The sequence below is a fragment of the Danio rerio genome, chromosome 14 (assembly GCF_052040795.2).
Source record: "Danio rerio strain M-AB ecotype USA chromosome 14, GRCz13ab, whole genome shotgun sequence".
Lineage (NCBI taxonomy): Eukaryota > Metazoa > Chordata > Actinopteri > Cypriniformes > Danionidae > Danio > Danio rerio.
In genome coordinates this window covers 18,566,903-18,711,081 of record NC_141034.1, presented here as the reverse complement: position 1 = coordinate 18,711,081, position 144,179 = coordinate 18,566,903, and the positions used below count along the sequence as shown (strand labels likewise).

Here is a 144,179-nt window from a genome sequence, read left to right as displayed (position 1 = left end):
TCTATACAGCAGCATATTAACCTATTTCTTTGGCATCCTGTCACATTTGCTGCGAGTGATCAGAAACATCTCAATGTGCTTTTGTAACAGCATTTGTGTGTGGCTCATTTGTATTGGCATTTGTAAATGGGTTTTTTTTTTTGGATCAGGTGCAATATATTTTAGTATTAACTTGTATAAACGTGTCTACATGACAGGAATTGCAAAGAAACTGAAATTAAATGTTCTGTATAACTCTTGATCAAACTGCACTTCATAAAGCAGTAAGTGCTATGCTTTGTGTTTTTAATAGCATTTTGAACTATACTTTTTTATCTATGTGCAGTGGTCCTTCATTAATCGCGGGAGTTACTTTCTAATAATAACCTGCAATAGACGAAATCCATGAAGTAGTCAGCTTTTTTTTTTTTACATTTAAAGATGTTTTAAGGCTGTAAAACCTCATACCACACACTTTATACACTTTTCTCTGACAGGCATTAACATTTGAAGAGTTAAGATGCAAAAACCTCTGTGTCATCTGAAATTTTAGTCAAAAATAACAAATTTTCTCAGTCTCTTTTGTTTATGTTGATTTATTTTACTTTAAAGATCATAGAAATAACTCCTATTTTTTTTTTCCTAATTTTTATTTTATTTTATTTATTTATTTATTTTTTTGCGCCATAAAAGTGAAATTACTGAACCGGCACGTAGGAGCCTGACAAAATGCTGATTTTAGAAGAATATTTCAGATGGCATTTAGAGATTTTAGAGATTTTCTCCTGTTTAAAACTTTCAAAGTTCAAACCTTCATAGAAAAAAATAAGTTCAGGATTAAAGAATAAAACTGAATATCAAAACCATTTAATCTTCATTTATTTATTCCGTAACGGCACCCTACAGCTGTGTAACTTCTACTGTACCTTCCTTTAGCATGTCCAGAAGTTCAACTTTTTGTGCAGTGGTTAGCATTTTCCTCTGCCTTTAAAGTGCTACCACAGGTGCCTTTGACGGTGCAGAATGTTGTAAAAAAAAAAAAAAAAAAAAGCATGTCAAAGTGCACGAAAAAATCTGTGAAACTGCGAAGCCATGAAAGATGAACTGTGTTATAGTGAGGGACCACTGTAATTCATAACTGCTAAAATCAACACAGCTGCATAGTGTACACAGCAATAAACAAGGACTCTTCAATCACACAACCTGAATGCAGGTTTGAAGTCAGGTTTATTTTATACAGTAACTTGGCTATAATGATTTCTATACAGCAGCATATTGTATTAACTTTTTTCTTTGGCATCCTTTCACATTTGCAGTGAGAAGATTAGCAAAAACACATGTTAAGCGTGTTTTTGTTTCATTGTGTCATTGCTTCATCGAGTTGCTTTTGGATCATTTTTGCTGTGTTTATCCTGACAACCAACCCTGATTTTTTTCTTCTCTGAAGCTAAATCTCCTGAGAGTGGGCAGAGTAAACCAGCTCATTTTCATTTAAAGGCAACAGGGTATATAGTAAATGGGATCTGATGGGTATTTTGACCTGAAACTTCACAGACACATTCTGGCTACACAAAAAAGTCTCAACTCACTTAAATCTTGTAAAAATTGGAGCTATTGAAATAGCTTTAAGGTCAGAGTAAAATTGTTTATAATTTTATATAGGATTAACAAGTCCGAAAAAAGGAGCTACTTCAAAAGTTATTAATGGTTCTATTTTAGAATTGTTTTAATCAATAATGACATTTCAAATAAGATTATATGAATTTAGAGAAGATTACAATAGGCCAAAATAAAATAACAACAATATACAAATAACAAATATAACAAATATTTACATATTTTTGCATATCTTACACACACACACACACACTTTGTGTTTGTTTGTTTGTTTGTTTGTTTGTTTGTTTGTTTGTTTGTTTAAGAACTGAAATAAATTTGAACTGTTGAAATAAAACACACTCCTAAAACATATTCGTATTAATGGGAAATCCAGAGAACTGATTACTAGAAGGTGGTTTCTTGAATTGCTTAAGAGCTGAATATTTTAAATGAGTAAACTTTTAAAAAATCTTTTAATTTAATAAAAACAATTCATAATTTAATTTAAAAAACTAATTATAATTACAATAATATAAATACAGCAAATATAGTTTTTTTGTGTTGATTTTAATTGATGGTAATAATAACAATAATGATTTAAAATGACATTAAAATAAAAATAAAAATAAATTGTTGCTGAATTAATAATAATGAAATCCTTCCATCATTACAGGAATAAATTACATTTTTGTTCTTATACATTGTAATGATATTACTATTTTACCAAAATTTTCAATCAAGCAAATCTGGTGACCATAAGAGACTTCTTTCAAAAAACACTTTAAATAAATAAATAAATACATTTCAACTCTTTTTGGGGCCACTGTGTGCTACAGGCTCTATAAATAAACCCATGATAGGATGATATATGAGGAAACATATATGCAGTACGATCTTTTAGCGTTCTACTCCTTAAGGAATTTCTAAGATTGATAGTTTTCCTGTTGTGTGTGTGTGTTTGCAGGTATTTCTTCCGCAGTGGAAACATCGAGCACCCCGGAGACAAGCTTTTCAACACTACAGTGGAGGTTCTTCCTTTCGACGTGAGTCCCTGTCATTGTGTGCAGTGTGTTTGTTGGAGGATCTTGACTGTTTGATAGCGCGTTCCCTCTGGGCAGAAAGACTGCTTCACCGCAGCCTCTATAAACACCCCACAGATCTGGGCTGAAACTCTGTCTCAACACTTCAGTCAGGGCTGAAAATATAATGCGCTGGCAAACACTCTTTGGCGTAGTTTCAAAGCTGGTGTCAGGAGCTGAATTTATTATAGCTGGCCTAGAACCTGGTTAAATGTGAGAGCATCACTATTATTATTTGGTGTAATTAGGGTTAAGAGTTTGTTCAAATTTATTACCGGCAGTATAAAACGTGACATGGACGATGTTTTTGCATCAACTGAGAGCTTTTTTTGAAAATACATAAGTAAGGAACAATCAAAATGAATTTATCTATTAGTGATTTAATTTAAAAGAGCTGTAGAATATAATCTCATTTAGGGTGGATAGTGATGCTGATGTGAACTAAATAAATTTAAATAAATATTATAGTAGGCCTATTATACATAGTAATTCACTTGTAAATAACAAGTACGAAGATTTGTCGGCTGCACATCCATGATGCGAATCGTCAGTTCCAACACATCCCAAGGGTGCTCTATTGGATTGAGATCTGGTGGAACTAGTCATCAGAAGATGGGTACACTGGTCATAAAGGGATAGACATGGTCACCAACAATACTCAGGTAGGCTGTGGCATTGACACAATACTCAATTGGTACTAATGGACCTAAAGTGTGGCATAAAATATATCCACACCAATTTAACAACATTACCAGCCTGAACCATTGATACAAGGCAGGATGTATCCATGCTTTCTTGTAGTTGACACCAAATTCTGACCCTACTCTCTGAATGTTGCAGCAAAAATCGAGACTCATCAGACCAAGCAACATTTTTCCAATCTTCTATTGTCTAATTTTGGTGAGACTGTGTGAATTGTAGCCTCAGTTTCCTGTTCTTAGCTGACAGGAGTGGCACCCGGTGTGATTTTCTGCTGCTGTAGCACATCCGCCTCAAGGTTGGACGTATTGTGTATTGGGAGATGTTCTCTTCTGCATACCTCGAGTACCTCAAAGTCACTTAAATACTCTTTCTACCCCATTCTGATGGTGGTTTGACCTGCAGCAGATTGTCTTGACCAAAAAAGAAATTTGCTTTAACAATCAGTTGGACAGGTGTACCTAATAAAGTGACAGTTGAGTGTAACTTCAGACTTAGAATTTTTTTTCATTCTTGACTTGCACTTTTAGATGTTTGGTGGCTTTATTTAACTGTTTTGGACAATCCTAAAGAAAGTGCCGATCCAGTTAAGAAGAGAGTTGCTGTCTTTATGATCAGGGGTGCCCAAACTCAGTCCCGGGGAGGGCGGTGTCGTGCTAATTTTAGTTTCTACCTTGATTAAACATTCCTGAACAAGCTACTCAACCTCTCTCTATGCTAAAACTTCCAGGCAAGTGTGTTGATAGAAGTTGGAGGCAAGCTATGCAGGACACTGGCCCTCTAGGACTGAATTTAGACATCACTGTTATAGATGATTTCGAACCAGATCACATTAACATAATTTAACCAAAATATCAAATCTGCCTATTATCAACCATACAGATAGCCTCATGGAAAAGTCATGCCACGTTTTGTTTGAATTTGATGAAACTTGAATGGAGAGCAATATCTGCTTAGGGAAAATCTATATGTATCCAAAATTTGTCCTTATGTGCAAATTCCAATAAACAAATATGTAAATAAATAAAAATAAAATCTGACAAAAGTAACTAAGCCCTCAAGCTACAGCTTTTGAAAATTGTCTAGAAATGATCCTGGATGATTGATAGTCATTTAAATATCCAACAAATTACCTGTCATTTACTGAGGTTGACTAGCTTGAATTGTTAAGGCCTCATAGGAGATGCATTATTTCAGACAGTCACTTTCATCGCCTGCTGCAGAACATTTCCAGACAGCTACTGACAGATTTAAACTGCTGCCGAGAGGGCTTCTGTTATTATGCGTGATCTGTTTCCATCACACTGCTGTGTACAAAAAAAACTGCTCATAAATTTCTTGTTATAAAAGATCTTTTAGTTGTCTTGTATATGCTTTTGAATGTGATTGATTATAAGCACCACTGATCTATGATTATGGTATATTGGTGAAAACTATGTTGAGCATTACAGGCTCTCATCTTTCTCACTAGGATGAGGTTTCATTTTTAGATCAATGAAGCAAAAACAAAATCTATTGTAATGAGAGGAAAACAAGATGACTAAAACCGTAAGTCCAATATTTTGTAATGATATAGCGTAGCATAACATAATTAATAAGAATTTTTTTGTCGGTCAGTCATTTTTGACAATAATTTTTTAAATTAGAAGTCACTAAAATGAAACTGTTTCAATGCTAACTTCTAGGTTAAACTTGAAGTCACACTGTCGTAACCAGTGGTGTAAAGTAACTAATTACAAATACTCAAATTACTGTAATTGAGTAGATTTTTTTTCAGGAGTTGTAATTTACTAAGTAGTTTTTAAAATGTTTACTTTTACTTTCCTTTGAGTAAATTTTTAGTGCTTTACTCCACTACTTTCCTTCAACCTGCAGTCAATACTTTATTTTTTATTGTCTATGGGGATTAGAAAAATCAATCCTGTGATTCCTGTACAATCAGATCACACAAAGAAGGTAAATCACATCATACTAAACTACCTCAAGACATGGGCGATTTATAAATGCAGCAAACTGTTTGAAAGCTTTAAAAATGGTCTAAGAAGATGTCCAAAATCTTTACACACAATGACCCAAAGAATGTTTAGATGCATGTCACTGATGAAAATATGACGGATGTTGACTCTATGATGACCGAAATGGCCTTTAACACCAAGCAGACACAGAATGTCAACATGACGTCAGATTGAGGTTGTACCCTAACGTCATGAGGACTTTGCATTTTGTTTGAAAATGAAAATCGGTTTATATTCACAACAGATACTTTTACTCTACTTGCACTACATTTTTAGGCAAGTAATGGTACTTTTACCTAAGTATGACTTTTCAGTACTCTTTCCACCACTGGTCGTAACAAACCATAAAATAAGTGTTCTGAGTTTGTGACAAAATGCAAAAATTTATTATTAATAACCTAGCCAAAAATATAACTTTGTACCCCGCTTAAATGATCTTAGATGATTTGACAGATCTTTCATCTTTTAATCTTGATAACTTAGCTCTGGCTAATTTGGTTCTTAAAACAATCTCGCAAATCAGATTAAAATGTCTGGATGAACTGATCCAAGATCACTGCTTGTGTTGTGATGGACAGATCTATCGATCCTCGAAATCATGATTAGCAATGCAACGATTATTTTGTTTATTATGGTAGCCTAGGCCTATTCAAGTTTCTTAATCAGCGTATGGAATAATTGGCTGTTTAAATTAATTTTGCATCAAAAAAAGTGTTTTGATATGGGTAAAGTGTCTTCAACTTTTGTGAAGCATTAAATCACTGTCATATTAGTTGTTAAAACACTTGCATGACTGCATAAATTATTAGTCCTTTAAAAAAATTTATATTCAAAAAAGTACATATTTGTGTCTAAAAAGTCAATAATAATATATATATATATATATATATATATATATATATATATATATATATATATATATATATATATATAAATACTGGTGGGAGGCGTGCATTACTTAGCGTCCCACCAGTGCTAATATACAGCCATTTGGCATATTGCTACTTGTGTGATATTGCGTTTATATAACAGTTCGACGGCACAATCCTGTATATAAAAAAAGAAATCAAACTCGGAGAGTCTAAAACCCTTTTGTATTTGGAACTTCTTTCTTCCGCCATTTATTCACATCTGCAGCTGACGTCAAACAAGCAGAAGAATTCACTAACACCACTTTAGAGCTAATGTTTAAATAATTCTCTAGTGTAATTTATAAAGTGATGAGAAAACAGCTGATTTTGCTGACATTTTAAGATTATAAGGCTGAACTTGACATGAAATACCCTCCGTCTACAGAGATATCTTCTTACAGTGACACAGTCTACAGTATTTCTCTGTTGCAATCAGGATATCACAATAATTAACCTCTAAAAAGCAGTGCAATCACTACCAGACTTCTGTTGTGTTTGCAATAAGGAGGGGGTGTTCAGGGTTGAGGTCTTTGAATAACATTGTTGAGAACCGGGATAGGAAAGTAACTGTATTAAAATAGGCACTGTCCTTATAAATAAACTGCGTAGTTGCAATCTATACAAAAGAGAGACATCAACTTATATCATTAACCAGTTTAATGGTGATCTATCTGGTGAATAAACAACGTCAACCGTCTTTGACTAATGGACGCCGATGCGTCTCTCAAAAATTATAAATATTTTGAAATGGGCGCTATCCTTCTAAATAAACTGCATGGTTGCAATCTAAACAACTACATTATCAAGTAAAAAAAGCCTCAAAAGTACATTGTGTTGTCTAATAGCTGCAATATTTGTCATACTGTAATGTGTCCTCTTGTCGCTGTATGTCTGCGGAGTAATACAGAAGAGTGAGGAGGCTGAACAAATACTGTTATTGCAGAATATCGAATGGCTATCATTTAATCAGATTCAAGAACCAGAGTGAACTTTTGTATGTATATTAGATCTGATAGACCCAGGCATGGCACCAAACAAATGTTTTCAACATGGACTCATTCTGAAAACATATCCCTATATAGGTTTCTGGAAATTGCAAATCATGTAGCCAGAAGTACGTATAGATGCATTTCGTCTTTAAAATGAACACTGCGGGGTGTTGCTTTTCGCGTTAGCAGCTGACCAACTGCCTCCATAAGGACAGCTTTTCTGCTGTAATAGTTTGTTTGATAGCTCATCATGTACGTCATAGGACTTGAGACGTTAAGAGGAGTTGACTGCGACAATGCGGTGCAAATCCAGTGAAGAACGGTTCCAGAAAGCAAGTAAGACAAAAACAAGCCAAAAAATAAAATAAACAACTAAATAACAGGGTGGGACTGTGGTAAATTCTGAAAACGTAGTAAATACCAGGAGGCTTTTCTTTTTCTGGATTGTCTTTCCAAACACTGTTGGTTGAGTTTTAGGAAGTGGGTGGGCGCTGGTCAATCTATGTTTTTTAAAACACTATCAGTTAGGTTTAGGGAAGGGGGTGAATAGAGGAATCAGCCGGTTGGTCAGTCAGTTAGTCAGTCGACATCGGCCTCTAGTGGATTTACGTGAGAACAGCAGGCGCGAATGGCAAATTTGAAATTTGAAGAAATTTGAGTCTCAATTGCACACACAACATCCTCTGGTGGATATGTGAAAACTAAAACTACAAAAAATAAATACATAGCTCCTGCACATATTTTGCGTACTTGTACAGAAATGTATATAAGCCTACGTTTTCAGAATAAGCCTGGGTTGAATTTTTTTCAGCCTTGCTAAAGCACATAAACGGGTCTCTTGATAAAATCCATGTTAGCCATATAGCAATGAAACTGCAGTCATCGGGCAGACAGATGCCCCTTTTTTGACGCAAATTCGCATCTATTGTGAAGCGAAAAAAGCGAATTTGACTTGTAAATAAAGTGAGTAAACTAAAAATAAGTCTATTTATGTGCAAGTATCACGATTTAATCGCACAAGCCATGTTTGGTCTGAACAGCTCATAAGACTAAATGAATTTATTCAGCTAAAACATCCGCCTAGATGTACTTTATCCCACTAAGCATATGGACAAAAAAGCATGAAAGTATTCTCTGACCATTCAAAATGATTCAAAGCACATGGATGAGCCTGTATTATTAGTTTCAGTGGTTATCCGGGAATAACATTCTGTGGAATATAATTAACAGAGTTGGGTGTAACGCGTTCCACAGTGACGGATTACTGTATTCTAATAACATATTTTTAAGGAATGCAGTAATGTAACGAATTACATTTTAAATTTGTATAATTTGATTACAGATACTAAAGTCAATGTAATTGCCTAAATATAGTTTTTGGTTTTCCGCTGGACCGTCAGTTAATCAGAATGCGCTATTAAATTGCTGGCGCACACAAGCTGAAATGGTTGCTGTTGAGAGTGGCTGCTTCTCCAAGTGGACATACAGACATTACTTTGATTTCATTGGGTGTAAAGACTAAAATATTGCTTTGAAATGCAGTCTGGAGAACTTTCTACTGTGTTTAACTCGACCAACAACTTGTTGAAGCACTAGAACAGAAAGCATTCTACGACCATACTAGTGACCAAGGAGGAGGCCAGCGCCCAAAAACACGATGGTCCAACACAGCCAAAACAGGCTAAATTTACTTTTTGTGCTGGATAGGATAGGCCGTTCACATATCGCATCTTTTGCTCACACACTTATTGGGAGCGCATATTGCACGCACTCACATTTCCCAGGCACGCCAGTTGAAAACCGCGAGTCACAAGAACTGACCGATCAGCTTCATACTTTGGAATATACACATTTAGGTGGACTAATCACCTCAGACAAGCACAGAACACCCAAACACTACTGTGCTTTTTCATACTAAGGATGTGAATGGTTACAGATATCCAGTTTCTTCTTATGTGGAAAAAAAAAGACAAAAAGCTTTGGAACAAGTTTTGGGTGAAGTATTTTGAATATGTCAAGCTGTCAAGCTGCTGTGATCAACCTATTGTAATGTTTTCTGTGAATATTAAATTACTGAAAGAGCTGCAGTTTATTTAGCATTTTAATAGGTATATTTTATATGCTTTAAAATTAACCTCAAAGTAAAGTTATTTGTAATCGAATTACTTTTTACATCAATTAATTAGTAATGTAATCGGATATTTTTTTTCCAGTAGTAATCAGTAATTTGTAATCTATTACATTTATAGTGTAACTTACCCAACACTGGTCATTAACAAATCAGAATCAAGTATTCCAGAAAATGATGTAACATTTTAAAATGCTTGTCATTTTTGTGCAGCAACACTATAAAGCTCTAGCAGAACACAAGCGAAAGAGTTAAATGTCACAGAAATGATGTGAACATAAGTAACAGGAGACTCGTTAAAAAGTAGTTTGGCAGTACAGGAGAATCATTAGAAAGTCAAAACTGACTGGCTTGGTTCTCTCTCTGTGTAATTTACTGCAAGGCTCCATCACCGCTCCGCACAGCCAAACTCAACCGCAGACAGCGAGAGTTCGAGGAAAGTAGGTAGAAAGCAAAGCCGCGAAGATAAAGATATACTTCTGTTTTATGAGCTAATGGTACCGTACTGACACACGGTAATAAAATGTGACCTGCTGTGTGTGCGGTTGGCGTGGAGGAAATATTTTCTCCCGAGGGAGAGCAGACGAGGGGCGGCACTGTGATTTAAGATTACAGTCGGAAACGGACGTTCACCGCAAGATTAATAGCGGGATTTTCTATGAGCGGGAGCCCATCGCCCTGTAATATCTCTTGCTGTTTTTTTTTTTTTTTTACTTCTCCTCCCTGCCAGCCTGTAATATCTCTCTTTTCTCCTCATTTCCTTCTCTGTAAAGCTCCCTTTAGGGACATTTATGGAATTCTTCCGGATATAGGAAATTAGCAGGGAATGCCCTGGAGGAAAAAGTATTTGTGGTCTGTTTTATGCTTTTAATGCTGTTCAGGAAATTAAAGTGACTCTCTGCTGGGGTTTTGAACACATTTGTCTTCTCTAGGGTCACTTCACAGAGTTTTAATCCAAGAAGAAGCCTCATAAGAGCTATTTGAGACATAATAGTTGCCAGACACAATATGTAAACCCAATATCTGGTGTATCTTACGCAGGAACAACTGTTACTGATGAGCCTTTACAGTATTTCAGAGCTTCCTCTCGGTAAATGTCAGCTCGTGGCCTTCCTGCGTCAGTTTTCTTTAATGCTTCTTTCATGCCTTAATTGTTTTGGCTGTCATTTTTTATTTTATCTCGACAGAAAAGCAGGAGCACAGATTGGTTCAGTATATCTATGTTAGATGAATCTCTGCCAAAAGTGACATTTCTAATAAAGGAATATCGCCTCAGATCTGCTGAAATGCTACAGTCACATTCGCTTTCATATACTGTAAAGATTATTGCATGCAGCACAATAAAGAGCATATATTATGAAACTGAACAGCTTAATAGTGCTGAAAGTAGGTTAGACTGAAAAATAAAAATATATGCTTGTTTTAAAGTTGAATCAAATTAATCTTTGACTTTAACTTGCCAATGTTAAACTGACTTAAAAAGCCCCATTATGGATTTTTTTTAAAGGACCTTCCATGTAGCGCATGGACAGCTCTAAGTAAAGTGAAATATCCAGTTAAGGCTTAAATCTGAAAGTGGACAGTGTTTAAAACTACTGATTTATTCATAAGAGTCGACTCATAGTGCTTCAAATTAATCATCTTGATAACGAGTCTTTAGCCGTGCCATTTACATTGATACAGAACTTAAGACCCGCCCATTTGTTGCGCACACAAAGCTAGGAAAATGTCATTTTATATATGAATATTTTATATTCATATATCGCGTCTAAAACCTAATTGAAAACATGACGCATGCTGCTATGTTTACGGATTTAAATGCTTTTGTTAGCTTGCATTCCAATGCCGTTTATCAGTGCTATGGCACCATCATCTGTTCCTACACACGTTCAGCAGGTTTCAAGTTTCAAAATAGTTCATGTTTTGCCACTGTGTGGATTAAAACTGAATGTGTGTCACTGTTTTTACTTAAGAATAAAGCAATATGCTGGTGTTTAACTGAATTGCTTTAATGCACTTCTGCATTGTGCTCACACACATACCTGTCAACATTTATCTCTGAAAATCCGGGAGACCCTTGGGGTTAGGTTAAGTGGTGAGGTGTCTGAATAACACTCTTAAGAACTGGGTACTGTGCACTGTGGTGTTAGTAACTGTATTATGAAACGTATTTTGGGCGGCCGCTGCTATAATGCCAAAGTTGGCGACTCATGGCTTTCACAGACTGTACCAAAATGGGGGAGGACTGAGGACTGAGGAAGTTTTCTGGGAGAAATAACAAAACGGGAGGGTGGCGGGAGATAGGTCTGAAATATGGGTGACTCCCGGGAAAAACTGGAGTGTTGGCAGGTATGCTTACACATACACTCTGCACACTGACTACTTCAAAATTGTTGAAAAGCCGTGAACACAGTCAACCAATAACAATAGACAGGGTCATTGGACCAATCAGCACAGATTAGCATCTCGCTAAGGAGGGTTTGGGAACAAATGAATCGCTGAACGAATCATATGGGAGTCGCTAGGATAATTAAGTAAAAATGTATGCAAATTATAAGACAATGAAAGTGTTTTTTGACCCTGCATGTATATCAGACTGTGGTTAGAGACCCTTTTTAATGCATATTAGGGACTTTTTAACACACTTGACAAGTATGTTGTTATTTTTTTTTATATATATAATCAGGGTTTAAAAAGTCTTAAATGCACTTAAGTATTGTGTTTTAGGTCTTAAATCATTTTAAACAGGTCTTAATTTTGAAATAAAATTTGTAAAACTACTCAATCAGGCCAAGATCAATCCATCAACAATACATCTCACAAAACCCTCAAATTAAATTTTAATTTAAAACAATTGCACGATTTCTTGTGATAATACCGGATCATTAGAGAAAATTCTTAGTGTTTAACCCGTTGTACGTCTAAAATTTTACTTTTGGTGGTCTTAAGAGGGTCTTAAAAAGTCTTAAATTTGACTTGATGAAACCTGTAGAAGCCCTGATAATTCTGGGTTTAGCACGATATGTGAATATGTATGAGCACAATGCAGAACTGCAATACAGCAATGCAGTTAAACACCAACATAATACCATTTTTGTGTTTATTGTGTTTATCAAGCATTTGTGTTATGAGTTTGCATACTAGCTAGTGTATTAAACTAAGCTTAATTGTTTGTTCTGCTACTTTGCTGTTTGATAATATGGTTATCAGGCACTTGCATAGCTATAAAACTAGTTTATGTGCTAATCAGCTCACAGGTTGAACAAGTTTTTTGTAGTGTTTACATATTTGCTAATGTGTTAATCAAGCACTTGTATTACAATTGTGCATACTTGGAAGTGCATTAAGGACTAATCAGTTCTAAGATAGTTCTGCTGTTTTGGACCATTTTGGAGTTTGTTAATGTGTTAATCAAACACTTGTATTATGAGTATGAATACTAGCAAGTGTGTAAAACAAGATTAAGGACTAATCAGTTCACAATAAGTTATTTCTACTGTTTTGGACCATTTTGGTGTTTGTTAATGTGTTTGAATGTGTAATGTGGATGTATATGCTCTCTAGCTATAAAACTATATTATTCGCTGCTTATCACTTCACAAATTTGCTGAAAGTCTTACTGTTTTAGACTATTTGTATGTTGGTTAATGTGCATTTTAAAAACTGCGTTAATATATATAAACGTTATATGTGCGTTTTAATTAGTACACAAGTTGGGTGAGTTCTGCTATTTTGTAGCATTTGTGTGTTTGCTAATGTGTTTACAAGGCACTTGTATTGTTAGCATGCATGCTAGAGAGTGTATAAAATTAGATTAAGGACTTAGCAGTTCAGAAATTGTTAGTTCTGCTGTTTGTAAATGTGGTTTACAGGCACTTGCTTAGCTATAAACTAAATTATCTTCTAATCAGTTCACAAGTTGGATGACTTCTGCTATTTTGTAGTGTTTATGTGTTTGATAATGTGTTTATCAAGTTCTTGTATTATGAGTATTCATACTAGCCAGTGTAAAAAACTAGACTAAGGACTAATCAGTTTACATATAATTAGTTCTGTTGTTTTGGATTGTTTTGGCGTTTGTTAATGGGTTCAACAGGCACTTGTACTATGAATATGCATAGCTATAATACAAATTACTTTATAATCATTCACATGTTGGATGAGTTTTGCAGTTATGGATAATTTTGATGTTTGTTAATTTGTTTATCATGAACTTGTTTTATGAGTATGTATACTAACTAGTGTATAAAACTAGATTAAGAACTAATCAGTTCACAAATAGCCATTTCTGCTGTTTTTGGAGCATTTAGGTGTTTATTAATGTGTTTAGTAAGTGGTCTTAACTAATATGTACTTACACAGGAATTAATAGTTTGTCACAATGTACTTATTGTGTAAATACATGGATTTACTGTGTACTTATGCATAATTAAATACATGTATGTAACTACATCTGTAATTAACTTTTGTAATTACATTTGTAAATACACTGTTGACCATCCCTTACACCTTAACCCACCCTTAAACCTACCCATGCCACCAAACCTGTCCATGACCCAACCTCTATCCCAACTCAAAAGCACCACGTGTTCTCAAATACATTATAAACAGAGTAAGTACATTGTATTTATTTTTTTATGTAAGTACATAGTAGTTAAAGACACTTCATATAAAGTGGGACCTAAACTTGTATCATGAGTAGCTAGTATGTACAACTAGATTAAGCACTAATCAGTTCACGATTGGTTATTTCTGCTGTTTTGGAGCATTTTGGAGTTTGTTAATGGGTTTACCGGGCACTTGTACTGTGAGTATGCATACTAGCTAGTGTATAAAACTATTAAGGACTAATCAGTAAACAAATAGTTATTTCTACTGTTTTGGAACATTTCGGAGTTTGGTAATGTGTTTACCAGGCACTTATATTGAGTATGCATACTAGCTAGTGTATAAAATCAGATTAAAGACTTAAAAGTTTAGAAATTGTTAGTTCAGCTGTTCGTAAATGTGTTTTTTAAGCACTTGCATGGCTATAAAACTAATTATGTTCTAATCAGTTCACAAGTTGGATGAGTTCTGCTATTTTATAGTGTTAACATTGCTAATTTGTTTATCAAGCACTTGTATTGTGAGTATTCATACTAGCTAGTGTAAAAAACTAGATTAAAAACTAATCAGGTCACAAATAGTTATTTATGCTGTTATGGAATATATTGGTGTTTGTTAATGTGTTTATCGGGCACTTGTGCTATGAATATGTTCTTTAGCTATAAAACTAGATTATGTGCTGCTAAACCATTCACAAATTGGATGAGTCCTGCTGTTTTGGACCATTTGGATGTGGGTTAATGTCATTATCGGGCACTTGAGTATTGTGAGTATGCATACAAGCCATAAAACCATGTGTTAATCTGTTTGCAGATTTTTGGACTGTTTTGGTTCTGGTTAATGTGATTATCAGGCACATGTATTAAACAGTATGAGAATGCATACTATCTAGTGTATAAAACTAGATGATGGACTAATCAGTTCACAAATTATTAGTTTTGCTATTTTGGTGGTAATGGGGTTATCAAGCAGTTGTATTATGAGTATGCAGTCTAGCTAAGTTTCTGCAGGCAGATGTTTGCTTGTGAAATGAAGAGTGTGTTTTTCTCTGTCTAAAAGAACAGATGTGTGATGAGTTACTGAAGTGGAGAGGCTGATGCATGTACGAGAAACACTCTAACACTTCTGTCCCCTCTTCATCAGAATATCCAGTCGGAGAAAGAAGCACTGAAGGAGGGAAGAGAGAAGACGCCGAAGTACCAGCGCACAGAAGATGGCTTCATCAGAATAGGTGAGCAAGAAACACACACCGCACCTGCTGTGAAGAACACGCTAAATATAGCCGCATGATTCAGCCTCGTATGAAGCATGTGCTGGCCTAATAAAATAAAGCTCTGAAAGAAACAATGATTATTTTGAATGCACACACACATTCAATGGCCGTGAATGAGTGACGTCAGCTTGTTGTTGTTGGTTTGCTTTATACATGAGATGTTGTTTATGAGAGTATAGTTAAACACCTGTCTTGTTTCACCCTATTTTTCATGTAAATGCTGCAGAATTGGTGCAATATCATATGGCCCTATTAAAACGGCCTCCACAGTGTCATTCTCCAGAGAGAGCCAATGCCGCCCACTTCAGAAGCTGTTACATGTGAAAATACTCTGGGCTTTCTTAGTGTATTTCTCTTTCTTTCTTTCTTTCTTTCTTTCTTTCTTTTTCTTTCTTTCTTTCTTTCTTTCAGCTCACACTCCAAATCCAGAGAGAAAACCCTACAAATTCTGTATTTTTCAACCGTCTCAAAATGCTCTTGGAGCAAACTGTATCTCGTTTGTTTTTGTTTTGTTTTGTTTTTCTCTTACTCTCTCATATAAAGGGTTTTCTCATTATTATGTATGGAAGCCTGTGTGATTACTGTGCCTCAGGGTTTATTGAAGCCTGTCCCTCATGACGGAGCATTAGATATTTCACTTCAGTCATTAATATGCTGGATATAATCCAAACAGACGGTTTTGGTAACCAAAAGAACATGAGCAAGCGGAACATGCATATAAATTGTATTAAATATTTATATATGAAACAAATGTCGGCAACATAGTGATGCAGTGCACAGCTTGATCGCCTCACGGCAAGAAGGTCGCTGGTTCGAGCCTCAGCGGGGTTAGTTGGCATTTCTGTACTAAATGGGTGTTTTCTAGTGATTGGTTGTAGCTGGATAAGGCATCTGCTGTATAAAACTTATGCTGGATAAGTTGATGGTTTTTTTCGCTGTGGCGACCCAAAATTAATAAAGAAACTAAGCCTGAAAGAGAATGAATGAAAGAAAAAAATGTCAAATGATATTTTGTTCTACTTTCCTTTTAATTAAACAGTGTATTTTAAATGTTGCCTGTATTTTAAACAGTGTTGGTTGTAATTGGTTACAAAGTAACTAGTTTCTGTAATTAAATTACTTTTCCACATGACTACATCTAATTTTCAGGTAATTTAATTATGGTTACTAAGGGTGCTTTCACACCTAGACTTTTGTTTCGGAAGCTGTCTTGTTTGCCCAGTTAGCGCGGTTCATTGGCATATGTGAATCCAGCAATCGCGATCTGTGCCAAATCAATCGGTCCAAGATCGCCTGAATGAGGTGGTCTCGGCTTGATTGAAACAAACTAGATCGATTGTAGTGAGAAAGCAAAACGATCCGAGCCCGGCTATATCACAGTATATTATGGATATGTAATAGGCATATATGGCTATAAGAGAGAATTATGAGTTGGGCGGGATCATTCATACCGGTAAATATGCGTTTCATGTTAAATACAATAGTGAAAGCATGATAAACTTTTAACAAGAGCTGTTTTGTCATTGACCGAACTGCAGTCTAGTCAAGGGCTTTGTATAAGAGAGTCTTCACTCTGATTTATCTCTGGTGATGATGTCTGTGGGTGTCACCATTCAAAATGAGAGCAAAGATTTTCGCTTATAATGTCTTATTGCTAATCGCCATAAATTTAAATAAGGACTCGTGAAACCTGAGTGGGACTCTGCAAAATTAAACATGAAACTCTGACCAATGTGAGGAGAATTTACTCACACATGACTTGTTTTAGCTTTTTTGATCCATTTAGAAAATTTGCTGTGTAAAAACGAACCGCACCAAGAACAAAGAGCAACAATTTAACCATTTTAATCCCTGTTTCGGAACAAATGAATCAATTCACTGGTGTAAAAGCACCCTTAAAATATCCTTGCATTGAATACTGGACATAAATAGTTTCATATAGATCAATTCAGAGAAGTAGAATATTTATTTCGCTAAAGGAGACATTACTGAAGAAGAAAATGTATTATTTATCTAGATGACTACAGTACATGTGGAAAATAAATTAAAACATTAGTTCATGGCAAAATAAGGTATACATTCAGAGAGGCAGAGTAATATTTATTTAATTATATTCAGATGTTTTGCTTAAGTTAATTTTTTAACTAAAGGTTTTATTTGTCCAGCAATTGCACATGCTCAGCAATAAAATGTTTTAGAAATTTGTTATGTATCAAGTTAACTATTCCTTTAGCAAACTATGATTATATTGAGGCAAAAATCACTAAAATACAAACAAACCTTAAAGTGTGACTCACATTTTAAATAAGTTTGTTCTACAACAGTGGAGGAAATAAGTATTGAATGTGTCACAATTATTTTCAGAAAACATATTTCTAAAGGTGCTGTTGGCTTGAGATTTTCACCAGATGTTGTAAACAACCAAATAAATCCATATATGAAAAGAAAATAATTTGAATTAGTTTATGAAATTAAGTTGTGTAATACAATTAAATGACACAGGGAAGAAGCATTGAACACATGAAGAAAGGAAGGTTTAGAAATCTATCAATAGTTATTCAGTAACCCTCTGCCCTTTGTCATTATAAATCAATATTAGAATCTTTATGTCAATGATCCAAAACGCAGCCAAGGAAACTCTCAAATGCTTTCAGAGAAGGCAAATTAAGCTGTAGAATGGCCCAGCCAATCACCTGACTTGAATCCAGTAGAAAATACAAAATAAACAGAAATTTCAACAGAAAACACAAAATAAAAATCAGATTTGATAAACAAAACCCGCAGAACCATCACAAATTTTACACACTGTTGAAGTCTGTGAAAAAAAACTGACCAGTTTTTGTGACTTCATTGTACAGAGGTGGTCTTTTCAGAGAGGTGTCTTAAAGCTGCCATATAGTGGAAATATAGTGGGAAGTATGTTTGACTTTTTTTCCTTTTTCTATCGACTATGAAAATATCCTTATGATTGGTATTTTAATGTGGGATTAATGTTTTGTTCCATCAAATTATTTTCTTTTTGTATTCCCAACAGTTCAGTAAGATTTAATTAAGATACATAATATAGCAGCAGAAAGATTTGTTTTTGAGGTTATTTATGTTCTACTTATAATAATTTGTGAGTTCTGATAATTTGGCTTTTAATAATCAATGTACTGTATAAATTGTAAGTAAATTGTAAGATGATACTTCCACAATTCTTGCAAAGCATCTGCTGATTTTTTTAGCCCATCATTAATTTTTTTATTTAGCTACACTTAAAAAATTAGGCTTGCTGTTTGTTGAAAATACTTATTTAAATATGAGCTGAAACAACACAATTCTTGAGGGTTTTTTGGGGAACAACGTTATCCTTTTATGCTTAATCCACCTAAATTTGTGAAAACTAATAAGTTAACTCCTTCATATTGTCCCAACCAGTGGTGTAAATTAACTAATTACAAATATTCAAATTACCATAATTGAGTACTTTTTCACAGGAATTTTAATTTACTAAGTTGTTTTATAAATGTGTACTTTTTCTTTTTTTTGAGGAAGTTTTTAGGGCTGTATCTGTACTTTTACTCCACTACTTTCCTTCAACCTGCTGTCACTACTTTATTTTTCTTGTCTATGGGGATTAGAAAAATCAGTCCTGTGTTTCCTGTCCAGTCAAATCACACAGAAGTTAAATCGCAGCAAAATGAACTACTTCAAGACATGGGCGATTTACAATTGCAGTAAACTGTTTGGAAGCATTAAAAGTGTCCAAAAACATTTCCAAAATCTTTACACGCATTGACCCAAACACTGTTTAGATGCATGTCACTAATGAGAAGATGACGGATGTTTACTGTATGATGACCGAAATGGCCTTAAACACCCAGCAGGCACAAGGCGTCAACATGACATCAGATTGATGTTGTACCCTAACGTCGTAGGGACGTTGCATTTTGTTGATCAATGAAAATTGGGTTGATGTCCAAACTCAACGTCAATGTCTAACGTTCAACCTAAAACAAACCAAATATCAACGTCTAATGATGTTACAGGTTGATGTTGCATGAACGTTACCACTATGATGTCTATCAGATGTTGGGTTTTCGTTGCCATACCTGATGAATAAATGTCAGATGTCTATAAGATGTTGCCTCGATGGATTTTGGTCACTTTCTAACAACCTAAAATCAACCAAATATAAATAACATTTGACGTTGTTATTGGACATCAAAATAACATTGAAGTTTGGTCATCTGACATCATGGCCTAATGGTAACATCTTATGACATTGTGTGCCTGCTGGGCAATAACTTGATATACTACAGAATATTACGCTTACACACATCCACAAATTACATGTAAACGCATCAACTTTTAATAGTGTAAAACTCACTACTCACTACTTGAGTACTTTTAAAAGCTCTTCTTTTTACTCATACTTTGAGTAATATTTACAACAGATACTTTTACTCGCACTACATTTTTAGGCAACTAATGGTACTTTTACTTAAGTATGATTTTTCAGTACTCTTTTCACCACTGGTCCCAACACAAATTGATTATGACCATCAGGACTGTTCCTAGAGCTGGCCGGTCATCTAAGCTTAGTGATCAGGGTAGAAGGGCCTTAATCAGGCAGGTGATCAATCACACGATTGTCACTGTCTGAGCTCCAGCGTTCTTCTGTGGAGAGAGGAGAACTTTACAGAAGGACAACCATCTGTGCAGCAATCACCTGTATGGTTGAGTGGCCAGACGAAAGCCACTCCCTGCCAAAAGGCATCTGATGGACTCTCAGACCATAAGAAACTAAATTCTCTGGTCTGATGAGACTCAAATTGAACTCTTTGGAGTTTGTGCCAGGCGTTACGTTTAGAGAAAACCAGGCACCGCTCCTCACCAGGCTAATACCATCACTACAGTGAAGCATGGTGGTGGCAGCATCATGCTGTGGGGATGTTTTTCAGCAGCAGGAACTGGAAGACTAGTCAGGATAGATAAATGCAGATATATGCAACAATGTACAGAGACATCCTGAATGAAAACCTGTTTCAGAGTGCTCTTGACCTCAGACTGGGGCGACAGTTCATCTTCCAGCAGGACAATGACCCAAAGCACACCGCCAAAATATCAATGGAGTGGCTGCACAATAACTCTGTGAATGTCCTTGAGTGGCCCAGCCAGAGGCCAGAACTAAATCCTATTGAACATCTCTGGAGAGATCTGAAAATTGCTGTACACTGTCACTTCCCATCCAACCTGATAGAGCTTGAGAGGTACCGCAAAGAGGAACGGGCAAAAATTCCCAAAGACAGGTGTGCCAAGCTTGTGGCATCATATTCAAAAAGACTTGAGGCTGTAATTGCTGCTAAAGGTGCATCAACAAAGTATTGACCAAAGGCTGTGAATACTTATGTTCATGTGATTTTTTTTTTTTTCAGGTTTTTTATTTTTAATACATTTTCAACAATTTCAAAAAATCTTTTGTCATTATGGAGTAATGTGTGCAGAATTTCTAGAAAATAAGTACATTTAATCCATTTTAGAATAAGGCTGAAACATTAAAAAATATGGAAAAAGTGAAGCGCTGTGAATACTTTTTGGATGCACTGTAAATGTGTGTAAATATATACATTTATTCAGGTGTTATATTATTTTCAGTAATGTAATTGAATAATATGCAAATGCTTGCTTGTATATATGCAGATATGATGTATGTGCTACACAGTTTGTGTGTTTTGTGTGTAATATTTTCTGTGTTTTACTGGATATATTATATGAGAGGTTTACTTTTTTGTCAAACAAGTGGTTCTTATTGGATTTGCTTTGTAAACCTTAAATACTAATTATTATTATTATTATTATTATTATTATTATCATCATTATTATTATTTAATGTGTTTTATTAACAACACTTTCAAAATTATTCCACATAAATCCACAGATTTATTTTTTATTTTTCACAAAATTTTGCACAGAAAGTGTGCTAGATGTGTCGAATTTTCACTCAAAATGTATCATTGAATGATGAACACTTGGCACAGCCTGCCTCAGCTTTAAGTTCCTCACATCTCCAAAGACTTGTTCTGCAAATGTTTCAGCAGTGCGGATGGAGCTTCCAGCCTCTCTCAGTGTGTGTTTCTGTTGCTTCCTCAGGGAAGTTTGAGAACGGCATCGCGGAGGGGGAAGTGGACGCTTCTTTCGGGCCGCTGGAGGCTCTGCGGCTCTCAGTACTGACGGACTCTCCTGTGTGGGTGATTCTCAGCGAGGTACAGCACAACACAACCCTTGCCATCTGTTCCTCAAACACACTCACAGACTGACTCCACATACAGAGACACCATATGCAGAGAAACACTTTTCTTACACTTCCGATTAATATGCTAATTCGCTGCTTAGGATTTTAGATTGTTAATGTTTAAAGCAGTTGTGCTGCTTCATATGTTTGAACTCAAAAGTATCGTTAAATTTAGTTTACCTTAAATAATACTTCCTTCCCTTTAAAAAAAACAGCCAATAGCCAGCTAGAGTGGTTGAGCTCAAGTGCATCAAATGAAAACCAAATGAGAAGCGTCTTGAAGGGGGCGGGGCATGTGAGATAGTAGAGAGCAGTTGATTGATCATAAATTTAATGTGAGACTGAAGTAGGTGGCTAAAAAAATTTTGACTTAATTAGACCATGTCCACACTAATGCTGCGGTCACACTACAGTTTGAGCTTGCAAAATTGTGTCATACGACACTGCGAAAAGGGAGAAATCCAACAAGATGATTAGACACAATAAAAAAAGCGAGCAATTGGTCCATATTTTAAATTTCTGTGCGGAGAGGTCATGTTTTGATCTTCGATTTTATATTTATATATATAAATATATATATATATATAAAATCGAAGATCAAAACATGACCTCTCCGCACAGAAATTTATATATATATATATATATATATATATATATATATATATATATATATATATATATATATATATATATATATATTCACATCTTATATATATATTTATATATACATACACATATTTCCCAAACACAGTTTAACTTTTTTCCAAACCCTTTTAAATATGATATTTTTAACAACTAATTTATTTTGTTTTTGAAATGTTGACAGTACATGTTCACAGTTTTTCACTAGTTATTTTTCCAATATATTTAGCTTAAAATGCAATTTAAATGCTTAACTAGATTATGAGGTTACAGGCCTTAATCCAGTCTTATGAAAAGGGTGGTTCTTTTTTCGAATTTTTTTTTTATTACGGTTATTTGGTTTATGTTCTATTTAATTATGACTTTTAAAAACTGCAATTTAGTAACATTTTAAGCACTATTTTTGCTGGATTAGCTTGTCGGATGGTCTTTAAAACCACACTTTTTGCTAAATATATAGTTATATAGCTACTTATTTTTAATTACAATGTGTTACATCATATATTATTAGAAAAAACAGGAGTTAAAGTTTTAAATGGAAATTTTTTTTTTTTTAAAAAGGTACATTTTGAAAGTTTATAGATAACAAAATAGCCTAGTTAGTATTAAAATAAACTTTATTATGGGCCACTTTTGGTGCTTGATGTTTTGTTTTCTTTCAGGAATAAGAACCAAGATTCAGAAAAAAAAAGTTGGGCTACTTGTAGTGAAAGTCGACTTCACTTTCATCATATTATGTGTTCTTGCACAGCTGGATGTTGGACTCATGAAAAATAATTGTTTGCATTGATTGGAAGCCTTCTTGATGGGTTATTTTCACAATTTATGATGACAAATGAGCTCATGTATGGGACTATAATGGAGACATATATATATATATATATATATATATATATATATATATATATATATATATATATATATATATATATATATATATATGTGTGTGTGTGTGTGTGTGTGTGTGTGTGTGCGTGTGCGCATATGCTGTCTGTTTTTAATGTTATTAAAATAGTATTCATATTCTTAATATTCTTAAGTAGGCTAATATTGGGAAAAATAATTAAAATGTTTAAAAATTAAATTTATTAGTAAAAAATAATATAAAATAGTTTTTATTCCAGCCAAACTAAAGGTAATTACATTCTCCAGAAGAAGAACATTTTTCTAGAATGTACTGTAAAGAAACTGTTGTTCTGTTAAACATAATTTGGGAAATATTCAAACAATAATAGAAAAACATTCACAGCTTCAGCTCTATATAGTATTCACATTTCTTAAACACTGTAACGTTTTCATCTCCGCAGATTTTCATCAAGAAAGCCGAGTGACTGAAGTTCATCAATACCTCATGACTTAAGCAGTTGTGTGGTGCAGGATTGGAGACTCCTCCACATGAGCTCCTCACAGCAGTTTCTTTAGCTTGGTCCAATAGCGCCAACTGCTGGCGGCAAGCTGTTCTAGCAGGGTAGAGAAGGCCAAGCCACGGCGTCACACAAAAGACACACAGCTCGCGCTGTCAGACGCGCCGCAGTGGCTGGAAGACGCTGTATTTTTTTGTAAACTGTATTTATATGTACATATGCCCATGATTGAGTTCCTTTAATTACACTGGTTTGTTGTCAAGGGCTTCCTGGAAACTCTGACATTCAACAAAAATGCTGCTTTTGGAATGGAAGACTCTTAAATTCCTACTCGAGGTTCAATCTTTTTTTTTTTTTCAAAGAGTTGGGTTTGTTGTTGATTAGTTGACAAGTGATTCTGTTTAGGCTTCTCCAAATGATGTATTTATATTATTTATTACGATACATTTGAAGTACACACAGGCTTATGGCCATGCTAGATATGTGTTTGTTTGTGCACAGGCCTAGCGTGTGTGGTTTTTTCCAAAGTCAGTCCAAACAATTCGTTATGATGATGAGAAATGTTTAAAGTAACTATTAGAGTATGCTGCAAAATCATTTCTTCAGAAAATTGAAGCGCTGATTTTTCTTGTGATAATTAAATCTATCAAAATGAACAGGATGGGGGAGCCTTCCGAACTTTTTTGTTGCATCTTTTTTTATTATTGTTATAATTTTTTTACTTTCTAATCAGGTAGCTATAGCCTATTTTTTCTTGCAATATGTTTTTTTCTCTCCTCCTCTTCCTGCCTTAATGTGACACAGTAGTGCGCTAATGTGGACATTTTGTTTGTTTGTTTGATTGTTTGGTTTTTTTTTTTACCTTAAAGCCAAAAACTGATATAGAAAGTTAGACAAAGCAAAATCCTGCTCGAGAATAATCTGTACAGCTCAGTGTGAGTCAATGCGCTGGTGTTTAGATGCTCGGTTTGCTCTCTGGTGATAGAAATAACTCAAATATTATCAGATGCTACACAGATCTGTCGAGGGTCCTGATTTTTTTATTTCCATGCCTTAAAATGCCATTTTCTGTAAGTGTTTAGTTTAGTAAACAGTTCAGGCATCAGTATACGGTGCTGTTTGTGAACTGGACAGTCGACGTGTTTGAGAAGATCTTACAACTGCTTTTCAAAAGGAGAAAGTTTTGTGCAGCAAAAGAACAGCATCTGACTTAAAACAATGCTAAGAATCACCATGTTGTTTTACAGCACAAGCAGAATGGATATAAAGCTGCTTCAACTTTCACTGGCTCTTCATTGTTTTCTCTTGATTCAATTGATCCATGATCTCAGATGAAAATGTAATGCTCCTGTCAAATGATTTGAATAAAATCAAAGTCCAAACTTGTCTTTGATGGTGTTTATGGTTTATATGTTGCAATACAGTCCAGTCACACAGAAAAAAAAAAAACAACATTGATCATTATAGGTACACTTATTGTGGGAAAAATATGTATTGAAGATGTCACCATGTTTCATAGAAAATAATTACTGAAGGTGCTGTTGATTTGAACTTTTCCACAGATGTTAGTAGCAACCAAAGAAATTCATACATGCAAATAAAACAAATCTAATTAGTTTACAAATGACGTTATGTGTAATAAAATGAAATGACACATGGAAAAAGTATTGAACACATAAAGAAAGGAGGTGGTAGAAAGGCAGTGAAAGCCCAGACAGCAGCTGTAATCTCTCAGTGGTTATTCAACAAAGGCTCTGCCCTTTGTCAGTCCTACATCTACATTAGCAGGACGATGTAGATAAAACCAGGGTGGACATTTCAGCAAAACAATGATCCAAAACACAGTAAAGTAAAGTGTCAAATGCTTTGAGAAAGCAAATCAATCTGTAGAATTGCCAAGATAATCACCTGACTTGAATCCAATTGAAAATACAAAATTAAAATCAGATTTGATAGATGAAACTCACAGAAACATCAAGATTTTTACATTTTGTTGATGTCTGTGGAAAAACTCACACCTGAGCGATTCATGTGACTTTATTCTCCATATGAGAGGCGTCTTTAAGCTGTCATCATCATAAAAAAAGCCTTTTATATAAAGTATTAAATGTGTTTCAGTGGTTTTCTCCTTGTCATTCTATTGTTGTTATGCGCAACTCATTTTTTAGATTTTTTTATTTTGTTTTGTTTTGTTTTTATGTTTGTATTGTTTGGGTATTTACCAAAATCTGGTTCAATCATGAGAAAAGCATGAAAGCATGAGGTGTTCAATACTTATTTACCCCCGCTGTATTTTAAACATTTATAAACTGTTAACAATTTCCTGTAGAATCTACAGTAACTTACTGGCAGCAGTTCACTATAGTACAGGGTGTTGACGGGGTCTTAAAGTATTAAAAATTGATAAATCAATTTAGAGAAATTTAATGCCCTTAAAAAAAGTATTAAAAAGTCCTAAATTCTAATTTACAGTGTATTAAATTTGGTTTCAGTATGCTAAAGTTTGCCTGAATATTTTTGAATATTGGGATGTTATGTAGTTTATGAAATCAAACAAATCCTGCTAGATTTGACATCACGCTGCTTTGTTTACTGCATTAACCAGGGAAACACTGTTATTTCTGCTGTTGTAAAGGCACCGCCTGCTGGATTAACATTTTTATTTAATATATAAATACAGTTTTAGTTTAGGATTCATTTCTTGCAATCAGTATTTAGCAAATATACTGAAAGTTATGAGGTCATGTATGCAAGAGTCTGAAAAAAGGTCTTAAAGGGCACTAAATTTCAATCTCTGATTCCTGTATACCCTGTAGTAACTTGCTGTAAATTCTTAACAGCAAAACTACCAATTTTACATTTACAGCATTTATCTTCCTGTTTATTTATTTACAGTGTTGTATATCTTTACTGTAAAAATATAGACATTTTCACAGTACAACTTTAAGTATACAGCAAAGTACTGCATAACTGTTTTACTCTAAAATACAGCTCATTACATTTAAATACAGTGTATGTTACAAAAATCGTTAACAGTTTATCTGAATGTATGTGGTGAAAAATGCTGTGGTAAAGTACAGATGCAAATAAAAACAATTCAGTACATTAATGATAAATATGTTACAGACTATACATTAATTCATTTTTTTAAATAAAATAATAATAGTAGAGGGTAACGAATTAGTAATAATATTATTTTATATTTAATATTATATCAATAGTTGTTATTAGCAATTAATTATATTTATTGTTACAAATAATTAATTTAGAAAAATTACTAAACATTGTCAAGTTTTCTTAGTTTTTTAACAGTAGGAATTTCTTTTCTTGCTTTTTTGTTTGATTTTAAAACGAAAAAATTAAATCCAGTTTTTCATAAAACTGTTCATATCCTCCCTCCTTATTCATCTTTGCTGTTTGATGGCTACATTTAGGCCCAGATTTATTGTTGACAACCTTTTAAGGAGAAGATACAATTACAAATTCTGAAATATGAAGGATAAATTTGACCATGGACCACTAAACTACTTGAAAAATACTTGTTAGACTTGTTTAGCCATAGCCAAAATATTTTGTAAAAAATAGTACTTTTCTTTTGACATTTAAACTAAATATAATAGATAACAAGTAAATATAAAGTTTCAGAATATTTTGTTCAGTTCCTTCTGTATATCAAATCTAAATGTGCAACAAAACTAATGTGCATTGATCAACTTTTTTCATCAATATTTTTTTGGTCATTTTAACCCCTAGATTGCAGATTTTCAAATTGAATATATTTGAATAGTTTAAATATTGTCATATACTAATCTAAATATTAAAAAGCTGATAATTATGACTAGTTTTGTGAATGTGAAAGTCAATAAAAGTCATGTTAAGTTTGCATTCTTGTCATCTGAATGCCTGTGTTTTTATTTATAACATGCCCAAGTTGATTAAATCAGAAATCTTTAAGATCTACATTATGTATGTAGTCGTCAGAGGTGAGTTTGCTAATAAACGGGTTAACCGGTCTCACTTGTCCAGCTCAGCCTCTGCCCTGAAGCCCATCAACTGAAGACCACCTGAAAAAACAAACATCATCTCAGGCTATCAGGGTGTGACTTAAAACACTACATGCTGGAATTCAGTTTCACTCGCATCACAATCGCCCACAACCAACTGAAACTCACCTGCAAACCCTATCAGCAAATTAGCTTAAAGGACAATCACGGAAAGTGTATTGAGTGTTTCCATAACAAAGGCGGATAAAGACAAGAAGATTTTACATCAAATAAAATGTCCTAAAATAATGTCTCGGGTTTATTATGGTCATAAATTTAGGTATAATTAAATATGTCTCCATATTGTGGCTATCATTGTCACTAAAAAGTTTTGTTTGGTTATCAGTATAATTCAGAATAGCTGTCAGTTTGTTTACACAGATAACACTGTTTTAAGTCCGCACAGAAATGCCAACTGGCCCAGCCGGGACTCGAACCAGTGACCTTCTTGCTGTAAGGCAACAGTGCTAACCACTGAGCCACCATGTCATTTTAATTATTATTATTTTATATTTATTTATAATTAAATTTTGGGCGTCACTGTGGCGCAGTGAGTAGCACAATTGCCTCACAGCAAGAAGGTTGCTAGTTCAAGCCCCGGCTGGGTCAGTTGACATTTCTGTGTGGAGTTTGCATGTTCTCCCCATGTTTGCGAGGGTGTCCGGGTGCTGCGGTTTTCCCCACTGTCCAAAGACATGCGGTACAGGGGGAAATGGGTGAACTAAATTGTCTGTAGTGTATGTGTGTGAATGAGTGTGCGTGGATGTTTTCCAGTGATGGGTTGCAGCTGCATAAACATGTGCTGGATAAGTTGATGGTTCATTCTGCTGTGGTGACCCTAGATTAAAAAAAAAGAATAAAAAGAAAAGAAAATGAGTGAATGAATGAATAATGAAATATATCTCCATATAGCAGACAGTGGTGATCCCCATTGTGTGTGTGTGTGTGTGTGTGTGTGTGTGTGTGTGTGTGTGTGTGTGTGTGTGTGTGTGTGTGTGTGTGTGTGTGTGTGTGTGTGTGTGTGTGTGTGTGTGTGTGTGTGTGAGTGTGTATATATTTATTTATACAGTTAGGAGAGAAGATTTTTTTTCAACACATTTCTAAACATAATAGTTTAATAACTTATTACTAATTACTAATTACTAATAACACTTCTATACAGCTTAAAGTGACATTTACAAGCTTAACTAGGTTAATTAGGTTAACTAGGCAGGTTTGTTTTGTAGACTATATATATATATATAGCTTAAAGGAGCTAATAATGTTGACCGTAAAATGTTTTTTAAAAAATTTTAATGAAATAAAAGAAATAAGACTTTTTCCAGAAAAAAAGATATTATCAGACATATTTTGAAAAGAAACTGACAGATGATACTAAGACAATTAAATTCAAGCAAATTATTGCAAAAAAAATTAATAAAATATACCAGCAAAATCTCAACAATTTTTTTTATTTATTTTTTTATTTGTATTTAATATTTTTCAATGAGATTTAGACAAATCTCTAAATGCTTTATAATCCCCTCTAAAATGGGTTTCATGCACAGCTAGAGTTTTATAGCCAATGATAAACTTCCGATGAAAGCTTAATGTGACTATTTTCAATTTTACAAGGTTGCTTTTACAGCACCGATTTTGTGATGTAATTACAATACATTCAGTTAAATAGACCAGCATTCATTTAGTTGTTCAAGCGTTAAACGAGATGTAAGACTTTAATGCAGTGCTTATTGTTCGAACAGAGACCCTCTTCATATCATATATCTAACAGTCAGTGAAGAACGCAGATTTTTAAAGAAACCAGATCTTGAATGTGACAATTTTGTCATTGAAAGACAGTTCACTGGAAGCGCTTGGGTTGCCTGGCTAAAAATTAAAAGTCCATGTGCATATAGCACATTAGCATTTTTCTCAGACTCCTGTGCAAGGGCGTAGAATTGGCATGGACGGAGGGGACATGTCCCCACCAATATCTACCAATTACTAAAATGTCCCCACCAATAATTTAATCACCTTTAATATAAAATAATGCTCCATCAATCCTTAGTAACCGGGATGTGAAGAAAGGTTTAAATTATGTACCCTTCTTGGGTCCTCCGGCACCCCAAAAAACAAAAGGACAGTGTGTTTGACTGGGCCTTTTTCAATTGTCAAGTGACTGATAGTTGTAGTCATGTTTGTATGTGAGAAGCACCAAAAAAAGGACATTTTCCAGTCCTCCTCTAGGACATAAGGAGCTACTTTTCAAAGAAAAGTGTAAGTCACTTAAAGTCAAGTGCACTAGACCACCATATTATTGACCAGGGCTATGCAGTTAATTGGAATTCAGTTTAGATTTTGGCTTAAATTACTATGTAAAACAATAAAATAAAATGGTTCATTTGTGCCACATGCCTCTTTGTGTCACATTGACTATTGCTCAGTGGTGGAAAGAGTACTGAAAAATCATACTCAAGTAAAAGTACCATTACTTGTCAAAAATGTAGTGCGAGTAAAAGTAAATATTGGTAAATATTACTCAAATTGACCTTTCAAAAGTACTCAAGAGTACTGAGTATTATGCTGGTAAAAGCTGATGCATTTACATGTAATATGTGCATGTGTATGTAAACGTAACATTCTGTAGTGCATCTTTTAATTATCCAGAAGGCACACAACATCATAAGACCTTAATGTTAGGTTAGATTTAGGTTGTGATGTCAGGTGACCAAAATTCAATGTCTAAAGACAACTTTATTTGGATGTCCATTAATTATGGCAAATGACATTGATATTTGGTCGATTTTAGGTTGTTAGAAAGTGACCAAAATCTAATGTCGAGCCAACATCTTAAACCAACATCACATTGACATCAAATACTGACATTTATTCATCAGGTATGGCAACTAATATTCCAACATCTGATAGACATTACGTCATAGTGCATAGTGCCTCATAGTGGTAACGTCCACGCAAAGTCAAGCTGTAACTTCATTAGACAATGACATTTGGTTGGTTTTAGGTTGGACGTTGGCCTGACGTTGAATTCTGATGTCAACATAATTTTCCTTTCCAAACAAAATGCAACATCCCTATGACGTTAGGGTACAACGTCAATCTAATGTCATGTTGATGTCTTGTGCCTGCTGGGTGTTTAAGGCCATTTTGATCATCATACAGTAAACATCCGTCATCTTCTCATCAGTGACATGCATCTAAACAGTCTGTGGGTCAGTGTGTGTAAAGATTTTGGACATCTTCTGGAACACTTTTAATGCTTCCAAACAGTTTGCTGCAATTATAAATCGCTCCTGTCTTGAGGTTGTTCATTAAGATTACCTTTGAGTGATTTGATTGGACAGGAATTACAGGACTGATTTTTCTAATCCCCATAGACACAATAGTATCTGGATGCAGGCTTTATGATGCAAGCTGAGATTGCATCACTCAGCGATGCAATGTCAGACACAATGCACTCAATGGAGTGACATCACTGTTATGGGTAGGGTTAGGGGTGGGGTTAGGTGAGCGCATTAAAAAGCGTTGGATGCTTTATTATTAAGTAATAATAAAACAGTGGAGTAAAAGTACTGATACAGCACTAAAAATGTACTCAAGGGAAATTGAAAGTACACTTTTATAAAACAACTTAGTAAATTACATTTGTCAAGAAAAAGTACTCAATTACAGTAATTTGATGATTTTTAATGTTTCTTTACATCAATGATTTTGCTGCATGGGACATGCTTAAATAATTGTTATTTGTATTATTAAGTCTTAAAAGACTTAAAGCCTTTATTTATGTTTTAACATTACGAAAAAAGAATTTGTGCAGTTTTAAGCATGCTCTCTGTATGTCACACCAATGTCAAGAGCAAATCTACGCTCTTGCTCCTGTGTGTAGGTACAGAAATGTTACTTTTATAGTGACGAATAAGTTCTTCTCCTTGCCTTTAAAGTGACAAACATTGGAGGCTGAGAAAAATGCTAATTTATGTGAAATTTTCATATGGTATTAAGAGGTTTTTGCATCTGAACTCTTCATATAAAGATGCTATAAAAGCTTTTGGTGCATGAAACAATAATACGCATATTCATTAAATAATATTTATATTAATATGACAGCTCTTGAAAATAAAGCAAAGTAAATCTGTGCATGATGTGTTCTTAAACGAAAATCCGTCATCTTTCGCTTCTACTGTGATGTCTCCAATAAGAGTCTATTTCCGTGTCCTTGACGGCCAATCAACGGTGTCCACGAGGTGCAGGTTGGAGGCGGACACTACTGTTTGTGACAGACAGAGAATCTGGACAATCACCATCGCGCAATCTCTAAAAGGCGCGTCCACTATCAATACAGTACCCAATCAAATACACCGAGAGGCGGCGCCTGCGGATCTGGATTGATCGTCCATAGCCACACGTGATGCGCTTGTAGTCGCAGGCGGAGTGCAGCATCAGTAAGCACGGGTGAGTACGCTAAACCCGCAAATATAAGCTTTACTACAACTCAATCGCGTTTGTTTATGTGCAATACTATTAACCGACGCGTTATTGCAAGGATTTTAAAACATATGAATCAACCGGAGTGTTAAATTCAGAATATGTGCGTAGACCGAAAGGCTAGTTGGTCAGCTAGCTCCTAGAGCTAAGCTAACCGATACAGGTGTCATGTCAGTAAATTCAGTCATAAAACCAAAAGTCACCTGCTTCGTATTTTAGGTCTCGTTTGATTTGCATAGTCTGCGGAGTGAGATGAAAGCTGCGGTTCGTGTGGTCTTGCCTAATGTTGGGGGTGGGAAGAGCTGCTGAGAGGTTTACGAATCCCTTGAATGAAGTTAGTTAAACATGCGCTCATTCATTTGCTCTTGATTTAAATCTACAGCAGCACTTTAGTTTAAACCATCATTTACATATACGTGGGACTGAATTCACCTTTACGTAATTCGCGTGTCTATAAAGAAGTATGTATAACGTTATCTAAAGTTATGTTCACGAATTTGTAGATGTTTCTGTTATTAAATACTGACAGCGCACATAGCTCTTTACAGCAGGTTTGTTTGACACGGGCCGATTGAATATCACCGAGGAGAATCTTTTGCTTTCAGTTTGAGTTAATTCGTGGATGTTTCTGGAATAGCGAGGCTGTGTGGGGGATAAAATGCGGAAAAGTCAGAAGTTTAACCGTCATTTCCGCCCTTTAAGAAAAAGGTAGAGGTCACGAGTGAAATACTCTGACATTTGTGCGAGTAGAAACGTGGATAAGGGTTTGAGGAAATTAAAGATTAATATGACTTAAAAGAGAGAATTTTCATTTTGAGTGAACTTACGAAGTTATTTTGAAGAAAGCTGGAAACCTGTCACTATTCACTTGCATAAATCAATGGTGACAGGTTTCTTAAAAACATCCTCTTTCGTGTGTGTGGCTAACATAAGAGAGTAAGTTACCTCAGATAGGATGGTAAAAAATAAAGGATGAGAAAATGTCAAATTTTTACAAATCGTTCTATTTCCTTGTATTAAAGGAACAGAAAGGCTGAAAAATTCTATCAGCAATCCTCCCATGTTGTTTGTTAACATGTAACTACATGTTCTCAGAAACTTTGACCTTTATATTTAACCAAAAGCTCACATTCTCACAATGTAAAACCCAACAGTCAACTTTATCAAATGATTTGAGTGTAGTTAACTCAAAATTTACTGAAAGCTAATTCTACTCATTTGAAAACTTTTTAACTTTGTGTTGAAGGTAATAAGTTAATTAAATACCTAATTACTTCGATGTGTATGGAGTAAGTTCCCAGTACTCGTTTAGATTAGTTTTTAACTCAAAGGGTTTGTAGCAACCAGTTTCCTCAAACAGTTTGGGTTGCCTTAACTTATTGTGTTTAACAGTACTCAGTTGATTTAAGTACTCTTCATTTATTGGGTTTTACTGTGCTCAAATTGCTTCATTTACTTAAATGGATTAAGTTCACAGTACTCATTAGAATTAAATGGTTTGTTGCAATCGGTTTCCTCAAATGGTTTGAGTTGCTTTAACTTTTGAGGTTTTACAGAGCAGTAGTAACTCTTGTCTAAATATAGAGGTAGCGTTGGTTTTAAATTTACACATTCGTTCATTTAGAAGTCTCTATATTGTTTACCATGTCACTTTAAATATTCGATCGGAATTAGCATGCAAGTATGACTTACAAACAACATTAACACTATCTAATTGACTGTGAACAACGCTGTACTTTGCTTATATGGTTTCCCTATTTAGAATTTACAAAGAATACTTTTCTGAAATTGTTATCAATGCGAATGTCTGAATTTCCTAATAAAAAACCAACTTTACTCTTTATTGTCTAATTGTGTAACTTGTCCTTAACTGTTATTCAAACAACTTTACTGATATCCAAAAAAAGGTTGTAAAGTGAATTATCAGAGAGTTATCTGTTCACATTTATGGCCTGTATCCTGCCCGGGGCATTGAGTCACACTTCTCCGCTGCACTTTGGGAAGATTGTGTGTGTAGATGGTCTCTTGGTACCTTCCCCCATCATCTCAACAAGCCCAGGACTGTGGCAGTCGAGTGTAAAGAGGCTTAACCATGTGTTCTGGAAGAGTATGCGTTTACTATTGAGTGCTGATTTGAACCCCCGGTTGGGTCATGCTGGGACCACCACATGTGGCTTAACCACACAATTATAAGTCTGATATAATGAGTGCATGCTGTGAGCAAAGTTTTAACTTGTACTTTGTGTTGTATGAGCAACAAATATAGTTTTAGAGAATTAGAGAATAAATTAAAAACATTAGAGAATAAATGACAGTATGATTATCAAGTTTCAGTAACAATACTGAAATAAATGCATTTGTTACAAAGTGTTGTAGTAAAGCATTTATTGTTGGCGTTTTTAATTTATGAACTTTCTTTTATACACAGCAGCAGATATCTTTTCTTTCTTTTTTATAATTGATATTGTTGTGTTAAAATATAGAGAGCTTGATATTGTGCATTATTTGAAATATTTATATTTTATTTATGTATGTGTGGAAACACATTAAGTGTGTTTTATTTTAAATGCATTTATTGAATTTGAAAAATTATTATGCAAATAGTACAAAAAAAACGAAAAATATCTATGTTGGTGAAAGAGTATAAAATGTTAATAAGAAATATACTTTTTAAATGTTTCTGTTGGTAAAACAACATTCATTGGAAGCAGAAGCTAAGAAATATTACTTGAAGTGCAGTCCAAATAAAGTATAACAAAACAAATTCTCTTATTTCTTAGAGACTGTATCAGTTATTGATTGGATATTGATTTTGGCTCAAGTTAAAATCATAATATTGATCAGTTGTGCTAAATTTTATGTGATGTTATGTGGGGGGGGGGGGGGGGGGGGGAACGGGGGGGGGGGGGGGGGGGGGGGGGGGTTGTGTCGCGGGGGCACTTTTGATCGTTTTGGAAGGGCACTTTCTATCCAAGACTAAAAAGTAAAAAGGGCATGTGCACTGCACAGGTTGAGCCCTATGTGTGCATGTGCCTGAATTAATGCATACAAGTCTGAACCACCATCAAATTATTCAGTTAAAATTATATATTGATTGTAAATGTATTCACCGTAAAATATTGTCTGGTTAATGCATTTTTTTTTGCATTAGATGCTGTTAACATTTTATACTTCCATGTCATGAAAAATTACAAACATTTTACTACTGCAATGAGAATTTACATGTGAAAGAGACATGAAATCTCTATAGGAATACAGTTCATTAGTCATTATACAATCCTGTTTGAACGTAGAAGACTGGCTGATCAGAACTATTGATATGAGCCTTCAGCTGGCCTGTGGGTTTCATCAACATGTGCTTTGGCAGGTCTAATGGATCAGTCGTATTTAATCAGCAGCGCAGATCTCTGCCCAAACTGGATTTGAAGCAGCTCGCTGTCAGTTACACTGCCATGTCGAATGTCTTCCTCTTTCAGTCTTAATGATGCTTCATTGAAGTAATGAGTCTGCCCTGTAGTAATGGCCTCGCTGCTATTTTAGTCTAATTAATCGGCTGTTATTAGGCAGTTAACACAAGTGTTACTTCCAATTTTCCTCTTTCAAAAAAAGTCAGCGTAGGGCTTGCCAATTTCTGCATATTTGTTTTAATTAATGGGGGTTTTGTTTAAGTGAAATTTGTGTAAGTTTATTCAAACTTCTCAGTTCAGAGTTCAAAGCCAAATTCCATTTGGAATTCAATTTAGATTTTTTAATGCTGTTTTCCAAGGAAAAACCAAATGAAGGACAATGTTAAATAGCTTAATTTAGTGTACAGCAAAATTATTTCTTTCTGTCTTTTGAAGTAAAAGTTACTAACATCTTATCTTTCAACAACAGAGAGTTTATTTATTTTTATTATTTTTATTTATTTATTTGACATGGATATCACAATTACACTGGCCAACCAAATGCGTTTGTTTAAGTGTTTTAGCAGACTTGCTAATTCTCAACACCTGTCCATGGAGGTTTGACAATGAAAATAAAATAGATGTACACAATTACTCATTATAATTCTTTACATAAAATTACGGTAAGGTAAAAGGAAAAGCAGCATAAACAAATTAATAGTAGACTATTTGTGCAAACACTGCTGTTTTGTTTTTAACCACTTTTTAAGAACACTACTAAAAACATTTATAATTTTTATTACTTTCTAATTTTAGGCTAATGGGTAAATTTTTCCACAATTTGGTTCCCTAACAGAAAAAAACAGATTGACCAAAAGAGGTCTGAAGCTTCTATGTTTGACACATTTGCCTTTGTAATATTCTTTACAACGACTGGATCAGACGTATAAACAGAAGTAGGAAATTTCAAAAACTAGGTCCTATCATTAATATTATTCAAGATTTTTAAACTAATTATTTTTATAAATTATTTTAATTATTATAAAGATTTTTTTAACCATTCAAGATTTTTTCAAATTAAACTGTTGCATCGTTTGCTTTTGTTCATATCTCTGCCTTGTAAAGTTTATTAAAATATTAATGACAAAAGAACATGGGTTGCTCTACAAATGTTTTTTATTATGGAATGAATAGGCCATCATCACCAATAAAGCCTAGAAAAAGAGGGCATCAGTATATTATAAACTGATAGGTTCAAATAATCTTTTCCAGTTATCAAAGATATAATTTGTTACTTATTGGTCATCTGGTTATCCCTATGATCACGCATGGACGGATCATAAAGTAGTCTGTTTATACATACTTGTTCCAAACAAAATCTCTTCAAAGTGATTCATATTCAACTCGAATGAAATGCAGCTCCGTGCGAACTGTTCGGCCAAGTCTCAATTTTGTGTGCCTTGGTCAGCCGAAATCTTGTCGCGTGCACACAAAGCTAACCTCCGCAAACACCGCGATGATGTAACATTCGCCGTGTGCACTCAAACGAACTAGCGGGCGCGTCAAGTATAAACCAGACTTTACACTTTGGCACTAGACAGTCACCATCAGCAGATGCTCGTGTTCTGATGCCTACTGATGAGATCTGAAAACACCATTGGAACATAATTATTTAAACATTTATAAACCAATTAAGGGTAATTAAATTTAATTAAACTATCAAAGCTAAGAAGATCATGTTTACATACAACTTTACAATGATGTCATCGCAATGATCGAATAGGCTTTAAGTTCATAATTTGGATTGCTTGTTTATATATATCGAGTCAATAGGCTTCAATGTGGCTTGTGACCATGATGTAATACAATGACAAGTGAGAGAATATCAATGTGTGTATTATTTTGCAGTTTGATATGTTATAATACTTCTAATAAAACAAAAACGGTTTAGTCTTGGCTTGACCATCTTACACATATTTTTAACTTGACTATCAAATTTTAAATTAATTTGTAGATTTCTGCCAAGAGACTTCAATTCAATCACTTCCTCAATGACTTAGTTTTTAATCATCTATCTTTTAATCACTATCATCTTTAATTGTCTTAATCAATTTCATTTTAGACGTTGAGTCTCATACAATAAATGGTCCAGTTGCTTTCCTAAATTTTGATTTAGCATACACTGGACTTCAAAAAAGAAAAGTGAATAAACCTATTTAAATTAGTAAACGCATTGTAACTTGGAACTATTAAGTTGAGTTAATGTTTATGTTTATGCACAGTTCATTATATTTATGCACAGTTCATTAACTAATTATCTGTAAGTCAACGAGTCTACTTGAGTCAGAATCACTTTAAAATGAAAAGATTTACTCGCTTTAAGTCAACTTAATGTTTTTTTTTACAGTGTAACCTTTGATGACTCTGTACTTGTTTAATTTTGCTGACATGTCTGTTTAGTTAGCTCTGTTCACTCTGAATCAGATTAGCTTTATAGTGCTGATGATGGAGGACTGAATTCACTCTACCCCCACAGATGATCATTAGTTCACTGAGCAACAGATGGGTCAAGAGTGTATTTTGTGACCCCCACCTCAACCCCTTAACAATACATACACTGTGTAGCCTCTGGGATCCTCAACTTGAGTGTCCTGCTCTTACGCCAAAAGCATGCTTCGGCTTTAACGCTTATGTGCTGCTTACACATGCTCTAAATATCCTCCACATGGTGGCAACACTGATCTAATTTGACTCACAGTCTATAAGGAAAGAAAGGAACACTGCAAAAACAACAAACTACGGAAGATGACTTTAATCTAGTCTTAATTAAATGAGTTCAAAGATGTCAGTTTTTTTGCCTTTAACTTCTGAAGAGAAATGGCATAGACTCAGGAAAAAAATGAGCCTTTCTATAAATATTTGTGCATTATATTAAATGTAGTTGATAGCCTCTACAATAGGGTTGGGCTGATAAATGATATTATATCGAATTGCGATAATTTTTTGTCAATAACAATGAATTGCTCTGGAGTTTTTTACTCAGTGATTAATCTACGAGCCAATCACACAGCAGAAATGTGCAACAATAGGAATCTAAAAGTATGTTTATAAAGAGATATCCCGAATTTTTGGCTACCAAAAATTTATCGGGTGAAAATGTTATGCCATTTAATGGACCCTCTTTTAAATCTGGAAACATTAACAACTGATATAGAAATGTATATTTTTATAGTTCAATATGGAAAATGGCACCTAAGATTGCATTTTTACCATATCCTACCCTGTCCTACTCTGCATTTGCCTGAACTTATTAGTTCCTGAAAAATTATGTCTCTTTTCCACTGAGTGGTGTAGTTCAGTTCAGTGTAATGCAGTACAGTTTGGTACAGGACACTCTTTTGGCCGATGTGTCATTCTCACTTTGAAGAGTAAGCTGTTCGGGTTGTTCACATGTTGCATGTGAGAAACACTTCACTTTTGTGAGTTTTGATGATAGCTACAGTTTATTCCAAATTACTGAATGTCTGGAATTACTAAAAATAAAAAAAGGATAGATACAGACTAGGGCTGGGTGGTATATCGAGTTCTAGGGATTTATCGATATGATTCCACAACGCGATGCAGTATTACCCAATATCTCTCATATCGATATAGTTTAAGGCCACACTTGCGCATTCTGCGCGAAACAGACCACTCCAAGGTGGCACGCAAGCTCCACTTGCACAAATGTGTGCATGCGCAAATGAATGAGTCATACAAAAGATTTGTTCAAAATTAACTTGGTGTTCAAGAACGACCCATCACTGACGCAACATGGAGGAACATGCAGTGCCGGTGTTTTATCGAAATCTAACTACCCCATACCCCCCAACCCCCCCCCCCCCCTCGTGTGCATGCACATTATACAGCACCTGCAGCTGTCACAGCGGTTTATCAGAAACCTTTTATCCATCATTTTTTTTTTGCAATTGACAGCAAGAACGAACATAGAAGCCTTGTCAAATTGACAAGCAGCAACTGAATGTGTTCAAAAGAATTTAAAATGCCTAAATGGGACATTTTTACCGCATTTTGAAATTGAAACTACCTCATATTCACTGATTATAAGTTCAGTATTTATTACATGACGGCACATTTACATTTATTACTTCTTTACATTTACTTTATAACACATTTAGCTCTGTGTTCTGGTCTGTTATAATGACTGTTTACATTTATATGTTTAACCAGCATTTCATCACAGTACTCTGAAATAATTTTGTTACTTGTCATATCTATAGTCTATTCATTTTCATCTCCTTGTTTAATATTTTGTAAAAACAAGTTTAGTCAAAACAAAAGAAAGAATGTAGGATTTTTTACACAGTGAAAGACAGTGCACATATCGAAGATATCTAAAGATGTTTAATATTTGTGCACAATACATACTGTTCATGTAAATGTGTAACTAAAAACATATAGAGCTGATTTAATTGTTTATAAATCACACATGTGGTATACAGGATTACTTATAACAACACTGTAATTGTGACATAAAATACTGTTTCAAATTAAGGAATGCCAATAAGCTTAGGAAGTAAGTTTGTCATTTCCAATAGAGGCACGTGACTTCCACGACGCGAGGACACTGCGATTCATTTAAGTATAACTAATCTGTTTCACTCTTTGTATGGAATATTCACATTTCAGTAATGATGGCAGACTAATTACCTCAGAAAAACACGTTGCACCCAAAAAATGCAGTGCTTTTTACTTTTCTCCATAAACTTGCATCGGAATTGCAGCAATGGTTTCTCTTTGTCAACACATGTGAAAATTAGGAATGTCCCGATCTGATATTGATATCGGAAATCAGTCTGATATCAGTCCAAAAAACTATATCAGACTGTGTTAAAAATCCCTGATGTAAGCAGTCCGATGCGCTCTTAATGTTGTGATTGCCAGTGGGGTTGTCTTTGCTGTCGATCACTTCCTGTAGTTTGTGCTGATTGCCAGCGGGGTTTCCTATATGGGAGACTACCGCTGGGCGAACTCCAACTCACAGAATCCCCTGCGCTCATCAACACGATAACCGCTGAAAATACTCCGGACAAAAAAGTCCAGAAAGAAAGCCCAGAAAGATAAAGTGCTCTAAAACGTTGTCAGATTTGCACATGAGTTTACAGTTCTGTCTTTATTTACGTTGTCATACTTTTCCCATGTGGGACACAGGGTGGAATCTGTGCTGTATATTATTCAAGTAAAATAAATTTTGATAAAATTATTCTTAAGTACCATTATTTTATGTGCTGTGGAGAAAAGGACCAAAAACTCCTTATTTCTGCTCCCCCATGTGAAAGATTTTTCAGCTCGAAATTGAATCAAAAATTCATCAAGAAGCTATGTGTGAAGTTGAATATTTGGACACTCAACCTCTAGTAGGTTCCTACCAGTTGATGAATCAGATTAAAATGTCTGGATGAACTGATCTGAGATCGCTGCGTATGTTGTAAAGCACAGATCTATAAATCTTCGAAATCATGATCAGCAATGCAACGATTGGCTGACTGCACAGCAGCGTAATGACATCATCTGATTAATATTCAATTATCCATGCGAGTAAAATTACATAATATTGCAGTAAACCGTTTGTTAAATATGATACGCAATACCTTTACACCTTGTTGTGGGCTGCATGCTTGGCCCTTTCATCTGTCAAGAACAATTTATTTAGTTTTACAGTTTGAGTGGATTTTCCTTATTATAGTAGCCATAGTAGTATTATTGTAGCCGTTTTTTTTTTTAAACACTGTAAAGAATAACTGGATGTTTACAAAAGCATTTTGATATTGGTAAAGCTGTCTGGAACTTTTGTGAAGCATCAAATCACTATCATATTAACTGTCAAAATATGTTCATGACTGCATAAATGTATTATTGCTTTTAAAAGAAAGTCACATTGTGCATGTCTATTATCTTACACAAATTGTACTGAAGCAATCTAAAAAGTTCATATCAATAAGTTTTCTCTTTGCACCACCAGGTGGCAGTCTTAGTACTTTCATTTTGGAGTGCAGATTGCATAAGTTTTATTAATATATTTATTCTTTAATTCTTTTTTATATATATATATATATATATATATATATATATATATATATATATATGATTCACATTTATGCATCCAATATTTAAAAAAATTGGTTGTTGTTTTTTTAAACTTACTGTTGCTGACTTTTGTTCACAATTTGATCTAGCAGTTCATTCCACTCAACGAAATAGGTAAAAGTAAAGTATTCATGATTTTTGCTGATATCGGATTTGTATCAGTATCGGTTCGTACTGAAGGCTGCAATATCGATATCGTATCGGTAGTTAATGTTGTATCGGGACATCCCTAGCGAATATAGCAGCAGTGAGGATGTAAGGATGTTGTTAGAGGGCTATTTGGTTTAGTTTCTAGTGTATCCCAGCCACTAGCTCCCCATCTGAACATTTTTTTTTTTTTTTAGCATAGGGGGTACTATATTCATTCAACTTCACAGTTTGTAATGGTGCAGCGAGGTTTACTATCATTATTATTGACCCTTTACAGATGTTGATCTATCTTTACCGTTGCACACACTTTGTAACATTTTTTTTACCAAGTTGAAGAGTTTCTTATTTTACACTTATTTTTATAAAGAGATCAGATATTTTGTTTAAATATCTCTGTGTAATCTTCACATTAAGTGCAATGTGTGGGTGGGAGGTGGTAGTGTTTCCGGTTATGTTGTGGTTCTGTGACTGGTGGTGTTGATTATGGTTAAATTATGACGGTTAAAGTAACTTGGGTTAATTTAAAATAAATTAAAATAAAATAAAATATTAATCTAACATTTTGGGTAGGTCTGTCACAATCAATATATCGGCTTATCGTGGAACACGTGTACATGTCCTCAATTTTTTGGGATGCAATATATATCGTCCTTGCATAAAAAAACTGTTTTAACTATGTTTTAGCTGATTGCGCAGCGCCTCTATGTCTACTGGAGGTGTAAGTATAGTATGGTTAAAAAAAACACTATGGTATGTACTAAAAATTACTATATTATAGTTTCATGTGTGCCTGACAGTTGAAAACACTTTTTTTCTAGTTCTTTTTAGCTTGGACATATATGTTAACGTTTATTATTGATATTTGTTTAGGATTTCCATTTTCACATTCTGATTAAAATGCCTTATTTTTTAAATAGTTAAAATGACTAATTAAATATTCTTAAAATATTTTTAAGGTATGATGTATTCTTTGGAAGAGAGTTATTGCATTGTGATAATATTATAGCAGGGCTCGAAATTGCGACCATTTTGGTCGCATATGCGCCCGAAATTTTATCTATGCGACCTTAAAATATATTTGGGAGCATTTCTGCGAGTGCTTAAAATTGTTATGTGCGACCAGTTTTTACTGTAAAATGTTCACCACATGCGTGGATTCAGGAGACATTCGCGCAGAATGCATCTGCACTTGCAACGCGAAACGCAGCGCTCGGGAATGGTTTAAAACTGTTGTCATGTCAACTTGCTGCAGTAAACAAATCCAAGTCCGTAATGCGTGCCCCGCCTTCACGCTCTTCTTATTGGCCCACTGCTCTAGCACTGAACGCGAATGATTGGTTAATATCAGTTGTCAATCACTCAGTCAGCGCTTCTGGCTTGGGATGACAGAGAGAGCTACTACCGCGACAAATTGTAAAGCGCTGAAGAGGAGAATGAAGATAACACTGACAGATTTTGTTTTAGAAACCATGACATCTAAAGTTATAAATACTGAAACGTCTTAGTAGTGATCATGTGCTAAATGTTAATCCACTATCTACACTTTTCCAAGAGTAGAAGACTTCCATTGGCTTCAAGTCCGCTATAAACAGTCTGTGGGATGGAGTTTTCAGGTAACTTAACTGTTTGCCACATCTAGCACGAGAGCTTCTGTTTAATCCTTCATATAATCGCCAGATGCTGTCCGCCATGCAAGGGACAGCTATATGTCAAATTGAACACCACGTACACCATCGCGAACGGGCTTGCATTAAGTAAACTAATATCGCTACTTATAAAAATAAACCGGTATTGCTATTAACATGTATGCATATAATAAGCTACAATATGTGTCAAAAGCATTAGTGCAATATCAGACAGCACTTGTGAGAACAGCAGAGTTATACCGTTAACAGATTCATTTAAGCAGTGCATGCAGGGCAGGTGAGCGCTCCGTGTATCTTTTGCTTACTCAGTTCTGTTATAAAAATCTATTTTCTTGTGATAACGGGATTTCGTTAAGACATATTTTCCTCACGCTTGCATTTATTTATATATATATATATATATATATATATATATATATATATATATATATATATATATATATATATATATATATATATATATATATATTGCTTGTTAGTTTGTTTAGTGTTGATTTCAAATACAATAAATATGTTTGTATAAAACTTGTAGTAACGGTGCTCAATTGGTGGGTGCGAGTAAATTTTGGCTGATGCGCCTAAATTTTTAAAGTTAGGAGCACCGGTGCTACCAAGCAAAAAGGTTAATTTCGAGCCCTGTATAGTGTCAAAATTGTCTTAAAATCACAATAATATTGTTTATCTCTCAATATATTTACTACTACAAACCACGACAGCCCTAATTCTGGGCTTTTTTTCTGTGTGTTTGGACGAGTTTTGGACTGTTTTTGGGCTGGAAAATTTAGCTATATCTTGCAGCACTGATTCCGATTGTGCACCCCTCTCACTCTTTCTTTTACCTCATTTGTTGTCATTTTACTCTCCCGTTAAAACAAAAAATATCAAAATATATATAATAATGCTTTTTTCATTAGTGATGATAGAAATTTATTTTGTTGCAGACTTGTTTGCCTAATAAACAAATACAGAAGATATACATCACAAGAAAAATGGAATGTTATTCCAATAATTTACCCCTAGATAATGGAGTCTTTACGCAATGATGGTGGAAGATCATATCTTCTAGTTTGTTTTTCCTCTGTAGTTTGAAAGCTCAGTGAAAGTCATTTGTTTGCAGTGATTTTTGTTTTGTTTTAGCTGCCATGGGGATGTGTTGTTATCAGAGGCTGTTGGCACCACTGTTTCAGGCGCACTAATCCTGAGTGTGTTAAGCTCATTAACACAACAGTCTGTGGGGTACACCGTCTGTGTTTAAACACACCAGTGTTACCCGTTTAAGGTTTTTATTTTAGTTTATTGATACCTTTGAGGAATGGACTGACAGCGCTCCAATACTCCACTCTTGAAGAGAATGACAGTAATCATATACTCTGGCTGGAGAGAGAAAAAGAGCAAGGTTTTGTGGGTATTATAATAGAGTGCTGTTGAGGTAATATTGGTCATTAGAGTTTTTATTTCCCCGTCTGTTCGCTGGCGCTAAATGATGCTTCAGATGAAATGCTGCTTATAGTCGATGTAGAAACAGTTGCTTTTCTATGTAAAGTGCAGGGTATTTAGGTGTGTGTTTGTGCCTGTTTTAAAATGTGTGCGTGGTTGCGTGTAATCTCACTGGATCTCATTGGGGTAAATCTTATTAAAGAAAAGGGGCTGATGCGGCAGAACTCCGCCTCTGATATTACCGCGGCGACTGGAGTCATGGGGACCCTGAGATGGCAACATGTCCACTGCAACCACAGGCCCCTTTTTACATCAGCCTGCACTGCTGTCTATGAGGACTGTGCACCGTGTTATGGGTACTGATATGGTAGAAGTGTGTCTGCAGGAGAAATAGCATTTGCTCTTAAGGAGATTGTCTGTGCTGCTTTTAGTGGGCAGAAATAGTGATGAAGTCCTGATGTTTTGTACTGAGAGCATTTTTGTGATGCAATATTATAATTATTTTTTATTCGATTCACATGTGGACAGTGTTGATATTAATTTCACATTTTATTTGAAGTGGGAGTTCATAAGCCCTTATAGTCATGACAAGGTTGAATGAGAGTTTATGCATGCTTATGACAAGTTTCATTAGCGCAGTTACAGTATTTCATTTTAAATGCAAATGTGACATTGTTTAAGGTGTCTTTAACTATTTTACATAAGTAAATCATAGCCTGTTTTTGTCATGATGGTTTACCAAGATAGCATATTTAGGCATAAAAAAATGGTCACAACCATGATTGGCATGAGGCAGTAATAATTGTGCCATGAATTTTGTAGTGGCTTATTTCTTGACTTAACTGAAGTGGTACAAATTGAATTTGTCGTCAGAAACAAGTACTGTTGAAGTCATTGTTTCCCAGTTTTCAGCATTCAAAATATCTCCTGTTGTGTTAAATAAAAAATGGAAGTCAAACATTTTTCAGTAATGAGTGAATAAATAACAGAATTTTCAATTTTGGAGGAACTATTCATTTAATGTAATACACATGGACAAAATGGCTTAAACTAATATGTAAAAAATATTCTATTGTTTCTTTAATGTTTGGATTTATAATATAACATGATTTTCTATAAATGTACATCAATTTTGCCACAATACTGTTAGTGATGTTAGTGATTTTTAGGATTTGTTTTATTGTCCATCCTTGCTACTAAGGTGGCTATAGCAGTGTGCCATGCCACATTTAAGTAAATGTTAAGCTGAAATAGATCAGAGACTTTTTCATGTTAAAGTTAAAAGCGCAAAGCTTTTTCCCAGGGTTCATACTATCATGAAGAACCTTGTAATGTTCCAGGCTTGGAAAGGTTGTGATAAGGTTGTGTACAGATAACAAATATCTGTACACATGAATATATTTTAAATGATGATATTGGGTAAATATCCTTCTCTTTTAGTGAGGTAAAAAGGCACCTCACAATCATTCATCGTAATTCAGGCAACATGTTGACTGCCTCTAAATACAGAGGTAAAAATCTGCTAGTGCCATGCTAATTTGGACTGTTTTTATAAGTCTTCTGAAGACACAAATCCAACATTTCAAAAATATCTTCACGTAGACTGCAAAAGAAAAGATAGCGTTTGTATGTGGTGAATGCATGTGCTCATTTATTTAGGCTTACTTTAGGACTGTGTATCAAAGCATTTATTTTGAAGTCTATTAATTCATCTGTATGTTTAATATGTAACCTATTGAAATCGCTGGCCTTTGGTTTCATCTTAACATACAAATTTAGATAAGATAAGATTAGAAGATAATTGTCAATGACACTCTCCTTCGCTGAAATGTCTCGGTGCATCACACTGCATTGACGATGCTTTTCATACATAATTAGATTTTTTTTTTTTTCAATAATGAATTATTTTTCAATACAATATTGTCCTTTAATACAAGCAGTAAGATATATAAATTGTACCTTTAGTTTATCTGCTCTAAGTATTTTTGTATGTATCAAACACAACTCCAATGCATGCACAGAAGACAACACAAGCATTTATAGCAAATAAACAATTGTAAATATTATCCCGCTCTATAATTCATCATTGTCTTCACTCGCTCAACAGAAAGGGCTGCGCTTGGCTTTAGAAATGAAAGCGATCTTCATCGATGAGTAATGCTGGAAGAACAGTCTATATGCACATAATACGCGGTTGGCAAGGGTAATCCGTAATAGAAACATTAGAGAATACTCGCACCTCAGGCTCGCCCGAGTCTGGATCCACAAGCATCACTTTAACAGCCAAGAGGAGAGGAAAAATTACCTCCCAAACAGGCCAATGCAGTGGGTCAAATGTCCAAAGTGTGTGTGAGAGAGGCAGAGATGGATTTTTCCTGCATCTCTCCCTAGTAGTGAAATAGCGGCTAGTGTGCTATGCCTTCTTCAGTGTCAACGTAGGACTTTTCAGCATACTCACAAGCAGATGAATTGTGCATAATTACCTACCTTTTAAGTAGTATGAGAGGTTTTAGTCGCCCTTGCCTCCTTCGCCATAGTATTCTGCGACATCTCGCATAGGAGGTAAATGACGTTAGTACGTAATAACCGGTTATGATCTCTTACTGAACCGATATTGAATTGTCCCCATCTGCATCGCGATGCACTGAAGAAACAATTAATTTTGACATCCCTACTTTAAAGTATACTAAATTTAATAGGTGATTGTAAGTACTCAAAATATCAGCTTTTTCTCTCCAAATGTTTTGAACTATACATCCTTTTTAAGTCCTTAAACTCATTCAAACTTGTGCTGGTAAATTTTAATTCCCTGCACAGTGGTTTGACGACATGGGTGTCTATTGCTATATACTTCATTTGTTTTTTGTTAAGTTTGGTCTCCATTACTTTTTAACAATGAGATGACCGCACAGACTAGTGTTGCCACCTTGTGGGCAAATGAATGAGTGCAAAAAAATTCTAAACGTGTATGTAAGCATCATAGATCTAAAAACCTATCAGAGTACCGTGCTGATTAAATTTGTCATGTTCGCACTGCATAAAACCAATGTATTTTCAGAAGAATTTAGTGGAATTATCAAAGCTAAGAGATCTAACTCAACATCACAAACCAACAAATCAGTTGCTCGACAACTGTCTGTACATCCTGACCGCCGTCTAATCGATTGTGCCTTTTTATTTGTAGACTATGGAGCTGAAGATGCGGTTATGCGTGGCGCTGCTCTCTCTGAGTCTGTGTCTGCTCCTCATGGGACCTGTGAGAGCGCAGGAGGAGGAGGCTGATGACATGGAGATGGACGTAGAAGATGCCATCGATGACATGCAGGAGGAAGATATCGAAGAAGAGGAACAAAAAGCCCCTGCCCCACCGTCAGCACCCACTGTAAGAGTGTTAGACATTTTACTTTCCTAGACAATATACTAGTTCAGTATTTGCTTTGTAAATATGGATGAACATGAAGCTCTGATTGGCTTTTGGGATGTTACGTGTAGAGATGGTCTGTAATTGGTTGAAGTTATTGGTCTAAAGAGTTGTTGGCAAGTTTTATTTCTTTTGTTAATGTGGAAGTCTTAATGAATGTTTTTATTTGTATTATTCTACATAGTTTTTGCTACGAAGATAAACCATGAAGCTGACATGTCTTTAAATAAGAAACGACATGAAATATTTGATCTACCAATCATTGATCACATCACTTACAAATGTGAAATTCAGTTAGGATTTATTCTGACTTGTGTTTTGAACCCATTGGACTTTAATTCTTCCCTAAAGCACATTTTGTTCTGTGAGGTTAACCATTGTTAAATTTAAAATAGTCTTGCACTTGAGTAACTAGGTTAACGTTGTCCCCAAACGTCTTTTGTTGAAGGTGACATATAAAGCTCCAGAGCCGATGGGAGAGCACTACTTCGCTGAGGCGTTTGATAAAGGAACACTTCAGGGGTAAGACATCTGTAAAATCATTTTTATAGATCGTGTGCAGAAAATATTATCTTTTGAGGGAAATAAATGAAAACAAAACTCCCAACGTATTCCTGTTTTACGTTTTAATTTCAATAGCTTCTGAAAATCCTAAGAGAGCCATATATTGATAAATTACTTTGTGGTGATAGGTTTTTTTTTACATTAAGTTATGATTGAACTGCCTCTTGTTACTGTTATAAAAAAAGTTTGATAACAAGCAGGAAATGTTCATGGGCCAATGACATCACCACACTGAAATGGTCTGTAGCCCTAAATTGTTATAGTTTTTGTTTGTTTGTTTTGTTTATTTAATTATTTTTATGATATCATATTATTGTATTTCTTTTTGCTTTTAGTATAGCTCAGGCTGTTTTATCTAAATCTAATAAAACACTGCTTCGTTTCCTTTACAGTCCAAAGAAATGCACTATAGGTCAATTGGATGAACTAATTGAGCGTAGTGTATGGGTGTTTCCCTTTACTGAGTTGCAGCTGGAAGGGCATCCGCTGTGTAAAACATATGTCGGACTAGTTGGCGGTTCATTCCACTGTGGCAACTTTTGATAAATAAGGGACTAAGCCGAAGGAAAATAATTTATATGACACTAATGTGTTGAGCCTACAAAGGTTGATATGTAGTTGGTAAAGTTTTTGTCATTTTTTTGTTTTAATATTTCGTAGGATGTTATCTAAAAAATAAATAAATAAACCTAGCTGCCCCGACAGCATCTGACAGAGCTGTGAAGTGAGCAATGTTTTGCTCAGTCTCTCTCACACATAGATCCATAGACGCGTCTTTTAAACTTGACAACTCACTGCTGTTTCTTAGGGGTGTAACGATTTATCGTTGTACGATTTATTGCGATGCAAAAATGTCACAATATGCATCGTGGCGTTATGACTATTTGATTACGATATGACGTCCGTTTTCTCTTATTAGTTGAGCTGTTTGCACGTGAGCTACGTTCCACCTGCTGTCGCACGTGAGTTCAGATTGCAGCAGCAGTAATGTTAGCAGACTAAGATGAGTGGAGCTGAAATAGAAGATGGCCCATCCTCTCAAAATCAGACGTCTGGCAACATTTCGGTTGTACAGTCATTGCTTTAGACTCGTCTGCTTTTTGACACGCATACTGGGTCAAACATAGCAGTACATAAAGTTTTAAAGTCTTCACAGTGATTTACATACTTTGCACAGCGACATGGAAACCTTCTAATGGTGTTGAAAGAGTCACATACTGTATTTATAAGGTACAATTCACCCTAAAATATCATTATGTCTTCATATAATGATGTATTGGCGGACGCAAAATCACACATGACGTGAGCTGACCGTGAGGGCTAACTATGAAAGACGCGCGTATGGCAAGCCGTTTTAGCATTTAAACTCTTGTTCTGACTATCCATAAATATATTTAGAGATATCTCTAATTATATTTTGACTAGTCATAATTATAATTCGACTAGTCAGAATGACAATTAGAGATATCTGCAATTACAATTGTATCAGTACGAAATCAGATTGGAGATATCTGCAAATATATTATGACTAGTCATATTCCTCCATTGACTTCCTTTGAAAAATATTTGCAGATATCTCTAAATGAGTTTTGACTAGTCACAATTGTAATTAGAGATATCTCTAAATGAATTTAATTAAATATGAATTAAATACCTGGAAATGTGGAATTTTTTTTGCACACACAAAAAACGCAAGTGACCAAGCAAAGCCTTAAGCTCTTACTGTTAAATTCAATTGAATAGAAAGCTTATTTTTTTGCACCTTTACTTAAATTGTTCCTTAATTTTGTCTCTGTCATTTCAATAATATTTTTTAAGAAGTTTTTTAATTGTTTTATTTTCCAGAGACAGGCCTGTTTAATTTATTTTCTTAAAGAAGGTTCAGTTTAACAAGTTGAAACAAAATAGTTTACTTGGTAAAATTTGCATTTCAGTTTAATTTTAAATTTTTATTCCAAATATCGTGATACATATCGAATCGTGAACATTATATCGTGATACACATCGTATCGTGAGCTGAGTGTATCGTTACACCCCTAATGTTTCTTAAATGTTGTATAGGGCCTGCTAAAGTCTGACTGAAGTGTGTAAAGATTATAATGTGTTATTGAAACAACATCTTCAAGGAGAACGCAGCAAAGAAATGTAACTTATTAAATTAAAACTAAGGATTATTTTATGCCACACCCTTACGGCTGATTTATACTTCTGCGTCAAGCGCACGCGTATGCTATGGCGCTGCCTATGCATGAATGCATAGCCCTCGCCGTTGCTGACTCACACCTCTCAAAAAATGAGACGTGTAGTGCAAGCTCTGTGATTGGTCGGCTTGGAAGCGCTGACGAGTGTGGGCGGGACCAAGAGCTCAGCGAGTCAGTTGGAGTGATTGATTCAACAAGGTACTGGAAATTTTCCTCTGAGATTTTGTTCCATATTGGCATGATAGCATCACGCAGTTGCTGCAGATTTGTCGGCTGCACATCCAGGATGTGAATCTTCTGCTCTACCACATCCCAGAGGAAGCCTCGCTTTGGCACGATTAGGCCCCAGAAGTGATCTTTGAAACATGACTGGACCTGGCTCCTGGCTTTAATTCCAGTCTTTATCATCACAAAATCCTTCAATAATTATTTCAATATGCTTATTTGCTGATCAAGAAGCATTTATTATACAAGTTAATTGTTAAATGTTTTCTTGTAAACCTGGATACATTTTAGGACTCTTTGAATACATTAGTTAAAAACTATTTATTAGCACTTATTTAAATGGGCATTTTTTAGAATTATAAATGTTAATAATACTGTCAGTTTTGGTTTGGAGTCTTTGGTTTCCAAAGCATTGTCTTTCTCCTCTCTTTCTAGATGGGTTTTATCTCAGGCCAAGAAGGATGGCATCGATGAAGACATTGCCAAATATGACGGTCAGTTCAACATGTCATGAATCTAATACGTCATAATAGCAAATGATAAAATTACAAAAATGTTTGATTTTTGAATACTGAATTATTTGTTCTGTATATAAAAAACAAAGCTGTAGTCATTAACTTGTAGTTTGAAATTAAAATATCAATTACAGAGTTTTTTTACTTATGCATTCTTGTTATATATTATGTTGTGGTTTTGCTAGATAATAGTTTGAACTAATTAAGTTGCTTTCAAAATTCAAAACCTAAGCACATTTGATATAAGGGTGTTTAGTCATAAGGTTGTGGTGTGTTGTTTCGTGTAGGTAAATGGGAGGTTGAGGAGATGCAGGACTCTAAACTTCCAGGAGACAAAGGTCTGGTGTTGAAATCCAAAGCCAAGCACCATGCCATCTCTGCCCTCCTACTGCGACCTTTTACCTTTGACACCAAACCACTCATTGTCCAGTGAGTATTCATGTCTGCTCTTACTATGAGTGCTTTGTGCAGATATCATAAGGATAAATGGAGCAATACACTTGTGTGTTTTCAAGTAGTCATTCATACTACATTTGTAGTCAACTTTGTCATATCAGAACTCAAGATTATAATATAGCCACATAATACTCATATAATCTAAAAACATTGATGTTGAAGTAATGATAAAATATATGACAGTAACCCTCAATGTTTCCTCAGGTATGAAGTAAACTTCCAGACTGGAATTGACTGTGGTGGGGCTTATGTTAAACTGCTGTCTCAGACTCCTGACCTCGACCTGGTAAGATGGTTTATATATTAGTTGTGCTGATTGTGATGTAAATCCGAGTAGTAGCTATTACCTGCCTTTAATACCTTGATCTACAAACAAAAACCTTCAGATTATTTGACATCAGTGTAAAGACTTGCTTTTTTCCATGAGATATTATTTAGGCTATGTCCAACTGATTTGAGTAAATGAATGAATCTATTGTGGGTTTTTTCTTTTGTGGTTTCTAAAAGTTTTTTCATCCATACACTGATTTCAAGAAATGTCTACGTTCAGATGGAAAAGTGAAAACTGGGTTAAAATGATGTGATGTGTGTGTCACACTTATATGTGGTCCTGTAAACAAACATTGACAGAGCTGCAGGATACACTAAAATAACAGAAGATTGCAGTCAAGCATTGCGTGAAGCGTGCGGAGTACAGACGTAAACAGGGCAACATGTTGGATTTAAAAATATCTGATGTGTGCTAAAAAACTTAGCAGCGCCTGCAGCACAAACACAGCTCTGTAATCTGCCATTGTTGTTGTTACTGGTTGTTAATTAAATCCATTTATAAATTAAAGAAATAATTATCATTATATTAATAGACATGATCAGGTAGTACATATGAGATGTAGAAGTGGCCACTCAAGACTTGCACAGACATATATATAAAAGGGAAGAGAAATTTGTGACTAGTGTAAGAATGTTTTGAAGATAAAACATTATAATAGAATGTACAGTTTTAGATTATATTATAGAGCGTTTTTATTCAGGAAATATTTTAGGGGAAATGTTTAAAAAGCTGTCTTGAAAGCTGTCTTGGCTTGTTTACAGTATTTATGATTAATCGGATTTAAACAACTTCTAAAAGTTTGGAATATTAGAATATTTACTAGAACTGTTGCCATGAATATAGCCAATGCTGATGATATCATATTAAAACATTAAATGAATAAGTTACTGGTTGTTACATAGTGGTTCCTCCTGGTCATGTGATATTCCAAAAAATAGCATTTTGCCCATCTACACTCAACGGCCACTTTATTAGGTTCACCTTACTAGTACCGGGTTGGACCCTCTTTTGCCTTCAGAACTTAATCTAATTAACTTAATCCTTCATGGCAAAGATTCCACAAGGTAGTGGAAATATTCCTCAGAGATTTTGGTCCATATTGACATGATAGCATCATGCAGTTGCTGCAGATTTGTCGGCTGCACATCCATGATGCGAATCTCCTGTTCCACCACATCCCAAAGGTGCTCTATTGGATTGAGATCTGGTGACTCTGGAGGCCATTTGAGTACAGTGAACTTATTTTCATGTTCAAGAAACCAGTCGGAGATGAATAGTGCTTTATGACATGGTGCGTTATCCTGCTGAAAGTACCCATTAGAAGATGGGTACACTGGTCATAAAGGAGTGGATTTGGTCCACAGAGATACTCGGGTATTCTTAGGCGTTGACACAATGCTTAATTAGTACTAATCAGCCCAAAGTGTGCCAAGAAAATATCCACCACACTATTACACCACCACCAGCCTGAATTGTTGATACAAGGCAGGGTGGATCCATGCTTTCATGTTGTTGAAGCCAAATTCTGGCCCTACCATCCGAATGTTAAAGCAGAAAACAAGACTTATCAGAGAAGACAATGTTTTTCCAATCTTCTATTGTCCAATTTTGATGAGCCAATGTGAATTGTAGCCTCTGTCTCCTGTTCTTAGCTGACAGGGAGCACACGGTGTGGTCTTCTGCTGCTATAGCCCATCTGCCTCAATGTGGACTTGTTGTGAGTTCAGAGATGCTCTTCTGCAGACCTCTGTTGTAAGGACTGGTTATTTTAGATAATGTTGCTTTTCTCTCAGCTCAAACCATTCTGACCATTCTCTTTTCACCTCTGGCATCAACAAGGCAATTGCGCCCACAGAACTGCCACTCACTGGATAGTTTCTTTTTTGGACCATTTTGTGTAAACCCTGGAGATGGCTCTGTCAGGTTCCATGCCACAACCATGCCACGTTCAAAGTCACTTAAATCACGTTTTTTCCATTCTGATGCTTGGTTTAAACTGCAGCAGATCGTCTTGACCATGTTTACATGCCTAAATGCATTGATTTGCTGCCATGTAATTGGCTGATTAGAAATTTGCGTTAACGAGCAGTTGGACAGGTGTACCTAATAAAGTGGCCAGTAAGTGTACATTACTACTTGATTAAGTGACTGCGGCTTTTAAAGATTTTTCCACATTGTAACCTGCAAGTCAAAAAGTTCATTTCAGGACACTGACAAAGTCAGTGTTGTGTAAACGAAAGGCCAAAGCGATATTAAAATTTAACGGACTGACCTTAGTCTATTACTGTTTGGACAGGGCCGTAGGGAAGATTCTTCTCTGGCACTGTACAAAAGTTTTATAAACTTACAACCTTTTGCAGGAAGTGGAGACCCAGCTTTTCCTTGCTGTTATTTTATTTGTTAAATGGTATAATATGGGCACAATAACATGTTTCCATTGTTTATGTGTGGCCTCAACTCTTTCTTTCCTGTCTGTCCTCACAGGAGGAGTTTGTGGACAAGACTCCATACACCATCATGTTTGGGCCTGATAAGTGTGGTGAAGATTACAAACTGCACTTCATCTTCAGACACAAGAACCCCAAAACGGGCGAGTTTGAGGAGAAACATGCTAAGAAACCTGACTCAGACCTTCGCTCATACTACACCGACAAGAAGACGCACCTCTACACACTGGGTAACTACAGATCTCAAAAGAGCTTTATTCAAGGTTCTTCGTATAATTTCTTTTCATAAGAATTATTGCTCCAAAGCAGCTTAATAAAAGCACTTTATTACATTACAATCAAAATCAAGAAAAATTAGAGGTGTAACAATACACTCAAGTCACGATTCAATACAGATCTCATTATTGAACTCACTAATTGTTATTATTTTGATATGTATGCTAAAGTATGTTTAGAAACAATAATATTAAAATATGCATGCTAAAATTCTAAATTGTGTATACATTTTGGGTTGTTGGATTTAAATCATTTCCTTAATAGCCATGTTTCCATTCAAAGGTGCAAATTAAATTTATGCCCAAACGTGTGTATCGCATAAAAGACACGCAAATAAAACGGCGTTTCCATCCAATCAGTCAAAGAGAACAAAATTGTCACTTCTTAAATAACTGACACCAAGTACCAAGTAAAACCAGAATTTGCTGTGGTAGAAGCTGTGTCAGTCTTTTCTTTATTTAATAAATGACTTTCACCTCAGAAGACGATGCCAACACTTAATGAATGTGTGGTGGCGTTTGAAGGTGTGAGACGCAGAGCACAGATGCTCTTGACAGTTCTGGAGGTCATTAATAATATAATAACACTAATACTGAAATGGTTAAGGTGTTTTAGATTGACCCAAACAACATTTCAAATGCTTTACAATGAGCTCAGCCTGATGATTTGTCCATTCACACATATTTTTACCATCACATGATCTCTTATAATAAAACCACATGACTTTTTTTTTTCTAATCCGTAAACTGGAATTTATTTGGTAAAAGTGTTTTCATCATAGTTTGCGCATCTTTTCTTATCGAATAAAGTTTAACCTACTCAGTTATGCGCATATGGTTTAAACGTGCATTTTCAAAATGTATGCGCATCTTGGCGTTTTCATCAACTGATTTACATATTTTACAAATCAATAGACATTTTTATTGTTAAATCAGGTATTTGTTATTAGCAGATGACCTTTTTGTGTTAAGCATTAAATTCAAAGTTATATGAAGTAATAGGTTAGTTGGTCTGCCACTATATAAACATTCATACTTCTACTGTGAATAAAGAATTTCAGTGAATCTGCAGAAAAGCAGCACGATGCAACTCCGTTCACTATTAAAGAATAAAGCATCTAAAATGCTTGTTTAATTATCTCTCATAATTACTACTCACTGCCTCCTGAAGATTTACTGAGTTCTCTTGAAGCAAAACGATTGACTTGTCCAACAAACTGAATGCTTTTTACTTTATTAATTGTTATTCACAGCCTAGAAAGACAACCTTGAGCACATACACTAAAGTTTGCACAAATGCAAGTGTCTTATTGCATAATGGCATATCCACGTCACCTCTCTTTATGGTAAACAAAACCAAAGGTGTCAGCTCATGTGAAGATGTGCATGCGAATGTTTTATGAAGACATAATTGTCATTTTTGGGTCAATTCTACCCTATAAATACAATAACCTGACTCCTGGATAAAGTAAACACTGTATCATGAATCACACAGTTTATATTAGCAATACAGATTGTCCCATTTTTATGTCGTGATTTCAATATTACAATGTACTGTTAAGTACTTGAGAAAAAAAGTTGAGCTTTAACAGATAACAGGCTGTTATCAAAATCTATAGTAAAGGTAAATCATTGTAAAACAAATTCAACTTATAAGGTACTAGGGTTTTCAAAAGTATCGACTTTGGTACTAATCAGTAATAAAATTTAAAAAATGTCCATTTCCTGCACATTTGAGCACATTCTTAAACACTTGGTGAACAGCGGTGAAGATTGGAAAACCTATGACCTTCACGGCCAATCACAGTCATATCTGTTGAACACAAAGGCCAATCAGCTGTGTTTATGAATGCGCTTAAGATTGTGCAAATGTTAGTGGGAACAGCAGTTTTTTTAAATTTCAGTATCGATACTTTTGACAACTTTTTAAGGTGGTGTTTCTTAACCACGTTCCTGGTGGACCAGCAGCTCTGCACATTTCCATGTCTCCTTAATCAAACACACCTGATTCAGATCAATAGCTCATTAGCAGAGACTGAAAGACCTGTAATGGGTGACACAGACAAAGGAGACATCTGAAACATGCAGTGCTGGTGGTCCTCTAGGAACGTGGTTGAGAAACACTGCCCTAAAGCAGCGGTCACCAATCTCTGTCCTGGAGGGCTTGTGTCCCTGCAGGGTTTAGCTCCAACTTGCCTTAACACACCTGCCTGGATGTTTCAAGTATACCTAGTAAGACCTTGATTAGCTTGTTCAGGTGTTTGATTAGGGTTGGAGCTAAAATCTGCTGGACACCGGCCCTCCAGGAACAAGTTTGGTGACGGCTGCCCTAAAGGATTGGTAAAAGCATCCACTTTGTTACCAATTGATACAGAAATTTTGCAAACTTCAATTTCCCGCTAACATTTAAGCAATGTTGAGCACATTCTTAAACGCTGCCGATTGGTCATTGCGTTCATTGCTCAACAAATTGCTCAACTTTTCATAGAATAGTGGTTTTGTTACATACACCTGTACTGAATTAAAACATCTCATGTCCTACTGAAACTTATTTGGCCGTTGCTTTCAATTTTCACAATTAATGTACACTTCATTATACGTGACCATAAAGTCTGTTTCATAAAAGCACAACAGAATGGCCTTCATAGACGGGTTATTTTAGGTGGTGTGAAAATTAGACGGGTGATTTCATTACTGTTTATCTCTTTGTTCTCCTGCAGTGTTGAACCCTGATAACACTTTTGAGATCCTGATCGACCAGACTGTGGTGAACAGCGGCAGCCTCTTGAATGATGTGACTCCCCCTGTCAATCCTCCTGCCGAGATCGAGGATCCCGATGACCATAAACCTGAAGATTGGGATGAGCGACCCAAGATCCAGGACCCAGATGCTGTGAAACCCGAGGATTGGTGAGGCGGAGTGTCTTCATGTTTCTGTGCTGTGCCCAATATCCTCACTTTTTGTCCATATTCTTATTGTTTGATGTGTTTGTGATTCAGGGATGAAGATGCACCTGCTAAGATTGCGGATGAAGATGCAGTGAAACCTGATGGCTGGTTGGACGATGAGCCCGAGTACATTAGTGATCCTGATGCCGTCAAGCCAGAGGACTGGTAATGCATTTTACATTAAAATCACCAATAATCCTGGTTTGCTAGAACTGTGGCAAAAACAATGCATCGCTGTTCTATCTTGAATCGTTTCTTATTGTTTTTAACAGCAGGTGGCGCTCTAGGATATTTTTTAACTGTACATTAAAATGCTCATGAAGAAGACACATTTTCCTAACTTTTATAAACAATTATTTTTGGTTCAAGTGATATTTGTAAGGAATTGAATGCAAACATAATAGCTGTTTATAAATCAAGACAGTATAGCGACACATTTATAAAATCTATTTAAAAAATAAGTTATCACAGCTCAGCTGTTACCTTTGTGTTTTTAATTTCATGCACATTTACTGAATATTCACACAAAATAAAGTTAACTTTTTTTATTTATAAATGCAATGTGAGAGAGAATAAATTAATAAGTAAAAAAGCTAATTTTTGCCATCACAATCAAATTTTAATGTATATAATCTCTCATTTTATAACCGCACAAGTGTTATTTAAATCGTCACCTTGGAATTATTATAAGGTTCTATCTGCATTCTGAATGATTTTGGGATATTGAGCTTCACAGTTTTTGCATTCCAATATAGCAGGCAGTATGTGTGTAACATTTGTTTTTGTTTTTTTAATAAAAAGTCTTATTGTTAACAACTTATAAAAAAAATCCCATACTGTAAATACAATGTCATTTTATAAGAATAGGTCTAACTCAATTTTGACAAAAGTGTCAGATAGAACCTTGTAATTCTAAGGTGACGAAATATTAGAATATTCTATATATAAAAGTTGAATATGTAGGATATCATGCTTAAATCTTTGTGGTCAATGACGAGATAAAAAAAAAAAAATATGTGGGTGAAAGATTAATTGACCAATTAGGACAATTTAATAAAAGCAATTTTTGTCATTATAATTAAATTGTAATATATGGAATCTCAATTTTCATAACTTCACTCAGAAATGAAGTTTGTTAGAAATATTCATGTTAAATATAAATATCTAATCAAAAGTTAAATATTTATGTTGTACGTCATACTTGATCTGGGCATATTTTTATTCATAAAAAGAAAAGTAAATTGTAAATATTGTAAAGTGAATCTATTTATTTGTATTGTTTTAAATAACTAACTTGTTTTACATAAGACATGGTTGAGAATGGTTTGTCATTTAGTGTAACATGTTTATGAATTGAAATAATATTTTATTAAATGCATTCGAATGAATGGCTCCAGATGCATGACTATCTGGCCTAGCGTTCTGTCGGTGCGGTGTTTACACTATAGAATTTGCTGACAACTTTGTCTTGGTCAACAAACTACGTTTTATAACCAAACGCACGAGAGAAATGGCATGGAAACAACGCCCAGTCACACAATATATATTTTAACAAATGTATATTTTCAATCAGAATACATTTCACACTGGATGATTTGAATCGCAGACAGGTCCAGATATTTAGCGTGCCAAATATCTGATGAGTGTCGGCAACTCATCGGCTAGTCTCTCAGATAGTGTCTTTAATAGTTCACACTGTGTGATTGTTACTCACACGAACAAGCACCGATTTGCCTGTGATTTCAGCCCTTTGGCTGCGATTATTCAACCTGTTGGAGAGTCAAAATCAGAGCTAAACTCATGCAGTCTGAACTCGGCATAAATGTGTAAATGTTTTACAATTTTTAAATAAATTGTATTGTTTTGGTGCTTGAAACCCTCAGTACAGTCACATAAAACAATGTGTAGTAAGTATTGGCTTCTGGATTTTTGCTAAATGTAATGTACGTATAGTTATTGAAGTCAAGTTATGTTAAGGGCCATTGAGACAGCCTACTTTTCCTAAGATGAAGAGAAGAGAATAGATGTAGTAATAATATTGTAGTATCTCTCTTTATCTGTGTACATAACATTATGCTTTATTTATGATGATGGTTTACTATTTACTTTTAAAGTCCACGATGCAAATGTTGTGCATTGTAATGTCATGCCACATCATCATAAAGAAGATTGTGTGCTTATAAGTTGTACTGCAGTAAAATAAGTCGACTTTAATGAAGAAATTAGGGCTCCTGGGGTGATGATCTAGATTTAATTTTGATAATTATAGCCAAGAGAGCAGCTAAAATAGCAATCTGTGGATCACATTGCGCGAGAGGTTTTCTACCTCCATTACATGTGTCTGTTTTGGTGTCTCAGGGATGAAGATATGGATGGTGAGTGGGAAGCACCTCAGATTCCAAATCCAGTCTGTGAAACAGCCCCCGGTTGCGGTGCTTGGGAGAGACCAATGATCGACAACCCCAACTACAAGGGCAAGTGGAAGTCACCAATGATTGACAACCCAAATTATCAGGTAACTAGATTTTATACTACTTTTATTTGACAGTATCATTGTAAGCAGAGTTTTAAGGATGTGTTATTAACGAGAATGCACTTTCTTGCTTGCTTTTGAACTGATCAATCAAGTCAATGCATTTTATTTATGTATTTTAAAAGTATGTGACTTGTTTTTTTATCTTCTACATGTTTATGAACTAGATGTTATATAGATGCATTTGTTTGTATTGCATGAAATTTATTGAATATAAATATAAAACCTTTTTTTTTTTGTAGTAGTATTAAGTTTATTTAATAGAGGGAATTCAAACCTAGCCAATGCTCACATTTAAGCTTTCATTTAAAAGCTAATTTGCAGCCCTAGTCTCTGGTTAGATGTTTTTTACATAATAAAACAGTTCAAGTATATTTAAAATATATTTTGAATAATGAGGCCTATGAATGAGACAATAACCGGCTTTAAGGTTTACTATGGTTTGAAAAAGTTAAGGTTTTAAAACTTTCAGTTATACCATTCCTGGGGTTTATGAAAGGTTTGTGTTTTTGAAACTAATGAAGATAGCTATGATAAACTTAGAAGTCGTGAATTGAAGTAAAAGTGTCGTTTTGTTTGTTTGTTTGTTAATCAGGGTGTGTGGAAGCCCAGGAAGATCCCAAACCCAGACTTCTTTGAGGACCTGCACCCCTTCCGTATGACTCCATTCAGCGCTGTCGGTCTGGAGCTCTGGTCCATGTCTTCTGATATCTTCTTTGACAACTTCTTCATCACTTCTGATCGTAACGTGGCGGAGCGATGGGCCAATGATGGCTGGGGTCTGAAGAAAGCTGCAGAGGGAGCCGCCGAGGTATGAAACAACTTGTTGTATCTTGCTCTTTTCTAATTCTCCATCAATCATGTGCTGTATCAGAAAGCTGAAGGTACAGTTGGTGGGCAGAAGAAATACACACAGAAAACAGACTTCTCAAACTCAAAAGCTACCAAATGAGTCCAAGGCACTCGAAAAATAACTGAAAATCAAAAAAAAATATATATACATTTCATCATATTTTTATGATTCACTTATCCAAAGAGCAGTGACGCATGAAGTACCCCTGAAGCACTTTTTGGTTTGATTTTTGTCTGCAAAAAATATTTTGTAAGATTGAAAACATAGTTAATTTACTGAAAGATGCTTTACAAATTAAAAGCAAATTTTTTTTTAAATAAACCAGCTTTTTCATGTTTATTAAATAAAATACACAAGGGAATGTAACTGTGGTGTACAAAAAGAAAACAAACAATACCGGAAATGATTAGTTGTCTGCATCTTTATTACTAATTCTTTATATATATATATATATATATATAAGTCTGGAAGTGCAAGTTCTGCAGCCAGATTATATTGTCTATACAAATTTTCATGTTCATGTTGTACCTGGCCAACTGTAATTCTAACTCCCATGTTGTAGATCCTGGGATGTGACTTTTGCATATTCACACACTGTGATATCAATGCTAAAGTAATAAATTGTGCAGGCCTAGTATTTATTCGTTTTTGTAAACCAATGAAGCCTTATTGTAGACTTTGACCAAAAAATATAATTAATAAACCAATAAGATCACAAATACGTTTGCTAGAACTTAACATGGAGAATGTTTGTTCTTCTCATTTTTATCTGTCCTGGACCTCTGTGACTTTGGCAATAATATGAGGACATGGTTGTGAAAATCTCTTTTTCCCATGTGTTGTTGTAAATAGTGGCATGTGTGAGTGGAGCATGGCTCTGTAAATCTGCTTCCACTTACACCTGATGACACAGCGGAGGCAGATCAGCTGATTCGTCCACAGGGCGTGGGCCTGCTGTTTCCTCATCAGCACAAGCACATGTAAACACACACGGATCCATCGTAACTCTTACACACGCACACACATTGAGACCACAGCTCTGTGTCCTTGACACAGCCCATGTGTGACCTCTTAATCTCTCCACTTTGGAAAATCTGAATATAGAGCATTATCTTGTTAGCCCATCTTTTTCCTTCTTTTTATCAGTTTTATTTTTACTTGATGGATTTTTTATGATGACTGTTAGTGACCATATATGCCTAATTAATTGATGTTATGAAACTTACACAGTTTAAAATAAAAAAAGAAAAGATTTTAAATGGTGACTGCCGTTTAATTGAATATAGATGTGAGAATGCACTCCGGAATGGTTTAATTCATGAATACAGACTTAAGGTGGATTTTAACCCTTTGACAAGTAGTTACACTGACATCAGGCCCTCTAGTTTTTTACCTATTTCCTTTTGTAATTTTTAATGTGATTTCTTATGATTTTAAAAATGTCTTTGTGGTGGTTAATCCCAGAAATTTGCATACAATTTAGCGATAAAAATATACAGTATATATAAATAAAATAAACGGTAGGGATTAAGCCAAAGGAAGATTGTTAAACTCTTTATTTTTCATCATTATTTTTCTGTTTATCAAATTTCACTCCTCGTTGCGTCTGACTTCATGTACCTCACTCAGGGTTTCTTTACTGCAATACACCTAAAATGCAGATTGTCGTAAAACTCATCAATGACAGGGAAGTGTTTTATCTCATCAATGGCAGGAAAAGCAAAATCATTTATTGATTTGATGCACATCATAATACCAGCCATACATGTAAAGCAAAAATAATGTCCTTCAATTCAGTCACATCAAGTAGCCGTCATCCTCGAACCGATTCCCATCGTTGAAAGCATCGCAAAAAAAGGGTCGTACACATTTTGCATTGGATTCAGCGATCGCAAAATTGTGAAAACTAGGCCGTTATGTTTAGTTTTCCCACAAGTACTTGTGCTGAGCCATCGTAGATCAAATACTATTATTAGTATCATATATAGTATTAATAAATACTAACATAATTAATTTTCTAAAAATTAAATATTTACACAAAACGTTCAAATCTAGTCATGGTAATGTGTCTATCCTTGTTGTGTTCCAAATTTAAAATGGCTATCAATTAGGGGTGCAACAATACACTCAGCTCACGATACAATGTGTATCACGATATAATGTTCATGATTCGATATGTATCACGATATTTGGAATAAAAATTGAAAATTAAACTGAAATGCAAATTTTATTTAAAAAAAAAATTTAAATACCAAGTAAACTATTTTTTATGTATTTCTTTTGTTTCAACGTGTTAAACTGAACCTTCTTTAAGAAAATAAATTAAACAGGCCTGTCTCTGGAAAATAAAACAATTTAAAAACTTCTTATAAAATATTATTAAAATTATTCAATTCAATTGAATTTAACAATAAGAGCTTAAGGCTTTGCTTGGTAACTTGCGTTTTTTGTGTGTGCAATCTACATTTCCAGGTAATCAGCAGTTCTATAAGATAATCCTGAACTGATGTATCTGTCTGAGAGGTTTTTATAGATGGCTGTCTTCGTGTTGGGCATGATGAGTGACAGGGTAGCCGTCTTTTCATTACACAGGACAGTCGTGGCTCTTTTCAGCAGTTTAGGCAGGTTTACTATTTCTTCGGCGTCGCTGATGTCGGCGCTATCAAGTGTATCATGTTGACGTGCATTTTTGTGTACCTCTGTACTCAAAAGAGTTCATGCTCGTCATAATCATAACTCTAAAATATGATATGATTATTTAAATAATGTGCACGCTTTCGGTTTCATTTCCACTGCTGTTCATACTTCCCACGCGGCTCCTGAACGATCACTCTTTTTCACAAACTGAATGTTGTTTACTACTTTATTACCCGTTAGTCACAACCTGCAGGTTCTGTTCACTGAAGCAGACGCGCGCGCGTCTATCATAGTCCGCCCTCTGTAGTAACAGCTCACGGTCAGCTCACGTCATGTGTGATTTTGCGGCTGCCAATACATCCTTATATGAAAACAGAATGATATTTTAGGGTGAATTGTACCTTATAAATACAGTATGTGACTTTCAACACCATTAGGAGGTATCCATGTTGCTGTGCAAAGTATGTAAATCACTGTGAAGACTTTAAAACTTAGGCTATGTTTGTCCCATGACTGTACAACCGAAATGTTGCCAGATGTCTGATTTTGAGAGGATGGGCCATCCTCTATTTCAACTCCACTCATCTTGGTCTGTTAACATTACTGCTGCTGCAATCTGAACTCGTGTGCGACAGCAGGTGGAACGTAGCTCACGTGCAAACAGCTCAACTAATAAGAGAAAACGGACGTCATATCGTAATCAAATAGTCATAACGCCACGATGCATATTGTGACATTTTTGCATCGCAATGAATCGTACAACGATTAATCGTTACACCCCTACTATCAAAGAATTCTATTCTCTTGAGAGATTTTCAACATTGTACCAAAATAACTTCCAGGAGACACCCAAACTATTATAATGTCTTCAGTTCTGTCACAAATCTATTTTTGTCAAAGATACTGTGACAAAACAAACATTTTGAATCTTGACATTTACACCTTTACAATAATATGCATTTTTTTGTTCAAGATTGGGAGACACAGTAAATGTTGTGATATTAAACTTGATACTGGCCATTATGAGAGAGCTGATAAAAGCGGAGAGTTGTGAAGCTATTGAATGACAATTAAGGCAAGTAAAACAATTATTCCAGAATCAATTGAAGGAATGAAGTACTAACAATTTTATTAATCCTTTAAAATGTTCTCAAATAATTGTAATAATTTCTAAATTTAAGATTTCTTATTTATTAATTTCTAAAAATAAGTTTTTTTTTTTTTGTTAAACATTGTTGCACAACTATCAAAATTAACATGAAAGAGAATTTATATTGCTCCTTTAAAAAAACGCTTTTAATAATAATTGTATTGTTATTACTACTATGAAATGTTTATTATAAAATTCAATAGCAATACGTCACAATTTCCTGTAAAATGACTCTCTGAGCAGCTCTGGAGATTAAATATTGTGTCTGTGACTTTTTAAAATTTTCCGTTTTTCAATAGCAGTCTCTGCGTTTTAATATTCCAGACACTAGTCAATATCACAATCTGATTAAGTGTGCAGTCCAGCCATTAAATTATTAATACTAAATTTGCCAAAAATCTGTGCAATTTTCTTATACTGCAAATGTAATTTTGCAGCTCAGTTCCATGATTGCAAAATATTGATGGAGCTCTGTGATGCACCATGTAAATAAGACTCCCAGTCAGAAAGATATCGTATGACTGCACTGCAGGGGTGAAACACTGAGCTTTGATTTGTATGCTACGAAAATCAGATCTTATGGCAAACCTTGTTCCAGAGCCTGTGCTCAGATGTGGTCTTCTTTTTAGATTGTCATGTTTTTTCTTGTTGTCTTCAAAGACATGATGGCTAGGCAGCGATGGGTCCTTTTTTCAGAAGTCAGTCTGCGTGGGGTTTCTCTCCGAGCGTGTTGCAGATCACAAGAGAACGTCGCTGACTTTGTCGGTGATCTGGGAGGCACCACTGATCGCCGTGTACTCTGGGATTAGCTGTGTTTTGGACTGCTTTCATGAGAATTCCTACTGTGCAAATGCCTTTTTCCCCAAAGGTGGATTCCAGACATGCCTTGAATGCTAAACTGGAGGACTAGCTCTGTGCCTGTCTAAAGAACCTAATAGAAGCCAGTGGCTTTTTGTCTGAGTGTTTTACTGTTTTGATTGTGGTCTGTTTAATCGGCCATGATGGCTTTGTCACAGCAACATCAAAGCCAGGCTTTCGGAACTAATAGAGGCCTTTTTTCTCAGAGCTGAGATGTGCATCAAATCTCTGAATGAATGAAACATTTGTACTCAATTTATTTTCACTTTTAGTACAATTAAAGATTTGAATAAGGTATAATGGTAACGCTTTTATAGCAGACATTTCTTAATGTGAAACAAATAAATTAATTTGACTGCCAAATCATGTCTATAATGGAGTGGTACGGTACTGTTTGATACTCTTTTATGGACGTTTCCACTGTCAAAAGGTACCTAAAAGTAAACCATACCACTTTTTGTGTACCCTTCCCAATTAGTACCTAGCAAAACAAAAGGGTACCAAAAAGCAGAGCAAGACTCACAGCTGAACGCTATTGGTTTACAGACAAATGTCACTAGCGCGTACACAAGCCAGGAGAATGAAAGCAAAGAAAGTGCCACTTTTAAATACAGAGCAAAGACATTACATCGTAATAATATATACATATAATAATGAGCCGTGGTTGACCTGAGCTCAAACAAACATTGTCATCGTCTTGAACAGCCACAATGTCAAGAAGATAAACCTGTTGTCCTATTGTTTACGATGCCGTATAAAAATGCGAGTGGTTTCACTTTCTCCAGAGAGCTTGCAGTCGCTTGCCGCACTACTATATTTGAAATTACAAACTTCTTGAGCTGATGATAATAACGTGCGCATGATTATTAAAGTGCTTCTGACATCTGGGGCCTGTTTCAGTAAGGAGGTTCAAACAACTCAGAGTTTAAACTTGAACTCTGAGTTGATTTACCGAGAGATTAAAAACTCTGAGTTTTCGGTTTTAGAACAGCCGATCTGAGTTGGTTCAATCAACTTTGAGTAGACCAACTCAGAGTTAAGCGCGCGCACCGTGACTATAAAAAGGCATTATCAATGGAGTGCAGACATTACGAGTGACTACGGCAACATCTTAAAAAAAAGAGATCAGCATTTCTTTTTCAAGCTGAACTTGATGTTCTCATGCAAAGTTATAGCAAATATGAGTGTATATATTTAAAATAAAGCAAACATCAGTGAAACAGAAACAGCGAGGAAAAACAGCTGCTCAAGTTAATGCGTAATTTTTAATTTTAAGTATTTAAACATTTTAAGTATAATAAAATAAGTAATGTAATGTGTGACGTTTATACTTTTTTCTAAACTTTTATACACTTTTATCAGTTTTAATAGATTTAACAGCGCACTTGTTCTGTGTCTGCCTTTTTATTGATCGAGTGATAGAGGTTGATATAACATTAAGAAGGTAAGCAGTAATAAAATAATTTTTAGACAGAATAGTAATCCCATTAAACTAGTAACAGTGCATGTCAAAGGTTAAGCTAATTATTTTTAGAAAAAAAGGACAAGCCTCGTACGTGACTTTGTTCTGTGTGTGACAAAAATGTAGGCAATAGCTGTGTTTTCATCAAAATATAGGCTATTACATAAATTTTTGCAAAACTGGAATAATGCCTAAAAATAAAGCAGCGTTTTTATCCAAAGAGTCGAAGAGAACACAATCGTCACTTCCTGATTAACTTGCGCCAAATATCAACAGTAAAAACAGAATTTACTGCGGCAGAAGAAGCTGCATCAATGATTTTTTATTTAATTGTACCTGAGCCTCAGAAGACAATTGACACAATGAACACGTGGGGGCGTTTGAAGCCAGACGCAGAGATCTTGACACGCTCCAGACGCTCGGAGGTAATTAATAATATACACTAATAATAAAACAGTAAAGGCATTTTAGATTGACTAAAACACCATTTAAGATGTTCTGCAGTGTGCTCAGTCTGCTGGTTTGTTTTTTCACACACATTTTTATCATCATCTCTAACAAACCATTTTTTAATGTACATACTGTAAGTGCACTTCGTAGTTTATGTTATCTTATCAAATAAAAGTTTAACCCACTCAGTTATGCACTTGTTATATTATGCGTATTTTCAAAAGTTATGTGAATCATGACGTTTCCATCAATCTTTTTTATGCACATCTCCAAAATGAGCTCTAAAATAGGTGTGTGGAAATGTAAGACTAATGCGAGAAATGCCGCATCATCTTTAAAAAAGGGGAGGAGACCGACAGAAACTCAGAGTTTAGAGAATAAACCCTGCTCCGGACCAGGTTAGATTCACAGAGTAAGTTACCACGGTAACTGACTCTGAGTTAAAGTTAACTCTCTTTTAGAAACAGGCTTGACTTACCCTGCTTTCTCGAGTTTAACAAACCTGCCATTTTGAAACGGAAAACCCAGAGTTTCTCTCATTTCAGGGTTAAACTACTCTGAGTTTTCACTTAACCTGCTTTCTGAAACAGGCCCCTGATCCTTTCAGAAACGGAAAAACGCGAGAGTGATATGCTAAAAAACAAAGGAGCAAACGATTCTTTCAGCAACCTAAAACATGAACAAACTGCCATGTTTAACTGTTATCATCATCTTTTTGACCATTCTGAACTCGTCTGGTGAAGATACAGATAAGGGGTTACTGTGGGCTATATGTTGCAGGTTTTTTATATAATCGCAGACATTACAGTAGGCTATTTCGCACATCATTGATCTGCAGTTATAATCAAATCATGTTCATAGAAAGGTTAGTAATGAACATTTATACACAAGTATTTGTGTATAAAGCATCTGTTTTGTGAGAAGTGCTTCACATATAAAATGTAAACAACCCATACAGCTTTACTTTGACGTTTCCTCTTTGACGTTTCCTTTGGCAGTGTACTCTCTTATTAGTGTAAAAGCAAGCCTGATAAAGGTAACCCATACCGTACCACTCAGTGAAAACGGGCCATAACATGCAACCTCAAATGTTATGGTCTTTCTAAAATAAAGCCAAAGTGAGCAAAGTCTTATCAAAATGATTAATTGATTAATATTATTGGTGCCAAAGTAGGTCATGCTAAAGTGACTTTGGCAAGAATTTTATTTGTTTATGTCTTTGGTCCATGTTGTGTTCAAACTAAGGTCTTTTCACACCTTTTGGTTCAGTTAATTTGGTCAGAACCAAGGGCAACAGATGATACATTGTAATATGTTTTTGTTTTTTTGGTTTATTTTCACACCACATGCTCTGGTCTGAACCAGTTGAAACGAACCAAAATGCAGTCATGTGACAAACATCAAGGTCACTCGTTGACCAGATGTCTCATTGAATGTTTTTCCTCAGGAGATTTTCAATTGGTCCATGCAAATATTGCTACTCAAAGTAAACAAAGAGAGGCGTAAAAGCCAGCAACACATCGCTTGTTAGTATAGAGCGGTGGTTGGCCGTATCCCTGGTCATTATGTAGTTTGTGTGAATCACTTCAGACAGACTATAAATTCTGAATAAAGCATGGATGCAGCTAGAAAAGACTTGTTTAAATGCTATGCAAATGGTGGAGGCACATTGCAAGTCACTTCAGAAGTTGCCATGGAGCTGTTGATAAAGCATTGCAAACAAATACTTGCCCTCATCCCATAATGAGCTTGTTTAATCCAAAAATGCGCAGCCGCTGGCTCTTTTTGAGTTGGGATCATCTTACCACGTTTCCATGTGTTTGTTTTAAAAATATCGAGAATACCTTTTCAAACAGGTCTCAGTATGTTTGTTTGGTGCTCATTCGCTGCTCATGAGTGCAATATGCTACATTCACACCTGACCAAATGAACAGCACTAAACAAGAAAGTGAACTGTAGTGTGATTCAACCAAACTAAAGAAGGCAGGTGTAAAAGCCCTGTCAGATCGCACCAGATTTTACTTGGATGTGGAATATATTTTTGGTTGCATTTCAAGGTTAAGATGGCAGCATTCACACTTACTGAAATTATCTAAAAAATCTCGTTGGGGCCATGTTATTTTTAAAATGGCAGAAGAAAACTGTAAAGTTATTTGTCGAGTGATCAGCCTGACCCTCAGCGCCTTCCTTGCGCGTAGCGGTGCATTTATACTTCTGCGTACTGTTTGTGTTGCTCTGCAATAATACTTTTGTAACGCTAGCTGGCAATGAGGTTTTCATGTTCCTGTGTCGAGTTTCTTTGCAGGTATTTTTTTTTTTTCTGAAAGCTACAAGTAGCTAAAACTCCCGTTCAGAGACGGGAACTGGCGGACGTGCCGCAACTTTAATCATAAGTTAAACACAAAACCACAGTTTCCATCTGGAGCTCCTTCACAGGACTCGACACTTGTAAACACTCGCTTCGTCAATCTAGTGACGCTCTTCACGGGTACCAAGCCAACCAATTAGAGCTTGCGCTATTCGTCATTGTGACGGGTTACTTTTTTGAGAGATGAGTGTCAGCCCACCATGGCCAGGGCTATGTGACCGTGTAAAGGCTGCACCGGAGCATACTCGTGCGCTTGACGCAGAAGTATAAATCAGCTTACAAACGGGAATTAAGTAGAGGAGTAAATATTGCATATAAGTCAATACAAACATAAGAACAGAAGAGGAATACCATCCAGCATTTGAACAATGCAGAATACGTGATACTTGTGTGAAATATGCGTCTTTCAAATTTTGTGTGAACCCAGCCTTGTTAGCCAATTAGAAAGTGGAAAATAACACTCAAAATAACATTGAGGTAAAAACCTTGGTTCTAGTGTCCACACGACAATGCTGTACTTGTGGTTTTGAATAATCTTAACCCTAGCCAGAGTTTCGGTTTGTCAACCAATACTTCGTGTTCGCATGGACAAACAGTAAAACTACTTAGGAAAAAAATGAGGTTTTGAAAATGCCAGTGTTCATGTGGGCAGGGCCTCAATTATCCATTTTGGTTTCTCAGAATTGTTCATATATATAGCTTCCATTGGTTCTTGTACAAGCATGTTAATTGAATTCTTTGTGTTTGTGTGTTTTGACAGCCTGGTCTGGTGAATCAGATGATCACAGCTGCTGAAGAGAGACCCTGGCTCTGGATCGTCTATGTTCTGACTGTGGCTCTGCCTCTGGTGCTCATCATCGTCTTCTGCTGCACTGGAAAGGTAAAAGCTTATGTCTGTGTGCTTTATCGAAGATTCAATTTGTGCCAGTGAAAGCATCATGACCTTTCTGTATTGCCAAGGGTGTCTCTGTGAGACTGATGTCTTTGTGTGACTTGCAGAAGAGCTCAGCGTCTACACCTGCTGCAGAGTACAAGAAGACTGATGAACCGCAGCCAGACGTGAAGGAGGAAGCTGAAGAAGAGGAAGCCAAGGATGAAGAACCAGGTCTGACAAATAAACCCCTCAAGCGGGAAGGTCTGGTTTGGATCGCATGAAAGTTGAGCTGATTTCCTGATTTCTTACTTTTTTTTCTTTCTTTTTTCCCTTCAGAGGCAAAGAAGAGTGAAGAAGAGGACTCCACAGGAGATGGAGATGGAGACGATACCGCAGAGAATGGAGACAAAGATGACAATACATCTAATGAGGTACATTTCTTGTGCTACTAGTAGGAAATGTTTTTTTTTTTTTCTGAGAACGATTTGCTAAATGTTAAAGTAGCGTTACATTGCATCTCAAAGTGCTGATGGGGCAGAAAGTTCTGTTGGTGATCAGCTGAAAATGTGCACATTTATGCCACACTGACGAAGCAGCTCATTTCCATAATGACCAATCAGATGCTGGCAATCTTCTGACAATTTCTGTGTAATATTTTAAGAAAAATGTTTTATATTTGATCTGTTTTTATTTGAATCTCTGATCTGTTGCTTGTCATTTGTTTATTACATATTTTTTGCAGATGCACTCACATACAAAATCATCCTGATCATTACAAAATAATGACTTCTTTCCAAATAGAGTTATTCAGGTAAAAATTGCAATACAAATTAGACCCTCAAAATCGCAATTCATTACGGAGAAGGAGAATTGGAGCCATTCCAATAGAGCCTATGCACTGTAGATGCTCGGTCCCTAATCATAAAAACAAAAGACTGCAATAGCAGTTTATTTTATTTATGTATTTATTTATTTTAGATTTTACATGCAAATTTCCAATAATAAGCAGCTGAAAAACAAAATCACTTTATTGAAGAAACAGGTTATATCATTTAGGCCCAATCCCAATTCTACCCCTTAGCCCTTCCTCCTACCCTTGTCCAAATTTTCTTTTGTTTACTGTAGTAATTAAGGCTTCACCATTATTATTGCTATTCTAAACTCCATTTAGGCAAGTCACTTTTTGCAGTCATCTTTAAAACGCGTCTCGGTCAGTATGCTCGGGCATTCTATTTAAATGGGAAAACATCTAATTCTCCAAAATTGCTAGCTAAGCTTGCGTTTTAATTCTCGTATTTGTAATCATCATTAAAATAAAAAATAAAAACTGTCTATAGTTTCTTTAATAAATGTTTGAATCACACAAAATTTGCAGAAACTTCTGGTCCAAGCCATCATAGCCTACAATCATTAGTCCTTATCAGAATCTTCAGTCTATTAGCAATTGATGATTGGCTTCTGTACTAGAAGAGGGGCTTCATTCACCATATTAACGTCACACTTTTCCCCATTCCCCCCCTTGTGATGAGCATCCTGTAGTATTTGTCAACATATGCCACATGCTGGATTAGCATTTTAATCATTATACTGTATGAATAATGTTTCTTTCAATCAGCATTTATTAAATCTACTATAAAATAAAATGTCTTCAATGTTATTGGTTGAATCCTGAAGTGGCGATGAGGTCTTAATGTGTGAAAAGTCTTAAAAGAGCTCTTATAAGGTGTTGAATTTCTCTCCGACTACTGTATATAATCTGTACACGTGGTATAAAACTGATTATAATCAAATGATAATAATCAATCTGATTATAATATTTATGACTTAAATATTTTCAAAAATAGAGAATTAGTTAAACTAGAGCATTTACGGACATATATCAACATTTAAATCAGCACCAGAAAATAATCTCCATCTGCATTACTTACGACAGCACGCTGAGAGAAACTGAAAGTAACCCGAATATATATATATATATATATATATATATATATATATATATATATATATATATATATATATATATATATATATATATATATATATATATATATAGTACAGTACCCTAAATATCCAGTAGTTGGGGGGTTCAAAACCACAAGTAGATATAGGCGATAGTGATTCAAAAATATGTTTTGGGGGGCTGAATCCCGTAATATTTTTGATGTCAGTTGCAGGCCGACAGTTGGAGACCCCTTATTATGAGCACATTAGCATTTTCATTAAGCATTTAATGAAATATTCTAAAATGCGCATTATATTATGGTGGATGCAAACCATAGTGATTGACACAAGCATTGCAACTTGAAATATGTTTGTTCTAATAATTTTTCTCAATTCTTTTTTTTTTTGTGTAGAAATCAGAGGATGACATTCTGAGAAGGTCTCCCAGAAACAGGAAATCAAGAAAGGACTGATGGACTTCCTGAATCTGTTAAAGTGCAAAAAGTTCCTCTCCTCTCATCCCAACATCCCTCTTCCCCCATTCCGGGTCCTTCTCCATCTTTCCTCCCTTACACCCCTGCTCCCCCATATTCCCCATACTCTTCTGCTGCGACGATAGTCAAAGTGAAACATTACGCTCCACCACACAACCAACGGCGAAACCAACCACCTCAACCCTTTTCTAGAGGATGTTGACGGCTACCACATTCAACGGCATAGAAACTTTCTCCGTATCTAATAAGGAAACAATCTTTGTTACCATTCCTGAACTGTGCATCTGACGTTTAAGTAAAAAAATCCTACTCTCACACTTCCAGACAGTGTTCCTAAACCAGAACAACACTATGGCACACTCGGTATTGTAAAGTTTACAGGCCAACAGCTTTATACTTTTGTTCTAGAGTAATGCGCGAGAAGCCATAGAAGGGCGAGATGACAGGATATATTATTATGAAGAACTCTAAAAGCCGACCGCTTAGCTATATAACACGTAAATGAGAGGTTTTCATCATTTTTTATTCCGTGAGGTTGATCTTTTTTTTGTCATGGCGTAGACTGGGCGTCCAGTAGAAAGCCAAACCGTGAGCTGAACGCAGCCGGACATGTACTGCACGTGCTCAGTAAAGTATCCAGCAGGGAGATTGCCAGCTAGATTAGTAGGTTCTAGATTTGTACTGCCTTACTTGTAGGACACAAGATTTGCTAATATTTTTGTTTTGGTTTCTGTGAATGTACTGTGAGTTTGTTTGTTTGTTTTGGTCTAACGTTTTTCTTTGTTTTTGTTTATTCGAATGGACTTTTTACTAAATCGTGAATTGCTGTACAAATGTGTTCTCTGACGTAGATTTCTAACCTGTCCAGCCCAACAACGGGACAGATTTTTTTTTATTTGCGAATATTTTACTTTCTCGCGTTCATTTATTTGTCTGATCGAAAACTGGTGAACTGTTTATCTACTACTCTCGATGTGATGTCATATCCTATCCAGCCATGTTCAGCGGCAGCAGCAGCAGCTTCCTGTTTCATTGAACCAATTACATTCACACCACATGAGAACGAGAGGACTAAGGGACCGTTTATTGGTAGGTATTTCTAATTCAAGCTTTTGAGGGTGGATCTCAGGAAAATGTCACGTTTTTAGCGTGAAGGTGAAAATACATCGTATGTATGGTGGTGTTTTTACAATTTCAAGATTGTTAAATGTGAAAATTCTGTCATTTACTCACTCTTTACTAGTTCCAAAGTGGTTTTTAGTTTGTTTATGGTGTTGAACGTAAAATAGGATACTTTGAAGAATGCTGGAAACCTGTAACCATTGACTTCGATAGTATTTGTTTTTCCTATTATTTAAGTCAATGACCAAAATATATTATTAGCGTTCATCATCAGAATAAAAACAAAATTTATAATGGTTTAAAACCACTTGGTTAACACAAATTTTTGAGTGAACGATACCTTTAAGTTTGGATATGGTTTAGCATTTGACTTTACATAACCATTACAAACTGTAATCTTATTTTTGTCAACCACATCGATGTATAAATGGTTATTTCACTTGACTGTGCTTAATTGTACATCTTTATCATTTTAATTTTACATTCCCGGTGACATTTTTGACGTCAATTTTGTGAGATTCACCCTCAGAGTTTTCTTGTAAGTGTCAATCGAAGAGAAAACATGAAAGTCCTGGGTGTAAAGCAAACTGTTTTGGAGTTCCGATATTTTGCATCGACTCTGCCCCTAGATCCTAGACCCCAAAGATAAGAAAAATGGCACTATTAGGGGGCGTACCCTGATCAAATGAAAACTAGCATACGATTTATCGCTAGTTTTATAAAGTTACTTGTTTGTACTCTCAATATGGCCTCATCAGTTGCTCTTCCATCGTAACGGATCAGGTGAGATGCCGTAACATGAGCTCTACCCCAAGACTAATGAGAGTTGGCACTTTCAAAGGTAACTGAGAAATGGAATGAATTAAAAAAAAGAAAATCACTCATCATGTAGGCCAATATCTGCTGCTCTGCTGTTTTAACGTCTCGCTTCATCTGCTTGGTGTTGTCTGCAACCATTAATGTGCTGTCTGTATACCTGTCTTTTGGGCTGTTGTTGTTTTCTTTCTTTTGTTTTTGGATTACCATTATTTCACAAATGTAGGTGATTTAATAGTGTGGATGGATAGAAGGATGGAGAGTTATTGAGTGATTTACTGGCATCATTGAAGTTGTGAATTTAAGATCATGAGTCTGGATGAGGATTCTGGTCTTGCTGGGACGGTTTGGGGGGGGGGGAATCCATCATGTTACTCACAAACTAAAATAAACTGATTTGACGAATGAGCCATGTGTGATTTTTGTGTTTTTATTGTTGGTGGGCATAGATCATTTTTAAAATCTAGATTAAAATGGCTCATTTAAATTCTGTGGAAGGCATTCAGAATATGTGTGCTACCTGAATAAGACTTTGAGAATGGGTTTCTCAAACCAGGTGGCGCCTTAGACTAGGGGCTCATCTCCTGTTTCTAAAATGCATCACAAACTACTTGAGAAACTGTTCTACAATAGTTGGTGATGAAAATAAATGATGTTCAATAAGATGTGCTTGTGTTTAATAACTGCTTATTCAGTTAAACATGAATTTTGAACTGTATGGCCACATAAACTCGAAACAGCGATTCCATACTTGATTTTGATGTACATACATGCAGAAAATGCTGCTTTGCAAAGCCAAGTTCACAGAGCCCTGACAGTGTGTCAAACATAAAGTTTTGTTGCCCATGTAAACATACTCTAATACGATTCTAACATGATTAATACAATACTATGATTATTAGTCTACCGTGTAAACTGCGATTTTTGATTAACTTGATGCGACTAAAGTCATAACTGAACAGAAATAGAATTAAGACGTGGAGCATGCTAGTGGCATTACTGAAGTAAACAGCGCAATCAAACTATTAGTCATGTAACACTTTTCACTATATTTTTAAATCTTAAAGAATTGGCAGCTCCCAACCTAACTCTGAGAATAGATTAGTGACAATATTTTTTATTGTGCGATGAGTCTCGCGTTAGCGCCGATAACGGCCCACCACTACTTTTTATATACTCTGGCTTCATGTAGAATTAAAGATTATCATGCAATGTTGGGTGTAATTAGTTACAAAGTTATTGGATTACTTTTCCATGTAAGGGATTACTTTTCATGTTCAGGTCAGCGAGGTTACCTAAAATTTGTGTCTGCTTTAATTACTGTACATATTAAACGATATGAGTTGAGTGAGCAATTCAACAGTATCAAACTCAGTTCCTGGAGGTCCGCAGCCCTGCACAGTTTAATTCCAAACCCTAATTAAACACACTTGATCAAACTAATTGAGCCCTTCGGGCTTGTTTGAAACCACAGGTGTGTTGAAGAATGGTTGGAGTCCTCCAGGAACTGAGTTTGACACCTGACATGAGGTATAATTTCACAGAAATCGAACCATAGTACTTCAAAAAAGAAGATTAGCTTTGTCCAGCACTTTCACCTGCTAAAAAAAACCATGAATAAAATCATTTGTAATTGTATGATGTGTATGGAATAGGGTCATTTCTTTTGTTTATTATTCTTTGCGTTACATTTTTAATTAAGCTAAAAGGTTCCATTTGACTCAAATCTATGCGTTGAAATTTAAATAAATAGTGTTGAGGCAAGTTGTTAAATACTAACAATTAAGTTTCTTTTCAAAGTAATTGGAAAAGTAACTAAAATACATTTTTAATGTAATTAGTAATGAATTATTTTTTTTTTTAAAGGTAACACCCAACAGTCTCAACATATGATATATAGGCAATTCTGGTTCTAAAGAAAAATCATTATTGATCAACTTTTTTCTCTCTCTCACAACAATTGATTCCTCCAGGATGTGCAAAAAAAAAAAAAAAAAAAAGTACAATATGATAACATTTATTGTGTTGAATGTTCAGCAAATATGAATTAAAGCAAGTAAACATTCTGAAAATTGATCAGAGTTGTCAAGTCTGCCTATGGACAACTTATTTGAGTTTGTGGCTTGTGCCATATTACACATACATGTATACAACCCCAAATCAAAAAAAGTTGGGACATTATGGGACAAAATAGTCATTACTAAATGTAATTTGACTTGAATTTCATTGCAAACAATACAACAAACATAGTTTTTTAAAACATACACGTATTTCATGTTTAGGGACTGAAGACGGCAAATGATAAAGTGTTTCAGGTGTAATTTTGTCCCATTCTTCTTGCAAACAAGTCTTAAAGTGGGCTCTTCGTTGTTGCATTTTGTGCTTCAAAATGCTCCAAACATTCTCTATTAGAGAAAGGTCAGGACTGCAGGCAGGCCAGTCAAGTATCTATAAATTTCTTCCTCTGCAGCCAGGACTTTGTAATGTGTGCAGAACATGGTTTTGCATTGTCTTGTTGAAATATGCACATTTCAGCAGTCTGGAAAACAGTCTGGATGATCTTTTTCTACTTTGGTCCAGAGCACACAGCGTCCATTTCTCCCAATACTATTGATAATAATTCAATGTTTATTTTTTATTATATCACATTATCTATTTTATCATAATACATATTGTATTTTTTGTAATGTTTTAGTTAAACTGCAATAACTAAATTAATCAGAACTTCTGAATCTTAGCAAAACTACCAAATCTATTATTTTGTTTAATGAGGTAGAAGATGGTTCATCATTTTAATGTTGTCAAGTCTGCAGGGTTCAGGTTTGTCTGAAGTGGGTGAGCACATGTACAATCACAGACACACATTTTGATGACTCCCTTTGTCTGATTCTGAGAAATAAGCTGTATGGGGGTTGCCTGAAGGATGTGACATGGTCTTTAAAACTACACAATATTATTAGGTTGTGACAAAAGAGATGTTTTGAAAAATGTCTGTGTAGGAATTTAAAAAAAAAAAATTCTAAAAAAATTTACTAACACCAATGTGACTGCAGACTGTAAATGAGTGCATTGTATTTAAGCTGTAAAAGTGGACCAAGAAAAAAAACAAATGAAATATTTAAAATGCCATTGTTATGGTATTACATTGTGCGGGAGATTGTTAAAAATGTATTTGAAAAAAAAAAAAAAAGTATCCACAGCCTTTGCTCCGTACGTTGAACAAAAATAGGTGTACCAAGCTTGTAGCATCAATTTTTTATTTTTTGTAAATGTGAGGCAGTTATAGGTGCCAAACATGCTTATGTGCCATCTGCAGCTTCTCAAGTTCCATTAGGTTGGATGGGGAGAGGTAGTGGACAGATATTTTCAGATGTCTCCAGAGATACTCAATCAAGTTCAATTCTGGGATCTGGCTAGACCAGTCAAGAAAATTCTTATAGTTATCATATAGCCACTACTTTGTGAGTTTTCTGCCTTTATTCATTTATTCATTTTCTTTTCGGCTTAGTCCTTTTATTAATGTGGGGTCGCCACGGCGGAATGAATGCCAACTGATCCAGCACGTTTTTACGCAGCGGATGCCCTTCCAGCCACAACCCATCTCTGGGAAACATCCACACATACTCATCCACACTCATACACTACGGACAATTTAGCTTACCCAATTCACCTGTGCTTTCTGCTAGGATAACTATATCAAATTTTCATCATCATGAAATCTGTGATTATTCGCAATCCGCAAATTCAAAGAAAATCCAATAACAATGTGATAAGCTCATCACTAAAGCAGGGGTGACCAACCCTTTCCTGTAGATCAACCTTCATGCAGAGTTCAGCTGCAACCTTGATGAAACACACCTGGCTTTAATCATCAAGTGCACCTTCAGATTCCACTTTGGTTTGATTAGGGTTGCAGCTGAACTCTGCTGGTAGACCTCCGCAACCTCTTTTGGCTTTTATAGAAGGCTTTATGCCATTTTGTCAAAAAAAAAAAAAAAAGGATCTCTGTGAGGTAGTTTTCCCCAAGTGTTTTTAAATCAAATACCTTGAATAGGAAATTAAACACCACCTGTGAAAACACACACACACAAAAACAAAAAAAATAATAAAACAAATACAACAAATTCATAATGCATGTTAATGTTGTTCATCACAAAACTACCTTGAGCTGCTAATTTTCTTTGTTGTTTGTTCATTTCAGATACAAAACTTTGTAGAATGTCATGTTGCATTTATTATGCATCGTTTTAACAAAATTGTGAAGATGAAAACCTTGTTCATTTGCCACTATACTTTCAATTCGCTTTATGAAATTTTCATATAATTACATCTCTAGTGTGCTAGGGTCATTGTCCTGTTGAAAGATGTGCCCAATGAGGTCCAGAGTGCTCTGCAGCAGGTTTTTATTAAGGATGTCTCAGCTGCATTCATCTTTCCTTCAATTATGACTAGTCTCTCCTGATGCTAAAAAACATGCTCACAGCATGCTTCACTGTAGGCATGTATGAGTCAGGTAATGAGCAGCTCCTGGTTTCCTCCAAACAAAGTCTTCATTCTTTGTTTAATCAAACAAGATAATTTTGTTTCTCTTGGTCTGAGAGTCATTCGGTCCTTCTCAAGACTCTCACTCTGACAGCAGCCAAACTCCAGGTGGGCTGTCATATACAGTAGTTTGGCCACTCTACCAAACAGACCTGAATGGTGTTACAGAGTTGGTTGTTCTTCTGGAAGGTTCTCCTCTTTCCACAGAGAAACATTGGAGCTCTTTCAGAGTGACCATCGGTTTCATGGTCACCTCAAAGCCCTTCTGCCCACTCACTCGGTTTGGTCAGGTGGCCAGCTACATGATGAGGCCTGGAGGCTCAAAACGTCTTCTCTGCAGGAAGGTAGATCTCCAGGAACAGGATTGGGCACCCCTGTTGTAAGACAACTCAGCTGTTTCTCATGCATTCTTCAGCAATTTTGTATCCTCGTGTTGTGTATTGTCATCATCTACTGCCAAAGTTTAGTTCCAAAACTCAAGACCGCAAAAACGAAGGACGCGTGAAAGTTCCCAGATGTGTTCTTGGTATCAAGGATGCGTGGAAGCAGACTTGAGCATTGAACTCACTCAAGAAGGTTCTAGCAAAAGCTGTAAATACTTGAGTTTTTTTTCATGTATTAACCTTTCTGTCATGTTCGGGTCAAATATGACTTGTATATTGACTTGAAATATTGTGTTTCACATAATAACATAACTATTTTACGTTTTATCGGTTTGGCTAATTCGAACAAGTTCATAAGTTAGTAATTCTTACAAATCTCTTTCTTTCTTTCAGTCAATCTCCATTCAACAAATCTTTATAGCAGCAGGAGCACTAATGTATTTTAATTTCTCCATTGTTCATTTTGTAAACCTTTTCAGTGCCTATTTGTGTTTCCACTGCAGTTATTTTGTCTAATTCTATTAATTGATGTTAAACACTACTTTGAGTCATTGTTCTCAGCTAAAGAATGTTGAATAAAAGTTTGGTAGTGAAAATTATTTTTGTGCTAATGTAGGAGCAGTTAAAACCGCCTGGTCAATTTTGACCGGAACACTAAACCAAGGGGTGGGATGGGAACACGACAGGAGGGTTATGAAATTTGCAAAGATTTCAAATAAACTTTTTTTTTTCAACAACATGATTATGAATACTGTTTGTAATAATTAAATTAATCCATTTTAGAATAAAGCCATAACATAACTGTACAAAAACATTCAGGATGTGCTGTACTTTAATGAACTTGTGCCTAATGTCTTACTGACAATTTGTTAGTCACAAAAAGGTATAAAAAAAAAAAGAATACATGCATATACACACACTCATTTTTTATTCAATTATGCATTATAGTGACATTTTAAGAACTAATCTTCGCTGGATCAGCTTGTCGAATGGTGATCATTGCCACACTTTTTTGATGCTATTTCCTACAATTTTGTCAAAGTGCTTACCAAACTATTTACTACAAAGTATTTATTTACAAATTTGGATTTAAACTAAGTTAATCCATTTTTATAGATATTGTAACGAGATTAGCATTTTAAAAAATGAATATGAAAAAAGCACTTTTTAAATACAAATGTATTATCCATCATTTAAAAAAAAAAAAATCTGGTAAAACTTATTATGAAATAAAACTGCAGCCTATAAGCAAAAAACTGGCCAGCTCCATTCAACTTTCCTAAGTTACAATTTGGACACTTGAATAATTCAATTTAATTTGTCTTGAAGCCTTCTTCTATCATTAAGTTTCACAATTTCTGATGATATAGCAGTCAAAAATGGGATAAATGAGCTCATGATGGGGTCAAAATCTGGACTTTGTCAGTGGTGGGTCTTTCAAACCACCCGAACCCCCCTGGCTACAAGTCAAATATATTATATTATATTATATTATATTATATTATATTATATTATATTATATTATATTATATTACCAAATAAACAAATAGCACTTTGGATGACTAACTCAGGTTAAGAGTGCATCAGAGATATTTATGAATGGCAGTGAAAACAAGACTGCAAATGTATACATGTCATTCATACAGCACACATGCATAATATATAGAATAATCTTTATTTTGCATTTATATTTTGCAAATGGTAGAGTAGCATATGATTCTAAATGAAGCCAATTAGTTCATCCTGCACTTTGGTCTAAGAAACTTTTCAAAACTTTGACATTCACAAACTGCTAAACTACACTTGATAAGTAATATAACAGCATAATAATGGCATTTTAAGTTACTTCAAAGAGCTTTGCTAGGCATGAAAAATTAAGATAAACTGTGCGTAAATAGACAAAAGTTTACCTTTGCTTACTCCACTTGGTCACCTGTGTAAACTTGAGACTTGGTTCATTCAGGAAAAACAAAACATAAAAAAATAAAAAATAAATAAACAACAGTAGTTCTGAGTTATAATGCAGTCTATACCTTTAATGTAGCTTGTGATAAAAAAAGTGATCAGTTTTGTGAGCTACTGAAGGACAATTGTGTTATAATAATAATAATAATAATAATAATAGTAATAATAAATAAAAATAGTATTAAGAGCAACCTCTTTAGTGTCCACAACTATATTTCTGAATGCTTAGTGAGTCTTGCTGCATACCATATAATCATAGCTAAAAATGGACCGATTTCTCAATAAATGTCTAAAAATAGCTCTGAGACATCCTGACAACATTCATCTCAGCTGTTATGAGATTGTAAGGAAGAGCTATTTTTAGAAGTGATAGTGGTGGGAGTTGCATAACTCTTTTACAGTATCAGAGAAGCATCAGGTCTTGCCCATAGACTGAGAGCAGGCTGATATAATCTATAAGGCCTCTCTTTCTGTCTTAAATCTTTATAGTTTTCATCCAAGCAAAGTGGAATACCCCAATATAACTAAAAAGGATTTAGAGCAGAGATGCCCAAAAAGGGCTCGTGGGCCAAAGCTGGCCTGTTGTAACTACCATCCCATCTGAGAAAGGAGTCTGAATGCTTTTATTTTAGTTTTTAAAAAAAAAATCACTTTTGTTTGTTTGTTTGTTTTTTTGCTGAGCAACAAAAAGGCCAACTAAAATTAAATGTTTCATTTATGTGTTAATTGTAAATACGTAAATAAATACTTTGTAAAAATGTAAATACTGTCATTCGACAGTGCATAAGAGAACAATGCATAAGACATCTGCGAGCAAATATAGACAAAATCAGGTGCAGTTTGACTAGTGTGACTCCATTCTGTTAGAAATTAGATTGTTTTTCCTGTAATAAGTTTATTATGTAAAAAAAAAAGTTAATACAAAGGAATGTTTTTAAGCTATTTTTATATATTATTTATTAATTGGGAAGTACCCATGCCAGATATTTACATTCGGTCCTCTAGTCTCAGTCTAGTTTGGTTTTTGGCCCTTTATAAGAAAAAGTTTGGGCACCCCTTATTTAGAGAATCTTGGAGAAAACACAACTTACCTCAGGTTAAAACAAACCCCAATTAAATCCAGTGATGCATGTAGTCAACTAGTCAAGAGTTTTAGATTTCACAGAGCCCTGTGATCGTTCTTGTGGAAGGGACCCCCACTATAAAAACCAAGAATTGAAAAGAAAGAAAAAATATTATATTTTCTGGAATACCAAATTTATTCAACCAAAAACATTACAAAAGTATCTGAAATGTTACTTTGAAAATATTTATAGTTTTTATTCTCTTTTTTCGCATTACAGCATTTAATTAATTTGTATATTAATTAATTTTCATATTTATATTTGAATCAGTTTTACAATTTGTGATAATCTAATATGAATTTGTTTGTTTTAATCCTTTTTTTTTTGGATCTTAAATAAAAATATAGATATTACATTTGATCCTAATGTTTCCCTCGGATTTTCATTAATAATTATTTAAATTTTATTTTGGTTTTACCTTTAAATCTACGCTCTCAAACATGGACCACACTGGCACTTTAAAGCAGACCCCTGGGGTCACCTGACATCGGTTTGAAAATACCAGTCGACAGAATTTTCCGGTCTCGACAAATGTATGCATTCTCTGCCAAAACATATCAATAGGTTTTTAGTTTTTAGTCTCCCTCAGTGTGTGTATGTGTCTATCTTTGTATGTAGCCAATTTTTTCTTAACGCTTTTTTAAAGAATTGTAAAAATCTGGTGAACAACATATTTTGAATAATTAAAAACAATAAGCGCTTAAAATAACGTGTGACTTCAAATAACAGTATCACATCTGCTGAAGAAGGCTCGAGTGCTCGGAGTTAGCAGTGAGAGTTTGTGATTGCCTGACTGAAATGTCACTCACAGCGCGTGGATAAAACAGGAAAAAAAGAGAAAAAAATAGTTACAAGATGGCGACCAACAACTGCCTGAACACTGGAAAACAATAGAGACAGCGCAGTAGGGCAGAGTTTATTTCTTAACCCTTTGCTTTTTTGTTTTCGTGTCGCGTTAAACCAGCGGACGGTAGTCGGTTGTGTCTACTTCAAGACTTTTTGAACAGAATCTAAAGAAAGAGAGTTTACAGTGCTTTGTTTGAGGACTAGTTAGCACATAGGCTAAGCTACATCCGTAGCTGTAATGTAACTGAGGATCAGCTGTTAGCCGCACTGCTACTTTAAAAGTTACTTTTACTACTAAAACTCACTCGTAACTGCCGAAGTTATTTTGTGCTGGAAGGATGTAATGTGTACGCTTTTACCCACCACTTTCTAACACTTCGTCGGTGTTTTTTTTTTAGAAATCAACTACGTCTTTGTCAAACTTCAACTGTGAGTCGGAAAAACACGCGTTTATTTTTTGTTGTTATTGTTAAAAGGTTTTGCTTTAAGAAAGACAGCCCGATTAGACGAAATGTTGCGCATTTATCTATGTAAACTTAAAAGTTAAAGATAAACCGGGTTGAAGTTTCTGAAAGGGATTCCTTAAGTAACGTTAACTGTTAAAAGTTTTGAACCCTCTCAACTTTCCTCTGATATTAACGTTATATCGAGTCGAAAGAAATGTAACGTTTAAGATGAATAACTTAATATCTTTAGTTGACGTTTTCATTCATAAAAGGATAGTGTTAATTTCGTTCTGGTTGTCAGGACCCGGGTCTAGTTAGATAAGGGGATTGTTCTGTGATTTTTGTGTTTGTTTATGTGTGTGTGTGTACGCGCGTCGTCTTATCGTTTAGTTAAAAGGAAACTTTAGTCAAAGTTGTGATTTTAACAATATATATATGTATATTTGAGCGCTCACATCTGAACAATGTGCCATTTATTTTGTTATATAAAGAGGTAGAAAGTGAATAATGGAGGCAGTTGAGTGTGTTTTGTAAAGACGCGCACGCTCGCACACGCACCGTAACAGCACGATTAGTCTCGAGTTGTGCTGGTATCCGGAGACTCGAGAGTGAGTTTTTAACCCGCTGTTTTTCTGGATGATGGCGGATTTTGTGGTGCCGCGGCATAGTGCCGTCATGGAACGCTTGCGGCGGCGGATTGAGCTTTTCCGGCGGCATCACACCGGCTGCGAGAACCGCTATGATAACACGGCTATGGAGCGGCTGGAGATGGAGAGGCAGCAGACCATCGCGCTGCAGCAGCGCTTCCTGCAGACCAAGGCCAAGCGCTCCAACAAACACAGGCAGCCGCCGGCGGCAGCAGCGGCGAGCGCGGACCCGGTCGGGCAGAGGGGGGCGAGCGGCGGGGGCGGCAGCGCGGAGATAGCGGACGGAGGGAGTGGGACGCCCGGCGAGCAGAGCAGGAACAGCACGCTGATTGCGGTGAGTCCATGCCACAGATCACGATTCTACTTCTAATCTGATGACTAACAAACTGTAGGTTCAAACCTCACATCCTAATTTATAAACTGACCTTCAAGCTTACTTGAGTAGATATTAAACCTGTAAGATGTTGATTGGCACCCATTCGAACACAAACAGCGAAGCACTAATAAAACTGCTAATCTGTAAAAGCTAAAAATGCAGTACGGTAATTGAACGCACGTGCTAATCTGGGAGCATCGCTAACTTCTGCAATCTGCAGGTGTGTTTAAGCCGCTGCATCAGCACCAGCCCTGAGATCATGTGACCGTGACACGAGCACGCGTCCAGCACATGTCACATGAGCTCCGCGTTGCTCACTGTGTGCCACAGATGTTTTGAGACAGGGCATCATTGATCACCTCATGGCTATGTTTGTGTTTTGGAGAGTGCATTGCATGACTGCACTTTCCATAACCCAAATGACAACTTATTATTTCAAAACAACTCTGTTTCTAGTATTTTTCTGAATATGTTGCGCATGTCCACTTTTACAGACATCCTCAAATACACCCGTGTGAATGCCATTATGTTAGAGACAACTAAAGAATTAACCAGGAAATCACTTCTTATAAAGACTTTTAAAAATAGAATGTTTTGCCCTGTTTGCAACAGGACTTGATTACAGTCTGATGCTTCCCAATGGCTGACCATTGGCTTGACATGTCCTGGCCTTTACCAGCCTTTATTCCAATTCAAACCCACAGTGTTTACCGTAGTTTTGTGGCCTTCAATTCAACAATGAAAGCTGGTGTTCTCTGTATCACTTTGTGTTGCCTCCTTTTGTGTTCAAATGCAAAGTATGTAAGAATTTTTTTGCAATGATGAGTCGAAAGATCAAACCCATACGTAAACTTCCCTATAGACCCTCTTCTCAGAGAAATCAGGAAAGAATGTTTCAGCCTCCTCTACGTGTGATTCAACTGACCAAAAAGCATTTTAATACTAGGTGTGAACAGGGCCTATGTGATGTCATCATCGCAGCTTAAGCAAGATCAACATTTTAATACACTTGGGCTTTTAAAACATGGCCCCCTGTGAATTTATTATTTATTTTCCCCCTTTTTGTTTCTGCATAGAAATTGCAACAGTGCTATTAACTAAAACAGTGGCACAGAGAGCAGTGGATAGTGTTGAAACCAGGGATGGTTTTACAGCAACAATTAGGCTTTTGAAACTGACAGCATGTAATATTTAACAAGTAAGGAGACTTCCATAGAAGCTCTTTTAGTGCATGCGTTCGCTTACTTTCCATGTTAAATTTCAGTTTTTTCTGAATATTTATTTTCAGTCCGTTAAAGAGACCAAGAAATCAAAACTTACCATATGATTTTGTTAGCGCACATTGTTAGTATTGTGGTAAACAATTAATTTGTAAACATTATTAGGAAAAAAATGCCCTTCTAATCTTTCATGGAAATCCGAAAATGCACTCCTGTTTTTTTTATTTATTTATTTTTTTTATTAAATTGTCAGATTATATGCATCTTAGGAATTGGGCATGGCTGACATTTCTAATCACGCTGGTCCAACTGTCAGCTTTGACATCAAACAAAAATAGTGAGGGGGAGGTGTCTGAGGTTTTAATAACTCCCTTCAAACCATTTTCTCCATCTTTTGGAATTAAATGCCTACTTTACTATATCCAATCAGCTCACAGTAAAAAGAAGAAGCCACACCCACTGCTTTCTCATTTAATATTCTGCTTCTCTAGGAACTGCGTCACAATTAGAGCTGGGCGATATGGCAAAAAAAATTATCACGATAATTTTTTTCATATCAGTCGATATCGATATTTATCTTGATAAATGTAAAATCTTTATATCTATCAAAGATATAAGATTTTCAGCATGCCAATGGCTTTGTGCAGCTAGTTTAACACATTTAGTGAAATGTTTTAGCTGTCTGACAATATAAATAATAAAATAATAAACAAAAGAACAATCTTTATTCAGCATTTACTGTTCAAGTTTTCAAGAACCAAAGACATTACCTACAAGTTATTGAAAACCCCGGTTTGGAACAATGTGAGTCAAAGGTCACATAATTTTCAGTTTTGGATGAACTCTCCTTTTAATGGTGAGTATGGTGAATTTAGGGTGAAATATACTTTAATGTATTTATCTATTGATTGTTAATAACGCTTTTATCGACAGACCTTATCGATGACTGATTAAGCATGGACATGTAAAGGTTTAGTTATGCTTTGCGCTTTGAGACGCATCCACGCATTACATCATCAAGTGTGTGCAATTTACCTATGCTGTCACCCTCTTGACATCCCATATTGTGGGATGCATAAACCCTTGTTATGCGCATATATCCGATATATCTGCGCGTGTTTTAACCAAATTTGTCTGACAGACTAGCACGAATAGCAGACTCTCAATTTATAAATCGCGCATCACAACGAAAACATGCGGGGAGCCAGCCGGGGAGCCTTTACATTTACACATCGAGGTTCTGAGCTCCATCCGAGTTTATTCTTCCGAGGTAAGCCAAGAAATCTATCAATGCAGCGAAAAGACTGTCCAGTTCATGCTGCTCAGACCGCGCGTAGTTAATGAATTAAAATGAAACCGTGAAAATAGTTTGATGGACTGTTTTGGCGCTAAAGCATATAGCTTCGCTTCGTGGAAAAGGATTTAAAGGATTTAATTATTGATCCACTGCTGTTGTAAACGTCTGTCATTTTTGCTGCATTTTTAATGTCATTTTTTTAAAGATTATGTCTTAAACATCTGATTTCATCTCTGTGATTACGTCCTTTAAATATGTAGCCTAAAGGCTGGTTCTTTTACCGTCAATGAGAGACAATAGTAGTATTACAGATTTCAAAACAAATATTTTAATATTAACCCATAAGAACCCACTGTGACGCGGGTGTCACAAACAATTGTGATCATCTGAAAAGGTCTTTTTAAAAGCATTATTCCTCATTTTTAACTCGGGAAGTCTCAAAGTGACGTATAAGTAACATCCAGGTTCAGTCACGTAAGAATGTGTGCATTTTTGTTGTCATGGCAACATGTCCAAAATGGTGGACTGTGTAGGGAGCACATGTTGCACTGTCAGCAATTTTTAAAGAGATCTGTTTTTATTACTAAAGGTATGTTTTGACCCATTTAACTATTCTAAAGTTTTAATAACACATCCTAGATTACATTTACCGTGATTTTAATACATTTCTTGAACAAACTGATATAAATGAAGGTACGAAGATATTGTAGTGACATATGTCACATCGAGCTGTTAACCTTAAAACAGTTGGTGGAATTTTGATGTGACGTATTTGTCACATTAAAAAAAATAGTAACAAACTGCTCAATAATTTAGCTGAATAAACTATTTTAGTGTTCAATATTTTCTACTGCTCATTGCAAAGCATATATTAACAAAAAATTAATAATGTCACATTAATTATATCGTTAATGAAATGTATTTTGAAACTATTTTATAACTATAAGCTGTAACAAGATGTTTATATCATATGTTGGTCTTATTTTAAGGTTGTAAAATTGAAGTGAGAATAACATGATTAGATTCAGGAAAGAATTTGATGTTCAGAATGCACTAAAGTTTATCCACAGAGATGACAGTGAGTATGAGGGATGTGACAGTGACTTGAATAAAGACATTGATGATCCTGATTACACTTTAAGTAAAAAAAAGACATGGAGGATGGTGAATCAAGTGGATCTTATTTAGACATTAGCAGATCAAGTGATCTAGATTCAGAAGCTGCACAGCCAAACATAAACTCTGGCCAGCAAGGGCAACTAAATTTTTTCTTGTAGAAAGTTGAAACCCCCGGGTGCACATTCAAATGACTAAGTGCCAAAACTCCAGACTATCTTCACACACCACTGGAGTATTTCAAAAAGTTAATAACAGTAAAAATGTTCGCGTTGCTGAAGGAAAAAACGCATTTGTACAGTGTGCAACAATCTGGAACTCAAAAAAATTGTTAACTCCACTGTTAAAGAATCGTAAATACTGGTTGGGAGCTATCTGCGTATTGGTCTAAGACAAAATGCCAGGAAATCGTGCATACTGAGAAAATGACACAAGGTGTTCCATGGTGGCTGACAACATGTGCAGGTTTAACATGTTAACCTTCAGTGTGAGGTAGTTCATTCATTTATTCATTTTATTTTGGCTTAGTCCCTTTATTAATCAAGGGTTACCACATAGGAATGAACCGCTAACTTATCCAGCATATGTTTTACTTAGCTGATGACCTTCCAGCCACAACCCAGCTCTGGGAAACACCCATACACACTTGCATTCATACACTCATACACTAAGGCCAATTTAGCTTATTCAATTCACCTTTACCACATGTCTTTGGACTGTGGGGGAAACCGGAGCACCTGAAGGAAACCACTGCGAACATGGGTAGAACATGCAAACTCCACACAGAAATGCCAACTGACTCAGCCAGGACTCAAACCAGTGACCTTATTGCTGTGAGGCAAAAGTGCTACCCACTGAGCCAGTGTCGCTGTGAGGTAGTTATTTATTTTTATTTAGTTCACACATTTTCAAGTTGTGAAAACAATACACAAATAACCATACCAAAAAAGGTTGAATTTTGATGTTTCGAAAGAATTGTTGCAAAATGTATTGGTCACAGTTATGGGGCTTTAAAACATGTTGGGGAAAAGCAAATAAACTGAAAAAAAAATGTTATGTAGTAGATAAAACTGACAAAATGTATTTTTTTCAATTGTGAAATAAATGCCCAATGTGACATATACGTAACATGAAAAATGTGTTATAAACGCCCAATGTGACATATATGTAACATTGCAGATCTTTCACAAAGAGGGGTTGTATTTCAAAAACAACTGCAGAAACATGTTATTAGTGGTCCATTTGGTCTGTATTATATGCCCCATAATTTTCCTATAAGGAAAAATCGGTCCGGGTTCTTATGGGTTAAAAAGAAAACATAAGCTTGACATCAAAAGATCCTATTATTGTCGTAACAAATAAATGATGCAGCCTGTAGTTTACAGCAAGCATTTATAGTTCATTGAGATGTGTTTGAGATTGTGTCCTCTGTCATGTCTTGCGTCTGTCTTTTCGGGGGGGGTTTTCTCGTAAGGCACGGCTTTCGAAAAGGATGACATGAGACTCTGCTGGGTAGCTGCATTGGTTTACTAACACTTGTTTAGGTCTGTAATTTCTTAGCATCCTTGATAAGGGTGGTCTTGTTTTACATGGTGAAACAGGTCGTGGTGTTGCCTGCTTTGGATGACACGATTCGTCTGCTCAGTTTGCGGTGCACGTTGCTCTGTTTTGTGTTGGACAGAGAATAACTAAGTAGCTCATGAAGTCTAGTGACGTTTCTTGTCAACAGTGTCTGTGATTCTGACCTTTTTTACCTTATTTCTTTCTTACTTAATTGCAACTAACTCTGATTGGCTGTAAACTTGTACGGCGTTCGGCATCTGGAAGGGCAGCCTGCAAAATGGTTGCGCAACGTTAGGCATAGTGCGAAAATATTATCGAGCAATTATCTGTCATTAAACTGTCATTATCGTTTTATCGAAAAATTTTATACTGTAATAATTATGGCTATCCAATTATCGCCCAGCCCTAGTCACAATACGAAAAAAATAACAGTCGCAGTTTCTGGTTCACGCACACTTTAAGGATGTGTATAATCTACTGTGTTTTAAAAATTAGCATTTCGTAAATACAATAACAGTAATAATTCCTTACATTTATATAGAGCTTTTCTGGACACTCAAAGCATTTTACACACAAATTTTGGGGGAATCCACCATCCACCCAACACCAAAGTGCAGCTGGATGACGCGATGGAAGCCATATTGCACCAGACCGCACAGCACACACCAGCTGATTGGCGGAGAGGAGAGACAGAGTGATCAAGCCAATTATAATATGGGTTGATTAGGAGGCCATGATGGACAGTGGGCAAATTTGGCTATGATGCCAGGGTTAAACCCCTACTCTTTTTCGAAGGACGTCCTGGGTTTTTTAATGACCCGAATTCCAGACATGCGAAAGACATCGCTCACTGAGCAGGATAGAATCCCCAATATTATACTGCGGCATTAAGACCCACACAAACCACAGGTAGAGCGCTAGGTTATGTAAATCTGATATAAACATGTAGAGCAGGGGTTTCAAACTCCCGGCCCGCGGGCCATTTGCGGCCCTCAGTGCAATATTTTGTGGCCCGCGCCGACCGCTGTACACTGACAGAATCAGCGGAGCGGGGAGAGAGAGCGCTCCCCGCTCCGCTGATTCTATCCGTACACAGCAGTCACTGGCATTCCCCGCCCACCGTGTAAACAAAGGGGCGGGGATGCCAGTGACGTCACCACGCACCCTGCCCCTTTGTTAGACGCTGTGACGGGCGGGAAGTGTTAGGAGGGAACTCGCGCCGGCCAGAACCAAGGTAAGCTGTTCCCGCCCCTGCCTATCTGCAGCCTGCCATCTACCTAGCTACAGCCTGCATCTTATATATATTATAGGTAGATACAGACTGATGTGACTGGAGTGGGGTGGGGGTGTTTTATTTATACATATATACGCCTTTTTTTAGGTGAGGGAATGGAAGTTTTGAGTGAATTCCCCCAAGCCATACTGAGGGTCTCAACTGCTTTCGCTCTAAAGCCAAATGTGGTTCAGATTTGTGAGAAGCGCTGTCAAGTCTCTGGCAGCAAGGAGTAGGCAAAAGATGCCATGTTCAGAAGAACTGTTCATAATCTTCACTCAATGTTCTATTAATGTTCAGGACACTTCATGTTCAGAAGAAATAATTAAAACTGTTAATAATGACATTTGAGGACTTTTTTTGTGTGAAATCCCTTATGCGGCCCAGCCTCACCTAGACTTTGCCTCCTGTGGCCCCCAGGTAAATTGAGTTTGAGACCCCTGATGTAGAGCATGCAGTTTGTCACTACCTAAATCGATCAACCTTTTTTTTGCCATCTCATACCAGTTTCTCATCAAATATTGACCAATCAAATGCTCTCTAGCATCCGATTTTTATTTTATTTTCTTGTCAGAAAAGCATAGTTCTGTCAGCAGTAGTAAATCTCCAGCCAAAAGCTAGAGGGTGATCTCATGCAAACTTTAAATTGAAAGTATAACCTATAAATGAACTTGGCTCATCATTTAATGTCATTAAATGTGAATTGTCTGCATAATTTCAGCTGTAGCAGCATTTACTAAGAGACATAGTTCATCCCGCAATCTACTGTCAGTTGCAAATGGATTATTTTTCAATTTCATTATGCAATTAAATAGTCTGTGATTTATTGTGTAGCTGCCTGTCAGTAGCTCTTTTCATCCAAAAATGTGAACTAGTTATATGCACAAAACTGGAATATTGCATAAAAGTTTTGCAAATAAAGCACAATTTCGATCAGTGAGGCAAATAGAACAAAATTGTCACTTCCTAACATCTAAATGATAAATGGAATTTGCTGCAGAAGGAGAAGCCACCATGTGTTTTTTTTTTATATAATACCTTACTTGCGCCGCAGAAAATGAAGGTAAACCCATGGTGCCATGAGTCTGCTCTTTTGGAGCACAGCTGCTCAACACAAAGTTGAACTTAATAGCTGAAAATAAACTCTAATGGTGGGAGTCAAGCCAAGAGAGAAAAATGATTTTAGCCAATCAGAGTCAGAATGTCATATCAGAGATTTTCATTCATTCGTAGTGTTTAAATTTAAATTAATAAAATAGTAATACCGGTTTATTTGAACATCATTACAGGAATTATTTAAAAACATAGATAATAACAGAGGTGCCCAAACTTTTTCTTATGAAGGGCCAAAAACCAAACTGGATTGAGGCCATAGTGGGCCGAACGTAAATATAGTTGTCATGGGTAATTTCCAAATTTATTTTAGAATATTTAAAAATAACCAGAAAAACATTGATTTATATTAATTAATACTTTTTTTAATAATATATAATTAATAATTAATTAATTAATTTGTAGCTCAGCAATGAAACATACAACCAAAAAGGGTTACGTCAAATTAGAAATGCCCATCTCTTTTAAAGGTATTTGCCCCAACCCTCTCCATCCTTCTCACACTCTTTTCAGATGGGATGGTGGGCCAAATAAAAGGTTACAATGGGCCAATTTTGGCCCACGGGCCCTACTTTGGGCATCTCTGGCTAATAAAGTCTTGTAAACAAGGTATTAAAATGACGTTAATTACATTAAAATGATAAAGTTATCTTCTGTCCCGTACTTTGAAGCAAGCCCTTTAGCTCTGGCATTGGTTGTCCATTATTTATTCACATTTTGTTTAAAAATCCAATTTTGATAATTTTTTTTAGCTGAGATATTAAACCCCCAGTTTTTGCAGTCAGTCAGAGCAAACATAAAATAATCCTGTTGAACTTTATGTATAAGAAGAGCAACAACTGAACAAGACTGACCGTGAGCTCACGTGCATCCTCTTTATTGCGGCAGAGCTACTGCCTGCCTCACCTCCTGTCTTTTCTGTGCGGCTCTATGTCAGATCCTAACACAAAAATAGTGATAGCCATTTGTAAAATACATTGCCTATCATATGCAAAGAAAGGCCATTAAAAAAAAAAATGCCTACAAAGGCACGCACTCAACATAGTTTGCAAGGGATTGCGCAATCTGATGTGAGGCACAGCTAGTTCTGCTTTACCTTGCTTCCAACACTGTAATTATATGAGAGATACGCAAAGCACAGCGATTTAAATAATAAAAATAATTGAAATCTTTTGAATCAAATGGAAATTGCATTTATAGCACAGATCAGTGCCCAAATATTAATTTTACTACTAGTATCGCATGATGGTAGGTGAGGATAATGATGCGTTTTTTGTGGTTACTCATTAATTTGCAGTTAGCTTGTTATTGCAATATTGCCGTTATTGCGACAGCCCTAGCCCAATGTACAGTAGTTTGACATTTGAAATGGATCAAATCTAAATCTTCAAAATTGTCAAGAATGGGGTGTTGTTCAATGATTTTAGGACAACTTTAATTGTTTTGAACCACTTCAAATATTGACTTCTAAACTTGCTGTATTTGCACATGTGTAAATGACATCATTAGCTATGTTTCCAACCACCTATTTTATGCATATTTTAGAGATGCATTTCAAAATGCAGTTGATGGAAATGCCAAGATGCGCGTAGATTTTGATGCGCATAAACTACGATGGAAACACTTTTACCGAACAAATTTCAGTATGCACATTAAAAAAAAAAGTCATTTTGATTTTGTTATAAGAGATCCTGCGGTGATAAAAATGTGTGCGAATGGACAAACCAGCAGGCTGAGCACATTGTAAAACATCTGAAATGTTGTTTTGGTCATTCTAAGTCGCCTTAACCATTTTAGTATTAGTGTTGTTATATTATAAATTTACCTCCAGAATCAAGAGCATCTGTGCTTTGCAACTCACACCTTCAAACAACACTGCACGTGTTCTCTGCGTGTCAGGATTGCCTTCTGAGGCGCAAGTCATTTATAAAATGAAGTAAAGATTCACGCAGCTTCTCCTACCTTAGCAAATTTTGTTTTTACTGTTGATATTTAGCGCCAGTTAATCAGAGAGTGTTGATTTTTGTTCTTGTTGGATGGAAACAGTTTTGTGCATAAAGTTAATTTGCATTATTGGATGGAAACATAGCTAGTGTGGTTCTGTGCATTGAGAGCACACAAGACCCTTTTCACCTGGTGATGTATATGGCTTTTTATTTATTTATTTATTTTTACTTTTTGCACACGGCTCTGCTTATGAAGATGTGCCTGATGTGAAGTCCCTTTAGCTTTTTTTTTTTGTTTTGTTTTGAGGAACAGCAATGCATATGGTTTGTCCAAAGCTTTTTAAGTATTTTTTATTGTATATGAAGTTTGCATTAAGCACACAGTTAGCTCGAATTTAAATACAATGTAGCCTAAATTCATCATTTAAAGAAGTGTGCTAAAAGCAAACATTTTCAAGAGTTTCCTCCAAACTTATCTACAACCTGTTCAGTTTATACTTAAATTAATTCACTTGAAATGTCTGTTACTGTTCCATCCACTCCAAAAAAAAAACCACTCAGTCCTTATGTATTTGTTAAGGATGTTTTTGAAATGCCAATGTTTTGTGTTTTAAAGAGCACTGAATATTTCATGGGGTGTGGAATGACATGTAGTATGAGTAAATGATGACTGAATTTTAATCTTGAACATAAAGTTATGAATTAACTCTAACCCTTAACGGCTGTTGACGTGAGATACTACATTCCATTCTTTTAACATTCTTTTCTTTTGTTAAGAAGAGGTGTGCTGTTAAGTCTAAAGTATCATTTGTCTGAAGTGTAAGCAAGGTGAATGTTGCTAAGACAGTGGTCCACTAGCTGGTGCAATGCATGTGTCCAATAGATCCACTGGGAGAACTATACAAGGTTATACATATTAACAGTGTATCTACCAAACTGAATGTATAGATCATTTGGTTTGGTGCATGTAATTAACAAATATTGAATTGGATATTGCTGGTTTGGTGTGCCGATGATTGAAGAGATGCTTAAAGACTTGCAAGAAGCACCTAGTGCAGTTTCTAACATGTTATTAAGTTGATGTAAATGTTACCACTTTATATCTAAACATTGTGATGAAGTGGAAGTAGTGACAGATCTATTCCATATCTGGTTAAGTTTGTTTCACATCACCAATTAAAGCATTTTTTTAATGTCTTCCTTACCTAACACACCTGATTCATATCATCAGCTTGTTAACAAAGTGATCCTTGCTTCAATCCTTGTGTGTCAAGTAGTGCCACAGTCACACTAAAGTTTGAGTGTGCGGAATTCTGTCGTACGGCACTGTGAAAAGGGGCGGGATTAAACAAGATGGTTAGATATAAAAAAAAAGTGAGGGATTGGTCCATTTTATTATTTTTTTTCTGTACAAAGAAGTTATGTTTTTATCTTATATTGGTCCCATGCAGTCATGTGATGCAATTTCGCAGGTCACCAAGCTTGAAGTTTGCTACGCCACGGACTATTAAACTTGTTGCACAAGCTTGCGTTTTCGGTCTGCTGCATTTGCATATGTATGAATGGAAGTCTATGAAGCAAAGTGCAGTGTTACCCCGGTTTAACATTGTTTCCCAATTCCAGTCCTCAGGATCCCCCACCCTGCACATCTTGTCTGTCTTTCTTAATTATCACACCTGATTTAGTTTGTTAGCTCGTTAACAGAGCGATCCATGCTCCGATCATTGTGTGTCAAAAAAGAGTGATCTAGGCCACGTCCAAAATCACCTATTACTATAGGTACTGCATTTGGCTCGAAAAACTTTAATCACAAAGTAACAAAACTTTCCATCTGGACCTTCTTCACGGTACTTGACACTTGTAAACACTTGCTCCAAGGATTCGCACAGCTCTTTGTCCCACCCACACTTATCAGCGCTACCAAGCTGACCAATCACAGAGCCTGCACTATGCGTCGTTGCGACGTGTATTTACATACAGGTTTGAGAGGTGTGTGTCAGCGTCTGCAACAGAGAGGGCTATGTGTCAACGCACAGGCTGCGCCAGAGCATAGACGTGCACTTGATGCAGAAGTATAAATCAACCTTAAAATCTAAGGACTTTGGGATGACATGGGTGAGCAATTAATAACATACTTTTTGGGTGAACTAACTTTAAGATGACTGAAGTCTATAATATGTCACCAGAATGATTATTTTATTTTATTTTTTTTGATTGAGAGAAAAATACATTCTGATTTAAACTAACACGGTTAAAGAAAAAGAAGAAACCTACATGGTAGGATCATTCACGTGTTCTATATAATCTATAATATTCTGTCTATATGAATACATCTTAGAAGGAAACCCACCCACATTAAATGACGTTTAGACTGCTTTTTTTTCATGAACATCTGCTCAGATAAAACAACTTTTTGCATCGTTGCATATGTTTTATACTTTAGCAGGACAGTTAGTTCAGGTGTAGTACTACAGTTTATTTTGTCTAGCCAAGTAGGTTATTTTTTGCGTATAGAGCAGTCAAACTAGTTTGGATTTCGTTTGGCATGAAGGCTGCAGTTTTAAAGCAGGTCTGTCAGAGTTTTGCCTCAGTAGTTTTGGGATAGTCATGCTGGTCTGATGATGCACAAGTGTTTAGGATGACTCAGGTCTGTTCACATTCACCCCTCCCCCCCCCCAGCTCGCCCACACTACTGACTCACTATTGTTCCCAATGGCCTCTGGACAGCTGGATGTGTTGGTGCGCTTTCACACTTTTCTACATCTACAGCACATTCGACCCCCTAAAATACAAGATGTTTGTGTGCCGTCTCAAACATATACCTCAGACATACAGCAGTGTTCTCAAAAATAGTTTATTCAAAATTATAATTTTGCCATATACTCACCCTCACATTCTTAGAAATACAATGAAATGATTAGCTTTTTTTAATGGAAGCCATAATATAAAGAAAGATTTTGTAACGGCACTAATTAATGATACTGTTTAATTTTTGGTCAGCTTAACCAACTACAGATCCCGCTGATACAGCTTTTTATAGATAAGCTCTTGGTTTTAGATGGCTATTGTTCTAGAAGGAAATCTTGAATGTAAGGCTTCTGTGAAAAACTGTAGTGCTGGTAGTTGTTTTCCCTTATTCACAGTATGACTCAACATGCTGCAACTCAATCTTCCACATTCAGCACTTGGCCTGCAACTAGCTTTTTACATCTTCTGACCAGGGCTAACCAAGACTCAAGAAAGAAATGCCAGAGAAAGTGTCAGAATCACCCTGGAGTGAGTAAAAAAATCCCCCTAGAGGTTTCCTAAATGTGAAGTTGAGAACCATTGGTTTAGATGCTGTAATGAACTGTAGTTGTCAGGTTTCTGTTTGCATCCGTGTAAGTTTAGGGTGTGTTCACACTTAGTGGCAGGTTTGGTTTGACTAAACACATTTTGCTGAAATTTGCTGTATATGTGCCATGTATGAAAGCTAATTAATAAAATGCTGAAAGAATTAAAAAACTTCTTGAACTAATATTAAATTTTAGATGAAGGATTATTTTCAAAATCAGTCAATATTTTGGTTGGTTATTGCTGACTGGACGAATAAACACAAATCCAGGCAATCGTTGAATCATTTGAAAATCAGATTTGGGCCAACTGAAAAAATAAATGAATCCAGTTATGTTAGGAATACAGAAATTGATTGTGCTTGCTGCCTTGCCATACACATCAAATCAAGTGGACTGAGAGCTCCGGTTTGGATTGACTTAAATCTAAAATGCAACACAGACCATAGGCATCTTTAAGCAAACTTAAAACATAATATGCAACCAGAAAATGGAACCAATACAATTTTACAGAGGCATTGGGAACATATCTCACTGCAGAAAATCTTCATTTATGAGTGTGACAGGAACTCCTGGATCTGCTTTGACGCATTATAGAAGATCTTTAAGAGTTTTTAATTGATAAAAGTGCCATCGTATGTTTAGTATACTATGAGCACATTTAGCCTAGCACACAACGTTTTGGATGTTCAATAAGTATATCATAAATTATATATCATAAAAGCCTGTTTTTGTTTTCTGTCTTTTTAAAAATGTCAAGGTGAATGCAGTGTACACAAGGACTGTATTAAAGATTTAATTTTATTTGAACTTTTTGTCTGTGCCAAAAGAACCTTACTAAAAACTTGTATGAATCAGTGAAAACCTAAACTCTCCCAACAAGTTCAGAAATTCTCTGGATGAAACCAGATATAGTAGAAGACCAAAAAGAAAATTTATGGAATGAAAAAGTGCAAATTCCTAAAACAATCGGTTACAACTAAAAATCAATAAATGCGAAATTACTTGCCTAAAATCCATCAATCAATTTGTAAAAGAAACATCCATAATGTAAAGATGTTATTAACAAATTGATCTTAAGGAATAAAATGTAAATACATTAACATATTACAGTGAGTACATTTACATGGACAACTGGTGGTAGTGGTGGTGGGGATGATTGTGAAGCGCTTTGGGTGTATGGCCATACACAATAAATGCGCTATATAAATACACATTACATTACATTATAATAATATGATTTTAATATGATTAAGACAATACTCTGATTAAGAGTCTACTATGTAAACAGGGAATATATATTTTTTATTTAATCTGATTAAGGTCATAATTAGTTCTGTCACGATTTCTATATTTTGTGGTATGATATTTAGCACTAAACTTTATTGCGACATACAATATTATTGTCAATTTAGGACCATTTTGACACTATAATAACGTCATAGTGCAAGTACACTCTTCCAAAGACCACATAATTTTTTTTATTCAAAAGAAATTTTAATTTAATGAGTCATTTTAACAATTTAATAATTAGACATTGGATTTAGATAGTGTAAACGTGTATCCTAAACAAATAGGTATTAATTATAGATTTTACAAATGTCCAATTAAAAAAAAAAAAAAAAAATTTATAGCAAATACTGTAGTTTTTTTTTTTTTTTTTTTTTTAACCATACTGACAGACACCTCCAATAGAGATATACAAGTTGCACAATGAGTTAATGTGGCTAGAATTGTTTTTTATGTATGGGTGATAACTATTGCTTTACTAAAAATGATTTAGGACATGTCCACGTGTTGTGCCATGAGTTGATGTATTGATTCTTGTGACAGGACTAGTCATAATGGAACTGAACAGAAATCAAATTATGACATGCGGAGTATGCCGATTTTAGTCGAATTATCGAAGTCGTCAAGGATTTTTGCCGCATTTTGCAACAGGATACACAGGGCTGTTTGACACTATTCTACAAAGTCATTGAAGGAGCACCTTGCATCTCGAAATGTGGAGTTTTTTTCCCCCATATGACATGTGGTAGCCTATCAAATTTCATTACAACAACATTCCTCCAGCAGTTCATACTCTCATCCAAGATCTCGTTTGTCACAGGGGGCATGCATGAAATGTTCCTGAATGAAAGTGAAAGTGCCGAACTGCAGTTAAAATCGACAAATTAAAAATGAAACCACGGAGGAAATGTGGATATTGTGGTGACTCTGTTTATCGAATTCTATGCTATAACACGTAAAACGGGAATATGAAGGGAACATTCAAAAAGCAACTCATGTAAACACCTTAATTATGTTACTGTCTTATTCAGATTAAGGCAAATCATTTGATTACTGATGTCCATGTAAACATAGTCAATGTTGCAATTAGTTACCAGGAGCTGTTATGTGGTTGCTACGTGGTCACTTGAAAGCCACAATAAAAATCGCCTGCCCCCCACCGGTAATGCTTGAGTCCCTCCTTTAGTGTACTTGTTTTTTTTCTTTCTTTGGAAGTTTATTAAAGAACAGAACGCCTAAAAAAAGTAGCACAGTTTGACGTTTCATTCATGTGTCTAGCTCACGTCAAGTGGCATACCACAGTTTAATACTTGGGTTTCTTAGTACTTCATCTTGGCAACAAGCACTAATAAATGAACAGCTGGTTTGAATTGCACTTGCAGAGTTTTGGCTGTTCTCAGCCGTTAAAGGACTAATTAGTAGCTTCTCTAAAGGATGTTAAACACTTGTTGGACACTTCCCCTTTTTGGGGAGGTAGCAGTAACCTCAAAGCAGCGACAAAGCATTGAGTCTACTGACCCCAGTCTTTGCTCTAATATTGATCAGTGTGCTGAAACGCCGCTCTCTGCCCTTGAGCCAAAACTGCTGCCCCCCCTTCCTCCCGTTCAGTCGTGGGTTGTCCATTGTAGCAGGCAGGGCATAAAGGGAAAGCAGAGCTTGAGCTGTGCACGGACTGGAATTCGGCACACTCCCGCTCCCCTACGTGGGCCGAGCACTGACTCTTTTGTTGTGGGATACACGCTCATACACATGGTAATTAGACTCAAGTGGCTCAAGCCTGCGGTGGAGGTGCTTGCGAGTCGGGGAGGGGGAAGCAAGAAGATGGAGGGAAAGTAAGAGTGCAGATTAAGAGGCGTATGTCGGCAGAAAATTGCTTTGGGAAGAGTTTTAGCATGTTTGAAAGGACGTTTTTGGTGGGTGTGCCGCCTATGCGGGGCGGTCTCAGAAAAGTGACTGTAGCTGTTACAGAGAGACCAGTTTTTCAGGTTCAGAAACTGCGGCTGAGAGGGGGGAGTTCATGCCTTCACCCTGAGCCAGACCATAGATCAGCTCTACACTGCTCACTCAGCTCTTTGGACTGGATAAAAACGGCACATCTATTCTTGTTTTCAAACCTCATTCACTTTCCATTGAACAGCCAGAACTTGTAAATGAATTGTACTGTTATGTCGTAGCTTCCATCATGCAGCACATACTTTTTTTGTGATTGAAAAAAAGTGCAACTTCAGTTTCAGTGACTTGCTGTTTGTATTGTACAATATAATTTTACATTTGTCAGGTTTATTAATGACGCCATCACAATTAATCCATGGTCGGCTTTCTTTAAAAAAAGTTACTTAAGGTTAAAGTGTCGTAAATGGTCATGAAATAATATATAGTAGAGTTGTGAACCTACACTGGTCTCATGGTTTCATTCGGTTACAATTACCATGCCTTCGATTTGGTTCAATTCGGTATCAAGGTGCATTGACGATACTTTCCATACACAATTTTATATTTTACTTTTCACCACAACAATTTTTGTATTAATGTACAAGTTATAAATACACATGATGCAACATATATTTGTAATACAATATTGTCCTTGAATACAAGCAGTCAGATATATGTAAACTGTACCTTTAGTTTTTACATGCTCAAAGAAAACATTTTTTTTTTTTTGAATGCATCGAACAAAACTCAAGTACATGAACAGAACAACATGCTCGTTTAAAGCAAATAAACAAACGTAAATATTATCCTGCTTGCTTTTTGAGCGTTGTTGAGCGAGTTGTTGTTAAAAACCGCTCAACAAAAAGAACTGCGATTTGGTTCTAACAGGCTGGGGATGTTTACAGATAAGTATCCTTGATAAACGGTAGCGGCGATTACAGCTAATCCATGAAAGATGCGGTAATGAAAATTTGCTCTGGATTGGATACACGGGTATCACTATAACAGCAGAGAGGAGAGGAAACGTCACACCAGCAGGTCAAAAGTCCACAGTGAGAGAAAGGAAAAAAATGGCGTTTTCTTTCATTTTTTTCACAGCAGTGAAATGGGGGCTTCTGCTGTGTCATTAGCTATGTTTTCATCCACCATTTTTAGGCGCATTGAAAAAAAAAACGGTTGATGGAAACATCATAAAAAAATGTATACACATATCTGAGTAGGATAACTTTTTATTCAATAAGAAAAGATGTGCATAAACTACGATGAAAACACCTTTACCGAACACATTCCAGAAATGTCATTTAATAAATGAAGAAAAGATTTATGCAGCTTCTCCCACTACAGCAAATTCTGTTTTTACTGTAGAAAATTGGTGCCAGTTAAACAGGAAGTGATGGTTTTGTTTGCTTTGTCTCGTTGGATGGAAACCCTGTTTTATTCACACCTCTTTTATGCGATAAATCCAGTTTTGCGCATAAAGTTAATTCGCATTTTTGGATGGAAACATAGCTTGTGAATGACTGTCCAGCAAACACACGCAGTGAATTGTGCAGAGTTTCTGCATTTTACTTACTCGTGTTTGCCTCCCTCGCCATAGTATTCTACCCTCACATAGCGAATATGAGTTAAATGACGTTAGCACACAATAACCGGTTATGATCTGTTACTGAACCAATACCGAATTGTCTACGTCTGACACCCTAATATATGTATATAAATATTGATTTTTATCAACATAGATCCCAGTCATAACTAACAAATATTTATTATTTTAGTGTGTTAATCTTTTAATGTCTTTTTTGTCTTTTTATACCAAGTGGTAAAATAGGAGATACGTAAATAATTAAAATTCAAAAGTAAAAAAAAATGTGTAAAATATTATATTAAAAATTGGGCGTGAGCTGGTATAAGATTCTGATAGTAAGATAACCTTGGATAAAAATATCACAGTTTCACAGTATTGGGATGTCTGCTCTTAAAAATAATAATAATAATAATAATAATAATAATTTATATGGGTAAAAACAAAAACTTTTTTCCCCTTTTGAAAACAATATTTTATGTTAAGAAGCATTTAAATTATTTTGAAGCTGTAAACATGTCAGGCTTAATAATTCAAATGAATCATTGATTTCTGCTGTCTAGTTTCAAAAACACAGAGTTCTTTACAATTTAAAATGGCCTTTTTGGATATATTTTCTGTTTGAGATACTGTTGTCTTAAAAAGCATCTAAAAAAATCTTACATACGGCATAGGAGCGTTATAGCAGAAATTTTTGGCCATTTTAAAACCTTGACTCTTCCAGACGTCAGTGTACCTTGATAGCGGTTATCATCCCGTCTCTATTATAAGATAATAGTTTATTTAGGGCAGTGGTTTTGGAAGCTGGATTAATTCTCTTTCACAAGCAAGCTGTTAAGAATATGAACTTGTTTTACAACCAATTGCCATTTAATGTACAAAAAAAAAAAAACTATCTTGGTCATATAATATTTACATTTTACTAACAAATATTGCATATGATTAATGAACCGCATGTAGTTCTTAATCTTAAAAACAGATGGTAGAATGAAACTGAAGCAGCAACAGATGTTTTTTTTTTCATATAGTGACCGGGATTAAGTGGGTAAATTATGCCCTAATTTGTCCTGGATGTCCTAAGACCAATATTTTGTATTAAATACTTAGGATAAACTTTGATTAAACCTTTTATGCAAACTATGTAACCGTACTTTCAACCATGCATTTATTATCATTACTGTAATAAAACCATGGAATCTGACTAGTGTCTAATAAAAAATAGAAAAACATTGATTTTGGTCTCATCTTCCAGTAGGAGCATCTTTTGCAGAGTTTTTTTTTATGTGATCACATCGCAAACAATCAGGTTCTTAGTACATCATACAAAATATTGATCTTAAAATATCAACAACTTGATAAAGTCTGGTTAATCCAGCAAAAGTTAAGGATCGTTGCATGCCACGTTGTACAAATCTGTAACAAATAAGTGAAATACTGCACAAAGTGCTTGTTAACTAAATTATTTGTTTTGTCTTCTATGTGCAGTTACAGGAGACTGTGAAGAGGAAGTTGGAGAGTGCTGAATCACCTTTAGGCCGTGACCAGGTGAATGGTTTCACCGATGGCTACCCCCCTAATAAAAAGTCCTGTGTTGAAGATGCAATGGGTGGTCTTAATGGGGTCTCAAATGGTGTTGTGCCTCCTCTCTCACCCTTGGACACCAAACATAATGTGAACACTGATGCCATGATGGCCAATGGGAACCACAGAGTGGTCGGTTCCGAGCACAACGGAGCAAGTTTAAAAGACAATGGTGCAGTGCGTGGTTCAGAGTCTGATTTCCGTCTGAAAGAACCAAAGCAGGAGCCGGTAGATGATGCCTTGTCCTGCATACTTCCCCAGGGAGGAGCAAATGGAAACAACAGCCTCTTCCCTGACCTTAACCTGAATGATCAGGACTGGAGTGAGATCATGGAGGAGTTCAATCGCTCTGTACCCTACGAGGACATCCAGGAGCTCTTCAGCGTTAGTTTTGGAGATCGCAAAGACCCAGAGCTCACATCTGCTGCAGCTCAGAGCTTGATATCACAAGATCTGCCTAACGTGAAGACTGAAATTTCTCCTGCCACGGCTACCTCTGCCTTTGAGCAGGACTCCTGCAATGGTTCACCTCAGATGAGACCGACTTCATCGGGACCTCCGCTTCACACCAACTCTCCTGTTACGGCTCCGGCCACTTCACCAGCCCTGCCTGTTCCACAGCATTCGCAACAGGGGTCTATTCAGAGCAGAGCACTCCCAAATCACTTGATGCCCGTTCCACCCAAAGACCTGTCCCCTGCTCAGCAGCTGCAGCAGTTGGCTCAGCAGAGAGCGATTTTACACAGTCAGCAGCATGTAGTTCAAAAGCCACCACAACAGAAACCTCCACAACAGCAACCAACAAAGTTCCACCAACAGCCCAGCCACTCTACATCTTGGCCCCAAAATGCTCCCACCCAAAGTCAAATGGGTGGTACGTTTGGGCTTGAGAAGCCCACCAGTCCTTCTTTGTACCCTCAAGACTTTCCCAATCCCAAGACCCTACTCATGCCAAACAAAGGTTCTCCCAAAGCGGGTGCTCCAGCTGGCTACATGCAGCCTGGTGGCCATGCCAACATGTTAAGTCACCCAGCAGCACCCACAGGGCCCCTCGGCCATCCTTCCAACCCAGGTGCCCAGGCAGCCATGTTGGACTTCAACAACACTAAACCACTGTCTCACTATGACGACGGACCACCAGGGGCACCCAGGGGCCCTCCGACCACACAGAACCACAACAAACCGAACCAGGCCATCCTAAACATGATGCGACAGCAACAGATCCAGAAACAAAGGGCGCCTACCATGAACTTCAGACCAGCACATCTACCACATACTGCGGTAAGACTGGCTTCCCACTGCACACCTCACATTTATTTTTATTTAGGAAGTTTAAATACCTAGAAATGGAAATTCTTTTATCATTTACCTGCCCTCATTTTGTTGCAAACCCTGTAAGAATCAGGATATTTATGTCTGATCTAGGGCTGGGCGATAATAGGATATCAAGAATTATCATGATAAATGTTTTTCTGATAAAGCGATAATGACAGTTTGATTAGTGTTCGATGCTGCACAGTATATTTGCAGCCTGCCCTTCCTGATGCCGCACACAGTACAAGTGTACAGCCGTACAGTGGAAGTTGCACTTGGAGGGGTAAGAAAAACAAACAACAGCCCCAAACAGTGTGTTGGTACACCATCAGTGTTGGTAAACCATCACAACTACCCAGCAATGTAAAGACAGAAAAGACAGACGAAAGATATGACAGACACTTGATGAACACTTGATGCTTTCTGCAAACTACAGGCTGCATCATTTAAGGGCATTGTTACGACATCGATAGAATATTTTGTTGTATACTTTTTAATATTATGATATTTTCTTTGGAATTTTTAAAACCACTGTTGTTCTTATCGATGGTAGAAGAACCAGCCTTTATGAAGGACATAATCACAGAGGAGAAATGCTCAAGAAATAATCTTTAAAATTATGACATTAAAAATGCAGCAAAGATATGACAGATGTTTACAACAGTTGTGGATCATTAATTAAATCCTTATTTTCCACAGAGCAAAGCATCATCCACCCACAGACATGAACAAAAAATATATATACGCTTTATATATTTTTCTTTGCAACGCGGTAGCGCAGTGAGTAGCACGTTCACCTCACAGCAAGAAGGACGCTGGTTCGAGCCTGGGCTGGCTCAGTTGGTGTTTCTGTGTGTAGTTTGCATGTTCTCACCATGTTTAATGTCTAAAGACATTGGGTACAGGTGAAATGGGTAAGCTAAAAAGTCTGTAGTGTATGAATGTGTGTGTGTGGAAGTTTCCCAGAGATGGGTTGCGGCTGGAAGTAAAAATGGGTTGCCGCTGCGTAAAAATGTGCTGGAATAGTTGGCGGTTCATTCCGCTGTGGCGGCCCCGGATTAGTAAAGGGACTAAGCCGACAAGAAAATGAATGAATGATAATGTGTAACTTAATTCAAATGTACAAGAAGAACCAACAACATCTGAGGTGAAGCGCTTTAAAACAAGTACGCTATAGTATATGCTTTAGCACCAAAACAATCTATTAATTAATTAACGAAGCCTGTTTTTTTTTATGCAGCATGAGCTGGACAGTCTTTACAAGCTATTCGCAGCACTGATAGTATTCTTAGATTTCTTTGGAAGAATAAGCTCGGTCTGAAGGATGAGAGAGCTCAGAAAAACGTTGAGTGAATGGAGACGCTCCCTGCATGTCTCGTCATGATGCGCGATTTATAAAATGAGAGTCTGCATAGGCCTATTCGTGCCAGTCTGTGAGGTAAAATTAAAACACCCACAGATATAATCAAGATCTGCACATAACAGGTATTTTATGCGTCCCACAATATGCGATGTTAAGAGAGTGAATCCATAAGTCATGTAAACTGCACACACTTTATGATGTAATGCATGGACGCGTCTCACAGCGCAAAGCATAACTAAACTTTCAAAATGTCCATGCTTAATCAATCATCGATAAGGTCTATCGATTAAAGCGTTATTGACAATCAATCAATCATCAAGTAATTGTTAGCATCCTAAATAAAATATATTAAAAGATATTTCACCCTAAATTCACCATTAAAAGGACAGTTCATCCAAAACTGAAAATTCTGTGACAGTTGACTCCCCTTTTACTTTTTCAAACTTGTTACTTGTTATTTTTATTTTTTTTTATGTTAAACAATAATATCCAATAACTTGTAGGGTAATGTCTTTGTTTGTTAAAAAATTAAACAGCAAATGCTAATTAAGATTGTTCTTTTGTTTGTTACTTTATTATTTATATTGTCAGACAGCTAAAACATTTCACAAAATGTGTTAAATCAGCTGCAATTGGCATGCTGAAAATCCTATAAAATTATTAGATATAAAGATTTGACATTTATCATGATAATTATCGTTATCGACTGATATGAAGAATATTATCGTGATTATTTTTTTTGCCATATCGCCCAGCCCTAGTCTGAAGAGAGGCTTATTTCCCATTCAAAAAGCATTGTTTTAAAATATAATTTATGTAAATAGAGTGGTTTAATCAAGGTTTTGTGAAGAGATGGGATTGCTTTGTATGGTATTATTAAACCATGATCAACAGACATCAAATAAATCGCCAGAATTTGAAGAATGTGTTGTATTGGAAAGAGAAACGAACCCAGGTTTGGTTAAATTAATTGATAAAATGTCTTGTCAAAAAGACAAACAGCAGTTTATCACAGTATGGATTGAATTTTTGCTGTGTATGTGAGCAGAGCGAGGAATGGAGCAACATAATTTTGGCCAGATTTGTTGAAAGTGGGAACGTTGTGGCCTTCTCTTGCTCTGAGCATGCACTGCTCCATCATTAACACAGCAGATATAGTTTTGACGATTACATGTACAGCCAATAAACCAACCAACCAACCTTTTTTTTTCCGGTTGGAGAATTGTAGTACTAAAATAACTCACTGATCACTGTAAACTAAGCTGAGACGTTCATTTTATGTATAAAGTATAAATATAAATAAAATGAAAGTAATGTAAAGTAATGCAATACTGCATGTAAAAAAAAACAAGAATACAAAATAGTATATTCTGGGGCGGATTTAGGGATTTTGGGGCCCTAATCAATTCCAGCTATGGGGCCTAATTCTTAAAATGCACCCTTTTTACTTTTATTTTTTATTTATATTGATGTTATTTTTTTTATGTCACTCAATCTTATGTTACATTTAATGCAATCTCTACATTTTAAATGATTACTTTTCTTAAAATTAATTAACAGATAAAAATAATAAATATATATATTTTTTATACATTTGACTGCTAGACTGCTCCATGATGGATATTTTATTTTGTAATATTATTACATAACATTAAAGTATTATAATAATATTATATTTGATTGTATACTAAATAAAATTTCATTCTGTTAAAATTGTATTTGTTTAACTCTCACCATACAAAATATGGTAGAAAACGATGTTATATAGGTATAAGTTTTACTTTTAAATATTTGTTAAGGGGCCCCAGATTTCCTGGGGCTCTAAGGCCCCGTTTACACTAATGCGTTTTAGTTTGAAAACGCATAAGTTTTGCTACGGTTACGCCATCCGTCCACACTACGCCGGAGTTCTCGAGTGCCGAAAACGGAGCGTTTCGAAAACGCTGGAGAGGCTGTTTTCATTCTGAAACGCTGCTGCTCCGTCTCAGTGTGGATGATGGAAAACGGAGACATCTGAAAACGGAGGCGGGGCTGCAGACATTCGCCTCTCTGATTGGGGCTTTTCCTGAATATTAAGTAGCCTACACACACGGTTCAGTCCTGCATTCTCTCCTTGTAAGTTCAGACTTCGCAAGTTTGATCAAGGCTGCAGTCTCTTCTTCTCAGTTTGATATGGACAACAGACTATACAGAGGACACGGGTAAATCTTTAAAGGGAACAGTGTACTTTATAACTTCATTCACATCACTCTGGCTACGTTGTTTCACTTTCTCAACAATAAAATGTAAACATGATTTAAGGAACTGCCTATTTTCATTTTAATATTAGCAACTTAACAGACAGCAGAAATGTTGAGGCGTCGTGCTGCATGAGCGTCATCTTCACTGTGTGGATATTTATAACTAAACGGAGCCGATAACAACTGCCTCCTTTCAATTTCAGTGAAAATACGAAACACACCCTTTCTTTTGCTGAATATAAGTTTTAATAATCGATAATGGCCATTTATAAAAGTATAACATACAATAAGTTTATACATTATAGGAAATAAAGGCAAGCGATCAGTCAATATACAGAATAGGCTACGTGGTTACATTAATCATTAACTTATCTTTGCGCTTAGCCAAAACACGTTACCTGAGAAAAAGTAATAGATTCCAATGACCAAAGTCAGGGAATATGTCGTTAGATAAAGACAACAAGATGAATGAAATATCCTGTTTAATAAATATAGTGAGATTAGATCCAGCGGGAGATGCTTGATGAGGAGTCCGACTAGCACAGCTCTCATCTGGGTAGATGGGCTGCAGCGCTTGCCCGAGAGTGTCTGTGTGGTCACGTGATGCGCGTTTTCAGCGTTTTGGTGTGGACGGTGAGCAGTTCAGAAACGCTGGGTGAAACGCGAGTGTGGACACGGATCGTTTTCATTCTAAAACGCCGTTTTAAAACTAAAACGCACTAGTGTAAACAGGGCCTAAGTGGCCACTTACCTTGCTTATTAGGTAAATCAGCCCCTGAGTAGTATACTGGTGCTTCATCCGAGTCTTAAATCGCTGTGGCTAGATGTCAAACTCTTACTAAAAACTTGATGTTTGCTTGCATCAACTAAAAAGACCTGTGTAGGTCTACAGCACGGAGAATACAACTAACCCTTGAGCAACCTGAGAGAGGATCCCGTGAGCTCTGCTGGTGATCCTGTTGGCTGTCACTCAAGAAAGTCGCTCATCATTTGCATGTAGTTGAAGCATTTTCAACTTTGTCACAATGCTCGACACGCCCACCTGGTCACCAACGGTTGCTGTCACTCGCGTATGCTGCGAGTTGCTCGTAGTGTGAATGAGGCTTAAGGCTGATTTATACTTCTGCGTCAAACACTGGCGTATGCTACGGCGCTGATGCATAGCCCTTCGCCGTGGCCGTCACTGATGTGCACCTCTCAAAAAATGTAACTACACGTCGCAACCGCGTAGCACAAGCTCTGTGATTGGTCGGCTTGGTAGCGCCGACGAGTCGGGGCGGGACTGAGAGCCGCGTGAATGGCGCGAACCCAATGTAGCGATTGTTTACAAGTGTGAAGTCCCGTGAAGGAGCTCCGGATGGAAAGTTTTGTTTTGTGTTTACCTCATAGTTAAAGTTGTTGCACGTCCGCCGGTTGCTGCCTCAAAATGAGCGAGTTTGAGCCACTTGTACATCCTGGAAGTGTTCAGGAAAAGCAAAAAAGCAGCGAAGAAACTCGACACAGAGGAACATTTACATCTCACTGCCAACTAGCGTTTCAGAAGTGTTAATGCAGACCAACAGAGACAGCGTGCAGAAGTATAAATGCACAGCCACGCGCGTTGCATGCGCCGTGGGTTACGCAAGTCACTTGACGCAGAAGTATAAATCAGGCTTTAGAGGTTGAAGGGTATTTGATTTTGCAATATTAACAGGATCTGGTTTTGTTAAGTTCATGGCTAGGAGTCCTTAATTCTAAGAGATTTAAAATCTCTCATACAACTGTTGTCTTTCATTAGTAAAATAACTGTTTGACACAGGCTTCACTAAATTGTGTCAGATTTTACTAATCCATAAGACTGAAAAAAGAAAGCACACAACCGCTAATCCACCTTTTGCATGTAACAATCAACAATATTTTGAGGAAGAATACAATAAATTTTCTAATTTTATTTTTGAGATCATCTAATAGGTTTAAGTGTAGCGGAATGCCAACTTATCCAGCATATTTTTTCTACGCATCGAATAGCCTTCCAGCTGCAAACCAGTACTGGGAAACACCCATACACTCTCACATTCACACTCACTACGGACAATTCAGTTTATTCAATTTATCTATAGCGTAATTTATCTGTATGTCTTTGGACTTTGGGGGAAAGCGGAGTACCCAGAGGAAACACGTGAACACGGAGAGAGCATGCAAACTCCACACAGAAATGCCAACTGACCCATTTAGGACTCGATCCAGCGACCTTCTTGCTGTGAGGCGACAGTGCTAACCACTGTGCCACCCCCACAATGCATTTAGATGCAGCATAAATGCATCTAATAACTGATGATATAATCATAGAATAACTGATTCCAGAATGTAAGGTTACTTTTCATCTGAAAACCACACTTTGGAGTAAGTTCAGTTAACTCGGAGTATGTATATTAGCCATGAACCCACAAGACATTATCATCAGAAACCAGAAAAAAAAAAGAGTACTGTTTTTTTTTTTTCTTTGTTTACTGGCGAGTTGCATTCTTCTGAAAATGTATATTATCAGCTTACTTGCCTGACCATGACCTGGGTATGTCACAAACTGCATTCTGGAATCTTCCTAGAATTAACTTGATATTTTATTAGTATTAATAAAAATCTTAATAATTCACTGTTAATTTTCATATAATAAATTAAAGTGTTTGTACTTGCTTTTGAGTGTTTGTTCTAAAAGTCATGGAGTTAAATCAGACCATTCTGGGTGTGCTTGTGTTCTGCTGAATATCATTACAGGAACCTGCTGGATGTCTTTTTTTAATCGTTAAATTTTTTCAACATTAGAGAAAAAATGCATGTGAATCATTACTAACACATTAAAATAACCCCTTACTAGTTTTCTAAATGAAGAACTCTCAGCGTGAGGCTAATCTGAACCGTCATTATTCATAGAAAGGGCATTTTGTTGGTAGATGTTAAATGTGAAATCATGTCAGAGCTTGTTATTCACTGAAACTCACATGTTCAAACAGTGTAGGTCAGATGTTGTTGTTCTGTTCTTGTCATCATCATAGTAATGGCGTGTTCAAGATGAATGAAAAGCTGTGGATAAGCGTGTAGAAGTGACTTTGTTTTTTGTGTCTTCAAGATTTGGTTCAAAATATCTGAATCTCATTGTATTACACAACAAAACGCATCTTCAAATATAAGATTATAGCGGGGTTAATTTATCAATTGTAATATGTGAACGTGACTTGTTTCGTGCTCCTTGCTTCATGTGAAAGTGTCAAACGTAAAAGAGATAGTTTTGGTGTGAGATTTGAAACATGCATATAGAGCTATATCTGCCATTTGTAATACTGAAATAAATCTTAAAGTGATAGTTTACCCAATTTTTGCTGTTAATTTACTCTCGCTCAGACCAGCCAAGATGTTAAAAAATATAAATTATTAACATTATATCAGGGGCAAAGCAGTGGAGCAGTAGGTAGCGCTGTTGCCTCGCAGCAAGAAGGTCGCTGGGTCACTGGTTGGATCATCGGCTCGGTGTTTCTGTGTGGAGTTTGCATGTTCTTGCATGTTCACGTGGGTTTCCTCTGGGTGCTCCGGTTTCTCCCACAGTCCAAAGACATGTGGTACAGGTGAATTGGGTAGGCTAAATTGTCCGTAGTGTATGAGTGTGTGTGTGTGTGTGGATGTTTCCCAGAGATGGATTGCGGCTGGAAGGGAATCCACTCTACTTTGTGAGTGTTTTTAGAAATTTAGCCTTAAAGTTTTTGAATACCATGTACTGTAGCAAACATTATGTGAACTGGGCATGGTATGATAACCTTGGATAGAAATTTCATGGTATTACAGTAGTGTGAATGCTCTTTTAATTATGTTCTTTTTACACATCTTGGTTAAAAAAAAAAAAACTTTTCCCTTCATTGAACACAATATATTTGTATTTAAGAAACATTTAAAGCATTTTGGAACAGTAAACATGACAGGCTAATAATTAAAATAAATCACTGACTTCTGCTGTCTTCATTAGTTTCAAATCAACTTGAAAAGACCCAAATGTTTGGATATCTTTATTTTCTTTGGACATAAAGTAAGCGACTGCACTGTTCAGGTCTATATATATTTTTTTATTATTACATTTTTTTTTTAATTTGATGTTTTCTGTTTTCCTTCTCTACTAAAGGAATCTGTTGCCTTACACTAAATAAAATAGTCCAAAAAAATGTAATTTACATTTACCCCAAGAACGATTTAACACAAAATTTTAGCGGTTTTAAAACCTTGACTTTTCCAAACCACCATAAACCTTGAAACCGGTTATCGTCCCATGCATAATGTGAACTGTGTAAAGATGTATAGTTTAAGGGTGTATTCACATCTAGACGTTTGTTTGGGAACCTGGCGCGTTTTCCGAGTTAGAACGGTTTGTTTGGCATATGTGAATCCAGCAATCGCACTCAGATCCACGCCAAAACAAATGGTCCAAGATCACCTGAATGACTGAGAAAGCAAAACGTTCCAACGAACTAAAAAATAGGCATGGGACGATAACCGTTTTCAAGGTTTATGGTGGTTTGGAAAAGTCAAGCTCTACGAGCTCTTTTTACCCAGACATTTAAAAAGAACATATTTTAAATGCCATAAATTAAAATAAGGACGCTTGACAGTTGACCAACTAAACTCTTTCAAACTTTGCAGTGTGAAAGCGAACCACACCAAGAACAAAGAGCAATATTGTAACAATTTTAATCCTTGTTTTGGAACACAACGATCGATCTACAGGTGTGAAGGCACCCTAAGACATTTAAAAATGCAAGAAAACAGACAATGCTTTAAAAAAAACAATTTAACAGTTTATTAAGCTCTAAAAAAATGTATAAACTATTTTACGTAAAATATGTATTAATCAGTTATAAGTGCAATAATAGCACTTAAATAAATGTACATGGGAATGTTTGGAGGTGTTCAAATGCTGAGAACTAATTAGTCAAAGGCCTCTTTGTCTCTGAGATGATCCTGATTGGTCCTCATTTGATTGGTCCACAAGTGCTTATTGTCTCAAATATTGAACCAAGTTAGATTTTGACTTTGTAAATGTTTTTGTAGAACTTTTTTTTCTTCTAAATGCAAAAACATGCACAATGTCAATTTGTTAGATTTGTGACAACTTATTTACAATGTCAGATAGACCATTATGATTTCAGGGTGTATCTTACTGGGATTTTTCTTTCTTTTTTAAAATTTTTTTTTTTATACAAATCTAAACAGCATGCAGATATAGAATTTAGCAGATAACCAGTTGTTCCAGTTATTGGTGCAAAACTTAACAATCAAACAGCCTCCACTACACAATCATATTCAGTTTTTTATCCACCTCTATTAGTGTGTGTGTGTTTGGCAGTGGGCCTCATACGCCCCGGGGTTGAACAGTTTGTCTGGGTCAGGCAGCTGGTTGCTAAGGAGCAGAGAGCAGACAGCCATTCTTACACACACACTCACACACGCACTGCGGTGGGGGCTGGGATGGGCTGTAAGAGACAAGTCAACAGAGAAAAGGACAGACAGAGCCAGAGAGAGAGAGAGAGAGGGAGAGAGAGGAGGGGGCAACAAAGCAGTCTTTCATGCGTTCTGCTCTCCCGCCTCTGGCCGTCATCCTGAGCTGAGTATTTTCGGATCAGCCTCTGTTTTTAACCGTTCTTTCTGTTTAAATATGGCCATTTAACCCATTTGCCTTTCAGTTTCTTGAAAGATTGAAACTTTTCCTGCATGGATCACTCACTTGTTGTTAACTCTCTCTCCAATTCGGTAAAATTTCTGTCGTCTGCTCACTTTTCAGATAACACCGTTTAGTGTCGTCACTGACCTCGAAATACCTTCAGTGTGTGTGTACGCGTGTAAGAGAGAGACAGCTTGCAAGAGTGTGCCGGGTGTTTGTTGCAAAAGGGCGGCTGCCAGCGTCGGCATCTCTAATTTATTTTTAAACCATCTTCGCCTCAGTCTGTAGTCCAGCTCCGAGGTGCTGAGGAAGCTTTTTGCCTCATGATTGAGTCAGATCAGATCAGAGAGGAGAGATGTGCTGCTCAGCTGCTTTGATACTTGAATGTAAATGTGGAATTTCAAAGCAGGGAATTTGAAACATTCAGCCGGTGCAGATTGCATTAATTATACTGTAGGAGGGGGAAATCTCACCAAACCTGCCAAGAACGTGTCCTAGTTCTACTTCACGACAAAGTCAGTAGGAACATAACAAGATCTTACAGTTGTGTAATATCAAGCCTAGGTGTTTAATATGAATTAAGGCACAATATACAAGATATTCTAAAAATCAATAGAACAATGTTTTATATTTTGACTATGTACTTACATTAAATCCCAAATATTTTGAAGAATTCTCAAATCTAGAGAAATAGGCTATTTTAATTAATGAAATCAACATGCCCTGTGTTGCCATGCTAATGACGTCATAAACAATCAATTTCTGGTTTGGTTTTATATAAAACAGGGAAGTTTCACAGTGTCGCTAAATTACTCTTGTTTGTTGTTAACGTCCGCCCTCTAGTGGTGAAAACTGCAAACTGTGCCTTTTGATTTATTTTACACAAATAGAGCATTGAGCTTATTCTTGATGCGGAAGTGCGCTCGTTTTTTTTTTTTTAATTTATTTATTTATTTTTTTCTAACTACCAATTCAGTTGCCTATGGGAGAAATGACTAGGAATAATAAACTGCAAAAACGGTCAAACTACTTGCTCTACAAGCAAGTGTGTTCATGACGATACAGAAAAATCGGAATAATATATTAGGAAAATATCAGTCTGCAACAGCAAGCATTGTAACAAGCTGTTTTAAACGTCTGAAAATGAATGAAAGTGAATGAGACCGGAAGATTCAAATTGCTGCATGCGCTCATACGTGAAGAATAAGGTCAATATGCACAGCTAGTGTTTATTCCCATACCAATAAGCTTTCCGTCAATGGTTATTGTCACTTTTTTTCAATTTTATGCTGTTCCTTTTATAGGATTGATGTTGTAATGTAATGAAAATACAATCAGTTAAATACACTTCAGTATTTATTTAGTTGTTTAAGAATATAACAATATTAAAAGCATTTACATGCTCGCGCATGTCAGGATTAGCAGGCTAATGCAGAAACTATTGAAAATACTGGGGTAAAATAAATGTTCATATTTTAAAGACATGGTGGGGGAAAATGTAATTTAATGCAGTGCTTCTTGTACATTCTGAGACCCACTTATATCCTATATCAATCAGGTCATTGATTTTTAAAGAAAACGCACCGATTTTGTAATGGCCTACAGCTCACCGGAAGTGTTTAAAAAGTCTTTCTGCATAAAGCAAATTCTTATTCCGCTGTGGTGACCTTTGATAAATAAGGGAGTTAGCCGAATAAGAAATGAATGAATAAAATTCATATATAATTTATATATATATAGCCAAAAAAATGCATTGTAAGAGTCAAACCTGTTTATCTTTATGTTGAAAATAATTATTGTTTAGTAATAATCTTGTTTCATGAAGACAAACAAGACAAGACAACAAAGTGAGATTTTTGATTAATAATGTGCATTGCTAGTAACTCAATTTGGACCTCTTTAGAGGCTATTTTTTTTCCAATAATTTGATTGTTGAATCATCGCATTACAGATTTTCAATTACTTGTATTTCAGTTAAATAATGCCTAAATTCTAAATTCTGCTTCTAAATCTTAAGAAATCACACATCAATTGATATTGTATTTATTCACATGATGAATCTCAATTTTTTAAAAAAAAATTACTTTTAAGACTGCTTTTGTGGTGCAGGGTGGTGCTGCACAATTTATAGCATTTCAGCATTGATATTGCAATGTGCGCATCTGCAATCGCATCGTAAAGATAAGCAATGTTAAGTCTGAATTATAGTTTAGCATGAGCTACTGAATTGTATTTAATCACTGTATTTATGTGATTTATGCAACAACAACAACAAAAATGTTTTACTTAGAAGTTTTGTCTTTGTTTCTATTTCAAATATCAACATTTCAAAGGAAAAACAAGATTATTTAACTTATTATTAAACTCTTGATTTTGCCTCATTTTATCTGAATTTCAAAGCAAAACAATATTTTTACTTGATCTAAGATGTTATTTTAGATATTTGGTTTAGAAATTAGACGAAGCAAAGTAAGAAAAGTATTTTTTGCATTGTGATTGTTTAATTTGTGTACATGAATACTGTTAGACACCCCAGAACACAGTCAAATAGTGCTATTCAACTATCATGTGAGTCTGTATTTTCATCGTAATATTTATCGCACAAAAATAAAATTATATCGCGATATTAGATTTTTCCAATATTGTGCAGCCCTAGTCCAGGGTCATGTGTAAGAATTCTGAGAGAAAATCACCAAATAAACATTACAAATACAACATACAATGTAAGTAACTTTAGAAAGGATTTGCTTTAGTCTAGAACTTATTACACAAACTTTACACTGCATCAGGCATATATTGTTGAACATAAAACATAATTTGGTAAATTGTGTGTGTGTGTCTGTGTGTGTGTTTATATATATATATATATATATATATATATATATATATATATATATATATATATATATATATATATATATATATATATATATATATATATATATATATAGTCAGCGATGACCAGAAGTGTATGGTTTTACTGTTGTTCTTCAAAAAAATTATAGCAATAACTAGTTTTTTTTTTTTTTTTACTCTAAATTAGAAATATAAACTGCCAGTAGGGAGAGTAATTTCTTTATTTAAGTTACAGTCTAATAGAGAAATAGTGCAAATGACTTTAGCAATGAGTCATTAAACTGTTGGTACACCTGATTCTTTTTTTAATAAGAGACACCTCTTACTTTCTCTCAGCAGGATTCAGGCTCCTACCCTCCTAACACGCACGTTCCCGGTCCCAGCAACACCATGACCCCACAAACAAGCAGCAACAGCATCCCGGGTCACCATAATAATCCTGCCTACTTGAAGCAGCAGCAAATTCAGCTGATGAATCAACAGAAACAGTTTCAGCTCCAGAGACAGATCATGGTTGAGCAGGTGCTTTTTTTCTTACCCTTTATCATTTTGGTACGTTGCCAGCAGTAGTACAAAGACACAAATGTTCAGTAAATGCATTAATTAGTACTAACAATTATAATCCTATTATACTGAAATACTGCGATATAATAGAGTTTAACAGACCACTTCGAAATAACTGTTTCCTTATTTAACCTAATTTATTTCTGTCGTGATAAAAAGCCTAAATTTCAGCAGTCATTCCTTTAGTCTTCAGTGTCACATGATCTTTTGAAAATCAATGATTTGCTGTTAAATATATCTAAAACTAATATACGAGTTATAATGTAATAGTATATCAAATAAAACAAACATAATATTTTGCAAAGGTGAATCAAAAGTAACTGTGAAGGCATTTAAAATGACTTCTCAACCTTTTGCACTTTGGAGCCCTCTTCTTTCTCCGATAATTTTTTTTTAAGGCCCACCTGTCTGACATTTTCTCATAAATTTATAAAATGCTCATTTAAACCTTCATACATACATACATATATATATATATATATATATATATATATATATATATATATATATATATATATATATATATATATATATATATATATATATATATATATATATATATATATATATATATATATATTAAATAAAATTATATATTTTTAAAAATGCTGATAATAGAAAATAAAAGGCACAGCAAATGTATTGTATTATATATATATATATATATATATATATATATATATATATATATATATATAAAACATACACATATTCAAAGAGAACCACAGGTCAACAGGGAGATTGCAAAAGATCAGCCTTAAACTGGACTGACTGGATATCTGCTAGTCAAAAATATCAACAAATGTAAAATACAGTAAACACCCTAAATCTGTTAAAAAGTGTCGATCTAATGGGGGTTGAGTTTGCAGCTGGACATTTTGGAAATATTGCTTACAAGAACAGTGAACAGCTCCGCCAGAGCGCATCTGAAGCTAATATACAAGTTTATTTTACATTTTATGGCAGAAACACCATTGAGCCTCGCTAGATCCTCCTGTAACACTCACAGGACAATAATTTGGACAACTATGCGGATATATTAAATGGTTCACACAAATACACAGAGAGAGACTTTCACTTCACGCATAATTTGTAAATGAACAGACTTGCGTGTACTAGCTGTAGACGCGATCATGAGGCTGTTTTTGCACCAAGTTTTAAGTAATCAGTCAGAGAACAGGAGAAAGTGCATTACTTCCAACATTTTAATGAAGCATATTAATGAGGAATTATAGTATAATATTGAAAGTTAATTTTAGTTTAATCAAAGTTTCATTTTAATCTCGCAGCCCAACTGCAAGATCGCTGAGGCCCACTACTGTGTTGCGGCCCACCGGTTGAGAATCCATGATTTAAAATACCTTATAACTAAAAAACTTTAAAAATACCTATAATAAATAATAATGTGTTTTATTATGTTGTTGTTGTTGTTATTATTTGTGGACCAAGACTAATTTGTATTTATTAAGCATCAAATAAGCATATCATACTGGTTTTTAATGAGTCATGTGACAAAAGAAGAAAATAATGGATGCTGTAATTTATGCTTTTCCATTCCACAGGAATGAATGACTATTGTATGGGGAAAAAATTATTTAAATTTAATATATAATATTAAAAATATGATAATGTTACTTTTTACTGCCATTTAAATTTATTAAAGCAAATGTCTTAATGGGCATAAGAAACTGTTAAAAACATTTGTAATTCTAATCTGATCTAAAATGTTAGATCTCTAATTGTAATGACCAGTAGTGTGTCAAAAGTTAATTTTTTTTCCATGGTTTAAAACCAGAGATGCCCAAACTAGAGCCCGTGGCCCAAAGTTTGCCCATGGTAACCTTTGATTTGGCCCACCATCCCATCTGAAAAGAGATTCTCTTTTCTAATTTAACATAACCATGTATTTTTTTTTTGTTTGTTTGTTTGTTTGTTTGTTTTTGTTTTATTGCTCTGCTACAAAAAAGGCAACTGAAATTAAATGTTTCAATTAAATGTATCTGTCAATGAATCTGATTTTATAAAATGTTAATACTGCATATCAAAGCAAAAACAGGTACTCCACTGAACTCCATTCTGTTATAAATGGGATTGTTTTTAATATAATGAGTTTATTATAAAATATAAACAATTATACTGCATTAGTTTATATGAGGCGATGTTTTCTAGTTTTTGTTTTTCAGTATCAAATAAATTAGTTAGTAAATTACCCATGACAGCTTTAACATAATTCAGTTTGATATATTTACCATAGCCCCACCACCCACAATCAAGTTAGGTTTTTTTGGCCCTTCATAAGAAAGTTTAGGCACCCCTGATCTAAACCATCTGAGAGTCTGTAAACCGTCCTACTTCATAGACCTGCCTCCAGGAGGCAGCGTTCTCACAAAAATTCACAATGCAGTGATGGTTCACCCAAAAATAACATTACCTCATCATTTACTGTCCCTCATAAGATTTTAAACGTTTATGATTTTCTTTCTTTTGACCAAAAAAAAGATAATTTCAAGAATGCTGGTTGCTGAAGCCTATTTTCTTCCATATGGATGGAAAAAATACCATAGAAGTTAATGGGTTCCAGCAACTAGTGCTTTCCAAAATATCATCTTTTGTGTTCAACTGAAGAAAGAAAATCAGAAAGATGTTGAGAAAATGAAGAGTGCATAGATGGCAGATTTTTCCATTTTCATTGAAGTCTGTGGGATACTGTAAGTTAACCATTGTTTTTTAGTAATAACTGAAGCGTTTGTTATAGGAGAAGCAGCGGCAGCAGCAGGAACAGCAGCTGCAGAGACATTTGACCCGTCCACCACCTCAGTACCAGGACCAACAGAACCCGCAGGCCCAGCAGAACCCTTTCCAGCAGCAACAGCAGCAGGTCTCCCAGTTCACCAGTGTGCCGCCCTGCCTGGCCCAGCAGCACACCTCCAATTTCAGCGAACACACCATCTCTGGTAATCACTTTTCTACTTGATTATCAAATGACCACATTTACACCTGCTGTAACTTGTCTTTTATGTTGGATCAGTTGTATTCTGTCAACAAGAATTAATCAAGACATACACTTCTACTGGAATGTGGTTATGTCTGACCATTGCTCATATTATATAGTTATATAGGGGTTTGGATCCAGCCAGGAATTAACTTCAGACCTTTGTATCTTTCACGTCTCTTCTTTTTTGATCATGTAAAGTTCCATATAATTTGAGCTTCCTCCCTCGGTAGGTCAACACAAGTAGCCTTTTGTTACTAGTCAACAAACAAGCCCATCTGGTTTGCATTTGTGTGTGCTTATTGATAGACTAATTTGAATGTCAGAAGTACAAAATAGTAAGTGTGTGGCGAGGTGTTCTACTGTTACACGCAGCGTACTTCATTCATCTGGGAATCTATTTTTGATGCTTACACATGGTAACAGGCTATTTCCAAGCTAGCTAGGTAGAAATGTGATGAAAGAGTTTAGAAAGCTTTATTCCCCAATCTGGCAATTAAAATTGACTGGCCTGAAAAACATAACCCTGAGTTCTGGGTTATGAAGTAAGTAGGATGAAATTGTTTCATTCATGGTTGCTTGAATGAAAATTGTCTGAATCTGTTTTCTAAATCTAGTTTCTGTGAAGGATTTATCATTGGGTCTTGATGCAATATTATTATTAAATTGTTCTCTGATGTCTACATAGAAAGTAAGTGGCTAAGGTAAGTGCAAAAATATCCAGAAACAAGTTTACATGTCCATTTCCAAGCCTAGGAATTAGTCCTAATGTAAAATTGTTGGTTTTGACCATATTTGGAAGGGTCATTCAAGACCAATCTTTTCTCTTATGTCATTATTTTGCCACCTTTGAGTAACTTGGACTCATTTTAATTTCTCATTTCTTATTTTAGGTGCATCTCAACCAATAGGAAATGTAAACACTCTCAGTGGCCCCGCTCCTGGAACACAGCGAATGTTCTCTCAGACTCAAGGCATGATGGGAATAGGAGTTGGCCAAAATGCTGGTCCAAATACTGGTCCCTCTACGGCTGCCAGTCAAGCAGACATGAGCCTCCCACCCTGCAGCAATCTTGATGTGCAACAAGTCCTCTATGGGAACATCTCTATGCATGCCTCCCATGCCAACCAGCAGAGACAACCAGTGTCCACAATGTCTGCTGCTTACCGGCAGAATGTTCTAGCAGCCCAGCAACAAGCACACTTGAAAAACCAGCCCAATGCTGCCTTGTTGAAACAACAACAGCAGCAGCTGGCACGTCTGCCCAACAACATGGCGAACGCAATGTCTAATAACATGGGATCTGCTATGCCCACCTCCATGCCTACCAGTATCCCAGGTGCCTTGCCTGTCCAGGCTCAGTCTTGGCAGCAGCAGCCACCCCAGCAGCATCCAGCTCTCCAATCTGGCTCTGCGAATGGAGCCATGCCAGCTGGTTTCCCCAATTCCAGCTTTCACATGCAGTCAAGGTTGACTAAACTTCCCAACAACACCCCATTTCCCCAAGGGGGCATGGGGAACAGTGCGGCAGGTAGAACCATGGGAGGTATGAATCCTGGACAAATGATGACTAACATGAACCAGCAACGGACAAATAACCCAGGCATGCCCCAGCAGCTGCCACCTCCAGTCCAGCAGACAGCCCAGCAGGGTCAGCCACAAGCACCACCGCAAACCCAGCAGGTTTTGCCTGACTTGGGGCCCTTTAGCCAAGCACAGGCCGTACCCAACCGCACCACAGGACTTCAGTGCAATCAGGCCTACCAGCTCAACAGGGCGGCCAATCAGCAGCTCCAGTTCAGCTACAACACCCAATCGGGAGGCAGCTTGTCTGGGTTTCCAGCCGAGACTGATTTAGTGGATTCTCTGTTGAAGGATCAGTCGACACAACAGTGGATGGACGATATAGATGAGCTTTTGGCCAGTCACCAATGAGTGACACCAAAGCTAGTGCCTTCGATAGACAAGATAGCGTGAAGATCCAGATTTTGGATGATTTGTGAGATGGTGAACCTGCTTGCATCACATGGTCAGATCTGCTGTGTTCTCTTTTGAATATATCTATATATATATATAATGGTGTATATAATGGAAGTCAAGTAGAGCACAGAGCCTGCCTCACAGAAGTGTTCTCTGGACTTAAAATTTCAAAGAGGGAAATGCTCTACTACTGAACCTGTGGCTCAGTAAAACCACTGAATTTTCCTATATAATGAGTTTGTGCTCATGAATGCGTTCAGCTGTTCGTCCAGTTGGGTTGCCTTTGTGTTCACTGTAGGCATGAAGAGGCTATGTTCAGTATCAGGAAGGTCTTGACACTTCCGCATGCCTTATAATTGCACTCCTGAAGAGGCACAAAATGATTTACAATTTAAAGCAATAGTTCTCAAATAGTGCTCAAACGGTTCAAACCCATATCATTTTATTTTCTTCTTTCTTTCATAGGGTGACCAGTTCGTGAGGGCAAACCTTCAGCAGTGTTTAGCTTCAAACCAAACTAAACATCAGTCTTGAGCCCATTGAATCATTCTCAGTATTGCACAGCCATTCCTTGAATGGGAATAAAGGAGTAACAGTCAGGTCCAGAAATATTGGTACCTCGACACAGTTCTAACATTTTTGGCTCTATACATTAACACAAAAGATTTGAAATGAAACAATCAAGATGTGCTATAATTTGAGGGTATTTTTTTCCAAATCTGGTGAACGGTGTAGGAATTACAACAGTTTGAACTCTGGACCTTTTACCTGCTCATTGTATTTGGAATTATGAGGGAATAACACACCTGGCCACGGAACAGCTGGAAAGCCAATTGTCCCATTACTTTTGGTCCCTTAACAAGTGGGAGGCACATATGCAAACTGTTGTAGTTCCTACAGCGTTCAAATGATTTGGATCCAAATAACCTCAAATTAAAGCTGACAGTCTGCAGTTAGAGCACATCTTGGCCATCATTTCAAATCTATTGTGTTGGTGTATAGAGCCAAAAATGTTAGAATTGTTTTGATGTCCCAATATTTTGGACCTGACTCTGTGTAAACTGAATCTTAGGCCCAATCCCAACTCTACCTCTTAGCCCTTTCCCTTACCCCTACCCCTCGTTTTTTTGCATTCACATGAAGGGTTAGGGGTGTCCTAATTCTCTTTAGCTTGAAGGCATAGTGCTAAGGGGAAGGGCAAGATGACCCTTAAAGTGAAGATTTTCCAGGACCAAACTAGAAACTCTTGAGTATAGAAATTTTCCAGAGTACACCAGCTACAACGACAAAATGGCTGCAGATGCACAGTAAGGAGACTTTTACAACAACCAAGCATATGTTTTATTATATTAGTGTTTTACAATCATGCTTGTCCCATTACTTTGCGGTAAATTTGAAGCCCTTCCTTTTACATTTTGTTTCAAGGGCCAAGGGGAAGGCGTATGGGGTAAAAAACAAACAATTGGGATTGGGCCTTACTTGTCGCAATATTGTTCATGACTTCTAAAAGTGATGATTATGTACTAAACTGCTCTTCACAAAAGCAGTTTATTCAGCGTACTGAAGCTTCATTAACATTCTTTGATAAACAAATGTGGAAAGCGGCGTCCAGAGCAGGATCTGACACCCCTGCTTTTATAGGACACAGTAGGAGATGTTTATCACAAATCTGACACCATTTGTATGAGCATTGTCTCATTTTAAAAAAGAAAGTTAAATGAGTTTGCAACAAGAATTGCCAAAAAAGTGATTCTTTGAGTTTCACGTGGTTTGTAGTCATTGGATAATTTCACATTAATCTTGTAAGGTAGATGTTTGTTTTAATCAGATTATCACAGGAATAGAAAGATCTGATGAACTCTTCAGTGAACATGGGGATGCATATGTTACACTACGTTTTTCCTTCTTTCTCTCGCTCTCTGGAACTGAACTAGTAAGCCCAGAGTTCTAGATTTCCATGTTGGTGAGAGGGTTAATATTCCTGCTTTTCTCCCTCTGGTGCCTGATGATGTTACATGAAGGCAGGTCAGGTGCTGGTCTGAACTGTGTCGCCTGAACTCTTGCTTCATCTGAGATTCTGTGACAGGATTTCATGTATATTTATATATTTTTTGTATGTATGCAGTTTCTATTGTTCTGAAGAAGATAGATCTTATTTTTATATGTACATTGTTGCAAATTTTTGTAAGTATTTTATACTTTTATTATTGTTCTCTGAAAAACAAGAGTATAGTGTAAATATAGTTCTCTAGAAATGGGTTTGTTGTGTGTTTATTTGGTACTACAACGAGTGCCTTTAATGTAATGTGCATATTGTGTAGTTACATATTCTCATAAATGTGCTCTAAATACTTTCCATTAAGGTTTGAGGTGGAATAGAAGCATGACCAATTTAAGAGTGAAATCTTTTTCTAGAAACTGTTAAATTGTTCATTCATTTATTTTCTTGTCGGCTTAGTCCCTTTATTAATCCGGGGTCGCCACAGCGGAATGAACTGCCAACTTATCCAGCAAGTTTTTACGCAGCGGATGCCCTTCCAGCCGCAACCCATCTCTGGGAAACATCCACACACACTCATACACTAGGGACAATTTAGCCTACCCAAGTCACCTGTACCACGTACCACATGTCTTTGGACTGTGGGGGAAACCAGAGCATCTGGAGGAAACTCACGCGAACGCAAGGAGATCATGCAAACTTCACACAGAAACGCCAACTAAGCCGAGGCTCGAACCAGCGACCTTCTTGCTGTGAGGCGACAGCACTACCTACTGAGCCTAAGGGTTTCAACCTTATTATTTTAATCTAAATATTATTAAATAATGAACTGTAACACAAATAGTCTGCTTAAATATGCACCAATCACTGAACAATTTTTTCTGTGTGTTATTTATCGCAATGTGTATATAAGGGGTTATACAACAAATATAATATAACAAAATATATACAATAGATGACTGCGAAATAGGAGAATGAAATCAGTAATTAGAAAAGGGAGAAAAATAAAAATACACAAAATTAATGCTGGGTTGTTTGAATCCAACTTTGGGTAAAAAAAAAGGGGGGGAGAGCGGTGACAAAAGTAGCATGGGACGAAAGTCACAGTGATTTTTCTTGAAACCCTGATAACATTTGATTTCAAGGCTATAACAGCACGTTCAGCATGCTACCCTTGATAGAGCTGCCAAGTATCATGTGATTTTGGGACTGTGTCTGCGGTTGGGTCCAAATTTGTATTTTTCTGTTATTTTTATGGCAATGTTGATGTGTTTGATCTTGGCGGTATAGATCTGCTATGCTGCTGCTATGCTGATTATTATAGCAGAGCAAGTACAGAAACCTGCTACTTCCGGTTGTATACACAGACATGCCATCTGAGAATATAACATGCTGCTGCTGCAAACATAATATATGTACCCCCTGTAGCAGATCTAACACAGGTGGAGCTGGGGTGGAGGAGGGTCTCTGAAAATGCACTGCAGCTTAACAGCGTAAAACAACAAGGAACATAATGATGCAGGAACGAATTATGTGACTTATCAGCCTGTGTGCATAGAGTTTCATGGCAGAAACTTTAGTTAAGTGCAAAAAGTTAATTATTGTAGTGTTTTTTTTTATGTTTATTACAAGTTGTGTTTCTCTTTTCATGTCACACTAATGATCAAACTACATGTTATTTAGTTCAGTAACTCATCCTTGAGTTGGCAATGTATCAGTTTTTCAGTTTAAAAGTAAATCAGGTTTAAATGGCACGAGTTCCTGTGGGGACAAAAGTAACTGTTATTTATGTCCTACTGTTAATAGCCATGCCTTACTTTTCTTTTCCACATTAGTTTTCAGTGTTTCGATATGTTTTATAAGATTAATGCATATTAGATTAAATTAATCTTTATTTTTGTAGCGCTTTTACAATGTAAATGTAGACTAGAGTGTCAAAGCAGCTTAACAAAGAAGATTATAGTAGAGTTTAAGTTCAGTTTAGTTCAATTCAGTGTGGTTTAATTTTCACTGCTGAAAGTCCAAACACTGAAAAGCAAATCCATTGAAGTCTCAAACCATCCAAGCCAGTGGCGAGGAACAAACTTCACCAATTGACGAAAGTGAATTGGAAAAAAACTTCGAAAGAAACCAGGCTCAGTTGGGCTCGACCCTTTCTCCACTGGCCAAACTTCTTGTTCAGAGCTGCAGTCTAGGCACCGGAAGCTTGTGATGTCTATCGTGGAGGATATATTGCCAATAATAATAATTAAAAAAATATATATATATATATATATATTTTTTTTACATTGTTAAACTGCTTTTAAAACATTTGATTGAAGTTAAATTTAAAAGAAAATGTTTTTTTATTTCTTGCAAAAACAGGCCAAAATATGTTTGCAGTGAACATTAACAAGGTAATAGTCAGATATATTTAAAATACATATAAAATGGGGTCAAAAGTAACAATGTGCAACTTTTGTTTAAAGTGAAGTTATATTGGAGTTGTTCTACATTGATGCAAAATAACACCCGATTTTGATCGACCACTGTTGTCAATTTTGTAAATACAGCAAAAATATATTTCTGCTAAACACATTATCTTTTAAAATTAATTTGTCTATCTACCTATCACCAGTTACAGTTTACATTAATATAGAAATTATTAAATTACATAAAAACTCAAAGTGATCACTCATGTCATCTAAAATTATTTTGCCACAGTACAGTAACATGGAAATATAAGACAAATTTTTCTTAAGGTAAAGGGCTATGCTAAATTTCAGATCATTCCACAATTCTTAACCAGGAAAAAAATATGAATATCTTCATTTCTAGGTGTTGAAAGAGATTTCTGTCAGTGGTGTAATGTGTCCCGCCCACATAGTCATACTGATATAAATACCTGAAGGTAGAGTCAGTGAGTGTGCTTTGGTCAGAGGTGGACAGTCTGTTGACTGACCTCATTGTCCACGGGAAAGATGCTGGACCAGATAGTGCTGTTAGCAGCGGTCACAGTGCTGGGGCTGCTGGAACAAGGTAAATTACTATACATCGTAGAAAATACAATGTATAATAAATACAAATCTTTGTGTTATGTGTCACTGTTATTATCATAATTTGCCAGTTTAACTGGATGACGAAACATGTTTGAGTTGTATAGTTATACATTTTTCATAAACTGTTATATGTAAGAAATGTATTCGGTATTCTAATTGTTGCAATGTTTTTTGCCTGTGGTAGCTGGACTTTGAACAAATTGATGATCATTTACAAACCATTTGATAAGCCCTAGGTTTCCTGTTATTTACTATAAACCATTTGATAAATCCATGTTACCATTATACTTGAGGCTTAGCTATGTTCAAAGGATTTTTGGTTACACTTTATTTTACAGTTCTGTTTCAGAGTACATGTGTCATAAATGAGGTATGTCCGATTCGACTTACCTCTGAGCCTAACCTTAACCTGTTGTTCCTCATAATTTCAGCATGGCACATAGCTGTAAAATACAGTGCAACCTAATTAAATATGAAATACGTTCTGTAACACTTCCTAAAACATCAAGCTACTTTTACATTAACATTTAAATTATTATCTTTTTTGTTTGAGTTGAGGTGGTAGCCTAAATGTGTTTTGCTTCCCGTCAGCGTACTTCTCTCTGCAGGTGATCTACGCTCGGAGAAAGTATGCGGTCTCTCCTCCTGCCACTTCTGGACCACCGGAGTTTGAGAGAATCTTTCGAGCCCAGTAAGTTAGACGAAAGAAATGAATAAACGAAGGGTTAAGATGCAAAAAAAAAAAAAAACTCTAAATGCCGTTTAATATAATCAGCATTTTCTCGAAACCCTGTGTACGGAGAGTTTAGTAAAGTTTTGACAAATAACTAATTTTCGTTGTTTTTAAAGTGAAATAACTGAGCATAAACAAAGGAGACGAGAGTTTCAGATGGCATTTAGAGGCTTTTGCATCTGAACTCTTCTAATATAGACACGACGACCACCCTAAGAGGGATGTTGTTCACGGCGACTGGCTTGTCTCATTTGCCTGTCGTCTTTTTGTTTCGCCAGAGCAAACTGTTCCGAATATTTCCCCATATTCGTCTTTTCGCTTTGGTTGGCTGGAGTTTTCTTTAGTCAAGGTGAGTTTCAGTTTCCCTCAAAATATGAACAGACAGACAGACAGACAGACAGACAGACAGACAGACAGACAGACAGACAGACAGACAGACAGACAGACAGACAGACAGACAGACAGATAGATAGATAGATAGATAGATAGATAGATAGATAGATAGATAGATAGATAGATAGATAGATAGATAGATAGATAGATAGTAAGCCTAAATGATGATGGACATTGTGATTTTGGCTGAACTATCCCAAATTTTCTTGGACGTTTCAAGTCTGTATAAATATGAGCTGGCAACTGGTTTAAATAGGGTTTGAGTTAAACAAATATAACATAAATAATGTTATGAAATAAATAAAAAAATCAGATACACATTCTGTTACACACTCTTAAACAGTTTTTAACACCCCAAGCACATTTCCACTCCAAATGTTCCTTATAATCCCAACATGCACATTTTCCAGAATCTATCCAGCTTTCTATAAACTCGTAGCGCTTAAAAAACTCTTGATTTATTAAAAAATGTTGATGTTTAAAAGAATGAAATAGTTTAACTGGCCTGTTTTAGTGTTTTCGATACAGGGAAAGGATGGGAGGGCAGCAAAACTCCAGTTTAAACTGGTATATAGAAATGACTAGACTGTGACTAGATTAGGCTTCATTGTGTTTAGATTAGATATGAAAGTTTTTTGTTTAAACAGCCCTCATATCTGATATTAATTTCCCTCACACCACCACATCTAATACCCCAGATTTGCATATAAACAAAAACAGAATCCTTAAAATAATGTTTATGCAAAATATTGTTCATTGTTGCTTTGTTGTACTCTTCAAACAACACCTAAAGTTAAAGGAATGAAACAAATCTAAATAAAAGGGTTGGGCATCCTGGAGAGCCACTGTCCTGCAAACTTTTGCTCCAACACTAAATCAAACAAACCTGAAAAAGCTGATCATTAACTATGTTTACATGTACATCAGAAATCAAATTATTTGCCTTAATCTGAATAAGACAATAATGTGACTAAAGTGTTTATATGAGTTCCTTTTTTGAATGTTAATTTCATGATCCCGTTTTATATGTTATAGCATATAACTCGATTACCGTCATTGCGTCAGCATGCTATCAACATTTCCTGCAGAGTTTTATGTAAATTCAGGTGTTTTATTTTTATTTGTCGACTTTAACTGCAGTTTGACACTTTCACTTTTATTCTGGAAAATTTCATGCATGCCCCCCTTGACAAAGAGGTGAAGAGTGTTGTTTAAATGGAATTTGATACTGCACTGCATATGGGAAAATTAAATAACCTTTATTTGTATTGCGTGTTTACAATGTAGATTGTGTCAAAGCAGTTTCACATAAAAGATCATGGTAAATTGAAATAGTGTAGTTTAGTTTTTAAAGTTTAGGTTCAGTTTAGCTCAGTTCAGTGTGGTTTAATAATCACTACTGGGAGTTCAAACACTGAAGAGCAAATCCACCGATGCGCAGCTCTACAGATTCCGTTCCATGCAAGCTAGTGGCGACCGCGGCATGGGAAAAAAAAAAATTCAGTTGGCGAAAGTGAAGAAAAAACCTTGAGAGAACCAGGCTCAGATGGGTACGACCATTTCTTGTGCTGAGCTGCAATCTAAGCTCCGGGGGCTGAAAGCTGGGCCTCAGCGAAGATTCGTCTGCCCCTGGAGCGTTACAGGGATCAGTCTCATGCTCTCCACTCCTCCATGACCACCACGGCCTGGTCCAGGATATGGAAACTTTGGGATCATTTTGTTGCTGGTCTTAAATCGAATCAGTGGAGCTGCGTGGTCTGAGGGCCTCAGGATGAGTATCCTCAGCTGAAAATAGAGAATAAAGAGAATAATTAGCATAGCTGCTGTTCATAGTGTATATAAAACAAGATGCAGAAACCTGTGTGGAGCACATTCATGTATCATACTGCTAGTGATACACTGAGTGTATGCTTTAGTAAAAAAGATAGGTCTTTAATCTAGTTTTGAATTGGGAGAGTGTGTCTGAGCCTCGGACATTATCAGGATGGCTATTAAAAAGTTTAGGAGCCATAAATGAGAAGGCTTGACCTCCTTTGCTCGACTTTGCTATTCTAGATACTACCAGAAGCCCTGGGTTTTGAGATCTTAAAGAGCAGGTTGGATTGTAGCAAGACAGAATGTTGGTTAGATAAACAGGAGCTAGATTATTTAGAGCTTTATAGGTGAGGAGTAATATTTCAAATTCAATACGAAACTTAACAGGCAGCCAGTGTAGGGAGGATAAAATTGGGGTGATATGATCATATTTTCTAGACCTGGTAAGAACTCTGGCAGCTGCATTTTGCACTAGCTGTAGTTTGTTAATAGATGATGCTGGGCGGCCAGCAAACAGAGCATTACAGTAATCCAGTCTAGAAGTCATAAAAGCATGAACTAGCTTGAACTAGCTTTCTCAGATGAAAGAAGGCAGTTTTTGTGACATGGGATATATGATTTTCAAAAGTTATATTGCTGTCTAATATGACACCCAGAACTTTTATAGTAAAGCTAACGCTAACTTTGTAACCCTTAAATTGCAGGTCGAGTTGTGAAATCTACTGTGTACAGGATTTAGGCCCAATAAGTAATAATTCTGTTTAAGAGAAGAAAATTGTTGGTCATTCAGTCTTTAACATCTTTAATACACTCAGTTAGCTTAGAAAGTTCAGGCATCTCATCAGGTTTAGTTGAAATATATAATAGAGTATCATCTGCATAGCAGTGAAAGCTGATCCCATGTCTTCTAATAATGTCTCCCTGGGGTAGCATGTATATTGTAAACAGCAAAGGGCCTAAAACTGATCCTTGAGGAACCCACTGGGATGATGTGAAGACTCTCCATTAATATTCTCAAACTGGTAACGGTCAGCTAAGTATGACTTAAACCATTGTAGAGCCTGTCCCTGGACACCTGTAGACTTTAAGCAATTTATGAGGATATTGTGATTAATGGCGTCAAATGCCGCACTAAGATCCAGTAAAAGTAATAGCGAGATGCACTTTTGGTCAGCAGCTAAGAGTAGATCATTGGTTATTTTCACTAATGCGGTTTCTGTGTTGTGATGAGCCCTGAACCTGACTGAAACACTTCAAAACATTGTCTGTAGAAAGGAGCATAATTGGGCAGAAACAACTTTTTCTAGTATTTTAGACATAAATGGAAGATTTGAAATAGGCCTATAGTTAGCTAAGTTGCTGGGGTCCAGTTGTGGTTTCTTAATAATAGGGTTAATAACAGCTAGCTTGTAAGGATTTGGAACATGGCCTAAAGATAAAGAAGTTTAAGAATTTTGTTGGAATTGGGTCCAACATACACGTAGCTGGTTTAGAGCTATTTATAGAGTTTAGAGCTTCCTGTTCTATGATTTTAAAGCACTGTAGGTTATTTTGATTCAGTGGAATGTTTACTGGATCGGATGTTTAAGGCAATGCAGAAAGTTTAACATCTTCTATTTTCTGTCTAAAGCCTTCTATTTTATCACTGAAAAAAGTCATCACTACTAATATAGGGTGGAACATTTTTTTGTAAGGAAGACCGATTATTTGTTCATTTTGACTAAAGCATTTATTTAGTTGTTCAAGCGTAAATGAGATGAAAGGCCATTTAAATACAAGCGCTATGAGGAGCAGAAGCTGAGTGCAGAAATTCCATTGAAAATACTGTGGTAATTTTTTTTTTTTTTTTGAAAAATGGAATTTAATGCAAGGACTGTTTCTTATTTGTTAGCAGTGTTAAGGTAATGCATTACAAGTAATGCAAGTTACATAATAATATTACTTTTCTAAGTAACGAGTAAAGTAACACATTACTTTCAACCCTCTACCGCACACATTATGATAAATCTGTAAAATATATATATTGGACTGTTTTTTAATTTTTTTTTAAATGGCTTAACTTTAAGTGCTGTAAAAATATTGGAAAAAATGTTTTTTTTAAGGTATGATACGTTACCATATGGCAACAATATCAAACAGCGGATCTAACTTAGAAATTTCAAATTTAAAGATGCATCAGATGCATCATATATCCAGATGAATCAGAATAATGTAGCTACTAGCTAACAATTTGTACAGTATGTATGTGTGTGTGTGTGTATATATATATCTGAGCTAACTTACCTGAACTTTCTCTATCAAATGTCCAGTCTGCATCATTCTCATGGTCACTAAAACCCATTTCACCCTCACTTTCATCTGCAGGAAGAGCCACTTCTGCCCTTTTCTTGTTTCACTTACCATAAAACAAGGTGGTGCTCATACACTGTTCCCTGTATTCATATCTATTCAAAAGTAGTATTGCCATTAAAACTAGATTTTATCCATAATGCAAATACCATTAACACATGACTGATCAACAATATATTACTAGCATTCATGTTGTTATTGTTACAACTTAAAAGTTCACAGTTGACCTGGCTAGCTAGCTAAGCCATTGATATATTGCATGTTCAACTATTGCACAGTGTTGTCATTTGGTAACACACACATTTGAATGATTTACAAAAAACTTATTTGATAAAAAAAAAAAAAAAATTGAGTTGTGAATATGTCTGTCAGAAATCGCTCTACAGAAAAACACTGGATGTCATGTGACTTAAACAAAGCACATCATTGGCTACTCTAAGTTCCTCTCTTTCTAATAATAAAAAAATATGTTGGTCTCAAAGAAACAGTGTTGCCATATGGTTACGCCGTGCACAAGAGGGTTAAAAATTAAGTAATAATATTTGAGTAAATTTTTTTTAAAATGATTTAATTTAATTAATTAATATGCTTTTAAAAATAGTTTGCTGAAATAAAATGAGTGTAATCACATTGAAGCACACTCAGTGAGATGAGCTTTGAGCTCCCCACAAAAACAGATAAAAGATTGTCAGAGCGTTACATTTCTGTGACGGAAGTATTCTTGTTATTTTGAACAGATGGAAGAAAACAGGATAGTCTCAATTGACAGTGATTTTACTGAAGTAATAACACAAAAATAACAAAAACAAATTGCTTAAAACTTTCATTAATCTGTATATATGGCATGTAGAGCATCATGAAGTTCTCAGAAGGTAACATTATTCTAAATCTTTTTCATACGTTTTTTTAAAAGGTAAATGAAGGTCATACAGTGTTTCGTTAAATGCAGACTTCTTCTATTTAAAAAAATGCACATCTTTTTTATCATATAACAATATTATCCAACTCAGTTGTGTGCATATGTTTTTTTATGCGCATTTTCAAAATGTATGCGCATCTTAACGTTTATGTCAAATGTTTTTTTAAGCACATACCCAAAATGTGCATAGAAATAGGTGGATGGAAATGTAGCTACTGTTTGTGAGACATAATATTCTGTCCCAATCAGGTTGTGACAATCACTGATTTTACAAAAATCAGATCTTAAAAGCAATAAGTTTATAATGGTATGACATGACACTTCAACAGAAGCGCCTGAGCTGGCTTATTCAGAATTAAAAGTCCCCTTGTGTATGGACTTTTGTTCACGTTTCCAGGTATCAGAAGTCCTCATAGTTGAGTAAATTTAAAGCGCAGTGAATGGGAAAGTACAACATAGTTTTTTTTGTTTTTTTTTTGCAATTCTATTTGCTGAAATAATAGAGGAAAAAATAGTGTGAGACTGATACAGCAGCCAGAAGAGAAAACAACGTCAAATACCCTGTTTATACACTGTGCATTTCACATGCCTTGTACAAGCAGCAATTCGTTTTTTCTAATTTGATGCAAAGATGATACAATACATACATGAATCCATATAAACACATTTTTGAAATCTAAATATTAAAAACTTTCAAAAATTTAAGATGTTGATGATTGTTATACGCATCATAACAGTCTTGTGAAAAGGGTTCATAACACGTTGCAAGTTCAGCCAGCAGTTTTAAGATTTCAGGATTCCCCCATTCATTTAGATAGAACTTTGGTCTTGGATTAACTGTCCAGAGATGCAAATATGGCCGCTGAGTGAATGGATGTTCCTTGAAAGGGACTTTGAATTCAGCTAGTGAAAAATAATGTTTTGGAAGCAAACATTAGGTCTTCGATTACATCACTGTAAATCCTTCATTCTGGAGTTACACTAATACACTGTAAAAAATCCTGGTTGCCTTAAAATTTTAAGCGGAATCAAATTAACCGTATGAGTCCATTAAACGTATATCATGTTAAACTGACTTAAAACAGCTTGCGTAACACAAAAAATTAAGTTAGAACACAATGACCTATAAACATATGTTGTCATGACTAATTGATCAGGTCATTTTTTACAGTGTAAGAACAAACCAATGTATTAAATGATTTTCCCACTCTCTAGTTTTGGCAGTGATCTTTGGGCTCCTGTACCTTTATGGTCGCTTTCGGTACTTCCATGGCTATGCAGAGTCTTCTAAGGGCAGGTCAGTGATCCAGTACAGTAATGTTGATGTTTGTTCGGTCCTGTTCCTCACCTGTTCCTCTCTGCTGGCAGACTGGAGCCGCTGTACTTCAGTGCAAAGATGCAGTGGGTGCTGATCGCTCTTGCTGGACTGGGGATTATCTGCACTTTGACGCAGGTTTATCTGGGATTGGACCTGCTGCATACCTTTAGTCATGTTCTGGGCCTGACTGAACAAACATGAAGGGCTAGTTGTCATCAGGAAACTGTTAACAGGATAACTTTAAGTGTGTAGTTTCTGCACTACCGGTGCTACTAGAAAAATTAAGCATAGATTATAAAATTATGCATATTCTTTTTAATATTTTATTAGTTTGTAAGAGGCTTTGTAGTAAAATGTTGACAAGTATGGCAAAAGCTTAAAGAGATAGTTCACCCAAAATGAAAATTTACTTACAATTGACTCTCCATCAAGTGTATCTAACCCTAGTAGCAAAGAATTCTGACCCAGATTTGGCATAAAGCTGGCATAGCAGCAATTCATCCGGCACTGGCATACAGCATGTGGGCCAAACATGGCCCGGGTTTGGCAGAGGTGGCACCATCTTTAAGGCGGCACAAAAGATTTGGCCCAGATTTTAAAAATTCATATGTGGGCCATGTGAGTTTGGCCAGTCTTGACCCACATTTAAAATACACTAAAATAATTTTTGAGTAAAGAAAATATTCTACCAATCAGGTCACTTTGAGAAAAAGCATGCCCATAGTGTGCCTAAAGCGCAGCGCTTCATGGGTTTATCAATTTCATTGCAATTGTGACACACCAACCTATCTGGCCCAGTTCAGGCCCAGTGATGAGTTATTAACTTTTCTAAACTTGACCCAGATATGGTCTGTGTTTGGCCCTTGTCTGGAAGCCAAATTTGGTCCAGTCATGTTCCATAATTCACTGCGGCATGTGGGCCAAGCAAAACCTGATTGTGTGGGCCAGAGCTGGGCCAGAGAAAATTTGCTATGTGGGAAATCTTTATGAGTTCCTTTATTCTGTTGTACACAACAGAAAACATTTTGAAGAAAGATGAAAACCATAGACATAAATAATATTAAATATAAATACTATGGAGGTCAATGGTTATAGGGTTTGTCAAAAATCTTCTTTGTGTTCAGCAGAAAAGAAGTCAAACAGGATTGGAACAAGTGAAAGCTGAGTAAATGATGACCATGATCAGTTTTGGGTGAACTATCCCTTTAAGGCTAGCTTACCTGTTGAAAAGAAACTCAAATTTGATGTCTCAATTGAAACCCAAACTATTAAATAATGTACCTCCATCTTGTAAAAACACTGCCAAAGTTTATATCTGTTTCATTATATTGTCTGCATATTTTTGTAAGTCCTTACAGTTCAATGATCAAATCAGCCCCACTGGCTAAATACTGGTAAAGTCTAGAATGGATAAAGCTGTGGATTGGACATGCACACACCAATATGGCATCATTTTTGTGGCATTGTACGACAATAATTACTATTTTTATTTTATTTTACTGTTATGAATAGATTTAGGGTTGGGGTAGATGTTAATAAAATACAATGTAATGGGTAATTTATTGAATAATATTGATAATTCTTTTTAAATTCTGACTGGGGCGACGCAGTTGCGCAGTAGGTAGTCCTGTTGCCTCACAGCAAAAAGCTGTCAGTTGGTATTTCTGTTTGGAGTTTGCATGTTCTCCCTGCATTTGCGTGGGTTTCCTCTGGGTGCTACGGTTTCCCTCACAGTCCAAAAACATGTGGTTACAGGCGAATTGGGTGGGCTGAATTGTCCGTAGTGTGGGTGTGAGTAAGTGTGTTTGGATGTTACCCAGAGATGGGTTGCAGCTGGAAGGGCATCCGCTGCGTAAAACATGTGACATGAGTTGGCGGTTAATATCGCTGTGGCGACCCCAGATTAACAAAGGGACTAAAACGAAACGAAAATGAATAAACTTCTGTCTGGAGCTGTATCTCTTCTAGCAACAACCCTTAAAACCCTCTGGCTCAGCCGCGTGTTACAGCAGCGATGCCCAAAACGTTTGGTTTTGGTTGACCTGGAAATGATTGACATATTTGTGCAGTTACAGCCGGCTCTTAAACTGCAACAAAAAGGAGGACCAGATGCAATCAAATAATATTTATTTTAACATAACAATGACTTATATACTATCAAGTAAATAAAAAGATAAGTCAGGGTCCAAAAAGAGATGGTCAGCGCAGCTTAACCGAGCTCCATGCCAAGGCAATCAATCGCTCAAAATACCAGCTACGTTACAAGCATACCAAACGCTGTTTATATCTATGTCCCAATGAGCGACACATGTGTACCAATCACGTCATTTCCAACGTAACTGAAACATACGTTCAATGTGTTTATGGTGCGCAGAATGTTTAATAGTTAGTTTAGTGGTTAATGTACAAATCTTGCATACTTCATCTTTAAGGACCTGCAATGGTGCTTCGACAAAACCAAATCTGATACAAAAGGATCTAAATTATTTCTTTGTATGATTAATTTAACTTTGGGAGTACTGTACAGTTGCACTAAACTGATTTTTTTTATTGCTTTAAATGTTTTTTTTATTAATCACTGTTTTAAATTGAATTTCTTTTTTCTCCTCTAAAGATATTAGATGGTCTTGATAACCTATTTATAAATGTCTCTATAGGCTAGACACAAAGTGTGAGTTTGCCATTTATTTTGTACACATGCAAAACAAGCAGCAATAAACACTGTTCCCTGGAAGTTGTTTAATTTGCTTATTACTGTTTGTATTTACAATTCGAAACAAACTAAAGTTTTTTATAGGCATTTTTTCCCGAACAAACAGTGTGCATTCATGGAGATAAAGGAATTATGCATTTATGTTGTCGTTGTTTTTTCATTCACTTAAGATAACATGGTAACACTACTGTATGGTTTCATTATCTCATGTTAGTTCATGTATTTACTAATATAAACAAACAATATACAATCAGACCCATAAATATTGGGACATCAACACAATTCTAACATTTTTGGCTCTATACACCAACACAATAGATTTGAAATGAAATGAACAAGGTGTGCTTTAATAGCAGACTGTATACTTTAATTTGAGGATATTTACATCCAAATCAATCTTTTAATCCCTTAACAAGTGGGATGCACATATGCTAACTGTTGTAATTCCGACAATGTTCACCTTATTTGGATGTAAATACCCTCAAATTAAAGCTGACAGTCTGCAGTTCATTTCAAATCAACTGTGTTGGTGTATACAGCCAAAAATGTTAGAATTGTGCCCCAATATTTTTGGACCTGACTGTATGTAATACAGTATTTTCTTAATCTTTGTTAACATTAGTTAATGAAAATAAGATCATTCATTGTTAGTGCTTGTTAATTCACAGTGCATTAACTAATGTTGATCAGCATAACATTTCATTAGTAAATGTTAAACTAGGATTATTAAATGGAGTTCAAGTGTTGTTTTTTATTAGTTCTTTTTAGTAAATACATAAACTAATGGAATCTCACTATAAAGTGTGAGCACTAACGCTTGTCATAAATAAAACATAAAAAGTAATACAATTTGAATAATTTGTTGAGTAATTTTACTAAATTTAATTATTGTTATTTTACTAAAAGGTTCTAAAGTGTAAACATTAAGTAGGCTATATTAATTTTAGTTCTATCAGGGTTACTTAGCTACATTTACATTTACAAATAGTTATGAAAATCAAACATTGCTTCTATTAATGTTATGTATTATATTTGAGTTATCATAATCTAACAATGAATGACTGTATTTTCATTTTCTGACATTAACAAATAAATATAGCAGTAGATTTATTGCTAATTGTCGATTGTTAATGCACTGACTAATGTTAAATAATGATACTTTTCATAATGTAATAAGTGCTACTCATTATTTTGCCATTTTTCATTCATTCATTCATTTTCTTTTCGGCTTAATCTCTATTAATCTGGGGTCACCACAGCTAAATGAATTTTAATATTAATTTACTTTCAGAAGAATCACATGACTGAAGGCTAGCATAATGGCTGAGCTAATGCTTCAAATGATGTGGGAAAAGAGACCACTGCAATCATTGCATATTCATTCATTCATTTATTTTCTTTTTGGCTTAGTCCCTTCATTAATCTGTGGTCGCCACAGCGGATTAAACCGCCAATTTATCCAGCATATGTTTCACGCAGCGGATGCCCTTCCAGACTCAACTCATCACTGGGCAATATCCATACACACTCATTCTATAAACATGCACTAAGGACAATTTAGCCTATCCAATTCACCTACAGCGCATGTCTTTGGACTGTGGAGGAAATCAGAGCACTGGAGGAAACCCACGTGAACACAGGGAGAACATGCAAACTACTCACAAAAATACCAACTGACCCAGCTGGAGCTCAAACCAGAGACCTTTTTGCCTTTTAAGGCAATTGTGCTACCCATTGTGCCACCGTGCTGCCCTATTTTGCCATTTTGTAATATGTACTTTTTACTTCATGCACCATGTGTCATATTTAATCTCATTTTTTTTATGACAGAGATTATAACTTCATTATATAGAGATAATTTTACCAAGGGAGAATGTTTTTAAAAAATTGAAGAAGTCTCTTCTGCTAACAAATTCTGCATTTACATCATCCAAAGTACAGATCAAAATAATAATTCTAAAAACATGTTTTTACTATTGAAAATAGTTTTTATTTGAATGCTTTGTAAAATGTCATTTAATCAAGTGATTTTAAAGCTGGCATTTTTTCATCATTACTATAGTCACATGATCCTTCAGAAATCACTCTGCTATGCTCATTTGCTTATTAATATTATTTTCAATATGTGAAAACTGTTGACTTTTTTTTTCAGGATAACTTAATGAATAGAAAGATCCAAAGATCATCATTTCTCTGAAATAAATACCTTTTGTAAAATAATGCAGTATATATAGAATAAAAGCAATTTTTTTATTTTTTTAGAACCATTTTAAGGACAAAATTATAAGCCCCTTTAAGCGATATTTTTTGATACAGAACAAACCACCGTTATACAATGACTTTCCTAATAACCCTAACCTGCCTAGTTAACCTAAATAACCTAGTTAACCCCTAAAATGTCACTTTAAGCTGAATAGAAGTGTCTCGAAAAATATCTAGTCAAATATTATTTACTGTCATCATGGCAAAAATAAACTAAATAAGTTATTAGAAATTAGTCATTAAAACTATGATGTTGAGAAATGTGTTGAAAAAAAAATCTTCACTGATTAAACAGAAACATATATACTGACTTTAGTTTGAATTTTAAACATAACAGTTTTAATAACTAATTTCTAATAACTGGTTTCTTTTATCCTTGCCATGATGACAGTAAATAATATTTGACTAGATATTTTTCAATATACTAGTATTCAGCTTAAAGTGCTTAACTTGCTTAAAGAAAAAAATAAAGGCTTAATAAGGCAAGTAATTGTATAACAGTGTTTTATTATTTTTTTTTGTAGACAAAAAAAAACTTTTTGCTTAAGGGGGGCTACAAAAATGCTTTTTTTGCTGTACTTCTGATTAAATAAATGAAGACTTGGTCAGCTGAATAGACTTAAAAAACCATTAGAAATATGTTTTAAAACTTTTGATATTAGTCATTACCTCTTATAAACATTATGTAATTTCTGCAGTTTATCCTGTGTGAACATTAAAAAAAAATCACTAGACTTTACACAAACCACTGCAATGTTTGACGTTCAGTCTTTGTGTGTGGTGTTTTGTGGTTCTGACCACTAGGATGCGCTACAACTTAATAGATCAGTGTCAGTGTAGTGCAAATCAGTGGGAAATTCTCATATAGATTTCTACGTCCTTTTCCTTTAGGAAAATACTGATTACATGACATTTTCAGGATATTTTGTTTGACTGATTCTAAAACAGCAAAACAGCTTCACAACAAGTATAAAAGAACCAAGTTTTTTTTTTTCTTTGGAGATCAATGTCTGATTGAAATCTTTCATCAAGTTTGCACTTTCTTTACATATACAATGTACATAATGATTTCAAGCGAGCGTTGTTTGATTACTTAAAAATAATTTTCAATATGTTTATTTGAATTAAATTTTAAGTTAAATCAATTTTCATTTTAGTTCATTTAACTTTTCATGAATTCTTTGCACATTTCTGCACATTGCAAAGATTGAGAAGAGCAGTTTAAACGTGATTGATGCATGTTTTCAGCATATGTGGTAGAAAAACTAGATAAAAATATTACCAAAGAAAAAGGTAAATAAATAAAATCGATAAAAGCAGACATTTTTTTCACCATGATAAATTATTGATATTTTCTCTTAAAATTCTACTATTTTCCATATATTGAAATTATATTCTCTGTTCCCTATACTGTACATAATTCAGTTTCTCCACAGTTCTCCTATCCAGTCAAGTTTAACCGCCAGATATTTAATTTATTTTACTAATCTAAGAATTACAATTTCGTTTTGGATGACTAGATAACTGCTATTGGCTGGCTCTTCGTCATTTTTTTTATTCTGAATATTTGTTTTTGTTTGTAATTATTTTTAGTCTTTTAGTATTTTTAAGAGCATTTTAGCATTATTAAAATGTCTCTGGAAATGGAACTGTTGTCATTTTTCATCTGAAACTAGTGAACATAAATAAAGAAATGAATAACTTAATGGCTGCCTCGTGTGCTCATAAATAGTTCTGCATTCAGAAGCTTCACCTCAGACGGATATAATGCATTGGATAAAGCTTGAGATGGAGGTAATGGTGAACACGTGTCGATTTTTAAGAGTAACTGAAGGAAATCAAAGCTTTCATGTGACTTGAAAGAGAGTGCAGTGCACAGCACATCTGTCTGGTTTTGCCACTGTATAAAGCAGCTATATGAAACAATGTGGTGGAATCACACTGTAAAAGCTTCCTTGAGGGCTTTATTGTTATACAAAAGCTAGATCTAGTGACGTGAAAAATCAGGGTCTGATGAGAATAACAGTAATTGCTTCTCAGTTCTCTGTTTTGCTTTGTATTTCTTACTTGTTCCTACTTTTACATGCCATAGAAATGCTTTTGTCCAAAGTGACTTACAAGAAAGGAACAAAACAGTCTGTAAAGACTAACATCCAATAACATCCGCTACATTCTTGACAACTGAATTAAAAAGGAAGTTAGCGACATGGTGAAATGCATAGTGCATAGTGAGTTTTTATGTTGTAGTTTCTGTAAGTAGGTAAGTTTCTGTAAGTA

The 144,179-nt window shown here is 35.7% G+C and overlaps 4 protein-coding genes and 2 long non-coding RNA genes across 11 annotated transcripts in view; 4 read left to right on the top strand and 2 right to left on the bottom strand.

The window, feature by feature from the left end:
• The window catches only part of mgat4b (alpha-1,3-mannosyl-glycoprotein 4-beta-N-acetylglucosaminyltransferase B), a 271,310-nt gene extending 246,365 nt beyond the window's left edge, over positions 1-24,945 (top strand). Inside the window, 4 exon segments of one of the 2 annotated variants that reach the window (NM_001002180.1) lie at positions 2,543-2,621; positions 15,151-15,238; positions 21,416-21,528; positions 23,507-24,945. In NM_001002180.1, the coding sequence (NP_001002180.1) occupies positions 2,543-2,621; positions 15,151-15,238; positions 21,416-21,528; positions 23,507-23,530 (304 nt within the window). In that variant the 3' untranslated portion in view covers positions 23,531-24,945. 2 annotated transcript variants of the gene reach the window in all.
• Positions 24,946-32,021: 7,076 nt separating this feature from the next.
• canx (calnexin) lies at positions 32,022-76,207 on the top strand. 3 transcript variants are annotated; one of them, XR_015506692.1, is made up of 15 exons: positions 32,022-32,055; positions 48,039-48,236; positions 48,724-48,797; positions 51,701-51,759; positions 52,068-52,209; positions 52,441-52,522; positions 55,052-55,244; positions 58,010-58,199; positions 58,290-58,907; positions 59,139-60,753; positions 61,367-61,582; positions 71,310-71,429; positions 71,549-71,654; positions 71,760-71,854; positions 73,781-76,207. XR_015506692.1 is itself a non-coding variant. In NM_213448.1 (15 exon segments), coding segments are annotated over 14 exon segments (1,803 nt in total). In that variant the 5' UTR covers positions 32,026-32,055; positions 48,039-48,041; the 3' UTR covers positions 73,841-76,207.
• LOC147833915 (uncharacterized) lies at positions 52,441-56,859 on the bottom strand. The gene is made up of 2 exons (XR_015507343.1): positions 53,902-56,859; positions 52,441-53,706 (listed from the first exon to the last, which is right to left on the bottom strand). It is a non-coding gene; the product is annotated as an uncharacterized LOC147833915 (long non-coding RNA).
• A 1,594-nt stretch (positions 76,208-77,801) lies between the features above and the next one.
• LOC141377494 (uncharacterized) lies at positions 77,802-83,974 on the bottom strand. The gene is made up of 3 exons (XR_015507350.1): positions 83,781-83,974; positions 82,635-82,673; positions 77,802-80,715 (listed from the first exon to the last, which is right to left on the bottom strand). It is a non-coding gene; the product is annotated as an uncharacterized LOC141377494 (long non-coding RNA).
• A 685-nt stretch (positions 83,975-84,659) lies between these two features.
• Positions 84,660-126,622, top strand: maml1 (mastermind-like transcriptional coactivator 1). 3 transcript variants are annotated; one of them, XM_087281285.1, is made up of 5 exons: positions 84,660-86,086; positions 105,278-106,654; positions 119,166-119,348; positions 122,146-122,344; positions 123,276-126,622. In XM_087281285.1, exons 1-5 carry the CDS (start codon positions 85,742-85,744, stop codon positions 124,316-124,318), a joined length of 3,147 nt encoding a protein of 1,048 aa, XP_087137411.1. In that variant the 5' UTR covers positions 84,660-85,741; the 3' UTR covers positions 124,319-126,622. The 3 variants fall into 3 exon arrangements, with proteins under 3 accessions (XP_087137411.1, XP_087137410.1, XP_087137413.1); XM_087281284.1 differs by having other exon boundaries at positions 119,163-119,348; XM_087281287.1 differs by lacking the exons at positions 119,166-119,348; positions 122,146-122,344; positions 123,276-126,622 and adding an exon at positions 108,806-109,389 and having other exon boundaries at positions 105,278-106,744.
• Positions 126,623-129,043: 2,421 nt separating this feature from the next.
• On the top strand, positions 129,044-139,781 carry ltc4s (leukotriene C4 synthase). Its single transcript, XM_087281376.1, has 5 exons — positions 129,044-129,380; positions 129,992-130,091; positions 130,412-130,482; positions 136,825-136,906; positions 136,978-139,781. The coding sequence occupies exons 1-5, from the start codon at positions 129,323-129,325 to the stop codon at positions 137,126-137,128; spliced, it is 462 nt and encodes a 153-aa protein (XP_087137502.1). The 5' UTR covers positions 129,044-129,322; the 3' UTR covers positions 137,129-139,781.
• Positions 139,782-144,179: the final 4,398 nt, after the last annotated feature.

Coding starts and splice junctions, on each gene's coding strand:
- canx (XM_087280357.1), top strand. CDS start 48,042: ATGGAGCTGAAGATGCGGTTATGCGTGGCGCTGCTCTCTCTGAGTCTG. Junction 55,245..58,009: donor GACGCACCTCTACACACTGG/GTAACTACAGAT, acceptor GTTCTCCTGCAG/TGTTGAACCCTGATAACACT. Junction 71,855..73,780: donor ATGACAATACATCTAATGAG/GTACATTTCTTG, acceptor TTTTTTGTGTAG/AAATCAGAGGATGACATTCT.
- maml1 (XM_087281284.1), top strand. CDS start 85,742: ATGATGGCGGATTTTGTGGTGCCGCGGCATAGTGCCGTCATGGAACGC. Junction 119,349..122,145: donor GACAGATCATGGTTGAGCAG/GTGCTTTTTTTC, acceptor CGTTTGTTATAG/GAGAAGCAGCGGCAGCAGCA. Junction 122,345..123,275: donor CAGCGAACACACCATCTCTG/GTAATCACTTTT, acceptor TTCTTATTTTAG/GTGCATCTCAACCAATAGGA.
- ltc4s (XM_087281376.1), top strand. CDS start 129,323: ATGCTGGACCAGATAGTGCTGTTAGCAGCGGTCACAGTGCTGGGGCTG. Junction 130,483..136,824: donor TGGAGTTTTCTTTAGTCAAG/GTGAGTTTCAGT, acceptor CCCACTCTCTAG/TTTTGGCAGTGATCTTTGGG. Junction 136,907..136,977: donor GCAGAGTCTTCTAAGGGCAG/GTCAGTGATCCA, acceptor CTCTGCTGGCAG/ACTGGAGCCGCTGTACTTCA.